The sequence below is a fragment of the Lampetra planeri genome, chromosome 39, assembly GCF_965212315.1.
Source record: "Lampetra planeri chromosome 39, kcLamPlan1.2.h2, whole genome shotgun sequence".
NCBI lineage: Eukaryota > Metazoa > Chordata > Hyperoartia > Petromyzontiformes > Petromyzontidae > Lampetra > Lampetra planeri.
The window spans coordinates 7,619,518-7,763,696 of NC_136145.1; the positions used below are offsets into that span (position 1 = coordinate 7,619,518).

At 52.1% G+C, this 144,179-nt stretch overlaps 2 protein-coding genes across 3 annotated transcripts; both read left to right on the forward strand.

The window, feature by feature from the left end:
- The first annotated feature begins 40,340 nt into the window (after positions 1 to 40,340).
- On the forward strand, positions 40,341 to 70,421 carry LOC144731575 (homer protein homolog 1-like). 2 transcript variants are annotated; one of them, XM_078612725.1, is made up of 9 exons: positions 40,341 to 40,492; positions 43,946 to 44,102; positions 48,022 to 48,153; positions 51,519 to 51,611; positions 52,447 to 52,574; positions 56,167 to 56,326; positions 65,258 to 65,368; positions 66,213 to 66,293; positions 69,494 to 70,421. In XM_078612725.1, the coding sequence occupies exons 1-9, from the start codon at positions 40,488 to 40,490 to the stop codon at positions 69,677 to 69,679; spliced, it is 1,053 nt and encodes a 350-aa protein (XP_078468851.1). In that variant the 5' UTR covers positions 40,341 to 40,487; the 3' UTR covers positions 69,680 to 70,421. The 2 variants fall into 2 exon arrangements, with proteins under 2 accessions (XP_078468851.1, XP_078468852.1); XM_078612726.1 differs by having other exon boundaries at positions 56,170 to 56,326.
- Positions 70,422 to 88,398: 17,977 nt separating this feature from the next.
- On the forward strand, positions 88,399 to 96,249 carry LOC144731576 (RNA-binding protein MEX3B-like). The gene is made up of 2 exons (XM_078612728.1): positions 88,399 to 89,671; positions 94,926 to 96,249. Exons 1-2 carry the CDS (start codon positions 89,254 to 89,256, stop codon positions 96,239 to 96,241), a joined length of 1,734 nt encoding a protein of 577 aa, XP_078468854.1. The 5' UTR covers positions 88,399 to 89,253; the 3' UTR covers positions 96,242 to 96,249.
- Positions 96,250 to 144,179: the final 47,930 nt, after the last annotated feature.

Below are 144,179 nucleotides of genomic sequence, written 5' to 3' on the forward strand. Positions count from 1 at the left end.
CGGAACGATTGAAATTCACGAAACGGAACAATAAATGGAAGTAAATGTATGTATCTTCTTGGTTCTTTCGGTAAAGTCACGTAGAAGGGAAATAATAAAATAATAAAAATAAAACATAATAAAGTCACGTAGAAGGGAAATAATAAAATAATAAAAATAAAACATAATAAAATAATCTAATAATATTATATCATTTTATTCTGTTTTATTTTTATTATTTTATTATTTCCCTTCTACGTGACTTTACCGAAAGAACCAAGAAGATGAATCCCTGCAGTCACGAAAGCTTTACATCGATATTTAAATGTATGTATATTTAAAAAAAATAGTTTAAATTAAAACAAATGACATTATATTCTAAATTGTTATTTTGCTCCATTACTTTCTTTGTAACGCTACAAAATGTTTCAGAATCGATTCTGAACGTTCCGCTAAACATTGATTGACATCACTTGCTGCGCACATCATTGTATATCTTCTTGGTTATTTCGGTAAAGTCACGTAGAAGGGAAGTAATAAAATAATAAAAATAAAACATAATAAAATAATCTAATAAGATTATATCATTTTATTATGTTTTATTTTTATTATTTTATTATTTCCCTTCTACGTGACTTTATTATGTTTTATTTTTATTTTTTTTATTATTTCCCTTCTACGTGACTTTACCGAAAGAACCAAGAAGATACATACATTTACTTCCATTTTTTATTATTTTATTATTTCCCTTCTACGTGACTTTACCGAAAGAACCAAGAAGATGAATCCCTGCAGTCACGAAAGCTTTAAATCGAAATCATTGTATATGTTCAACTTCGTCGTTACATCGTGTTAACATAATCCGTTTTTGGTATTTTTTTACGAGCGTCACGTCATTACGTCTTGAAGTGCAAGCAAATGTAGTCTAACGAGTGAACCCACAGATCGATACACACAACGAACAATTACTGTACGACAAGGCCGTAGTCATGGATTGGGGGGGACCAAATCTTATAGGGGGTCTGGGGGTCTCCCCCCCCCCCCCCCCAGAAAAAAAATTAAAAAAAAAATCTAAAGTTGCCTCCGAAACGTCGTGATTTTTGTTTTTATTTTATTTTATTTTCATTAATTTTGATGTTTTACCTACGTGACTTTACCGAAAAAACCTAAGAATTTGAAAACGAATTTTCTGCCTAAAATATTAAAAGTTTCTTTAACACATAGGATGGACTTTTTATTTTTTTAAATAATGTCTATTGTATTACATTGCTCTGTTTTTTCTTTTTTACCTTTTCTTGTTTCATTGTATGTAATGGCAGAGATTAGGGATTAATAAAGTACAACCATAACCACAATCATATAAACGGAAATCTATTTTATAGCAAGATATTGGGGGGGACATTTTGAGCCTATTTGTGTCCCCCCCAATATATAGGCTGGCCTGCTAACGATCTATCCTGGGTTTAACCATATATGTGTGTGTGCGTCTACGTCGATGTGTTTCTATGTGTGTGGGTCAATGTCTGTGTGTAAGTCCATGTGTGTGTCTGCCTTTTTCGCTCGAGCAACGCAGGGTACTTACCGCTAGTATATTATAATGACGGCCTTGCTGTACGAAAAAAAGCATACAATACAATCCCGTATGACGAAATAAACATTCAGAATCTGTCTCTTTCTTCGTACAATAAAAAAACAATAGGCATTGTTCGTGGCTAAGAGTAAATCTGGAGTATTTTGTTGAATCGACGACGCAAGCTCTTTGGTGCAGCGCAACGGTCAGCCACACCAGCCCACACCGTCACGTCCCACAACATTTGGGTCACATTTAAAATTATTTTATTCTATATTGAATTATGCTTGTGCAACAACCATTGGCAGTCAATATCTCATGAATAAACAGAGTTCTGTGCAAAAAAATTAGGGCTGGATATTAAGGCCATTCAACGGACAAGTCCAGACGATATAAATGTTAATCATTTACTGAGCAAAATTACGCATCCGGCCGAAGTATTACACAGCCCACAAAGCAACTCTTATCCACCTAATAAAGTTACTCGGCCGTGTTACGGCTGCCTATAAAAGCCAAGGACACCCGTAACATACTGGCCGTCGAGTTTACGACTGACCCAGACGACTGCTTTGTGGAAGGGCAGAGAGGTTGGCTTCTGGTCTTGTGAGACCCGAAGCCATTCGATGTCAAGCCCCGGCTGCGACCAGACGGGATCGTGGCACAGTCCACGTGGGCATCGTCTGCCAACTCGCAGCTCCTCCTCGAGACATGAGCCGCCCAGCGAGTCACGATGGCCGGTGCGTAACGCGCAGACACACGAACAATCCGCTCCGCCGTGAGTCGCTCTCTCTCTCTCGCTCTGTGCCCCAGGAGATTCTCTCCCTGCAGAGGTGAGAAGATGGCTGTGTCAAGGCTGTAATTACAATTTCTATTGGGGGGGGGAGGGGTGCCGTGCGTGACAAGCCATATTGGGGGGGGATGTGTCCCCCCCCGATATTCAAATATGCTCAAAATGTTCCTCCAAATATATTGCTTTAAAAAATTGCTATGCTATGCAAATAAAAACAACAATTTGCTAAACCTTGGCCACAATATCTGGACTTGTCTTTATATAAATCAATGCATAGATTTCTGTTTATTTTTGAATATTTTAGGCAGGAAATGTAGATATTTTTTCTGGGTTGGGACCCCCAGACACCCTGGAAGATTTGGTCCCCCCCAATGTTGACTCCATGGCTACGGCCTTGGGCTGTGCCATCCGTGGCTGTTGAGCGCGCAGGCCGCGCTGGGCTACGGAGCTAAAGGGGCAGGTGGGGGGGGGGTGTTAGATCGGGGTCCCAGGGTCAAGTCTCGCACCAGGGTTCGTGTCAACCACGCTACACCACAGGCTGTGAGCTTGGAGTTGTTTGCTGTTAATTGCCGCGACCTGACCAACGTATCACTTTGAAATGTGTGACTGTCACAGTGACCGTCCTTTGATGCGGGCGCGCGAAGAACGCACCATACCCACGTTTTTCTGCGTAAACCATTCATTGTATCAGCGGGCAAGGTAGATGCCGCGCCGCTCGACGGCACAGCTGGGTGGTGCCGTGCGTGACTCTCCGTGCCGTGCGAACGATCCCGTGGGCGAGCAGGAACAAGGGGCGGCCGGGGCTCCTGGCGGTGGCGCTTGCGGTGCGGGACGCGTCTCGGGGTCGCGTCGCCCTCTCGTCCGCACCGCCCTCGAACGCCGCGGCTCTGAGAGGCACGGGGAGGCCTCACCGTGCCGAGGTTGGTTCGCGACATCGCTAAACGCACAAATGTCAGGCGCCGGCAAAGACGTCGCGGGGACGATCACAATGACATCTCGCGCGCAGGACGCGTTGTTTCTTTTTGTTATCACGGTTGGATGGATCACTGTTTCATTGCTTTCATGGCTTTATTTGGGTGATTTCGAAAAGTGTATTGGTTTAGCCATGTTTGTTTGTTGTAGTACGGAGTTAGACTGATGGCCTTAATCTAAGTTGTCCTGTGGTTGTTGTTGGTTGTTTGACTTGCATCCCACTGGGATTTTTGCACACAGCGTTGGTGTACGGTGCTTTTTATCTGCAATGTTTTGCTGTCTTTTCTTGGATTTCTGTTTGCACTTAGTCACATATTCACTTTTAGATGTTTTTTGTTCATGTTTTTGTTTTTTGTTTGTTGCGGTTGCACCCGATTCAAGAGCCGAATGGCTCACAGGGCTATACCTAATAAATGAACTTGAAACTTGAGATTAGTTGGCCACGGAATGTTTCCAGAGGATTGCTTCATTGCCCGCCGATGGCTTCATTCGGTGAGTTCATGTTGGTTCACCACCTGTGAGGACGCCCTTGCCGACTCATAGAACTCCATCCGAAGAGGCTCGTGTACGCAGAGACTCGAAGACCTCCACGAGAATGTTGGGGGGCTTCAGAACGGTCCACGACTGCCAGCTCGGTGTTTCTGCAGTCGTGGGGGGCCACCGTGGGGGGCTCTGCCCTTGCCACGTGCGGATCCTCTTTGCGTGTTGTGGTTGTTGTTTTCAAGGCAGTGGTGGTGTAAGGGGCCGTCCATAAATGACGTCACGCGATTTTGGACAATTTTTGACCCCCCCCACCTCGTCACACGGCGTCATAAAATGTCAGACACCCCCCCTCAAATATGACGTCACAAAGCTCTGCCCCCACCCCCCCCCCAAAACCATATTTCCATTTTGAAAATAAAACATGCTTCAAATCGCTTTAAACTATTGTCATTGTAGTGCGTATTTAATGTGGCGCTGCACTCTGATGTTGTAGGAGTGTTGTTATAGCAATTAGTGTTGTTATAACAATTCTATATTTATTTAAAGTTGCGCATTTTTACGTGATGTCACACCCCCCCCCTCGTCACACATCGTCACAAATGTCTGACCCCCCCCCCTAGGTACGTGACGTCATTTATGGACGGCCCTTAAGCCGGCTCTGAATGGCACTGCCGCTCGCCTCAAATGTAAACGCGCGTTTGGGGAACGGCGTTTCGCGACCAATGTCATCCATAATTAAAAGTAGCTTCATTAGGCGACAGCCAGATAGATGTGTGGAGAAATCCTCCTACTCTTTGGTTTTTTCGGTAAAGTCACGTGGGTAAAAAATAAAATAAATGAAAACAACTAAATAAAATCACGACGTCGTACTCAGATTGTAAATATTGTGGATTTGCTCTCCAACACACCGGTGTGCTGTACCAGTAACGAATTGTCGTGTTCTGTTTACGTGACAATCCTTACTGATCGGTTGTGGTGTGACTGGGCTCTCTGCTTGGGATGTTTGGTCAGTGTTGAAGATTATTATTGTTACACGATTTTATTTAACTCACTCTGTCTGTTGTCGTTGTTGTCGTATCCTCAAATCTTGTAACTCAATTTTAACCCAATTCCCAATGTGGTATCGACTGCAAACTTGGTATACTTATGTCATACTGATGACAATACTATATTCTATCATTAAAAATAAAACAAATATTCTTTTAACCATCTTTTGTTATATGTTATGTTTCGGCTTGGGTCTAATTGTCCACGCTCAACTGACGTTGGCTGTAATTGGCCACGGCCCCTTACGTTATGGCAAGCTTCGGGGCCACTTCCTGGAGTCGTGGAGTTCTTCCATTACTCGTACGGTACATTTCATTAAAGCGTTATTTTAAAAAAAGTATTCTTAAATATTACTTATTTAAATCTAAACTCGCGATCTCGTCCCAAACTTGCCAGCGATCGCAATCCTTGTTCGTAGCAAACACGCTTCCATCCCCAAGGCTTAAAAACCCATCCCGGTCGTAAGCTGTTCATTGCTGTTCACCCCAACAGTGTGCAGTTCATGGGTAACACCCACCGTTAGTGCATTGACAGGTCACGTTGGGTGGGGTGAAATAGAGAGGAACTCCCACCTCCTCCAAGACTTCTGGCCAGCGTGGAAGAGTAGGCCAAAGATACCCTGTTTAACACGTAGCCTTTCGCGACCAATATTATTCACAATCAAGTTTTTTTGGGGTTTAGATCGCGTTATTTATAAACCGTTCTGGCGAATTGCCCGATGATGCTGGAAGCAATTACCAGCGAAACGTCGTACTACTCAAACATTGTAAATGTTGTGGTTTCACGCTTCAACACACCGGTGGGCTAAAGCAGTGAACTATTTGTCTTTTGTCAACGTGACACTTTGTCACTGATTGGCCGTGTCGGGTGGTGGAGGATTACGACACATTTATAAATAACGCGATCTAAACCCAAAAAAACGTTGATTATGAGCAAAGAAACCCTTATTGGGGTGACTTTCTGGAGCTCCATCTAGCCGGTGCCCTTCCGCCAGCAGTGCCGTACGTGCGAGCAATTGCAGGGCTGCACCCTCCTGTGCAGTATACAGCCTGTTCTCCTATAATGTGCTATCTGCGTTCCTGAAGAACACTGCGTTACGGAAAAATCGCGTTATAATAAATCACGTATCATATGGGGTAAAGCACAGTCCGCGATAACACGGACTGCGCAAAGACTAAGGCATGTGGGTAGCATCGAGAAGCATCCAGCAGCATCCCAATGCCGTGTGCGATGCTACGCTGAGGCGGACGCACGCCCGCTTATTCCGACTCGCACAGCGTAGTTCCATTTGCTCGATCGCGTTATATCCAATTCGCATCCGCGTTACTAAAAAATAAAGTGTTCCCGACAACGTTCATCGCGTTGTATCCAATCTGCGTTATGAAAACACGCGGCGTTCTAAGAGAACAGAACGTACACTGATATTTAATATTCTTAGGTTTTTTCGGTAAAGTCACGTAGGTAAAAAATTATAATTAATTAAAGTAAAATAAAAATAAAATAAAAAAATTACGACGTTTCGGAGGCAACACAAGCTTCCGTCTTCAGGTGGAACCGTCACAGCACGATTGCTGTATCAAGTGAGAGAGATTCCAAGAAAACAGTATTTCTCTCACTTGATACAGCTATCGTGCTGTGACGGTTCCACCTGAAGACGGAAGCTTCTGTTGCCTCCGAAACGTCGTGATTTTTATTTTTATTTTACTTTTATTAATTTTTATTTTTTACCTAAGTGACTTTACCGAAAAAACCTAAGAATATGAATCCTTGCAGTCACGAAAGCTTCAAATCTAGAAGTACACTGATATTGTCATTGTCGTCTCCTCCGTGGGGCAGCGCGCTGCGTGGAGACCCACGCTGCACCACAAGAGGAGCCCGCTGTTAGCGCTGCACGTGCGCCGTGCGGTGCCCTGGAGGCCCTCCCGTCTGCCCGCCGGCCGTCTGCACGCCGCGCGGGGCACGGCGACCCCGCCGCACGGGGACGACCGCTCGCTCGACCGGACCGGTGAGAGGCTCACCGGCCGCGGCACCGCGTGTCTGGCCCCGCGTCCGGCACTTTAAGCCGCCACAATTGACGAACACGGCGCACGGACACCGACGCACGATGCGCTCCGCGCTCCTTTCTCCAATGTCAACCTGAAAGGTTCCACTGCCGCGCTATTATTAGTTCAAACAATTATTAGATTTTTTCCCAATTACAAGTTCAATTATCGGTGGTACGATACGAGACGAAGGCATTCAAGTCTCACAGAAAGCAATGTAATATTGCTTTTTTAGAGACCGATCTGTGGAATATGACAATGCAGAACTACTTCTGAGATACATTCAGTTGCCTCTTAGTTACACTGATTTGTCATGGGATTTTTTTTTGGAGCAGCCATTAGTAACCGACTTATAGAAGATGGACTTCTTACACGGGATAATTTGGTTCAACCTGTCGGACCCGTCCAGCAGGGCGCAGGGCGTCGCGATAAAGGCCGAGTGAACGTCACGGTGTGGAGCTCCTCTCATCAGATGCCACCCGGCTATACATAGCGTGGTGGAGTGGCGGTGCAGTGTATAGGGCATTGTGCTATGAACCCCGTGTACCCGAGTTCAATCCTTGTTAACGAGAATGGGCGGTGCAATGCGCTCTGAACCTTGTGGACCTGAGTTCAACCCCTGGTAACGAGCATTGCGATATGAACCCCGTGATCCCACTAGGTAGAACCTATTAATTATCATTGGTGAGAGACAATGATAATATAATATAACCCGGGCAAGAGTAGCACGGTGAAGTACGGTCAAACAGCCCGCAGCACGAACACGGCGTGGGAAGGCCTTCGTCCAGCAGTGGATTGACCTCGAGTCGAAAATTCTGATTCTTATTGTCGTGTTGTGGATTCAGGAGATGTCGGAGACGGTTCTTGGAGGCAACACTCTTAATTAAACCACCTCGCTCGGCAGTACAGTCCCAGAACACTCAGGGTTACTGTCCTACTGTACCACTGTCTGGGGAGGTACTGCCTCCGGGCTAACGTGCCCTAACACAAAACGACACTCAGGCTCCTCCGGCTATGGGTGCCTAGGGGGAGGCGATTCTAACTCGCCCTAGCCAGGGTGCGACGTCGGGCCAGGGGTCCCCAGGGTCTCACCACTGAGCCGCACAGAGTCCCGGCCCTGCTAAGGAGAGCGGGGCTAGGGGTCTCAGGGTCATATCTAGCTGGTATTGGGCTTCGGTCTTCAACTGGTCCCGATCGGCTGGGGAGGTGCCCTTTTATGTCCCTTGCCCATCGAGGGGTGGGGTTGCGTGGGATCCCAGATCCCCCGCAGCCCCCCCCCTCCCCCGTTGGTAGCGCCGAGGGGCTTAGCTGTCTGGGATCCTGAGCCCCCAGAAGCCCCTCCCCTCTTAGGCTGGTACTGCAGCCCCTCCCCTGGTGGTACGAGGTACCCCCTGCAGATGGGCCCCGTCTACCACTGCCGGTAAGTGCGGCCGATCTACGGCACTACATTATTCAGTCCCTCCAGAAAAACGCGATTATGCGATCGCATGATTCCACGCAAAATCAGCCAAAGTCCGCATATTTATGCGGGGGGGCGCGTTTTTTCAAATACGCCGCACTTTCGCCGCATAAATTGCAGATTTCCGCGCGCAAAATATGCGGGCTTGCATGATTTCATAATCCCCGCATTTTCGTTGCAAAAAGTCACATATATCTTAGCAGAAAGTTGAAAAATGTTGCGTTTACTTCACACAAGCGCAGCCATTTCCCCTGTTGCCATGGGAACGTTATGAAGTGACGTCACTCATTACGCGACATCATTGAAAAGCTGCAAACCCCGCGATGCCACTGAAACCATGATGAAGCCCGCAAATCTTTCTCATTTGCCAACAAACATAAGCGCAAAAGACCGCGCAAAGCAGTTGTAAGATTGCACTTTTTTGTTAGTAGTATGTAAATTTACATTACTGTAAGACTGTACTGTTACTGTATTGCTTACGTTACTGTGCACTGAAAACACTTATTTTAACAGAAGATGTCTGTTTTGTATAGCTACCTCTGCAAAACAGGAAGCACACATTTTATTTTTTAATATTTTATTTATTCATTTTTACAGATGTTGTAGCATATTCATTTTGTAAAGCTACAGAACTTGTTCGACTCAATCTTTTGTAAGTTTGAGCCATCTGTTTGTTAAGGTCTGAAATAAAACAAGATGAGAACTTAAATATTCCCAGCACTTTCTGTGATGTAGTATGCTTGCTTATCATAGGAAGTAATAAGAAATGACTCTTTACATTAAAGTAGTAGCCTAGTGAATCACTTTTTTTTCTCTTTTTCATCAAACCGCAGTTTTTGCAAGTTCCCGCAGTTTTTGCAAGTTCCCGCAATTTTTGCAAGTTCCCGCAATTTAATCGCATAAAATTGCATAAATATCCCGCATATTCCATCGCATTTTTTTAAGAAAACGTGCCGCATAATCAACGATTTTTGCCCGCAACAATCACCAAAAAACTCCGCGTTTTTCTGGAGGGACTGATTATTACGACTTTAAAGACTACGAAGGCTCTGCCTTGGCTGTGGGTGTCGCACGCCGTGACAGACCACATGCAGCGAAGGGGACGCGGTCACAGCGGCGGCGGCGGCCACGGCGGTAGCGACGGCACGGCGTGGGACGGCGCGGTGGCCTGGAGCCCCGATGAGGAGGTCGGCGAGGAGGTGGAGCGGGAGCTGCTGGAGCTGCTGGTACCTCAGCTGGAGCCGTACAGCCGCCAGCGCCTGCGCTGCCTCGCGTGGGCTCTGCAGCGGCACGCGGAGGCCCGCGACGGCGTCCTCACCAGCGACGTGCTCACGTCAGCCTCGCCGCTGCCCCGTGGCACACACGGTCCACTACACAGAGCTCACTACACAGGGCTCACTACACATAGAGATCACTACAGAGGGCTCACTACACAGGGCTTACTACACACCAAGCTCACTACACAGGGTTCACTATACATAGAGACCACTCCACAGGGCTCACTACGCAGGGCTTACTACACACCAAGCTCACTACACACATGCACGCACCGCGCTTTTGCCAGTCCACTGTTTGATGAGCGCCTCTGGGGGTGATTGGGGCACAACGCTCAGGGCGGGTGGGCAAAGGCAGGGAGCATAGACGTTGGGAGCATAGAAGTACAGTACAATAATGGATATCGCTCACTGCCACCTTCTTTTCATAAACATAGCCCCGCAGCGGCCCACAACACGCACGGTGGCCACCCGTAGGCCCACAACACGCACGGTGGCCACCCATAGGCCCACAACACGCATGGTGGCCACCCATAGGCCCACAACACGCACGGTGGCCACCCGTAGGCCCACAACACGCACGGTGGCCACCCGTAGGCCCACAACACGCACGGTGGCCACCCGTAGGCCCACAACACGCACGGTGGCCACCCGTAGGCCCACAACACGCACGGTGGCCACCCGTAGGCCCACAACACGCACGGTGGTGACCCATAGACCCACAACACGCACGGTGGCCACCCATAGGCCCACAACACGCACGGTGGCCACCCATAGGCCCACAACACGCACGGTGGCCACCCATAGGCCCACAACACGCACGGTGGCCACCCATAGGCCCACAACACGCACGGTGGCCACCCATAGGCGCACAACACGCACGGTGACTTCGGGGAGAGAGACACCGCAGACTCCAAATATACAGCAGCAGGCATCAGGGTCGCGATCGAACCCACGACCTCCTGTGTACCGGGCGAGGTAGTTAACATCTCGCCAACCGCATCAGAAAATCCTCACAGAGATCACTGCACACACACGGTGCAGTGTCGGATTATCCTAGTAGCCAAGTAGCTACAAATGCTACGGACGCCGCACTTTCAAGGGCTCCGCGCTAAATGCTTTCAAGCTATCAATTCCGGTTCAGTGATTCTGCACTTGCTCAATTACTATAGTACTCCACCGCCTTCAACTTTTATGAACGACTTGGTGTTTAAGGTTAGCGAGTTGTATTATCTGGCTGTATAGCAAATGAAATAATACAATTACTTTACTGTGCAAGTTAAACATTTGTGCTTTAATATTTGTGTTTTTTATTTATTTAGGCCCCGATTTAAAGCTTTCGTGACTGCAGGGATTCATCTTCTTGGTTTTTTCGGTAAAGTCACGTAGAATGGAAATAATAAAATAAAAAAATAAAACATAATAAAAGAATATTATGTTTTCTTTTTATTATTTCTATTCTACGTGACTTTACCGAAAGAACCAAGAAGATATTTAGGCCCCCTTTGTAACATACGCTACAGGCCCCGCACTAGCTTAACCTGGCACTGGCACGGTGGTGTTCCATCTCCCGTCTCGTGTTCCCCCCCCCCCACCTCCTCCTACACCCCCCCCCCCCCCTCCAGGTCGTGTCTGCAAGAGTGCCAGCTCGCTCTGTCCGAGCGAGCGGTGCGCATGCTGGCCGAGAGATTCAGGTAACGAGCTCGGAGGACAGGGTGGCCCCCGCTTCGCCATCCACGATCCTTCCCCCCTCCCACGATGCACCGCGCCACGCCGGCTGCCAACATCGCAGGGGCAATCTACTTGTAAAGGTTGCTCACTGACTCCGAAATGACGCCTCCTCGTGCCGTCTCCGTCTTTTCAACGGGTGATTGAATCTAGGCCGTAGCCATGGAGTCAACATTGGGGGGGACCAAATCTTCCAGGGGGTCTGGGGGTCCCAACCCAGAAGAATATCTAAATTTGAAACTCATTTCCTGCCTGAAATATAAAAAGTCACTAACACGTGGGATGGACTTTTTATTTATTTTTTAACAATAATGTCTAATCGTGTTTTGCATTACATTGCTCTGTTTTTACTTTTTTACCATTTATTGTTTCATTGTATGTCATGGTAGAGATTGAGGATTAATAAAGAACAACCATAATCACAATCATGTAAACAGAAATCTATGCATTGATTTATATGAAGACAAGTCCAGATATTGTGGCCAAGGTTTAGCAAATTGTTGTTTTTATTTACATAGCATAGCAATACATTTTTATAGCAATATATTGAGGGGGGGACATTTTGAGCATATTTGAATATTGGAGGGGGGGGGGGAAAGTGCCCCCCCCCCAATTTATATTATAATTACGGCCTTGGATTGAATTATCCGATTGTGAAAGCAATTTGCTCCTTGCAAGAGCCAGCGAGCGAGCGAGGAGGAGGAGCGGCTGTTAAAAAATAAAATCACTTTTTAATTCACTGCAGCCAGATTTGAAAGACAACGGTGTTTGGCTCCATCATTAAGGGGTCGTTCATAAATGACGTCACGCACCTGGGGGGGGGGAGGTCAGACATTTGTGACGATGTGTGACGAGGGGGGTGGGTGAGAAATGTGACGTCACATCAAAATGCGCAACTTTAAATAATTATAGACAACACGTTCTACTTAATTAAATAGACGTTTTAATAAATGTTTTCTCCTACAACATCAGAGTGCAGCGCCACATTGAATACGTACTACGATGACAATAGTTTAAAGCGATTTGAAGCATGTTTTATTTTTGGGGGGGGGGGGCAGAGCTTTGTGACGTCATATTTGAGGGGGGGGGTCTGACTTTTTGTGACGCCGTGTGACGATGGAGAGGGGGGGGTCAAAAATCGTCCAAAATCGCGTGACGTGGCGTGATGCTACGTTCTGTGGAGTACCGCCTCTTTTTGGGCGATTTCAATCCGGCTGAGAATCGCCCCGAGTGGCCCCATAGACTTACATTCAAAGATGTTTTTTTTCGAACGGGGGCGCTGCAATGCATTCTCTATGGCTTCCGGGAGGGCTCGCCCTAACGTGCTTACGTCATCACACGTAAGCACGTTTCATCCAACAATATAATTTGTCGCCACCTAGTGGAATCTTTAATAAAATAAACTTGAGTGGATTGTATATTAATAGTGAGTATAGAAACAAACAAGATGTATTGTAAGAGTCACTTTATTTTTCATTAATATTAAAGAAGTGAAGTTGCCTTTACATGCTTAAGCTGTTAATTTATCCATTGCATGGGTGGACCTTATCCTTATCAATCATCCAGACATTTGCTCCCCCTGAGAGATTTTGCAGGAGCCGCCACTGTGTATAACACACACGCGTACATGTGTAGTACACAGGTACGCGTGTGTTACTGCTGGATGAGGAACCTCTCATCGCCTTGCGAGTTGTGGGGGTGGGGGGGGTGACCATACTTCACCACGCTGGGCGGTGCTAGTTTGGTGAAAGCGTGGAGCGTGTGAGTGATGTGCAACAATGGATTTCCCTGCACTCGCCTCTGCTGTGCACAACGTATCAACACACACGTTGTGTGTGTGGGAGCTAGGCCTCGGCAAGGTAAGGTAATTGACCCTTTTTACCGGGTAAAAGGGTAAAGGTGTCGACATGCCAAGGGGTAAGGTAAAGGGTACAGGGTAAAGGTAGCGTGAAGAATTACCCGGTAGGGTAAAGGTAGCGCGAAGTATTACCCGGTAAATATGGTACTTTGTTTACCACTAAAAGCTCCGTGGCGCAGTCCGTGGCCTCCATTTCATAAGTAATATTAAAACAAACTTTCTTAAAAACACGCTTTTATTAAATGTACTCGTAATGGCAGAACTCCATGACTCCATGAAATGGCACCGAAGCTTGCCATAACGTAAGGGGCCGTGGCCAATTACAGCCAACGTCAGTTGAGCGTGGACAATTAGACCCAAGCCGAAACATAACATGTAAAAAAGGATTTTAGAATATAATATAATGTTGTCATCAGTATGACATAAGTATACCAAGTTTGCAGTCGATACATTAGGAAGTGGGTAGAAATTTAGTTACAAGATATGAGGATACAATGACGACAACAATGACAACAACAAGCATGTAAAATTGGAATCATCGAGAGTATTCTATATGAATAAAGCGCTCTACTTTGTAGCATTTACCGTTATAAACCTTGTTCATGTGTAGTAGTACCCCAGTAATTACCCTGTAATCGGGTAATTTGTATGGGGTAAGGGTAAAAAGGTAGGGTTAAAGGTAGGCTCGTTGCTTTTTACCTTACCTGCTAAAGGGTAATAGGTAGGGTAGAGTGATTGTATTGTGGTAAGGTAAAAGGTAGGGTAAAGATAGGCTCGTTGTTTTTAACTTTTATCTTACGTTGCCGAGGCCTAGTGGGAGCAGGGCCCGTCCATATGTGTGACAAGTCACACTGCGGGCTCCCCCCGCCCCCCCACAACGCCTTCAAACTAAACCGGCAGCGTGCAGCGTGGAAACGCGGGGCCCCTTAAAGTGCGGGGCCCGGGGCGGTCGCTCCGAATCGCCGCCGCACGCCATAGGACCAGTGCCGGATGACGCTAGTGCAGGGCCTGTAGCATATGCTGTAAAGGGGCCCTAAATAAAAATATTAAACACACATTTTTGACTTGCATAGTCAATTAATTGTGTTTTTTCATTTGCTATACAACCAGATAATACGACAAATCCCTAACCTTAAACGCCCAGTCGTTCATAAAAGCTGAAGGCGGCATAGTACTATAGTAGTAGAGCAAGTGCAGAATCACTGAACCGGAATTGATCGCTTGCAAGCATTTAGCGCGGGACCCTTGAAAGTGCGGGGGCCAGTAGAAAATACACGTGTAGCTATTACTTGTGTAGCAAATACAGATGTAGCTACTACTTATGTAGCAAATACAGATGTAGCTACTACTTATGTAGCAAATACAGATGTAGCTACTACTTATGTAGCAAATACACGTGTAGCTACTGTTGCTGCGGGGATAACCCGGCACTGCTTATGTAGCAAATACAGATGTAGCTACTACTTATGTAGCAAATACAGATGTAGCTACTACTTATGTAGCAAATACACGTGTAGCTACTGTTGCTGCGGGGATAACCCGGCACTGCAGAGGACGTTCTCTCTGTGTCGGGCATTCGTGGTGGTGGTGGTGGTGCGAGATTTGACGGTGGGCCCACGTCGCCCTCCCCAGGTGTCGCGATCCTCACGCCCACGGGATATCATCGCGGCCACTCGGGGCCTTCCTGCAGCAGGCCCAGCTGAGGACCGGTAAACATGCACCCCCCCCCCCCCAGATACCCATTTGAGGCTGAGTAGACCTAGGGGAGGCCCAGCATTGGTTCAGATAATTGTCACTGGTGTTGGCCGTGAGTTGGGAATTGAACTCGGGTCACCGTGTTCGTAGCGCAGTGCGCTAACCGCACTGGGAGAGTGGGGCCTCCATGGTGGTGGAGGGTTTAACGACACATTTATATATTTACGCGATCTAACCCAACATATATACATTATGATGCCTTGACAGCCTGTTGGGGGCAAGTGCTGTTAGCGAGCATTTATGAAGGCTGGCACGGCACACGGGGGGGTGAGTGACCAGCACCACACCCGACCACCTTTGTATCCCGAGTGGCGATGTTTACACACCGCACCAGGTACTCATTTTAGGCTGAGTAAACCTAGTGGAGGCCCAGGACCGGTTCAGATAATCGTCATTGGTGTTGGCCATGAGCAGGAATCGGCCAGGCTCGTAGCGGAGTACACGCTAACCGCTACATTACCACTCAAAACACACTCACGCACGCACGCACACTTGCACGCACGCACACCCATCATGCATGACATCTTCTCCCACCACAGCTGGACAGCACTTCCATGCGGACGTCCCACTTGGCCAGGCATCACTCCCCGGCCAAATGGCTTCCTCTCCCAGCCACATGTCCCTCCCAGCCAGATGAACCCCTAGGGTGCACGCCACCCTGACCACCATATGTTGGATGCCACCAACACCATAATCGAGACTTTATTTTATTTACACGATCGCCAAGATTCCCGATATGAATGGCATCATCTCGTTTGTTTTCTTGAATATAAAGAAAATGTGTTTTTGAATAGTATTATTTCATTTGTATATAGCGTCATTAATGCTAATTGCATCCCGCAACGCTGTAAATTAATGATATATGAAGGCCAATCTCTATATATAGCGACAACCAAGAAAATGAACACCCTCATAAAATAAAAAATTAATCCACAAATAAAGAAATGGCACGAAAGAGAAATCGGCACAAACAACAAAAAGTGATCACAACAGAGAAATTCGCCTATTAAGTCACATCTCAGACCGCAACGCCGACTTCTGACACATTCCAAGTTGTTATTAATCTGCTCAACGGACGGATGATTGTTTTTTTCCTCACCCAGAGTCCGTAGTAAATTATGATACTTTAGAATTGAGTTTTTTTTTATTTTAATCAAAGGACGATGCCCGGTAGATGCCCAGTGGATGCACGGTGGTCGAGACTAACAATGGAGTAGCAGCCAAAGGCAGAAACCCCCAATAGTAATGCATCCACAACAGAGACGGATCAATGAAATGAGCTTGTGTGCAGGTGCCACGTGGTTTGTTCTATTGCAGAGGCCTTCATCTAGCAGTAGATTGATGCAGGCTGATGCTGATGATGATCATGTGTATTGGTTAATTATACAAGTCATAATAACTTAGTACATTTTGCACTTGCGGCATTCTTGTCGCACGAGGGTATCAGTAGGGGGCAACGTTGCCACGTGCTTCTATCCGTGAAAGTGATTTAGGGGTAATTTTCTAATTTGTCAAAATGGAGTGAACGTATCTCTACCAACCAACGCACTCACCTGGATGTTATCGTTGGCATCAGCGCGGGTTTAAAGAATATATTTAACACGTAGTACTCAAAAATGGTAAATGTTGTGGTTTCACGCTTCAACACACCGGTGGGCTAAAGCAGTGAACTATTTGTCTTTTGTCAACGTGACACTTTTTTACTGATTGGCCGTGTCGGGTGGTGGAGGGTTACGACACATTTATAAATAACGCGATCTAAACCCAAAAAAAAACGTTGATTTTAAATAATATATATTTGAACAACGCAAGAGCGTAACCTGGGGGAGAGGCCGTCACCCAGCGGTGGATAACGACAACGATGGTGCCCCCCCCCACCCAGGTCAAAGTTCAAGTTCATTTATTTGGTATAGCCCTGTGAGCCATTCGGCTCTTGAATCGGGTGCAACCGCAACAAACAAAAAACATCTTAAAGTGAATATGTGACTGAGTGCAAACAGAAATCCAAGAAAAGACAGCAAAACATTGCAGAAAAAAATCACCGTACACCAACGCCGTGTGCAAAAATCCCAGTGGGATGCAAGTCAAACAACCAACAACAACCACAAGACAACTTCGATTAAGGCCATCAGTCTAACTCTGTACTACAACAAGCAAACATGGCCAAACCAATAAACTTTTCGAAATCACCAAAATAAAGCCATGAAAGCAATGAAACAGCGATCATAGGAACTGACGGAATTTTCACAATAAACGGCATAAACAGCATGTACTACAAAAACCCTGCAGCCATAGCTGGCTGCATGAGTCACTCCACAACAGCAGGAGCATCAATCGGAGTATTATAATTTTTCAATGCAGGTCGTGACAGCGTGCGCGCCGCGCTGCGAGCGAGGGCCCAGCGGGCGCCGGGGTGTCGCGACGCTCGGGACGCCCCCGACAGGGCCCTGCTGGCCTCGCTGGGCGACGCGCTGCTCCGCCACTCGCCGCCGCACTTCCAGCCAGAGGAGCTGCGCGAGATCCTCGTGGAGCGGGCCAGAGGGCGCCGCATCATCGCCCGCGGAGAGGTGCGGGCGCCGCGCTTCGGACGCTTTCACCGCCACGGAAGGGGTTTTCGGAGGGAGGCGTGAAAGGGTCAAGGAGCAGACCGTGCCGGTTGCCATCGAGCCCGTCTCCAGAAGGTGTTTTTTTGGCCGAGCTACGTCTTGAAACTTTGTTTTGTTGCCCGCGATGTGATATCGCTCGGTGGACAGAGGCTGATGGAATTTAAGAAAATTTGCCCATTTCAACCGGCACGTTGAGAGACTGAACTGTAAAACCTCAAGTGCGCTAACCAAAACCACCACTGAAGCCCTTTGGCCTTTTACGAGGTCCTTTCAGATCTGGGGGCCCATGGCAAACTGCCCCAAGTACCCCCTCCCATCCTGCGGCCTTGGGTTCATCACGGACATAATGGGCATGGTCAAGCATGGCTAAGACCACGAATAAAAATCAGCATTCAATGAATTACGAGTAAAGTTGGCGTATTCCAGCACCGCGAACGTAGACTTTGCTCGCCAACTGACAAAGCGATGCCGTGCACATGTACACAAAGCGTGCCGCCTATTTATATCCAGTGAGCAGGTGCGACGCATTGTTGTCCCCCCGCCGCGCAGATGATCACTTCGTGCCGGGAGGCTCGACTGCCTGTGCACGGCCCCCTTCTGGGCCGCCTGATGGCGCGGTGCAGCCAGCAGGAACGCGGCGCCGGGATCCGGTAAAAGCAATCGCGGTGGGGGGTGGAGGGGGGGCGAACGAGCACTGCGCACTGTTGGCGGCCGACGCACGGCGGTGGCGTGCAGGAGATGACCCAACCCAGCCCGCCGCTGACGTTCTCACGAACAAACCGACAGTTCCCTGGAGGGAACGGGGGGGGGGCCTTAATGCCATTCGAGATGTTCGTCGACGAAGTTGCTTCAGTCGACGGTGGCTGTGTGCGGGACAGAAATGAGCCAAGCGGGAGGGAGGGTGGTCGCGATGACCGCGCGCACGTAGAGACCACGCGGCGCGACGCACTGTGGGCGAGAGAGGAATTTAACGAGAGTCTTGAGTGAGGACGCAGACTCAAGAGCGTTCAGTCGCGTTCCTGGAGACCGCGGTGCAATTGAGCAGGACCCACATTGGCAATTGGCCACATGTGTGCATGCAATATTTAGCGAGTTCGCCAATTTGCTGATATCTTCTTGGTTCTTTCGGTAAAGTCACGTAGAAGGGAAGTAATAAAATAATAAAAATAAAACATAATAAAATAATTCTCACCTGAGGACGGCTGCTTGCGTTGTGGCCGAAACGTAGTGAGAATTATTTTATTATGTTTTATATTTATTATTTTATTACTTCCCTTCTACGTGACTTTACCGAAAGAACAAAGAAGATGAATCCCTGCAGTCACGAAAGCTTTAAATCGAAATTTGCTGATAATATTTAATACCTTTGGGCAGGGGAAATTGCGCACCCCTCACACCAACATGTCACCACGGTGAGCGATTGACTCATTTCAATCGACTCGACCGAGACCAACAATGATGACTTGGTAACAACCAAGGGTGGGCCAACGGGGCGAGCAGCAGCGGGCAGCGCAGAACAAATTCCACCGTTGTACCGTACCTCTGTGCTCCCTGTCTTCAGCCCGCACTGACCTGCGTGGTGAAGTATGGTCAGATAACCGTCTCGCAACCCGCACGGCATACGGAGGCACTCATCCAGCAGTGGATTGACAAAGAGCTGCGCGCGTACACGTGTGCAAGAAGCCAGCGGTGGCAGAGCGATGGTAAAGTGGTCGGGGCACTGCGCCATAAACTCGGCCACACGGGTGAGATTGGCGGCCTCGGCTACATCTCTGGTGAGTGGTATCGGCCGTTCTAGCCGGGTCGCCGTTGGAAAAGAGCTGCTGAGCTCAAAGGGCCTGACCATTATTAATTTTATAGATATAGAAACCGTCTTGGGCCCTTCCTTCACCACACTGTCCAGTGTGCTCTCCGCCTTCTTATTCATCTTGTCGTACGGCTGCTGATGTAGATGCAGAGCGAGAACGAACAATTGTGCGTCAGGACCGGCGGAGTAGTGTAATCGCTGTGATGTCCAGTATGGTGAAGTATGGCTCAACAACCGCCCAGAACGAACAGTGGCGTGTTGGAAGGCCTCAGTTCAGCAGTGAATTGACAAGGGTCCCCCCCAGGCAGATTTACCGTCACTCTTGGATTGTTGTGGTTGATTTTTTGTTGTTCTGTGCTTTTACACTATGGCCAATGTAGTCCATTAACTCCTCCGTCACTTTACCAAGACTTCTAGATTTGAAGTTTTCGTCACTGCAAGGATCCATACTCTTTGGTTCTTTCAGTAAAGTCACGTAGGTGAAAAATAATAATAAAAATTATAAAACGAAAATAACTAAATGTAGTTTTTTTTAAACAAAAATAATAATACAAAGAATAAAATGAAACTAACTAAATTTAGTTATTTTCATTTTATGATTTTTTTTTCATCTACGTGACTTTACCAAGACTTTTCATAAGAGTAAAACAACAGCGCTGAAACATCACGATGTTATTGAGGATCCGCAATCGAACCGCCCTGGTGCTTTCTCAACGCAGCTGGCCCGACTTCCTGGAGTTTCTCTCCGAAGCTCTGCAGAGCGACGCCACCAAGGTCCCGGCTGAGACGGCACCGCCAGGCTCCGCTCTTCTGCCGGCGCCGACAAACACCACGACGCCAGCACCGGGCTCCAGCGCAACGCCGGCTCCAAGCTCCGACGCGCCCAGCTCCGCCACGACACCGGCGCCAGCGGCGACATCGTCCGACGAGCGGAGCGCGATGCCACCGCCCGAAGCTCGCTCCGGTGCGATGGCACGGCAAGCGGGGCCGCCTCGCCTCGACCGTCCACCGATGCCGACAGACGCAGCGTCCGATGAGCGAGGAGCCACCGTCCGCTCGAGCCCTCAAATCAGCGCGGGCGCGAGGGCGAGGGCGAGCATGAAAGCGTCCACCGAGGAGAGATGTGCGGTCGCGACGGCGCCGGGGCGTGTCGCCCGCACCGCGGACACACTCGCCCGGCGCGTGCAGCCGAGCGTCGGTGATGACGGCGGCAGCGACAGCAGGAACGTCGTCGCGGGCGCGTGGCCCGGCACGGAGCGGCAGATGGAGCAGCTGCAGGCACCGGCAAGGGTCCCAGAGGTCACGGCGCAGAGCGGGGCAGACGTGACCTTTGAACCCATGTCGCTAGGGTCGAAGGTCACCGTCTCTGATGTCGGATCGGCATCTGAGCAGCAAGCTGTGCCTCCAAGTAAGAGCGCAGCAGCAACACATTTTGAGCGTAAAGCTATTGTCGTGTGTAAAGTTAGGACACTCTGATGTGGTTGCGTTGCAAGTTGTTGAAAACTCGTGATGTAATTATTAATCAAGCACAGTAGAAAATCGACTGGCCCCTTAAAAATATGAAATGAGAGCTCGTGATGCCGCAACTATTGTATTCTAATAATAGATTGTATTTTGTTCATGAACCTTAATCATAATCTTATTTTTTTTTAATCTTCAGCAGCAACTACAAATGTAACTCCTGGTTGATATTTTACGATCCATATTTAACAAGGACAGACCCGTTAGATTTACATCTCCTTTCCAAGCGGGTTCTGACAAACTCTCACTTAGCTCAGGTCTAATTTAGCCGTGTGGTACTGGTAGTAACCTCCTAGCTACACCAGCCCACAGGGGATTATTCTGTCCGTCCGTCATGCATCCAAAAATGGGAGGGGTGGGGCTGGGTGGAGAGGGGAGGGTGAGGAGGGGCTGGGTGGGGTGGGGAGGGGAGGGTGGGGAGGGTGGGGAGTGGCTGGGTGGGGAGGGTGGGGAGGGGCTGGGTGGGGGGTGGGAGGGGTGAGGCTGGGTCGGGAGGGGCTGGTCACCCCATGGTGCCCTTATAAAACTCAACGTTTAACCTACTCACGCCGGCTTGTGCCCGCCCTCACAGTCGGGCATATTTGCGGAATACACCACGCGGCCGTTGACCCTGGCCATTGACCGAGCAACCCAACGTTCCTACCAGCTCCCTCCGCAGGAATGTGTTCTAAGGGAGTTAACGGGGTTATAGCACTAAGCCGGCACCACTCATTCAGCAGTGGGTCAACAAAGGAGTATAACGACACACATATTTACGCGCTCTAACCCCACAAAAACCTGTATTATGGATATTGGTTGCGAAAGCCTCCGTGTTGAACTGAAGGAGAGAAAAGAAAAAAAAAACGAACGAAAATAAAACATCGACTTTTCCTCTGCTCCGCCGCTACCACAGGTAGCAGTAGTAAAACCAGACTGCCACCATCTCGTCAAGGCGAGCTGCAGCCGCCCAAGGCCCCCACGAAGACGACGAGAGGTTTCTTCAGCGCACTCAGGGCGGCGCTGTCGGGCGCGTCCAAGGATCCGATGGACGCCCCGGGCGGGGGGTCCTCGCGGGGACTCGGCCCGGATGGCCCCAACGCAGCCGCCCCTCTCCCGAGCCGCCCCCTCGGCGCCAAAGATGAAACCCGTAAAAATGTTTTTTTGTCCTTTATGGTTTTTATTCTTTCATCCCTCTACCGGTGACTCACGTCGGCGCGAGGCCGACGAAGTCTCCGGTTCGCGCTCAGTTGGGATTGCGGTGCATATTTCATGATTGTTATTGATATCACGGCCTCACTTTGATGCACACTCTGCCCTCCCGACCCCCGTTTGCATTTGCACACTTTACAAATGCAGATACAGTTTTTTTCGATACCATATGCAAGGGTTTTCTATTTTTGCAATGGCTTGGATAGCCCATCATCGGAGAGTGGGTTAATCACGGTGGCTGCTGATGAGAAGTTTTTCCTTAAAAGAGTGATATCTTGGCGCGTTGCTGCTCAGAAACAGTCGCACAAAGGCATTTTTTTTTCCACTGCAGAAGCCATGTCGTGCCATTTTCACACAATAAATGAGCCGATACGCATCTATGTGGCACGGTGACGCTGTGTCCTCACAGCAACGAAGGCCCGCCGTCCCTGGCCCTGCTTGGCCCCGAGCCAGATTCAGACGCCTTGCAAGGCCAACGTCTCACGGTTTTGTTCTGGCTTGGCACGGTGAATGGTCAGTGGAGAAACCACCCATGCCGTGATGGTCCTATGCTGGCATGGCTCCTGTGGCAGTGGAAACAGAGGAAAATTAGTGTTACGTAACACATCTGACTTCTCAGTAAAATTGGACAGCAAAGGCTAAAAACGCACTCAAATAAAACTGTTTTTTCAATTGTATAATACATATCCAAGGTTTTTGTTTAAGATTCAGGAGTTTTATGCCTTCTCTAATTCTATTAAGATGACAGTTTGGCCCAAGAATGCATCACCGAGTTTATTATGCTCATGATGTTTCCATGGACCTCGCCACAACAGGTCGATCGGAATGCAGTATGCCACCAACTCTTCATAACTATGCGATTTCATACAGCCGCGTGTTATTTTGTAACAAACAAGGATTTGTCTGTTACTCAAGAGCTCCTTTTCAGTAACTATTCATGCCTATTTAAACACAGTTCATCAAGAAACTAAAAAAAGTAATTCTCACAAGGCCTCAGTATAAAGTGCACTCTCAAACTCCGTTAATCCATTCTGTCTCTCTTCTGACCTATTTACGCGCCATTAAACAGGGCCATGGCCCGAAACGTCGCCTATTATCCACCATCCCTGTTAAGGCCACAGTGGACATTAACGCTGAGCGGCTGCGCTTGCTTTGCAGTGGACTTCTCGCGCACGGAGAGCGTCGCGGTGACGGTGAACGGCAAGGCGCTCACGTACCGCGTGGACGAGCGGCACAGGAGGGTCGCGGCTTTCTCCGGGGATCCGCCGGCATCCGCCCCGGTGCTCGAGTGGGTGTACGTGTCGCACGGCGCGGACACGGCAACCGTGACGTTACAAAACGGTCACGTGCCGTCCGGCTGGGTGGCGCCGTGGATCTTGGTTGAGGTTTTATTTTGCCAAAGGGTCAATGCTCATTGGGACCTGGTTACACCATAGAAACCTGATTGAAAGCTTTCGTGACTGCAGGGATTCATCTTCTTGGTTCTTTCGGTAAAGTCACGTAGAATGGAAATAATAAATTAAAAAAACATAATAAAATAATTCTCACGACGTTTCGGCCAAAACGTCGTGAGAATAATTTTATTATGTTTATTTTTATTATTTTATTATTTCCATTCTACGTGACTTTACTGAAAGAACCAAGAAGATAGAAACTTGGTTACACCATAGAAACCTGGTTACTACAGATAATGTGAACGCCATCCAAAAACGACTGTGCAGGCTCAGGTTTCCGGATGGCAAGGCCGTGCATCAACTTGGTGCGACGGGAGGCAGCCGACCCACAATAGGAAGGGCATGAGCTTGGTGACGACTCGGCCAATCGTAACCCCCAGGGCGGGTGCAATAATAATAATAAGTGTCGCTTTGTAGTGACACGGGCCTATCGCAAAATCGCCAAGATATTTTTCTGGATCTAAAAAAAGCCTGAGCCGAGACCGTGCTTGCATGGGTGACCACCACGCACGGGCCGGTTGTTATCGGCTGACGCGGGGCGACGCGGCGAGATGTTAACAACCTCACCTGGTATGCAGGGGGTAGTGGGTTCGATCCTGACCCCGACGCCTGTATATTTTGAGCTTGCATGTTCTCCCCGTGGTCGCGTGGATTTTTCTCCGGGTCCTCCGGTTTTTCCTTCCACATTTAGAATCAGCATCACGGTGTTTAGAGCTTTTGGCTGCTATACACTTCCACGTGATAAGCCACTTCGTTGAGCGATTATTTGCGGCCAGGTCGCTTCTGAAATGAGCGACAGAGCTCAGTGGGCCTTACCTGGGAAAATAATTTTTTTTTGTTTTTACTTACGTGGTGGGCAGGAGAGAGCAGTTCAACAAGACCTTGCGTCCTGCTGCCACACTTTCATGCTTAACGCCTTCACCGACCCGTAGTGAGCAGGCGTGGTGAAGTGCACTCCATCAACCCCACAGTCCACTCGGCACAGGGCACGTGCTCATCCAGCAGCGGACTGATAAAAAAAAGGGCCGTACGCGTACGCACGTGCGATTATGGATAAAATGACCGCGAGTCGTAGGACTGTGGAATTTATGGCGCTGGATTAGGGCTAATGGAGGTGAAAGTGGCACCCACGGGCCCAGCGCTCGTTTGATCACTGGGGCCGCTGTGGCTTCTGACTCACGTTTAATGCAAGCGCAGACGAGCATCTAATGGGAGTCACAACATGGACCGATGCCCGCGGTATTCTCTCGAGATTCGAGATTAAAAGAGAGGGGAAGCGGTGGTGAACCCAACGGCCTTCGGTGCGGTTCCCGGACACGGTTGACATCAGTGGCAAGTGATATCTGTACTGGTATTGGGTCGACCCCCCTTCCACCAACGCATGTCGATCGGTGTGGTGAAGTATGGTCAAACAACCCCCTATTGACTGGCCGAGCAAGCACGGAATGACTTCGCCCAGCAGTGTATTGGCAACAGGCTGCAATCTTGCACGCGTACAGGCGCGTTGGTCACTCCACTGCTGGATGACGGCCTCGCCACGCCGCGCAGTCTGCGAGGGTGTTTGGACCATACTTCACCGGTCAGTGCTGGTTCGAGGAGGGGAGGGGGGTGATTGGCAGGAGTACAGAACAACGATCGATTATGCTACACTGTTTAATGAAGGTTATTTTTTCGTTGTTAAAATCAGCACGCATTTTAAAAGGCTGAGGTGGCGTGCGGCCGCTAGAATGAAAGCCTCCACACACACACACTCCACCACCGTCATCGTCACAATTAACAAACGCCGCTTTGTAGTAACTGAATATAAAATATAACGAGCTCGAGTTTCCACACGGCGGGTCACGACCCCGGCGGGGGGGGGGGGTCACAAAGGGGCCCAGAGGGCGGCAAGGAAGGAGCCTCGAATTACACCGCGAAGGAGAACGTCTAATTAGAAACAGTGCCGGTGGGCTCGCGGCGCGCACTCGCACTTGACAATGGCTTTGAGTGGATGTCGCGATTCCAGAGCGCGAGAGGGAAACCCCGCAATGAGATGAACATTCAGAACATATATGCAGGGACGGGTCTCTTGGAGTTTCTCTTGCTTGATACAGCAATCGTGCTGTGACGGTTCCACCTGAAGACGGAAGCTTGTGTTGCCTCCGAAACGTCGTGATTTTAATTTTACTTATTTTAATTTTTTACCTACGTGACTTTACCGAAAAAACCTAATATGAATCCTTGCAGTCACGGAAGCTTCAAATCTAGAATGAACATTCGGAGCCAAGGCACCTTCCCTTCGCTCGCGACCCGCGGACTAAAAAAATCGCCTGTTCGTTCTCGCGACATCCCGCCACCGCCCGCGCCGAAGATCAAATCGCACCAAAGAGCAAATCGTGCCGAATGCGTGCACTGTCGCCGGCATGGCAGGGAGCGAAGCCACTTCGAGGCTGCCCGGCGCTGGGATGGGCGACCGCCGTGCACCACGCAGCGTCGCCGGAGGCTATCGCGCCGCGTTGTTGTTGTTGTTGTTGCAGGGCGCGGTTCAGCAGAATCTGTTGTTGTAATGTACCTCGAGACTCCCGAATACAGGTTTTTTTTTGGGTTAGATCGCGTAAATATTAAAGTGTCGTTAAACCCGCCACCACCCAACAGCTAATTAGTCAGGTTTGTCGCGTAAATACAGGGTGTTTAAAAAAATGGACCCGATTTGAAATCGCTATATCTCTGCAACCACGAACCGCCCATTAATGAAACTCTTACCACTTGAAAGGGCGGGGTATAGAGTTTCAAATGATTACCGCTGGATGCCTCTCCCAGCAGACAAACAGCCCCTAGCCTCAGTCATTCGCAAGACGGCGACCCCGCAACACAAGGGGCGTTTTACATTCTGCAGTTCAGCAAGACTGAATCCGTAATTGCGGTGCAGCGTGCGTTTCAACGGCGTTTTGGCATTGATCCGCCAATGTTAAAGAGCATTCGTCTTTGGTACCGACAATTTAAGGAAACAGGCTGCTGTTTATGTAAGGGGACGAGCACAGGGCGACCACGCACCTCGGAGGAAAACGTGAGAAGAATTCAAGAGAGTTTTCTGCGTAGCCTTGTGATGCGATGTTACAGAACATGGAGGACGACAGCTTCTTACCGCGTTTGATTTTTAAATCCTTTATATTAAGTTCGCTTGCTTGCTTACGACCGTGCAAATCTTTCGGTCGTTTTTTAACCCACTTCCCGTGATCCAATCGAGCTGACATTTTCCATACAGACTCGTTGTGCGTGACAATTAATGTTCGTGAAAATTTTTTTCCAAAATTTTACACTTTTTAGGACAAAAATATTATATTTAATTACCAATTGCTTAATGGTGCAATGCAATCATCTGACCCATAGGTGGCAGCCATCTCAAGCCAGAGGACGACAGGACTCTAGCCGCCACGCATATAAAGGATTTATAGTGAAAAACTTTGTTTTTACGGGTTATACTTATTAGTGATGAAGCAACGTTTCATCTAGGCGGTAAAGTTAACTGTCACAATGTGCGCATATGGGGATTAGAGAATCCACACGAAACTGTAGAGCATGAGAGTAATTCCCCGAAAGTGAACGTGTTTTGTGCTGTTTCTCAAAGAACGGTTTATGGCCCTTTATTTTTCGAGGGAAACACAATTACGGGACAAACGTATCTCGAAATGCTGCAGAAATGGCTCTTTCCACAACTTGATGAAGATTCCGATGACTTCATTTTTCAGCAAGACGGAGCACCGCCACATTGGCACCTGCAGGTTCGACGTTTTATAAATGACGCACTGCCTCAACGTTGGATAGGTCACACGGGACCCCAAGACTTGGCGCTACACTCTTGGCCCCCAAGATCCCCAGACATCACACCCTGCGACTTTGTCTTGTGGGGATACGTCAAAGGCCGTGGTGTTTTTGTGCCACCATTAGCGACAGTTTTGGATGACCTCAAAAACAGAATCACGGCAGCGGTGACTTCAGTGGAAGAAGGCACTTTGAGAGGCGTTTGGGACGAATTCAACTATCGTCTCGATGTTGTCCGTACAGCAGGTGGAGGGCACATAGAGCATTTATAAAATGATTAGTAAAACTTGATATCTCATTAAACCGTTTGTAACTTTTTGTGTAATTATAACGTTGCCATCGTGAAATATACTGAATTGAAATTGGGTCCATCTTTTAAAACACCCTATATCAACGACACATTTATATTTACATGATCTAACCCAAAAAAACGTCTATTTATGGATGATATTGGTCGCGAAAGCCTACTACGTGTTAAACTGTCTATGCCCCCCGCTTTCAGCCACCCGCACCGATCAGCGTCGTGAAAGTTTGCACGCGAATATCATTATATTTGAATCCATCAGCCCGTTGGCTTTCCAGATGGATATTATCAAAGCAGCATTCAAGCAAGCAAACTCTGGAGTGGTTTCAACCTTCTGCGTCTCTCAACGGCAGTCAGGCGTGTGAATGAAATGTTGGTGGATTTGGCAGACGTCACTGGAACCCCGTTCCGCACAAACAGCAACACAGTACGCAAACTCCCCCGCGCTGCGTCGTGGGGCAGGCCCTCATCCAGCAGTGGATCGACGAAAGGGCCGCCCGTGTACGTCCCCCTCGTAACGCTCGCGGTTGCCGGTTCCCGACGCCAAACAGACGCCCACTGCTCCGGCCCAGCGCCGCAGTCAGGCTTTTATGGCTTTATTTTGGTCATTTTCGAAAAGTTTTTCGGTTTGGCCATGTTTGTTTGTTGTAGTACAGAGTTAGACTGATAGCCTTAATCTAAGTTGTCTTGTGGTTGTTGTTGTTATTTGACTTGCATCCCACTGGGATTTTTGCACACAGCGTTGGTGTACGGTGCTTTTTCTGCAATATTTTGCTGTCTTTTCTTGGATTTTCTGCTTGCACATATTCACTTTAAGATGTTTTCTTGTTCATGTTTTTTGTTTGTTTGTCGCGGTTGCACCCGATTCAAGAGCCGAATGGCTCACAGGGCTACGCCTAATCAATGAAACTTGAAACTCTCGCGGCGACGTGCGCGGCGGGGAGGCCCTCATCCTGCGGTGACTGCACGTGACGCACGTGCGGCCTCTGCCCACAGATACGGCCACAGCGGCCGTGACTGCCAGGGAGGCCTGGTGCTCACGGGAGACGCCGAGCTCGTGTACCCCGTGGGGCTGCTCGTCGTCGTCCTCAACCCCGAGCGGCGCACGCAGAGCATCTACAGCGAGCACACGGCGCACATTACCAGGTGACTCGCACAGCGGCACGCTGGCACGGGTGGGGCGGCGCGGGGGGCAGTCTGGAGGAGAGGTCAATGTGAGGGTGGCTCCAGTCTAGAGGAGGGGTCAAGGTGGGGGTGGCTCCAGTCTAGAGGAGGGGTCAAGGTGGGGGTGGATCCAGTCTAGAGGAGGGGTCAAGGTGGGGGTGGCTCTAGTCTAGAGGAGGGGTCAAGGTGGGGGTGGCTCCAGTCTAGAGGAGGGGTCAAGGTGGGGGTGGCTCTAGTCTAGAGGAGGGGTCAAAGTGGGGGTGGCTCCAGTCTAGAGGAGGGGTCAAGGTGGGGGTGGCTCCAGTCTAGAGGAGGGGTCAAGGTGGGGGTGGCTCCAGTCTAGAGGAGGGGTCAAGGTGGGCGTGGATCCAGTCTAGAGGAGGGGTCAAGGTGGGAGTGGCTCCAGTCTAGAGGAGGGGTCAAGGTGAGGGTGGCTCCAGTCTAGAGGAGGGGTCAAGGTGAGGGTGGCTCCAGTCTAGAGGAGGGGTCAAGGTGGTGGTGGCTCCAGTCTAGAGGAGGGGTCAAGGTGGGGGTGGCTCCAGTCTAGAGGAGAGGTCAAGGTGGGAGTGGCTCCAGTCTAGAGGAGGGGTCAAGGTGGGGGTAGCTCCAGTCTAGAGGAGGGGTCAAGGTGGGAGTGGCTCCAGTCTAGAGGAGGGGTCAAGGTGAGGGTGGCTCCAGTCTAGAGGAGGGGTCAAGGTGGGAGTGGCTCCAGTCTAGAGGAGGGGTCAAGGTGGGAGTGGCTCCAGTCTAGAGGAGGGGTCAAGGTGGGGGTAGCTCCAGTCTAGAGGAGGGGTCAAGGTGGGGATGGCTCCAGTCTAGAGGAGGGGTCAAGGTGGGAGTGGCTCCAGTCTAGAGGAGGGGTCAAGGTGGGGGTGGCTCCAGTCTAGAGGAGGGTCAGGGTGGGGGGGGTAGTGGCAGCAGCTGCCCCGTGCAACAAGCACATCACCACAACTCTCAAACAGGGGCAATGCATCACCCCATGCTACAGGACACTTTCTGAAATGTGGTTTTATACGAGAACTACATCTGAGATCCCTTCAATTGCATCGCATCCACAAAGTCGCGGAGCTTCTCACATGCCCTGCGACAGAGGTGTTCGCTACACGACAATCAGCCTAATATGATCGGGGCTGTTTTTGTGCGGTCATTGATTACCACGCTAAGACCCTGAGCCCACGACACCTGGGATCCCGGTTGAATCACAGCTGCCTGGAATCCGCCAGTGATGTCCGAGTCTATCACTGCTATGACGTCACCTCACGGCTTGGGGAAGTCTTCACTCGGTAGTGGACAGAATATGGCTGATGATGACGATGACGGAGTAACCTTTAACGCGGTATTCAGGAGGTCGTGGGTTTGATCCCGACCCTGACGCCTGCTGTATATTAGTGGTTTGCATGTTCTCCCCGTGGTCGCGTGAATCATCATCACGGCGTTTAGAGTGTTTGGCTGCCGTACATTTCCACGTGATAAGCCGCTTAGTTGGGCCATCATTTCTGAAAAAGAGCGATATAGCTCAGTGGGCCTTAAACGAAAGAATGCCAACGCCTTCCCGTCCCAGCATGGCGCTCCACCCAGACAATCGCACGATGGCGACGGCGCAGGGAGACAAGTCCAGCGCCGTCGACGACGAGGAGCGTGAAGACAAGCCGGATGCGGGGCGCCCGCGTAGCGCGCACGTGCGCCTGTGGCGGAGCGACTCGCTGCAGACGCTACTGGTTCTGGGCGCCGGCCTGCTCGGGCCCGGGCCCGTCATCAGCCTGGACTTCAGCGGCGCGGCAACGGCGGCGCCGCCGCTGCTGCTGGCGGCGGGGGGCGGCCCGGCGCACGTGCTGCTCGTGTGGGAGCTCGGGGCGGAGCACCGGCGCCTGCTGAGCGCCACGCTCGGGCAGCACGAGAGTCAGCTCCGCCTCGCCTGCGTCAGGTGAGCCCACAGATGGATTCGTACCCCCCGGTGGCTCCGAAGAGGCTCAAGGCTGAGCTCTCTCGACAGGGTTCTGTGTTGGGATGTTGGAAAATTTCCTTTTTTTGTTTTTTTTTTGCTTGTGGGAAGAGACCGGAGTATCTGTAAATAAGTATAACCCGTAAAAACAAAGTTTTTCACTATAAATCCTTTATATGCGTGGCAGCGAACTTAATATAAAGGATTTAAAAATATATTCGCCTGTGGAGGACGCGGGGATCGATCCCGCGACCTTTGGCATGGGAAGCGAGGGCGCTACCAACTGCGCTACTCCGCCACGGCCTGTGGAAGGGTTACGCTCTGGGCTTTTACACTCTGACGTTCAGCCAAAGCCATGAATGCGTTCTATTTGAATATATGTAAAATCATTTTTTTTTGCCTAAAAAGTGTAAAATTTTGGGAATTTTTTTTCACGAACAATAATTGTCACGCACAACGAGTCTGTGTGGAAAATGTCAGCTCGATTGGATCACGGGAAGTGGGTTAAAAAACGACCGAAAGATTTGCACGGTCCTAAGCAAGCAAGCACGCGAACTTAATATAAAGGATTTAAAAAACACCCAGGCATACGATGGAATGGCGTGCCAAGGTCTCCACAGATGAGCGGCATTCACTGAAAACTCACGCCGAGGGCAAAGCGCGCAGCTGGCACTGTGAACCCGCTTGCTGCACTGCCGTCGACTTGTCACCTCACATTCCGGCTGGTTTGCAGTTTCAGAAATGTACGCCAAACGAACCCACCGCTGCCACCAGAGTGCTGGATCACAACAGTCAGGGCTCGGTTTCCCAGTCAACGGTCGCTGCTGGGTCACTGGTAGTCTGGAGTAGGCCCGCCACAAGAAGCCACAGCCACAGCCGCGGGTATACTGGATGTGGTGTAACAAGTGCAGAAATATTTCCCGGATCGCTGACCCAGAGATTAAAGCCCCGACGGCCGCGCGCTACCACGCCCCCGACTCACCTCCCTCACCCTCTCGTCCGCCCGTCCCGGCCGCCGCCGCCGTCGGCACCGCCAGGTTCTCACGCCGCGAGCCGAACTCCGTGGTGTCGGGAGGCCGGCAGCACCTGGCGTGGTGGCGCCTCCAGCCGGAGGAGGGCACCGTCCACCTGGAGACACGCGCAAACTACGGCGCCCACTTCCTGCCGCGCGCCGTCACCTGCATGGCCTTCTCCAGCCGGGGCGAGCTGCTCACCGGCAAGCGGAGACCCGCACGGCTACACACAACAACTATACACAGCTATACACAGCTATACACAACAACTATACACAAATATACACAGCTATACACAACTATACACAACTATACATAACTATACACAAACACAGATATGCACAACAACTATACACAGCTATACACAACCACTGCTATACACAACTATACACAAACACTGCTATACACAACTATACACAGCCCCAGCTATACACAACCACAGCTATACACAAATATACACAACCACAGCTATACACAACTATACACAACCACAGTTATACACAACGATACACAACCACAGATATACACAACCACAGATATACACAACTATACATAAACACTGCTATACATAACTATACACCACCACAGCTATACACAACCAGAGATATACACAACTATACACAACCACAGCCATACACAACTATACACAACCACAGCTATACACAACTATACACAACCACAGCTATACACAACTATACACAACCACAGCTATACACAACTATACACAACTACAGCTACACACAACCACAGCTATACACAACTATACACAACCACAGATATACACAACTATACACAACCACAGCTACACACAACCACAGCTATACACAACCACAGCTACACACCACCACGCCCTGCACACCTATACACCTTCACACCCTGGTCACCTTCACCCCGGCACGCGGCCTCCTGCGTGCGGTCCACACAGCGTGCATTGTCGTCAGTGAGCTCCATGGACGTTGTGCCGAGGTGGCGGGTGAGCCGGTGCGTGGAGCAGCGTCGTGGCGAATGCCGCAAAAACGCTGCCCGGCGAGCGGTCGAAGCGTCCGGTGGTGTTTAGTTTCAGATGGGTGAGCACGGTCGCACCGTGGAATGATCACATTATCTGCACTCGACGCTGCTGAGGACAGTCCGGAGCGCTTGCTGCTGAGTGGAGACAATGGTTAAGAAGGAAGCGGTCACAAAGGAAGCCCCAACAGGACCGTCTTCATCGTTAAATAACGATAATGAGATTAACGGGGGCAATGGATTCAGCGTTCGCGTCGCCCCCTTCGTCCGTACCCGGGCCCTCCCGCGGGGAGGCAAACGATCCAATCGGCGGTGACACAAGTCTGCGAGCTCCAACTCGAATTCGACACACGGTCTCAAAAACGCACGTGCTCAATAAATCGTGAATAAATAACGTACGCGATTTTCCCGTGCGTAAGCGTGTGTGTGTGTGTTTCTACGGGGAAAGGCAGTGCAGTGGTTAGCGCATGGCATTAGGAACCCGGTGACCTGTGTTCGACTGCTGGAGTTTGTGTTGAGTTTGTTGTCCTTCCCCCGCATCTCCGTTTCGCACGGTAGTCTATGTATGATGCGAAAGAAGTTCAACATGCATACATCTAACATCGGTGACGAATATTTAAAACTGGCCCTGGGCCTGCCCGAGATGGACTCAGCCCTCTACAGGTACCTGGTCCAGTGTGTAAATATCAGAACTCCGGAGACAAAGGTGGCCGGGAATGGTGCTGGCCCCCCCTCGTGTGCCATGCCGGCCTTCATCGGTGCTACTCACTAGCAGCACCTCGTCACGGCTGGTTGTGTTTATGCCGCGCTTGTATTTTGCCGGGCGCCGCAGGAGACTCGAACGGCACGGTGTTCGTGTGGGCCGAGGGCGGCGGTGCCGTGAGTCAGCTGATCCAGCACGCGCACGACGCGCCGCTGCTCGCGCTGCTGCCCCTGCGCGGAGCGCTGCTCACGGCGGCCCGCGACCACTCCGTGTCCGCGTGGAGCTGGGGCCGCACCTTCCAGCACGCCGGCACCCTGCAGGTGCGCAGGGTGTGTCTGAGTGTACCTGTACAGCCGGCACCCTGCAGGTGCGCAGGGTGTGTCTGAGTGTACACGTACAGCCGGCACTCTGCAGGTGTGCAGGGTGTGTCTGAGTGTAGCGTACAGCCGGCACCCTGCAGATGTGCAGGGTGTGTCTGAGTGTACCTGTACAGCCGGCACCCTGCAGGTGCGCAGGGTGTGTCTGAGTGTACCTGTACAGCCGGCACCCTGCAGGTGCGCAGGGTGTGTCTGAGTGTACCTGTACAGCCGGCACCCTGCAGGTGTGCAGGGTGTGTCTGAGTGTACACGTACAGCCGGCACCCTGCAGGTGCGCAGGGTGTGTCTGAGTGTACACATACAGCCGGCACCCTGCAGGTGCGCAGGGTGTGTCTGAGTGTACCTGTACAGCCGGCACCCTGCAGGTGTGCAGGGTGTGTCTGAGTGTAGCGTACAGCCGGCACTCTGCAGGTGCGCAGGGTGTGTCTGAGTGTATTGTACAGCCGGCACTCTGCAGGTGTGCAGGGTGTGTCTGAGTGTAGCGTACAGCCGGCACCCTGCAGGTGCGCAGGGTGTGTCTGAGTGTACACGCACAGCCGGCACTCTGCAAGTATGCAGGGTGTGTCTGAGTGTACCTGTACAGCCGGCACACTGCAGGTGCGCAGGGTGTGTCTGAGTGTACACGTACAGCCGGCACTCTGCAAGTATGCAGGGTGTGTCTGAGTGTACCTGTACAGCCGGCACACTGCAGGTGCGCAGGGTGTGTCTGAGTGTACACGTACAGCCGGCACTCTGCAAGTGTGCACGGTGTGTCTGTAGATGCACCCCTGGCAACCTACTTGGACTAGGTAACGCTTTACAACATAATGCGTTTGTCTTCAGAACTATGGAAGCCTACAATGAGAATGTATTTTCTATTTGCAAGTTGTCCTCTTTGCTCTGATCTGCATCTTCCAAGTTTTGGGAAAGCATTGAATCAATTTTGCCGGTATTCTTACGATAAGCCCTTAACAGCAACACGACTCTGTACTACAGTTTGGTTCACGTTGGATCATCGTTACGAGAATTGGTTCCCGCCCCCCCCTCCCCCATTGTTACAGAGAGAGACGACGCAGAAAGCACGTATGAACGGAATCGAAATGACCGTCGCCGCTCTCGGTCTGACCTTCGTCTCCTCCCTCGACGGCAGATTCCGGAGTGCGAGGGCGGTGCGGTGGCGCTGGCGATGAGCGGCGGTGGCGGCCGCGGCGTGCTCTATCTCGCCACGCTCGGCTGCTCCGTGCTCTGGGCTCCTCTCGGCGGCAGCGACGACGCCGCCGCCGGCGCTTCCCTCGCGGGGGTCGCGCTGGGCCACCCGGCCGTCACGCACGGGCACCGGCGGCCCCAGCGAGCGGCCCGCACAAAGACGACCTCCGTGGCACAGCGGCCGAAGGGGGCGAGTCGGGAGCCGGAGGAGAGGGAGGAAGAGGAGGCCTGGGCCGCCCTGGGCATCCACCGCGGTCTCGCGGGAGAGGGGCTCTTCGTGACGGCGGGGCGCGACGGGCTCCTGCAGCTGTGCGACAGCAAGGAGAGGAGCTGCCTGCTTCGTCACGCGATGCCCGGCGCCGCCTTCGCGTGCGTGGACGTGGGCCCTGCCGGGTGGCTCATCGACCAGGGGCGAGTAACCGCACGCGTTCGCGGAGAGCCACTCGGCATCTCCGCGTATAAATGCAAGCTTCATTTCTTAGCCCGGCCTCTCGGTTTTTCGGGACCAGCGTTACGCAGCAGCGGGCCGCACGCGCACGGCATCGCCGCCGATATCTGTGCGAGTGGCGGTTAACGCGCCGGGTGCCGAATCGGCCTCTCTCCTCAGAATCCTGCCCGAGGACCTCGGCGGCGGCGGCGCTGACGACGATCGCTCGGCGCGGCATGACACCCCCGAGCACCTCGTCGCCGCCGCCACCGACGACGCCACCGTCGCCCTGCTGTGCGTGGGCGGCGGTCGCGGCGGGGGGCGGCCGCCGTGGGCGCGGGTGCTGTGCCGCGTTCCCCGCGTGGCCCCGGCGAGCGCCACCGCGCTGCGTCTCTCGCCGACGGGGCGCCACGTGGCGCTGGCGTGCGCCGACGACGCCGTCTACGTGCTGCTCGTCGGACGACCGCCGGCCGCGCCTCGAGTTCGTCGACACGGTCAGAGGCCGGGGTCCCCCCCATGGCCCTCCGCCCCGTCCGGACGCGCTCGCGGTACCGCTGACGTTTGTCGTCGCGCCCTCCCCACGTTCGTTCGTCTGTACGCGCCGGGGTTTCAGTCCACAGCGCGACTGTGGTCACCGATCTCAAACTATGCACCGTGCGGTAACACCGCTGCGCGCTTCGATAGATCGTCTGGCAGCGTTTCAGCCACGAGGCTGCTCCACGCAGCGGCTCACGTGCCAACCTCGACACGAACATCGATCAACTCGTCGTACAGCAGAAGTCGATTTTTCCGTTGGGTTTTGTAACGTCATAGCGTCGCTTGTACGGATGTTGTGACGTCGCACGACGCCACGACGTCTGTCCGTGTGACCGCTATTTTTTTTATCTTCTAACCTTCGGCGCTCTCACCTCTCGCTTGCCCTCCTTGCCGTAGTCGCACATGCATCGTGTGTAATTGGCCAACGTCAGTGGCTGCTACATCCACCCGCCCCTACTGGACATCCCATCGGATTTATCCACGACAAGCAAAGATTTTGATTACGTTGACAAAACCATCGATTTTCAAGTCGAATTGCGACCCCGAAACGTGGACAAAACATCTTGCATCGCGAGGGAGGCGAATGAGAACTTTCCTCGGCATTCGTGCAACGTCTTGGGATGTGTCCGCATGTGGACGCTCTGTCGGTCTAAACTGACATTGTTGGATATAAATGCATTCTAGAGCCAGACCCAACATCCCCATTGCCGCTCCGTGGAGTTGAGCAATCCGGCGTAACGGTGGCTAGGAGATGTCAACTCCCTCGCCTGCTATACAGGAGGTCGTGGGTTCCATCCTGACCCGGACGCCTGCTGTATATTTGGAGTTTGCGTGTTCTCCCTGTGATCGCGTGGATTCTTCTCCGAGTCCTCTGGTTTTTCCTTCCACATTTAGAATCAACATCACTTTTTCGATTTAAAGCTTTTGTGACTGCAGGGATTCATCTTCTTGGTTCTTTCGGTAAAGTCACGTAGAAGGGAAATAATACAAATAAAACAATAAAATAATAATAAAAATATGATGCTTATTTATTTATTGTTTTATTACCAGGTCGGAGAGACACTGTCTCCCCGACAGACCTGGTCTTCACCTGAGGACGGCTGCTTGCGTTGTGGCCGAAACGTCGTGAGAATTATTTTATTATGTTTTATTTTATTTATTTTATTATTTCCCTTCTACGTGACTTTACCGAAAGAACCAAGAAGACAACATCACTTTGTTTTAGAGTGTTTGTCTGCTATAAATTTCAACGTGATAAGCCACTTCGTTGAGCTATCATTTGTCTGAAAAAGAACTAAACAGTATAGCTCAGTGGGCCTTACCTGGTAAAATAGAAAAATGTTTCAAATAGTTTCATTATTACCCGTCACAAGCGCTCGCTCTCACCTTCCAGACAAACGCCCGGCACCTCCGGCGTCACCGAGAGCGTCCGAGGACGACGGCGACGCCTTGGTGGGCCTCTCCGTGGCGGCCGTGTGCCGCACGGGCTGCCCGGGCCCCATCACGGGCCTGGACTGGTCGCGCGAGCCGGCACGGGGAGGGCAGCACCTGCTGCGGGCCAGCACGGGCCAAGGCGGCGACGCGACCGTGTGGGACACCGCTTCCGGGGAGCGGCTCGCGTACGCGGCCGCCTGGGGGAATGCGGCCTGGGACTCGGACACCTGCACGGGGGGGTTCGCCAAGATGGGTGAGTGGCTGGGGGGGGGGGGGCAAGGGGGGGGGTCGCGGGAGTAATTCGCGCGTGGAGTCTGCGGTGACCGCGGGTACGGCAGGGTTCGGATGCTCAAATAAAACGCGAGGGACCGCGTTGGTGCAACTGAAGAACCGCGAATAGGAAATGTTTAGCCGCGGCGATCGTGAATTAACGCTGGCTCATAACGGAAGAGTCAGTGGCAAAGCTTTTTAAATATATGGCGACTATCTGAGGTATTGGGGCAGGGTTGCCCGGATGGTTTCACACAAACCACAAACCCTCATCCTGTAAACTCACCCCAACCTCCACGCTCGCCCCTCACCGCTAACCCTCCCTCCCGCCTCCCGCCCCTGGCCCGCCCCCACCGCGCTGCAGGCGCCCTGCAGGCCGGCGCCCCCGCCGCGTGCGACGTGTCCCCCGACGGCGCGCTGCTGCTGTGGACGGCGACGCTGCCCGCTCCCCGCTCGCTGCTCTTCCGCCACCCGTGCGTGCGCCCCGGCGCGGGGGTGGCGCGCCGTGCCGGTCGCGGGCGCCCACGCCGCCCGCTTCGAGCGCTCGGGTCGCGCCCTCGTCACCGTCGCGGCCAACGTGGCCCAGTGGCGGCTGGCGCCGTCGCCGGCGGCGGCGGTGGCGACGGCGGAAGTTAACGGCGCGGGCCACGACGAGGAGTGGACGTGGGGTCGATTGCGGCACTCCCGCGCGGCCGGGCTTTCCTGCGGAATGCAAGGGGCGCGGAGTTAAACGTCGTCACGTTAGAGAAAGCCGAGGAACGACGGCAATCGTGGCTCGGACAGGCTACCCCTCAGACAGGGCGGCGTGAATTAGCTGGACAGGATCCCGTGCACGTGAGAGTGAAAATGATCGAGAGTGATTTGTTGTCGATGTAGCGCCATGTTCGCCGGGGCGTCTCGCAGCGCTTTACATCGCGCCTCTCGGCTCAAAGCAGTTAAGAAAGGGCACCCCCCCCCCCCCAGCGCACCCCCCCCCCCCAGGGCACCCCCCCCCCCAGAGCACCCCCCCCCCCAGCACACCCCCCACACCCCCCCCCACCCCCCAGTGGCAGCTGTCCCTGTGGGCATGACGCGACTTGGATACCTGACCCGCAAATGGGCAAGTAAGGGGGGCAATAATCGCCGCTGTGTGAAGTCCCAATTTCGAAATTGGAAAGAAATTGGACCCTGCCGCCAGCACACAACGGCCACCTCCTGTGACCTTTAACGTTCGCTGTGACGCGGACGGTGCGTAGGAATATCATTGTTACTGCGGTCGATACGCACCGCGGTATTAATCAGGGTGGAGCGTTTGATGCGAACCGTGAACCTCTGCAACGACACGAGCGAGGAACGCGCTGCCGTGTTGGGTAGACCCCAGCGAGTTTAACGAGCTGGAAGAGAGAAACAGTGGTACTGGTTAAAGAGAACCATGACCTCATTGTCGCTTCTGAGCTGGCCGGAGGGACATATGATGATGAAGATGCTCGTTCGGAACGTTTTAATTAGCCACGCTGTGTAGCCCGCTCGCATCTCTCTCCTCTTCGGAGCGGTCCGCGTGTTTTGCCACCGACGCGGTGTTTGTAGTGGAATCATCAATCCATCACGTGCGGATTTTCTCCGACGTGAAGCCAAACCACTCCTTCAACGAAACTGGCCAAATGTCCCAAAGTAGCAGCGCCCGCCTGAAAGAGAGTCTTGAGACTCTGAGATGTTCAGTCGTACAAGGGCATTATTGTTATCACTTGTTATTACGCGGTAAGGAGAAAGCTTCATTATCTAGAAATGAATATTGCGTCCTCGCTAAATGAATGATGTGTGCATCTCCTTAACGGTTGTTGTGTTTGCGGGTTTCCCATTTAGATTTCGTGATGGTTTGGTTTCATCGTAAAGGTCGTGTCTGTGTATGTAAATAAGCACGCGTAAACAAATACACAAACACACACTGTACTGCGTCCGTTATTTCCCCAGGCCTTGCTTGTGTAACAGACTCGTATTCTTGCCTTCACCTCCTTCGTAAACAAACACAAAGTGCATTCGCACGCACGCCGCACGCAAGCGTCCTGTGGTGATCATTGTCACCGATTCTAAGACCCCAGACGGATAAGTGCGCGCAGGTTATAAAACGAATAAATCATACACTACACACGAATTAGAAGTCATCCTTTGTGCGACTATTATTACCCTCGTGACACGCAATTACGCACACGCGTGTGCGCGCGATCGCGAGTCACGAAATAGCTCGCCAATTAAAAAAAAACACACACACCAGGCGCAAGAACGTGTGACCAAGTCACTTTGCTGCCAACGCTGGAGCCGCTCGCTCGCTTCGCAGCCGCTCGCCCTGCAAACTGCGGAACCGCCAACTCCTCCTCGTCGCGACGCCGCGCCGCGGATTCCTCCCGAGGATTCGCGACGCTCGCGGGAAAGTGCCTCGTGATGTAGATTGGGGCTCGGGGCGGCCGTCGCCTGCCGGAGGAGAGGAGGGGGAGAGGAGAGAGAAAGAATCCCGTCGATAGAGATGCGTGTCGTGCGGCTTTTTTTTTTTCTAACGCCACATACACCACCCCTCCTGTCAGCAGCCCTCCCATCCCCGTGCCAGCGTGGCCCCCGTCTACCTCTGATGTTTCCCTAAATACGACCGAGCCGATATAGCCACCGCCGCCGCCGTCACCGCCAGCCAGCGCCCTGGCGGCTTCTCCGTGGACTTCCCTCGCAGGAGGCTTCGTCGTGCGATCGGAGGGCAGACGGAAGAGGAGCAGCGACCGAGAGAGATTCTGAGAGTCGCGGATCCAGAGCGTCGAGCGCCGATCATGGGGTAAGTTCACGGTCGCGAGTCTGCGTGTGTGGCTGTGCGTGCGTGAGAGGTGTGTGTGTGTGAGGTGTGTGTGTGTGCATTCACACAATGCACTGGCTATGTCTCTTATTACGAGGAAAGGTTTATATAATACGGGAGATTAAAGAAATAAAAAAAATGCATTGTGGATGTATGTGGGTCAGCTATTTTTGTCTACGAGACGTGTTCAAAAATCCTTGACACTTCTTCCCCTTAGGGCGCTGTGTTTCGCTTAATAATAATGCAGTGCTTGGCAAAGCGTCACATTCATTGGCTTCAATTATTGAGCGCGATGATCCCGGTTATATTTGCAGATTAAAACTGTCTGTTTACACGTCACGTTATAATTATTCAGCGCGAGTAACCGTCAGTGATACTTAAATATATTTTATTAGTCTTGTTCGATTAAAGTGTACGTTTTAGTGAGGGATGCACAGCGCTGCTGGGTCCGTATCATCATTAACACCAACGGCTTCTAAGAACACTCGGCTACGTTGTCCTTGAGAGCAAAAATTCCGACGGACTGAACGTCATTTTTCGCATCTATATCTGGAGAAAACGCAACACAGTTCCGATCGTAAACGCTGCTACCCATGATGCTCCAGAAGAACGCACGACGGGGTCACGTGGAGGAGGTTTGAGGCTCACGTTTCTATCTGAATTGAACCGTGCCGGTCAACCGCAGCCACCACGATGCGCCATTGGTGAGCTCCACAGCTGCGACGCTTTTGTACCACAGGCTTGGTGCACGCAGGCGCCACGGTGGCTAGGAGATGTTAACGACCTCGCCTGGTATACAGGTCGTGGGTTCGAACCCGAACCTGATTCCTGTATATTTGGAGTTTGCATGTCTCTCTCTCCTTGTGTTTGCGTGGGTTTCTCTCCGGGCCCTCCGGTTTTTCCCTCCACATTTAGAATCAACATCACGGCGTTTAGTGTATTTGGCCGCTATAAATCTCGATGTGATAAGCCACTTCGTTGAGCTATCATTTGTGGCCAGGTCGCCTCTGAAAAAGAGCTGCGTAGCTCGGTGGGTTTACGTGGTAAAACATCTTTTTTTGTTAGTTTGATTAAGTACCACAGGTGCAACAGGTGCAGCAGCTTTAGCAGCAGCAGCAGTGTTCACTGGGGCCGCACGGAGCCGCATGAACGCCCTTCATGTTCGCGGGGGGCCGCCGCGGGCAGGCCAAACGATTGTGAGCCGTGTGTGCGTGCGTGCGTGCGTGAGCGCGTGCGTGCGTGAGCGCGTGAGCGCGTGCGTGCGTGCGCGGACGCACGTGCCCCTCGAAAAGGAATTCGCACCGCCGCGCGCGTGGAAAATGCTTTTCACACAAGGTCCCACGGGGTCCCTCGTAGTGGGCGGCTGCTGTCTCCCTTCTCTCGGTCATGTGACACAACAGCAGCGAGCCGGTGGTGGTGGTGGTGGTGGTGGCGGTGGTGGCGGTGTTGTCGCCCCTGTCTCGGTCATGTGACACAACAGCAGCGGTGGTGGTGGTGGTGGCGGTGGCGGTGTTGTCGCCCCTGTCACGGTCACATGACAGCAGCCCGTAGCTGCTGCTGCTGCTGCTGTCAGAGCCACCTTTCTCTCTCTCTGTGCTGTGCAGCGCGGTGACTCGCGGTCTTCTCCACAATCTTATTCACAAGACGCGGCAATGTCTGTTGCTGTTTCTGGTTGGACTGCGAGCCCCCTAACTCTGGTGCGAGCTTCCCGCCTCTTGTTTCAGACCCCTGGTGTGGGAGGCGAGATACTGGCTCGTCCCACGCGATGCGCACATCTCGCTTTTTGGTCTCGTAATCGCCTCCCCTCCTCCGCCAGGCATCGCCGACGTCTCCGCTGCCGTCCCTCTCGCGTGCACGCGAATCGGCTGTGCCTGCTGTCATCCGTGTCCGCCCCCGTCACAACTCCGCCGCCCCGCACGGCGCGTGCCCCTCTCGCCGCTATTTATTGCGCGCCGGCGTGCGCCGCACCGATCGGGGGAACGTGGCCAAGCAAGGGTCGGAGGGGAACGGGACGTGGGAGATAGAGAGAGAGAGGTGGGGGGGGACGGTGGAGGGCGGGGGGGGCTACTTTATTTTAGGGAACCGCGAGGTCATAAATCCGCGTCGAGCCGGGGGTTTTGTTTTACAGGAGTGAGCGGCAGCGCTGCTCTTTGTGGAAGGGGGAAAGCGCCTTCAAACGATCGCTGCGGTGCCGGCTCCGGTGGTGCCCGGGGCCGGCGGCGCTCAGTGCGTCAACTCAGCTTTAGTTTGGGCACCTGACCAGCAGTGGAGGGGAGAGGGGCTGCGTGGTGTTGGGGGAGATTTTGGGGGTGGTTGCGTTGGGTGGGGGGGGGGGTAGCGTTGGGGAGGGGGTGGTGGTAGCGTTGGGGGGGTCATGTCCCCGTGGTGAGGCCCTGCGTCGGGAAAGCCACGCTTCCGATAACGAACCTCGGCCGGTGCCCCCGTACCCCTGCGGCTTAGAGGCTTTGCCACTCTCTGTGGCACCGCACGGTGCTCTGTGCCGGTCGGGGTCTTTATTTCCCCCAGCCACAAGTAGACTCATGCTCTTTGGTTCTTTCGTTAAAGTCACGTAGGTAGAAAATAATAGACCGCGACGTTTCGATCGCAACGCAAGCAACCGTCATCAGGCGAGATCAACGCAGCAGGGGAAATGCCGCTCCGTCGCCCGTCTCAGCCACCGACCACCAACCCTTCGAGCGACGTGACCTCCCCATGCCCACGTACTTTTCTCAACAGTCAGCGTGAGATGTCTCCACCTCGCACGCCGCTGCCCTTTCCATCTCGAAGCAGCACTTCTTGGGCTGTCCAGCGCGGACGACGATGGCCGCGCAAAACAGCGAGCAGCAGCAGCAGCGTTTCCTTGCGCGCCTGTGGGACGAGAGGCCCGGCCCTTGAGCGGAATCATCGGCCGCACTGTGGGAAGGAGTTGCCGCTCGTCTGCTGGATGGGATTCGTGCTGTGCCGTTGCTTTAAGCAGCACTTGCTGTACATGCACAGCCTGTTTGTCGATCTGCTGCTGGATGTGTGCCACCGACCCCCACCCCCACCTCACGCATTTATGGCCCAAAGGGTATGTTTGCCCATACTTCACCACGTTGGTCAATGCGGGCTGGCGATGGCGAAGGCGGAGGAGCGCAGAACAATTTTTTGTATTTTTCTGCACTGAACTCTGCTGCCCACAACGCCTATTGCACCTGCCTCTCATGCATGGCGGCACTGGTCGCCCACCCAAGCGCTCTCCAGGCTCAAGCCTGCTTAGCTTCGGACGAGTTTGGGCGCACGCCGGGAGAGTTGGTCACAGGCGGCGCTCGCCGTATCAACGAAAGAGTGAATTGCTCAAATTGTGTCTCCTGTGTTCCAACAGCTTGGAACCGTCGCACCCGATTGCGGCCGCGCGCGCTAAAGATGACCGGCCGACCGTGTGTGCGTCCGCAGGGAACAGCCGGTGTACACCACCAGGGCCCACGTGTTCCAGATAGACCCGGCCACCAAGAAGGCCTGGATGCCCGTGAGCAAGCAGGCCATCGTGGTGGCCTACTACCACCACGCGGCCAGGAACAGCTTCAGGATCGTCGCCGTGGAAGGGCCCAGGGTAAGGACCTCCCCAGGGTTGCCAACCCGTCCAGGATTGCCCTCCTGTTGGGGTTGCCCATCCTGGGAAGCCTGTAAGTCTGCCGGCAATAATCAAACCTGTGCATCACATTAAAGACCCATCTTAAAAACAAAAACTAGAGCAGGCCCGGAAATCCATGAGTCTCAAACAACACAGAAATGGGCAAAGAGCACGCAGCCTTTGTGCATTATATAAAGACACATCAGCATTTCATAAAGAAGTTCATTGTGCTCCTTTTGTCTTAGGTCACCATCAAAATATGTTTTTGCTAACCCGTTCAACTTAACAGCAGCAGCATTAGTGATGCACTTCTTCAAGAAGTGCTGATGGCGTTTTTGCACGTGCATAGAGGCTGTGTGCTGTGCACTCGTACTTTTTTCCATGTTGTTTGAAGCTGAAAGTCTTTTATGGACATTTAAGAGTCCTGGATTTTGTCAGTTGCATTGTAGTTACGATAGCGCCACTCGAGGCAAAGCGCGCACAACGCAGTTGATCCCCTCCCCTGCTACCTTGAGACACTCTTCTCCCTTGCCTCGATACGTCCTGCGGTCGTTGTGCACCGCAGAGGTGACGACCCTTCCCACACCCCGCTAACGACCACCTTGGCTCCCCGCATCCCTGGGAACTTGGCTCTGAGGGCCCACGTCTCGCGGAGTGCCAAAGTACACACACACATACACGCTTGCTTGCGTGTGTGTGTGTGTACGCTTGCGTGCGCTTGCGTGCGTGTGTGTGTACTTTGGCTGTAAACCGCACGTTGATAGAGGTGGCCGGCCGGCTCGCACTGCCGGCCGCCAGGGCGCCTCCCGCGCGAGCCGATTTTTCCACTCGGCTCCGCCAAAGACGGAGCCATCCGCCAGGCTTAAAATGGCTCTTGTGCAAAACACACGCATGCGCGTGCGACACACACACACACGCGCACACACACGCTCACACACACGCGTGCGACGCACAGACACGTACACACACACGCACACGAGCGTGCATGCACACACGTACGACACATACACACGTACACACACGCGCACACGCACGCACACACACACACACGCGTGCGACGCACACGTGCACACACACACGCACGACACACAGACACGTACACACACACACGCGCACGCACATACACACACACGCGCACGCACGCACACGCGCACGCACACGGACACCCACACACACACACGCATGCATACCCACGCACACCGGGCGAATGCTGCGGGGACTCTCCACCAGCAGTGGCGACCGAGCCCGCCCTGAACGCACCTCGCCGCTATCACGGCTCACGCCGCTTCTGCAAGTGAACGGGTCAGTGGCGGCTCCTGCAAAATCTCTCAGGGGGGGCAAATGTCTGGATGATTGATAAGGATAAGGTCCACCCATGCAATGGATAAATTAACAGCTTAAGCATGTAAAGGCAACTTCACTTCTTTAATATTAATGAAAAATAAAGTGACTCTTACAATACATCTTGTTTGTTTCTATACTCACTATTAATACAATCCACTCAGTTTCTTTTATTAAAGATTCCACTAGGTGGCGACAAATAATTTTGTTGACTGAAACGTGCTTACGTATGATGACGTAAGCACGTTAGTGCGAGCCCTCCCGGAAGCCATAGAGAATGCATTGCAGCGCCCGCCCTTCGAAAAAAAACATCTTTGAATGTAAGTCTATGGGGCCACACGGGGCGATTCTCAGCCGTAGTGAAATCGCCCAAAAAGAGGCGGTACTCCACAGAACGTGACATGACGCTGATTGGACTATATCCAGAGGCACAGTGACGGCTAGCATAGCTCTGTGGTTGAATGAGATTGTTAATGTGATTGAAAAAGTCCCTTTCACACATTGGTGGTGCGTCGCCCAATCGCCCTAATGAAGAAACCGCCCCTGGAACGGGTCATTTGTTGTTTTCGTTGTTGTTGTTGTCCTTGAGAGCTCATTGGGACCCCTCCAGTGTAAATAAATATTCTGATTCTTAAAATAGAGAAGCGGACAGTGTCTCCTTCACGAAGCTGTTTGTCCACATATATCGATAACGTCATAGCTGATGTGGGCCTTGCTGGGTTCTCGACTGCATATTGAATGGGGCTGGTCGAGCGACTCCGTTCGAACCGTGCCAAACGCGCCTCCGATGAGCACGGTTGGTTACGTACGGTGCGAAAGAAGTTCAGCATGCGCACGTGTACCGTGGTAGGTTTAGCCCCTGCTCTTAAGAAGAAGGACCATTGCCTGAACTGCTAATCTGCTTTACATTTACATGTATTTGTAGCAGGTGAACAGTTAGCCTGATTATTATTGTGGACTAAAGCCAACTGTATGTAGTAGAGTGCCAGCTACACCTGCTGCAGTCCATGTGCATTTAATACAAATGGCGAAGTGCCATGTACGCTCTCATTACAGAGCAACTTGTTCATAACGAGAGGCTTTTCCCGACTCTACGCAGCCCAGAGACCACCTGTATGTGTCCACCTCCAGCAGCCTCTTGCTGTTTAATTCGGTGCCACGTCAAGGCCCCCTTTGCGGCCCATCATCCTCGACGGCTTTAGCGGAGGTAACTGCAGCACCTTTTACGTCTCAGAAACCGTCCAAACCGCCGCTGTGAATTACGTCAATCGTTGTCGAGCACGGCCAAGGGCCTTGTAGATTTGGACTTCAGCGCCTGCTCGGAGGGACGGCGACGGATTTTGGGCGAACACCGAACACAACCCGAAGTGAGCGCCGGAGACACCGGCCCAATTACAGAATCTCCGGGATTTAATCTCCACCTCAAAACCCACGGTCCGCGTTTGAGTCAAATCCACACGCCTCACAGCAGATCCGCCCACACGAGCTTCGCGAGTGGAAATGAAAAAAAAAGGACCCGGCACGCGATCGCGGTAATCACCGACGAGACCATCGCCCCGTCACACAAGCAGCGAACTCCGAAAAATGGAACGGAAGCAATCGCGATTTTCGTTTGATGGCTCACGGGGGCGCGGTAAGGGGGGCAAGCGGCAGGGTGAGAGAGAGGGGGGGTGGTGGTGGCGTCGTTGCGAGGAGTAACAAAGTTAGCGTCGCGTCGCGCGGCTCCGGTCGCCGGAAGATGAACTCGCGGCACGAGCGATGACCCCGTCCCCGGCCGCGTTGATTGAGTCGGCATGATTTAACAACAGCCCGTGGAGTCTTTAGTTAATTCTCGGCGTGCGGAAGTCAATTAGTCACGCTCGGTCATTCTCACCGCGTGTCAGCCACTCTCAGTTGTTCACCGTTGGCCCGGGGGGCGTTCAATTTGTCCACCCAAATATTACAAGGTCAGCCAATCGGTGAACTCAAGTCAATATTTTTCTCTTCGTATAGGGCCAATTACCATGCTGCTCGGTGTTGCAGCAGCAGTGCACGGCTGTCTCTAATCCCTCTTAACGACGCAACGGAATTACCTCTGGTCCGCGTGTTCCCTCGCACTCTCAAGTTCATCTTTGTGCGTTCCGTCGTCCGGCTTCGGGCTCCGGTCGGCAGCGGTCCGAGTCCTCGCCGCGCTCGGTGATTATCCGTCCGCTCACCGTCGGCATCCAATATAAACACAAACGACACAAAACCACTGAGTTGACGACGACGATGACGATCGTCGTCGCTAACTCTCGTTAACGAACCGAACGCGCGTCGGCACCTACCCGCGGTTCGCGCGCTGCGCTACGGACAAGGCGACCCGAGTTCGATTCCCGCTCACGGTCAACACCGGCGACGATTATCTGAACCGCTACCTGGGACTCCCCAAGGTCGACTCGGCCTCAATTGATTACCAAGTGGCCACCCACCCCCTCGTGTGCCATTGCGGCCTTCATAGGTGCTCGCTAACAGCACTTGTCCCAACAGCGTTGTAAGATTATACGGGGGATCCTTGTCTTTGTTTGTTCCACTGCAGGTGGTGGTGAACAGCGCCGTGGCGCCCGGCATGAGCTTCACCAAGACGTCGCACAAGTTTGGCCAGTGGGTGGACGGGCGAGCCAACACCGTCTATGGCCTGGGCTTCGGCTCCGAGCAGCTCCTGGAGCAGGTGGCGGTGACTCGCGGCTTGAGAGACACGCACGCACACACGGGGATCATCGTCGTCATTATCATCGTCGTCATTATCATCGTCATTATCATTGTTGTCAATATCATCGTCAATATCATCGTCGTCATTATCATCGTCGTCATTATCATCGCCGTCATTATCGTCGTTATTATCGTCATTATCATCGTCGTCAATATCATCGTCGTTATTATCATCGTCATCATCCTCGTCATTATCATTGTCATTATCATCGTCATCATCATCGTCGTCGTCATTATCATTGTCGTCAATATCATCGTCGTCATTATCATCGTCGTCATTATCATCGTCGTCATCATCGTCATCATTGTCATCATCGTCATCATCATCGTCATCATTATCATCATCGTCGTCGTCATCATCCTCTTATGATCTATCCAGCGGTCGAACTGTAATGTCGAGAGTGCTTCTGCTACGAGCCCGATCCGTCCTGCAGCCCTGGCGGTTCCCCTCTGCGGAGACATCGCACAGTGGAGGGACACGCCAGCGTTGTGAAAGTGCCGGCACACACACGTTTTGCGTCTTGCGAAGGGCGTCGTGAAGTTGTACGTGTGCATGTTGAACTTCTTTCGCACCGTACGTAGCCAACCGTGATAACCGGAGGCGCGTTTGTCACGGCTGAATGGAGTCGCTCTACCAGCCCCAGTCGAGAACCCCAGCAAGGCCCACATCAGATATGACGTCATCGATACGCGGACAAACAGCTTCGTGAAGGAGACACTCTCCGTTCTCTCTTTTCAGAATCAGAATATTTATTTACACTCGGAGGAATCCGATGAGCTACAAAGCTCTTTTTCACGTATGCCCAGTAGTTCTATGCACGGCGGCTGCCCATGCAAACGCTTATCCAGGTAAAAAAAAAACCCTGCTTAGCTTCCGAGATCTGACCAGCTCGGGTGCATTCCGGATGACTTGGGGTCATCGGCGGCAGCGTTGGGCAGGGTCGTGTAATCTCTACACGTATTCTTCTTGGTTCTTTCGGTAAAGTCACGTAGAAGGGAAATAATAAAATAATTAAAATAAAACATAAAATAATATAATACATTGTTGTATTTTTTATTATTTTATATTTCCCTTCTACGTGACTTTACCGAAAGAACCAAGAAGATGAATCCCTGCAGTCACGAAAGCTTCAAATCGAAATCTCTACACGTCTGTCATGCACCGCGGGGGGCACTGCCATTGAAACATTCATCGACCGGTGACGTGAAAGCACCTTCAGAAATCCCATCGACACAGGCGGCCTGAGTCACCGCTTGCTGTGTCACGTGGACCACAATACCGCGCTGACCTCATCATGGAGCGTTCACCATCATCACGCGAACTCGGCTCATCCTCGCAGCGGCTTTTGGCGAGCCATCGAACGAAGACGGTCGCCGCCGTCTTGAACGCCCTTCCCACCACCAATATTAGGAAGCCAATGGACCGATGCATTTTGAAATCATTTAGACTGAAAACTTTTCCCTTTAGAACTGCTGCTTTTTGTGTTTAGTTTGTTGTCCTTCCCCCGCGCCTCCGATTAGCACGGTTCGGCTACGTACGGTGCGAAAGAAGTCCAAGGTACATACGTACATTGGAACCGCGTCCGATAGCAGGGCCACATTTCTGAGCGACTGTGACATGGCACGCGCAACCAAATGAACGGAGGGACGAACCAGCGCCATCGATTCTCGCTATACCCCGAGGGCGCAGCCTTTCCCTGCGCGTGCACAACAGCAGCGGTGCGGCTGAGTCGATGCAGGTAATGCGGGAACCATGCGCTCAATTAGCCATTCAATTACTCGTATTGACCACACCTGGGGTGGCGGTAGTGGTAGTGGTGGTGGTGGCGCCACGGTGGCTAGGAGATGTTAACTACCTCGCCTGGTATAAAGCAGGTCGTGGGTTCGAACCCGAACCTGACGCCTGCTGCTGTATATTTGGAGCCGGCACGTTTCTGTCCCTCGTTCCTCGGCTTTTTCCCTCCACATTTAAAAACACACGTTTGGAGTATTTGGCTGCTCAAAATTTCAACGTGATGAGCCGCTTCGTCGAGATATCAGTTGTGGCCAGGTAGCTTCTGAAATAGAGCTAACGCAGCTCAGTGGGCTTTACCTGGTAAAATAATCCGTTTCAAACAGTTTAATTAGTAACGGCCACGAATTAAATGTGTTTCTGCACTTAACGTGGCTAAAATCCAGCTCGGAGAATCAAGTTCAAGTTCATTTATTAGGTATAGCCCTGTGAGCCATTCGGCTCTTGAATCGGGTGCAACCGCAACAAACAAAAAACAAAAACATGAACAAGAAAACATCTTAAAGTGAATATGCGCAAACAGAAAATCCAAGAAAAGACAGCAAAATATTGCAGAAAAAGCACCGTACACCAACGCTGTGTGCAAAAATCCCAGTGGGATGCAAAATCCCAGTGGGATGCAAAATCCCAGTGGGATGCAAAATCCCAGTGGGATGCAAAATCCCAGTGGGATGCAAAATCCCAGTGGGATGCAAGAATGAGATGGACGTCTCTCAGTGGCGTGGGTTGGTGGGAAAGCGCCGTCCCTCGACTTTGTGGACCAGAGGTCACTGTAAGGAGTCTCAGAGGTGGCTCTGTGGTGTCCACTTCCGTGGACAGTTCTCACACACAGAGGGTTTGCGCCGCTCTGCGAGGGATCCGAACGGATTCTTCGTCTCGCGATGTGCGCTGAGACCACAAATGGGATAGAATCGTGGGAAAAGTCAAATGTAATTTTTTTTATAAGTGAGCTGATTTGGAGTCAAATTCCCCTCCCTCCCCCCCACCCCCGCCCAAGCTTTGCGGTCCTATATATATTAAGGTATTTACATTTTTTAAAACTTTAATTAATTGAATTCACCCAAAAATTATATTTCCTATTTCGCGTTGAGCCACACTTGTGAAGTTGGGTCATTAACACGCACACACAAAGACAAAGATCCTCCATATAGCTTAACAGTCTTTTGGGGAAAGTGCCGTTAGCGAGCACCTATGTAGGCCAGCACGGCACATGAGAGGGTCGGTGGCCAACACCACGCCCGGCCGCCTTTGTCTCCCCAGTGGCGATGTTAACACACCGCACCAGGTACTAATTTGGGGTTGAGTTCACCTAGGAGAGGCTCAGGACCGCTTCAGATAATCGTCGCTGGTACTGGCCGGGAGCAGGAATCAAACTCGGGTCGCCGGGTTCATAGTGCAGCGTCCTAACCGCTACACTACCACTCCCTACACGCACGCACGCGCCTTTAACTCGCCCCTTCACACGCGCCGCTCCCCGCCGCACCGTTGCGATCTCAAACAGCTGCTGCTGCTGCCACTTTCCGCGTTCCCAGTTTGCGGACAAATTCGAGGAAGTGAAGGCAGCGTTGCTGAGGACAAAATACAAACCCCACAGCAGCCCCGACATCGCCATCGCGGCCGCCCAGGTGAGAAGCATACAAACACAGGACAATTATTCTTCTTGGTTCGTTCGGTAAAGTCACGTAGAAGGGAAATAATAAAATAATAAAAATAAAACATAATAAAATAATTCTCACGACGTTTCGGCCACAACGCAAGCAGCCGTCTTCAGGTGAAAACCAGGTCTGTCGAGGTGACAGCGTCTGAATGAAACAGCACCATGCTTGGAGCATATATATAAGCTGGGTTGGAAGGGGGGAAAAGGGCGCCTTGACAAAATTATTTATTATTTTATTACTTCCCTTCTACGTGACTTTACCGAAAGAACCAAGAAGATGAATCCCTGCAGTCACGAAAGCTTTAAATCGAAACAGAACAATTCTGTTCATCAAATAATTCGGATTTTCCTCTTTTTAAAGCTTTCCAACGAAGGTTGAACGTGTGTATGCACGAGCTCAGTCAGTCCGTCCGTTTGCCTGCACGTTAGTGTGTAACAGTGGCCACGGTAACTCTCGTAACGATGATTTCAATATGGACCGAACTTCAGTGGCCGGTTGTGCTGTTGTCGAGGACTTGCCCTGTATATAAATGACCAAATTGACCAAAGGTGTTGCCTAAAAACGGAGAGATACAAACTGGCGCCAAGAGCACCTGGCTCGGCCACCATAGCCGCCTCCTCCGAGTGCCGTGATCTCGTCGCCACACGGGAGACGCTCCGCTTCCTGCGCGCCAACCGCGAGCGCTGCCCGCCGCTATCGCCAATTCATTATTTCCAAGGACGAAAAACGCGCATCCGCACGGCCAGGTTTTTATTCTCGTCCGCACCGTTTTCGCTCGGCCGCTCTCTCTTTCTGCCCTCAGGGCCTGCGACGAGGCCAGTCCAGGCGATCGGCGCGACCTCCCGTGCCCGACGAGACGTTTGGAGCCCTCCCGGGCCAGGTGGCGCTGCCCGAGAGCGAGTCGACGGGCAGGAGACCGCCCCCGCACAGGTACCCAGATCCGGCGTGTCCGGGGGCGTGCGCGGTGACCTCGCGACCTCGCGACCTCGCGCCCGTCGGCTCTGTTTCCATTGCGTCGGGTGTGTGCCGAGCCGGTCCATGCCGCCGACTTCGCGCCGTTAGCCCCGCGCCTGGCCCTGCTTGGCCCCCCGAGTCAGATGCCTTGTGCGTGAGGCCGGCGAATCAGAGTTTGGCTCCGGCTGGGCACAGCAAGGAGCCAGCGGTAAAGCCACGCGCGCAGTGGGGACTCCATGCTGGCTCGGGTCGGGCGTGCCACAGTGGAAAAGAGGTACAAGCGGTCCATCGCGGTAGGGATCCGGTGTCCGAATCCCCCTGCAGTCAGCGACGGACGGACGCGTGGCGTCGCGAAAAATGAAAGATCTTACGGAGCTGCCGCGGGGTGTCCCGCATGTGACGGAGCGATGCGGACGAGGGGAGGGTCACAAAGCTGGCTGGTTGCTGGATCCTGCGAGGGCGGACCCCGCAGGTCGGGTCTCGACTCGGCAACAGCCGCCGCATCTGGAAGACGGCTGAAAGCGGCGGCGAGGCGAGGTGACATGAACGGCACAAAGTAGTTCGTGTCGCAATATGGAGGACGTCAACAAGTTACAGCGGTCGGGAGGGCGGGCGGCCCCAGGGTGGAAGTGAGTAACGGGCGCTTTCAGCGGCGCTCCGCAGAGGTCGCAACGGGGTACCCGATACCCTGCCCAATACCCGGCTACCCGTACCCAGCTAGGTACGGGTACGGGTACCCATTTGCGACCCTGGTGCGGCCGGGTACGGGTACGGGTAGGCCGTGAGTCACTGGTGAGTAACCGTCTGTCACTCATTTCCCAACGTCTTGTCTCTTCTCACAATTCAAGTTCCTAGAATCAACCCACCCGCGCCTGCAACATGGCTTCATCCCAGAGGTCGCAATCGGGTACCCGATACCCGTACCCGGGTACGGGTAGGGTACGGGTACGGCCGGGTACGGGTACCCGTTTGCGACCCTGGTGCGGCCGGGTACGGGTAAGGAATCAAACCCCGTTTGCGACCTCTGGCGCTCTGCCACGTTCAACGGAGGCGGCCGCGTTCCATCCGTCTCCGCCGATGCCACAACGGGCGGCGGACTCTGGCGGCGTCAGACGCCCGCCCCTCGCTCCGCCTGCGGCGGCCTCCGGCTACGCAGCGGCCCCAGGGCCACCTCGGTGTCGCTGGCCCCGGGTTCGCCCGACGTACGAGAGGGCCTCCCCCGAGTAACACGACTCCCTTTTGTTCCGCGCGTTGAATGCCGAGGCTTGCGTCCAAGCAAGGAGAAGAAAGGGGAGGGGAGCTCAAGCACAACCCCCTGACCTTTGGCAAATCAAACGCGACCTTCAGAAGCAACGTGAGCCCACGCAGAGCGACGGGCGGGGTTGACCCCCCCCCCCACCCCGTCGCCCCACGGAATAAGACCTTCGTCAAAATAATCGTCGTCGTAATCATCGTAGTTATTTACTCATCCGGCAAAGTCTCACCGAGTCTGAGCGCCCCCCACCCTCCCCCGTCTCGTGAGATGGAGGAGGAGGAGGGTGAGGGGCTGTGGTGGTGCACGAGGCGCCACCAAGACAAGAATCGACGATCGCCGACGCCGCACCTCCGATTAGCACGGTTGGTTACGTACGGTGCGAAAGAAGTTCAACATGCATACTTCCTTACAACATTAAAATATATAAATATAAACACGAACAATGGGCTAACGTTTTAGGCACTAGCCCTGTATCAGTAACGATTCTGAATTTGGCCTCTTTTCAATGTCAACTTTTTTCAATTTCAAATATTTATTTCTGCGTTTGGTAAAATATTTGTTGTTGTAAACATTAAGACAAAAAATTTGCTCAATCGTGAACAACAGTGGTCGAGACTGAGGATGGAGTAGCAGCCAGAGAGCGGCACCTCCAGCACAGAGACGCAGCGATGAAATCGGCTCCTTTGGAATCGACATCGCAATCATCGCCCCCGACTGCGCACAACTGGGCAGGACCCTCCTGTGAAACAGTCGTGAGACTCCGGGGGTGAACAAGCGTCGTCCTCGTCATCATGATACAATACGAGAGATGGCGACGCTTTCGAAAAACCTTCATCCGGCAGTGGATAGGTCAGCGGTCGGCAACCAAAGTAACAAGAGGAGACATTTTTTTCGAATTCGCTACAAAACTCAAAACGTTTCGAGAGCCGCAACGCGAATAGACACACGCGGTATGTCACGAAGCAATCAGAGAGATTCGCATGCGGTGCCGGAGCCGCGGGTTGCCCACCCCCTGGGATAGATCATGACCGACGATGACGACGACGACGATCATCATGAAACTCAACCGCTTCACGCGTTCTTGCGCCTCGCCGATGCGAAAGGGGGGACGGCCGCTTGAGCTACCGCGACAGGTGACCCCACGTCGGCATGGCTACCACGCGGAGATCGCGTCGCGTCTGCGCTTCACGTGTCGGCAAAGACGATCGCGTCGCGACGGGCGAGTGCGTGGACGGAAGGCTGGGTGGGCGTGTGGGTAATCGAGTGCCTGAGCGAGCGGGCCGGTCGGCGAGTGAATGCGTGAGTGAGCGGGTGGGTGGGTGAGTCGGTACGTGGATGAGGGAACGAGTAGACAGATGAGTGAGTGAGTGTGTAGTGTGTGAAGAGGTAGGAGGTTGAGCGAGTGCTCAGGCAGTCAAACGAGCGAGTGGCTATGTGTTTGAGTAACTTCGTGAGTGAGTGAGTGAATGCATGGGTGCATGGGTGATTGAGTGTGCAGGCGAGTGAGTGGTTGCATGAGTGGGTGCATGGGTGATCAATTGACTGATTGAGGGCTTGCGTAGGCGAGTAAGTTAGTGGAACGCCAGCAAGTGGCCGAGTGAGAGCGAGAGCGGGCACGCACACGAGTAACTGTTCGTCCGGCACGAAATTCCCACCGCTGAAATCGCACCAGCGGCATCAGGAATCTCCTCACATCCCCCCCCCACCGCCAGCCATCGCCGCATGCGTGACCTCTCCCGAGCGTCACCTCTCCCGAGCGTGACCTTTGCCGAGCGTCACCTCTCCCGAGCGTGACCTCTGCCGAGCTTGACCTCTACCGAGCTTGACCTCTGCCGAGCGTCACCTCTACCGAGCGTGACCTCTGCCGAGCGTCACCTCTACCGAGCTTGACCTCTGCCGAGCGTGACCTCTGCCGAGCGTCACCTCTACCGAGCGTGACCTCTACCAAGCGTGACCTCTCCCGAGCGTCACCTCTGCCGAGCGTCACCTCTGCCGAGCGTCACCTCTACCGAGCTTGACCTCTGCCGAGCTTGACCTCTCCCGAGCGTCACCTCTGCCGAGCGTCACCTCTGCCGGGCGTCACCTCTGCCGGGCGTGACCTCTCCCGAGCGTGACCTCTGCCGAGCGTCACCTCTCCCGAGCGTGACCTCTCCCGAGCGTCACCTCTGCCGAGCGTGACCTCTCCCGAGCGTGACCTCTGCCGAGCGTGACCTCTCCCGAGCGTGACCTCTCCCGAGCTTGACCTTTGCCGAGCGTGACCTCTCCCGAGCGTGACCTCTCCCGGGCGTGACCCCTCCCGTGCGTCTCTCCCAGCAGCTTGGTGAACGGCCAGGAATTGGAGGCGGAGCTGGCCGCCCTGCGGGGAGTGAACGCCGAGCTCAAGGCCTCGCTGGAGACCGCCGACGGTGTCACGGAGGCGAGCGTGAGGGAGACGGCCGCCTGCCGGCAGGAGTGCGAGGCCCTGCTGGCCAAGGTGAGCTGGCGCCTCCCAGCCGGTTTTGCGCACCCGCCACGACCCACAGAGCATGAGCGGATGTTGTTGCTTCATCTCCGCGGTGGACGTGATCTCGGGCTGCCACTCTGTCGTTGGTCTCGGCCACTGGTCATCATCATCATCATCCCTTTCAGTGCGGTGTCCTCCCCACGCACACTTGTTTTTTTACGACTACTACTGTACTACTGTTATTTTTATTAGCAGTCATTGCGGTCAATTCCGTAAGACGAAGGGGAAATCCATCGTGAGAATTGAGAGTGCCACAGAAAAATAGCGCGGGCCCGGAAGAAAAAAACAAGCTTTAAACAACGCGCAACAACGCACAACAACACACAACAACGCGCAACAACGCACAACAACGCACAACAACGCGCAACAACGCGCAACAAAGCGCAACAACGCGCAACAACGCGCAACAACGCGCAACAACGCACAACAACGGACAACGCACAACAACACACAACAACGCGCAACAACGCGCAACAACGCACAACAATGCACAACAACGCACAACAACGCACAACAACGCGCAACAACATGCAACAACGCACAACAACGCGCAACAACGCACAACAACCTGCAACAACGCACAACAACGCGCAACAACGCGCAACAACGCACAACAACACGCAACAACGCGCAACAACGCGCAACAACGCGCAACAACGCGCAACAACGCGCAACAACGCGCAACAACGCGCAACAACGCACAACAACGCACAACAACACGCAACAACAACACGCAACAACGCGCAACAACGCGCAACAACGCGCAACAACGCAAGAGGACGTCTCTAACCGGCGCACATTCTCCAATCGTCCGGTTCCTCGTCCCGGCTCTCAGACCAAATCCGTGCGTGCCGCTCTCCGTGCTTCTTGGCGCGCCTCTCAGCTTCCACTCCGATTTCTTTGTTACGTTTAACACTTAGGAATTCTTTGTCACGGTTGCCGCGTGCTTCTGATCCACACGCCAGAGCGGGTCACGTACGGCGTCTCAGAGACACCGCGGCAAAAACACGGTTTGTAATTTACGCGCGGTGACGAGCTTCTCAAAAAATACTCGGCACGTTCGTCAACAGCACAGCGTGTGGCCTGCAAAGGGAAAATTATATAACGGGCGACGTTTCAGGCAACGGCTCTTCTTCAGGGCACGAAGGACCACGAAGATGGGCCATCGGCTGAGACGTGATCGGTACGGTGTTTAACCGAAAAAAAAATGAGTTGACAATTTTAAAATGTTAATCTTTCTATTTTTTCAACTCCGTGCAACTGCTGATCTTTTTTTTTTTCAAAGGAGGCTTGCTTTTAATGCGCGGGGGCAATGTTAGAGCATGTTTGAATGTTTGAGGGTTTTTGAAGGTGAGTTTGGTCTAGCCACGGAATGGACTGGGTATCTAACAATTTATTGATTCAAGTTAAAATCAATTCCTACACGGATGGCACACGCACACACACACACGGAATTAACTGTAAGAATCAATTACTTTGCAATTCGTGCAAATTATATTTAAAGGTCACCTTTGGGTCAATGGAAAAGACAAGGTAGAATACAGAAGAAGACAGCACACAGGAGACAAACAGCACAAACGAGACCAAGACCACCGTCAGGTCTTCTTGAATCGACTTTGTGACCCCAAATCGTGACCCCAAATCGTGACAATTCTTCGAATGTCAATCGGGGCTCCATCCTTGGGTGCATATCGCCAGTGCACGGTGGCTCCCGTTGAGTGAACCCATTCACCGGGTCTTTACGGTGGACTTCGCGGCAGATGCCCGTGACCAAATCGGTGGGAATGCAACCGATCTCGGCAGATCTCGAAAGCTAAGCAGGGTGTTTTGAGCCTGGACATCGCTTTGATGGGCGACGATCATCGTAACAAATTATGTGGTGCTGCTGCTGCTGCGTTGGCAGTGGTGCACAAGCACAGACAACAACAACAACAAATACTCGACACATTCGTCAATAACACTGCGTGTGCGGCCTTACAATAAATAGGAGACGTTTTGGTAAATGGGCCTTCTTCATAGCAACGTAAATAGAGAGGCCAGAGTGGTGGAGTTGACAATAAGAGCTGCACTTTACACCATGGGGTCTCGTAACAATTACATTTGAATTGTTTTCTAATGACCAGCTATTAAATGGGCGTGTGAATATTTACCTAATAGTACAATTCCTTAACTGGTCAAACAGCTCACTGTAGCCTGCTGCTGAGCTGTGTGCCGGGCAGAGGACAGCGCAGTGAAATCAACCGTTGTACCGTACGCCCCAATCCACCAAACCCACGCTGGTGGCATTGCAACACGCACGTCGCGGGAAGGCCCTCATCCAGCAGCGGACTGACACGGCGGGTTGCCCGAGTCGCAGCCGACGGACACGCCGCTAGGGCCACGCCCCCCACGGCGGCGACTAATTCGTGCCAACCCCTGACCCCCCCTGACCCCCCCCCCTCCTCCCCTCGCTCGCCGCCCCACGTGACCGCCCGCTCGCCCACACGCTGGCCGGACTGCCGCTTTTGAACTTCAAAGGCGGGCGACATCCATCGAACGCGGGGAGCTTTGGACCGAAAGGGCTTTTGAGAAGGCCGCGGGCAGAGCGCGCCGGCGTTTGGCGGGACCGGCGCGGCCAGCGCGTCATCGGGGAGCGGTTTAATCACCGCGTAATCCTCGCGTTTGAAATCCCACGTCCCGGCGACCGCCGACTCAAAAGGTCACTCGCGGGGAGAGCGTCCGCGCACGAAGAGGCGCTAACGAGCGAGCCGCGCACGCCACCTACCTGGCGTCAGGACCCGCAGAATCTCCAGTGCCACCCGTGCGACAGTTCTAAAGAGTTCCTTCGTGCAAACGACCCCCTCCGCTCACATTCGGCCATGAACACTGAGAATCTTCACACGGCCCACGCGGGAAATCCACGTGGCAAGCAGCACAACGAACACGTGCCAGAGCTCAACGAAGTGTACGTGAGAAGGGCTCGCAATGGGAAAGTGTTGAGTTCAAATCCGGGTTGGTGGTTGTCTCAGTCCATCACACCCCCGGGGGTGGATAAAGTACGTACCACTTTGTGGGGAAGCCAACAGACGGTTGGGTTATCCTACGGAAAGACTCGTGGAAAAACCACCACTGCCTCATTGCTGCAAATAGGAGACGTCTCAATGTTCATTTGAGCAATACAACATTTAGAATAATTAACTACTTTCATTCACCACCACCACCACGGGAATCACAAGCATGAGAGCAATGACAAAGGGTCCTTACAGGGGCTTCCACGCGTTATTCCCGCATTATTAAAGGCCGCAACTTTGCAGGGTAGACCGTGTACAACCCTGCAGTGGCACGATCCATTGTGCTCCGAGCACACAAACCGTCGCGCCTCGCAAGGGAGGCCCTCATCCAGCAGTGGATAGAAAATGGCTGCAGTTGCTGATTTTTTTTTTATTGTAACCATGGTTGCTGAGAAGAGGCACAAAGGTCCACAATCCTCAGCGGCCAGCAACAAACAGCACTTATCAAAGCTGTAATCGTTAAAAAAAAAAGTGTAATGCATCTCTTGGAATGAGCGAGGTTATTAGAATAGCTTTGGAAAATGAGACCATGGGAGGGAATTCCAGAGTGGCGCAGTGCGAAGGAAGAAGCGGAAACATTGTGGTTGAGTGGGTGAGTGAGTGAGTGTGATGAGTGGGTGGGTGAGTGAGTGGGTGAGTGTGGTGAGTGAGTGGATGAGTGAGTGTTGTGAGTGAGTGGATGAGTGAGTGATGGATGAGTGAGTGAGCGTTGTGAGTGGATGAGTGAGTGAGTGAGTGTTGTGAGTGAGTAGATGAGTGAGTGTGGTGAGTGAATGAGTGAGTAGATGAGTGAATGTGGTGAGTGTGGTGAGTGAGTGAGTGAGTGGATGAGTGCGTGAGTGAGTGGATGAGTGAGTGAGTGAGTAGATGAGTGAGTGTGGTGAGTGAATGAGTGAGTAGTTGAGTGAATGTGGTGAGTGTGGTGAGTGAGTGAGTGGTGAGTGGATGAGTGAGTGGATGAGTGAGTGTGGTGAGTGAGTGAGTGGATGAGTGAGTGTGGTGAGTGTGGTGAGTGAGTGAGTGTGGTGAGTGAGTAAGTGAGTGGATGAGTGAGTGAGTGTTGTGAGTGAGTGTGGTGAGTGGATGAGTGAGTGTGGTGAGTGTGGTGAGTGAGTGAGTGTGGTGAGTAAGTGAGTGGATGAGTGAGTGAGTGTTGTGAGTGTGGTGAGTGAGTGAGTGAGTGGTGATTGAGTGGATGAGTGTGGTGAGTGAGTGGATAAATGAGTGGTGAGTGAGTGGATGAGTGTGGTGAGTGAGTGAATGAGTGGATTAGTGAGTGTGGTGAGTGGGTGGGTGAGTGAGTGTTGTTGTTGTGAGTGAGTGAATGAGTGTGGTGAGTGAGTGGATGAGTGAGTGTGGTGAGTGAGTGTGTGTTGTTCTTGTGACCTGCGGTGTCGTGATTGAAAACAGTACGGACGATACAAAACAGTCAACTAAAAACTATTACAACTATTTTATTTACCAGATAAAGCTCACCGACTTATATAGCTCTTTCTCAGAAGCAACTTGGCCACAAGTGATAGCTAAACGCAGCGCCTTGTCGCATGTGGGAATTTACAGCAGCCAAATGCTCTAAGCGCGTGACGTTGATTCTAAATGTGGAGGGAAAAACCGGAGGACCCGAAGAAAAATCCACGCGACCACGGAGAGAGAGAAACACCGCAGACTCCAAATACAGGCGGTCTCCAGTTTGCGGCGGTCGGGTTTACGACGATCCACATTCATGACGTTTATACAACACCACGGCGGATCGATTTACGGCGAAGAAACTTAATTTACGGCGAAAAAACTTAATTCATGGCGCACCCGCCGACATTACCCCGAACGCATTAGAACAGAGACGGTCTGATTTCCGATGCCACTCGGCGTGGAGCTTTTGTTCTTCTCAAGTGTTGTTGTGGATGTTTCCCTGTGAAACCCCGTTGGGTATGTCCGATAAAAGGACAGGGACATTGGCAAGGGGTGTTTCTATTGTTGCCACTGTCCGTGGGAAAGCGGGGTCCCATTTGTGACCGTCCGATTCACGACGGAGTTTCTAGGAACGCATCGCGTCGTTAAAGCGAGGACCGCCTGTGTACTGTACAGGGGTCGCGACCTCACCCGCGACCTCCTGCACACCGGGCGAGGGAGATAACACCTCGCCGCCGCGACATGGCGAGACGTAGACCAAGGTGATGATGACCCCGAGCCATTCAGCGTGCATTCCGCGTTCCTGTGACGGAGCTCAGGACATCCACGTGACAGATCCCCTTGCTGTGCGCATATTTAGCGGTTGCCACGGCAATGACGAGGCAAAAGATACCTTCTCCTCCGCAATATGACACAAGAAGGCGCCTGAATCGCTGCGATGGAGAAGGGCGGTTGCACGACACGTCCTCGCTTTGGGGCGGCCTTATTGACAAGGCCTGAGTTGTCGTTATTCCAGGGACGCAAGAGCCGACTTCGCGTTCTCTGCAAAAAGGGATGCTCGCCACAATTCACGCTCAGCTTTGCGAGCGAGCGAGCGAGTGGCCGCGTGCCACTGTCCGTAAGCGATGGCCGCGACCTATCGGTGGGATTAGCGTCGGGGGTCAGGTCGAGCGGCCGCGACCTATGGATTGGGTTGTCCTTTACGGGCGGGATTAGGCTTCAGATTAGTGGTAATGACTTTTTTCCACTTCCCGCAGGGCGCAATAAAGACACGCACGCGCGCACAGTTTACCGCCAAGCGCACAAAGGTCGCGGACGCGACAGTTGCGCTATTCGGTGAGGCGCGCGCCGTAGACGAGCGACTATTGCACGACCGCCTTTCTTTCGTCAAATTCCTTCTCCGCGGCGGTTTTCCGCAAGAGGGCCCCCATTGTGGCTGCCGCACTCCGCCGAGATAGCGCGCGTGCGCACAACCATCGCCTTTTACACATCCCCGCGAAATAAATCAACCGAGGGGGGCAAAGCCGGGGATAGATAAATAGCGGGGGGCCCGCGACGGGTCCGGCACTTCGCCGCCACTCCCAAACCTCCTCGCTCGTGTCCTCGTTCACGGCCGCCCGCCGTTTCGAGTGGCCCCTGGGGGAGGGGTCAGGTTCACTGCTCCCCCCGCCCCCCCCCCATGTTCGGGGTGGGGGGGCAGGGGGGGCAGGGGGGACACCTGGGCACGTGGTCCCCAATTCCTGTGCACAATTTGTGCAACGGGCGTATTGGCAAAGCGCCGTGAGATGCCGTCGTGTGAAGGGCGATGCTGTCATTGTCATCATTGTCGTCGTCGTCGTCATCGTCGTCGTCGTCATCATCGTCGTCATCATCGTCGTCGTTGTCATCATCGTCGTCGTCGTCGTCGTCGTCGTCATCATCGTCGTCGTCGTTGCCATCATCGTCGTCGTCATCGTTGTCGTCATCATCGTCGTCGTCGTCATTGTCGTCGTCGTGCTTGTCGTGAGCGTGGCAGCCTGCGGGACGATTCCTGTCCCCTCCAGGCCACACGGTGGAGCCCAGCGCAGCCCTCGTCCCCCCTGCACAGCCCCGAGGCAGTGCTGGGGAGTTTATTCCACATTCTCGCGGCAAGAAGAGCAAAGCTATCGATATGGCAAATCCACTATCTACTTGCTCGCAGTGTATTACTAATTTTAATCGAACCCCTCCTTCTGAGAATGATGATGGGCAGATTTGATCTCCCGCCCGAGATTTGAACTCGTGACCTTGTGATTGCGAGTGGCGGAGCGCTCTCTAACGGCAGCGGTGCACGGCTCGCGGTTTGCGAAGTGAAGGGGCGTCGTGTTCGCGTGATGTTAACTCCCTCGCCTGGTATGCAGGAGGTCGTTGGGTTCGATCCGACCCTGATGCCCGCTGTACATTTGGAGTTTGCGTGTCTCTCTCCGTGGTCGCTTGGATTTTTACCCAGGTCCCTCCGGTTTCTCTCTAGAATGAACATCACACGTTTGAGAGAATTTGGCTGCCGTACATTTCCACGTGATGACAAGCCACTGCATCGAGCTGTCATTTGTGGCCAAGTGACTTCTGAAAAAGAGCTCAGTGGGCCTTACCTGGTAACTTAGAACAATGCAGTCAGAGAGAAGAAGCTCGACCCTTGGCAGGGGTCACTAACATGCTGGAGACGGGTCGGGAGGCGTCGTATGGTATAACAAACAGAGACAAAGATCCCCCTTATAGCATTAACAGACTGTTGGGGCAAGCGATGTTAGTGAGTAGCACCTACGAAGGCTGGAACGGCACACGAGGGGAGGTGGCCAACCACGCCCGGTCGCCTTCGTCTCCCGAGTGGCAATGTTTACACATCACACCAGATACTCATTTGAGGCTAAGTCGACCTAAGGGAGGCCCAGGAATGGTTTAGATAATTGTCACTGGTGAGCGGGAATTGAATCCGGGTCGCCGGGTTCTTAGCGCAGCGCACTAACCCACCCACTCACTCACCCATCGCACTGCAGGTCACAACAACACACTCGTGTGCTCACCCACTCACTCACCCACTCACCCACCCACTCACCCACCCACCCACCCACTCACTCACCCACCCACTCACTCACTCACCCACCCACTCACTGACTCACCCACCCACTCACCCACCCACTCACTCACTCACCCACCCACTCACTCACTCACCCACCCACCCACTCACTGACTCACCCACCCACTCACTCATCCACTCACTGACTCACCCACCCACTCACTCAATCACCCACCCACTCACTCAATCGCCCACCCACCCACCCACCCACTCGCTCACCCACTCACTTTATATATTTTCCCAAAGTTGTAACCGCAACCTTGCTCAAGTCAAGATCCGTGTTACATTCTTAGATATATTATAGTGCTGTTTGTTGCTGGCCACGTGGGGTATTGTGTTTTTTCGGCCTGCATTCAGATACCGCGATAACAAACAAAAAATCCCGTGTACCCCCCGCTACGGCTACTACTCGCCACGTTCCTATGCCAGTCTACCAGCAGCCTGGTAAATATTTCACACACCCCGCACACCAGATCCAGTATGCCTCCCGCCACGGCTGCGGCGACTATAGTCGCCGCGCGCCACCTACTCCAGATCTAGCGGCAGAGCCGGCAAAGACGTTCGGCAGGAAACGAGGCCCCGAGGGAACCTGAACGACGGTGGGTGAGTGAGTGAGTGGGTGAGTGAGTGAGTGAGTGGGTGAGTGAGTGGGTGGGTGGGTGAGTGAGTGAGTGAGTGGGTGGGTGAGTGAGTGAGTGAGTGGGTGGGTGGGTGGGTGAGTGAGTGGGTGGGTGAGTGAGTGAGTGGGTGGGTGGGTGAGTGAGTGAGTGAGTGGGTGGGTGGGTGAGTGAGTGAGTGAGTGGGTGGGTGAGTGAGTGGGTGGGTGGGTGAGTGAGTGAGTGAGTGGGTGAGTGAGTGAGTGGGTGGGTGGGTGAGTGAGTGAGTGAGTGAGTGGGTGGGTGAGTGAGTGGGTGGGTGGGTGAGTGAGTGAGTGGGTGGGTGAGTGGGTGAGTGAGTGAGTGGGTGGGTGGGTGGGTGAGTGAGTGGGTGAGTGGGTGGGTGAGTGAGTGAGTGGGTGGGTGGGTGAGTGGGTGAGTGAGTGGGTGGGTGGGTGGGTGGGTGGGTGAGTGAGTGAGTGGGTGGGTGGGTGAGTGGGTGGGTGGGTGGGTGAGTGGGTGGGTGGGTGGGTGGGTGGGTGGGTGGGTGGGTGGGTGGGTGAGTGGGTGGGTGGGTGGGTGAGTGAGTGAGTGAGTGGGTGGGTGGGTGAGTGAGTGAGTGGGTGAGTGGGTGGGTGAGTGGGTGAGTGAGTGGGTGGGTGAGTGGGTGAGTGAGTGAGTGGGCGAGTGGGTGAGTGGGTGGGTGAGTGGGTTAGTGGGTGAGTGAGCGGTGGCGTTTGCGCCTGCGCAGGTGAACGAGCTGGAGCGGCGGCGCGCGGAGGCCGACCGCCTGCTGGCGAGCAACGCGCAGCTGAGCCGGCACGCGCAGGAGCTGGAGTTCCAGATCAGCGAGAAGGAGCAGGTAGGCGGCTTCGGCCACTCGACGCCTTCGGCCACTGGCGCCACGCTCAGGAGCACAGGCGGCCGTCTCGCGAAGGCGCTGCTGCGCTTTCCCAGACGGGTAGTCGGCCCGGCATGGGCGACGACGTGGCACAGCGGTAGCGCGTCCCCCGCTTACCTGGTAAATGTTTTTTTTTATAGTTTGTTGGGGAGGTTCGCGGTTCGAATCCGGCAGGCGGCACCGGTTAATGCTGCGGGTGCACCGACTGTAAAATACGCGTCGCCTGCGGACGTTAAAAAAAAAAACGTGACGTTATTTGAAGGGTAGGCCATTGCGTGCGAGCACATCACGAGCCAAATTTGCGAAATGGGAAAAATTACACCCGTAAATTAAAACTCGTCGCGATCGACTGCCTCCTACTGCGAAAACCGAGCGGGAGCAGGATCCTGATGAAGAAAAGGCCTTAAGTCTCTGCGAGACCTTACCGGGTAAACAAGTCGCAATAACAATAATAATTCACACGAAAGCCGTCGGCTCATTTGCTATCCGCGTCATTCTCGTAGCGCAAGGCTGTGTCACGAAGGCGCTTCGCTTGACAGACGGCCACGGCTTGCGGTAGCTTCACAGTTTAGGGGGTGATGTTGCTGCGTGGCTTTACCCAATGTAAGTCAATCTGCGAGTCCTTTTACCAAGGACTATTGGGGGAGGGGGTGGCGGGTGAAGAGATATGCGGGTTGGTGTAGTGGCCCACCCGACGCGTGGAACGCCGCACCGCCCCCCACGCTCGGGGGACCCGGCCACCCCACCCAACCCGCACCACCACCACCACAATGCAGCGTGCGTGCGACGCGTGGCCCTCTTGCAGGAGCGAGCGCTGCTCACGCAGAGACACGAGGAGGTGAAGGAGATGAAGGAGGAGGCTGAGAGGAATCTGCAGAAGATCAAGGTGAGAAGGTCCTCCTCCCTCCTCCTCCTCCTCCTCCCCCCCTCCTCCTCCCCCTCCCTTCTCCTCGTCCTCCACCTCCCCTGCCTGGACGAGGCTGCCTCACCTGTAGCGGACGACTAGGAGGGAACCCCCCCCCCCCCCCTCGGGTACGGCAGCTTCCCCCACGCGGGGCAGGCTGGGGGGCAACCTCGGAGTGTCTGCGGGCGGCAGCTTCGCTCGGCGATGGGCGATCCGTCTGCAATAGTTGGAGGGGATTTGACCAAATCGCACAGAAAATGTGAACAATTAAGGGGTGGCCGTCGCAGCTGGAGCCGAACGCACGATGCACGTGAGCAGACGCTGTGGCGAACAGCAGAAGCGACGTCGCAGGAAACGGACAATTCTCCTCCTTCACATAACTGTCCTTCCACACGACAACAACGACAACAACAACAAATTAAAGTGTTTCTCACACATCCCATCGGCCACGCGACCTTCTTCTTGGAGTGCATCATTTCATCGGCTTTGGTTCGATGCGAGCGAAACTCTGAGACACTGAAATGTCGAAGCCGGCACAGACTGCTGCTTGTGCTGAACCAATGCTGCTGATATGACTCACTCCCAGAAGGCCGCGTGGTCAATGGGGTGTGTGAAACACACTTTACATTTGTAGGGGTGGAATGACATATAGTCAAAGAGGCTTACTGGTGGCAAGATGTTAACTACCTCGCCTGGTATACAGGAGGTCGTGGGTTCGATGCCTACCCTGTATATTTGCATGTTCTCCCCATAATTGCGTGGATTTATCTCCGGCGTCCTCTGGCTTTTCCCTCCACATTTAGAAAGTAGCCCACGACGCAGTTCACAAGAGAGCGCAACCCGCTATGCGCCCGTGTTCATAACTGCAAGGGCATCGTGGTGGCCTGGAGACTCGAGTCAGAGCGCTGAAGATGGCAACGGCTGAGTTCTTGGGTTTTTGAATGTGAGCAGTGACCCCTGATAAAGCCGGGTTCTCAAGTGGTTGTGTGTTGATGGTCTCAGCCCAGTCACCAATGACTGCACGTGAAAAACAACAAAAACTTTCCCGATCATATTCGCTTTTGGTTTTGTAACACACTGTGGCCGCGTTCCAGCTCTGAGAATTAAAAATGATCGAATTGTCCATTATTCTTAGCGGCAAACCGGCCGTGAAAGCGCTGGGCCCTGTCATTATTCAACTCAGGTCACAGCGTGCTGGCTGAGCTGCCGTAGATTCTCCCTCCGAGAGTTCGACATCCCAGGGCCAACATCTCCCTGAGGCCAGGCACGTGGGTCGACCATTAGCGCATGGATAGAGGCCACGACAAGGGAACTCGAAGCAGTTCTGTGATGTCACCTTCCGTGAGTTTTTGTCTATCGCAGAGGCGATGCACAAGTAGACACTTTGTCCCAGGAGCGACGCCGATGGTACAATCGGTGGAGCAAGGGGAAGAAGGCTAAAATAACTCAATAAAAAGTACCCCTACATGCAAAAAAAAGATCACGCAGCATGCAAAAAATGCATCGATCGAAATTGATTATTATGCCAATGAAGCTCGCAACAAATGATTCATCAATCCATGTTTGAGAATGTAAACAAAGTACCTGCCAGTGCACCATTAAGCTGACAGAACGCACAAGACGGAGCACAAAAAAGACGCAACATGTAAAACAAACAATAACAATACTCTTAGGTTTTTCGGTAAAGTCACGTATGTAAAAAATAATAGATTTTTTTCAAATATATTACTTATTATTTATTTTTTACCTACGTGATTTTACCGAAAAACCTAAGAGTATGAATCCTCGCAGTCGCAAAAGCTTCAAATCTAGAAACAAAAACAAAGCAGCACGCAAGAGACATCAAAACAACGAGGATCCACCCTCGACTCGTGAAAATCAATCGTGAATCGCTGGTGGGGATTATTACATCTCCAATCCCTACGTCTCGAATCCTTACGACCACGTGGGGTTTTCGATTTAAAGCTTTCGTGACTGCAGGGATTCATCTTCTTGGTTCTTTCGGTAAAGTCACGTAGAAGGGAAATAATAAAATAATAATCAAACATAATAAAATAATTCTCACGACGTTTCGGCCACAACGCAAGCAGCCGTCCTCAGGTGAAGACCAGGTCTGTCGGGGAGACATAGTCTGAATGAAACACCAACAGACCTGGTCTTCACCTGAGGTCGGCTGAGGACGGCTGCTTGCGTTGTGGCCGAAACGTCGTGAGAATTATTTTATTATGTTTTATTTTTATTATTTTATTACTTCCCTTAAACGTGACTTTACCGAAAGAACCAAGAAGATGACCACGTGGGTCTTTGCGGTTGCGCTAAGCAGTCTGTTCTCTAACGCGGTGTTCTTCAGGGACGCAACTATCGCGTTATAGAACAACCGGCTGCGTTTATCTTTGCGATAAGTTTCCAGGTGGCACCACACGTGGTTCGGCGTCACGCCCGACGTTTTGCTCCACGTACCGGGAGCATCTTCGGGAGTTGAATTCAATGCTGCTATCTCAATTCAGTGGTTCAAACTGTACTTCCTGAAAAAGGCCCCCAGCAAGTGCAGCGAATCGTCGGGCATCGCGACTGGTTTGATCGTCAGCTCGGTTCGTGTTTGTGGGTTAACTTGGAATTTTCTCCAGGCGCTCAATTCAATTCCCTCGCGACATTCGATCGAAGGGACGTGCGAACGAACCCGCGCCACCGCCACCGCCTATGAGGGTTCGGCGTGGCGATCAGATACGCAGGCGGTGCAACTGCACCGGGGCGCCGGCCCCAGACGGCGGCTTACGAGGGAAACGGGAGCCGGGCCTTATTTACTTCTCGAGCTCGGGACGATTGGTCGATGAGGTCGATGAATCGACAAAAAATTGGTGACGAGCGGGAGCAGGGGAGAGATCGATTTTCACAACCGCCGCAGAATGCCCGAGTTAGTCAAACGCAGTAATCGGCAGCCGTAATCCATGACTTGAATTCTAATCAGATAGCAGGGCCACAGCTATCGAGTGTGCAGGCGGTGCAGCTGCACCGGAGCCCACGGGCCAGAAGGAGGTCCCACACGCTGGGCTACAAAGAGAGGGAGCGGGGAATTGCACAGGGGGGCCCTGTTTAATTCCGTGTAACCAGGACCGCCCGTGCCACCTGTGCCACCCGCGCCACCAACCGCTTTCTGCCACCGGCGTGCTCGCTTTGCTCAGGAGACGGAGCAGAAGAACGCGGAGCTGCAGAAGCGAGCGAGCGCGCTGAAGGAGGAGCTCTCGGAGAGGCAGAGGAAGAAGGAGGCGGCCGGACGGGAGATTGACGGCTGGCTCCGCACGCTGGACGGGAACATCGCCGAGCTGGTCGAATTCCGTGACTGCCTCGCCAAAATTGGCCAGCTGTGATTCCTTATTTTGTCTCATTTCTTATTGTTTTGTGGTTGCACGCGTCCGAGATGGGGGAGCGGAGGGGGGGGTGGGGTGATCGCCAGGGAGGAGACGGAGCGATGAAATTGGCTCGCGTGCGTGCGCTGGGTGGATTGCGTCACCGCGGCAGCTTGGAGATGCCTTCAGTCGAGCGGTGGATTGACCACGGTTGAAGACGGTGTTGATAATGAATGATTGTAATTTACAGCTGTTTGTCAATCGACTGCCGGGTGAAGGCCTCGTTCTGGTCATGGGGGTTGTTTGACCATACTTCACCACGCTGGTCAGTGGGGTTTGGTGAAGAGGGGGGAGGGTTTCGCTCGCCGCCATTGATGTATTGATGCTAGCCGTGCCCAGGAATCGAACTCAGGTCGCCGAGGTTAATGGCGCAGTGCAATAACCACTGCGCCACAAATTCTTACATATATTATCAAACGAAAAAAAAACCTCACACACGCACAAGCAAGCCTCACACGCACGCAAAAACCTCAACACACGCACGCAAAAACCTCAACACGCACGCAAAAAACTGACACGCACACAAACCACACACGCACAAACCTCAGAAACACACGCACACGAACCTCACACACACGTTTGAAAGATGTAAGCTGCGGCACAAGTACAATTTTGATATTCGTGGCGGTCGTGATAGTTTACAAAAATTACGTTACAAATTGAAGCAATTATCGAAAGGGAAATAAACTGTCTGCCAACCTTCTCGAAGTCTGTTGGGGCGTGCGGCGAGGCTCGGGGTGGGGGGGGGGACGTCGTGGGCACGGACGAAGCGGCCCAAACAGCCCAAAAGGGATTCAACAAACGCGCCTCGTCAGTACACGTGGGCCAGTTCGTGCGTGCGGCGCTCCCAGGCTCGCCGTACGTCCGTGCAGTCGCCTCCCGCCTCGGCTCAATCCACGACACGCGGATCCAACGCCTCCACCAAAATCAGCCGCTGGAATGAAGAACAAACGAAGAACAATTCGCAATGTGACCGCGGCTACCAGAGCCAGACCAAAGGGTCACGCGACATCACACTGCCCGCTTCAAGCGCCAATACACAGACCACGGATCGCGTGATCCCACGCGGCCCCCTGCACCACCAACTAAGGTGCAATTATCACCGACATTCGCCAAGCCTCCAGGGAGAACTCCTGAACGGCTTAATCGCCACAATATCCACACCGATAACGTTGCTGAAAGTTCATCTTGCCATACGAAAGAGGAAGAACAGCAAGAAGAAGCCGCTGGGAGTCTACGAGCCAACCGCTCGCTAGGAAAAGGCAACCGATCTGCACGTGCCGAGGTGGCACGACTTTGTCGTTACAACCCAGAAACACACCGGAGAGCCGTGTTGCACAACAGCAACACACCCGCTCGGCGTCTACACCCGAACTGCGCTGTCAATGTAGCCACGGGAAGCTTGCACCGATCCTCAAGGCCGTAGCCATGGAGTCAACATTGGGGGGGGGGGGGGGGGGCCTAATCTTCCAGGGTGTCTGGGGGTGTCCCCCACCAGAAAAAAAATCTAAATTTGAAAACTCATTTCCTGCCTAAAATATTTAACAAATTCACTAACACATAGGATGCACTTTTTATTTATTTTAACAATAATGTCTAATAGTGTATTGTATTACATTGCTCTGTTTTTTTCTTTTTTTACCTTTTATTGTTTCATTGTATGTAATGGCAGAGATTAGGGATTTATAAAGTATAACCATAACCACATGAACAGACATCTATTTTATAGCAATATATTTTTGGGGGGGGGGGGGGGGACATTTTCAGCATATCCCCAGAAAATGGGAAATTGTTTGACGAACTTTAACTTCTGAATGCAGAACTGCTCACCACACGAGTTCCTAATTCCCCCTGCACTTGACTTCCAAACTGCTGAAATTATTTACGAGCCGTGTGGTATACCTCTCAATTAGCAATGCACAACTATTTAAAAATGTTAAGACTTAGTCGGGCAACCAGCGCAATAGCTCACGAGCTCTTGAGCCACATATTTTGATCACCCACCCACTATCCCATTATCCAAACACTTCACCATCCAACCACTTCACCATCCAACCATTCATCCACCCCCACTTTCCAGCCATCCCACCACATAGCTGTCAACCCCTTGTCAGTGCCCTGCCTTATTACAGACAAATTCAGACCTTATTGGTCACCCCGTGCCCTAATAAATCTCAACGTTCATCCTATAAAGTCCCAACACAAGGGAGAAACACAAACAAATAGACAAAAACATGTTTTTCATAATAAAAAAAATATTTTGCCCACATTGAAACGGCTATACGTCGTATGGATTTGAAAACTAAATTTCCCTGTACAAGAATACGGGGTAAACCGTGTTGGTTGACACGGTATAGCAGTGTAGTGTATAGTAGTGTAGTGTATAGTGTAGTGTACAAGAATACGGGGTAAACCGTGTTGGTTGACACGGTATAGCAGTGTAGTGTATAGTAGTGTAGTGTATAGTGTAGTGTACAAGAATACAGGGTAAACCGTGTGGGTTGACACGGTATAGCAGTGTAGTGTATAGTAGTGTAGTGTATAGTGTAGTGTACAAGAATACGGGGTAAACCGTATGGGTTGACACGGTATAGCAATGTAGTGTATAGTAGTGTAGTGTATAGTGTAGTGTACAAGAATACGTGGTAAACCGTATGGGTTGACACGGTATAGCAGTGTAGTGTATAGTAGTGTAGTGTATAGTGTAGTGTACAAGAATACGTGTAGAACCATATGAGTTGACACGGTATGCCACCCATCCAACCATCGCACGATCTCACCACCCCCACCAATTCCATCATCCCAAACCAGTCTTCCTCCCATGATCATGATTCTGATTCCCAGAGGCATTCGCTGAACGTTCGATGCCTCGGCGTCCACAAGAGGGAGACGTAACGACGGGAAGACCCCGCCGTACCCACCCTATGAGCTCACCCAACCGCGAACAAACAGCGTTGCCGTACATATGCCATTGTTTCCTATCCAATACACGCGTGGAACATATCAATTACACACACACACACGAGCAGTGCAACGGTTGAATGGGATTTCTCACCCGCACGAAACATTTTTAGGAGCAAGCTAGCACTTGTGTAAAACACTGCCACGGTTATTCTATTCGCGATAATTGCTCGACCGAGTGAGCAGACGTTGCGTGGGAAGGTCGCTCTTTAAAATGTCACGTCACGGCGGGTACAATCGTGCAGAATATTTGACATTCCATTTTCAGAGAGAGAGGGAATCGTGGCATTTTGTTATCTGCCATTGGCAAACCGCACGTGCATCACGTGGCTCATCACGTGCCGATTGGGCCCTGCAAGCGAAGAAGTCTCCGGTTGCAGCCACACCCATCGAGTGCAACAGGCACCGTCGTCTCAATTAACCGTGACAACCACCACCACCACCAACAACAACAGCAAGAAGACAAAGATCACCCCGTGTAGACTTTAACACACTGTTGTAGCACCTATGAAGGCCGGCACGGCACGCCCGGCCGCCTTTGTCTCCCCCAGTGGCGTTGTTGACACATCGCACCAGGTATTAGTTTTTGAGGCTGAGTAGACCTAGGGTGGAGGCCCAGGTCCCGTTCAGATAATCGTCACTGGTGTTGGCCGTGAGCGAGAATCGAACTCGGGTCGCGGCGGTTCGTAAGGCAGCACTACGCTAACCGCTGCACCACCGCTCCCCCAACCGACACCACCACCATCGTCACCATGTTACATTACTACGACTACCAGTCTCAGCATTGCCTCTACCACCACCACCAGTATCACTACAGCCACCACCACCAACATCACCACAGCCACCACCACCAACATCACCACAGCCACCACCAGTATCACCACAGCCACCAACACCACCAACATCACCACAGCCACCACCGTCACCAGCATCACCACCACAGGCACCACCACAAATGTCACCACAGCCACCACCACGAGCAGTTTCACCAAAGTCACCACCACCAATGTCACCACAGCCACCACCACGAGCAGTTTCACCAAAGTCACCACCACCAGTGTCACCACAGCCACGACCATGGCTAGTACCACCACCACCACAGCCACTATCACCAAGACCACCGTCGCCTCTACCACCACCACCACCGCCCACCGCGGGCACCTGGCGCCTGTTAGTTGACGTCGTGTGGCGCTCACAGCTGGAGAGGAGAGGTGGTGGCGTTCGGGGAAGTGGTTAATTGCGGGTGACACCGCTCGAAGTGCCCTCCCCCCACCCCGCGGTGACCTACGATACCAATTACCGTAATGTAGGGCGCAGCGGACACAGGAGCATCCTACGTCTCCCTCGCAGGGTGCCTGAGCATTTGCCAGCCGCTAACGAGCGCAAGAGGATGATGCTGTACGGGAGCGGGAGATTCAAACCCAACAATGAACCTCTACCCCCCCACCACCACCACCACCCTACTCAGCTCGATTCACAATCAGCCGCTTTCCACTATCTCCCCTCGATACGATCCATCCCAGAGGATCCCACCCCCCCCCTCGGCTTTGATCCATCACGAAGTTCATGGGCCCACAACCCCCGAAACCGCATCCGCACGCAAACCATTGCAGCAGATGCGGGCACTTGATTGTGCACAAGTGGGAAATTATTTTTAACAAAAAACATGGAACATTTAACGACTCAATCCCCGATACACAAAATGTTAGTGTTGTTATTCCCCATCACCACGCCCGGCCGCCTTTGTCTCCCCAGTGGCGATGTTTGCACGCCGCACCAGGCACTCATTTGAGGCTGAGTCGACCTAGGGGAGGCCCAGGACCGGTTCAGATAATCGTCAACTGGTGTTGGCCGTGAGCGAGAATCGAACTCGGGTCGCTGATCGTTATAGTTGCTGTTCTACGTGAAATAAAAGCCGTATGAAGGAGACCAGAGATTGTACAAAAAGTGTCACCATTGTGTGAATTTAGTACAGTAGCAGTGTTTACTATCGAAAATATTGTTGCCCACGCGCGTTTACCCCAGAAAAAAACCTCACATCTCACGACGGTCCAGGCAAGTAGCCACTCACAGATTGTCGAAGTATTGCGACATTTAACACAGGGGGCGCGTGACGGTCAATAAGGGTTGGGTTTTATTTTAATTATATTCGGTTTTGTATGACATATTTGTTTATATGAATAAAGCAACAGATGCCAGAATGTGCCCTTTGGTGTTTGGTTACTGGCGCTAAATGCAAATGTTTTCCTTCCCACGCACCTCCGATTGTTGGCACGTTTGGCTTTAAAAAAGTTCAACATCAGCTTAGCACGCAGGCTTTCGCGACCAATATGATCCACAATAGAGGTTGTTTTGGGTTAGATCGCGTTAATATAAATGTGTCGTTAAACCCACCAACACCCTACAGCCAATGAGTAAGGGTTGTCGCGTAAACAAAACATGGCAATTCCTTACTAGTACAGCACGCCGGTGTGTTGGAGAGTAAGCCCACAACATTTGCAATTAGAGTACGACGTTTCGCCAGTAATTACAACTGGCATCATCAGGCGACATACATACAACATACAAGGTGTAATCCAGACAACAACAAGAACAACTGTGTGCCCGCTTCGTGTCGATGGCCATTGGGGATTGCTACCGATGTTGAATTCAGTTGTGGCAATTTACAATGTTCATGTTATACGATCAATAAATATCCTCCCGTTCTGCTGTATCTCTACATTAAATGTTGTTTTAGTCTATCGGCCCAATCGCCTGCTAGACATTCATATTATGCGGCGCGGTATTTCCCTAAGTAAAACAAACGCTGTCGATTTTACCCAGATATTACCGGTCGCAGCAACCCTCTCTAAACAACGGGTCTCTCGTCACAGCCAACAAACAACAACAACAACAGCAGCAGCGTATTGCATGAAAAACAAACTCACGGTGCGCTGCGGTGCATCGTTTCAAATAATGAGATGATTAAATACGCCTATTGTTGTGTAACCCCGCATATAAAAATAAACGATTACGCGTATCTTCGTCTTTTTTTAATTCATTGCTCAGCGGTGATGTCATTCCCAGGGGATTGTGAAATGGTCTCTGGCTAATGCCACCTTGACAAGACGCCACGAGATGCACGCACACACACACAATAGCTCCGCGCCAAGTGGTTTATGGAGCGTCTGCTATGCACGTCATCGCTCGAACACACACGCAACACGCATCTTATATCACTGCAATCATCATCGAGTGGCTGGCGCGAGGGGCTGATTGTCATTGTTCTTACATCGCAGCGTTGTGGGAGGGCAGCGACGGCGTTTGCGGTGCATGGTGGCGAGGAAGGATGGGGGGAGGGGGCATTCATCTCGCAGTGGAATGCCCATGACCAGTGATGATGGCGATGATGATGACAGATCTCGTGGCCACGCATTCACATTGTAACACTGTCACCACCACCGACCACCCATCAAAAAAGAACACCGGGAGATGCAGACTTGACAACACACACACACACACAACACGACAAATAACGCTGGACATTTTAAATATGAAACTGTTACAAACCGCGTCTGGGTTAGCCAGCGCAATCATTGGGACTGCTTTTAATTATCGCTGCATTGCATTGGCGGTGAGGGTGGGTAGTGAGTGGGTACGTGCGGGTACATGTGGGTACGTGCATGCGTACGCAGATCGCAGTGTTGGGCTCAAGTCCGGCTCAAGCTCAGAGCCAGAATAATGGGTGGCGATGCCTCCTCGGTCTCTTTGTCTCTGCACCCATGCCCAAGTGCAAAGACAAAGATCCCCGTGTAGCTCCACGCAGGCTCTCCAGCCATGTGCTGAGCACCGATGAATGTCGGTGCTCAGCACTAATCTCTGCCATTACATACAATGAAACAAGAAATGGTAAAAAAAAAAGAAAAAACATAGCAATGTAATACAATACACTATTAGATATTATTGTAAAAAAAAAAATGAAAAGTCCATCCTGTGTGTTAGTAATTTTTTTTCGATTTTTTTTTTTCTGGGGGGGGGACCCCCAGACCCCTAGAAGATTTGCCCCCCCCCCCCCCAATGTTGACTCCATGGCTACGGCCTTGAACCGGGCGTATCATTTACACGTTAACACTTGACGCACACACCGCTTGGCGTACGCTAGACCAGAGGGGGTCAAGGAACCTAGACCACAACAGGAAGAGACATTTTTTTTAATCGAATTTTGGTAATTCAACAAATCTCAATATATCAAAGAGCCGCGATGATAGTGGTGAACACGAGACCGGCGGGGTCCTGAGTAAATCATAGGGCTGGACGATTAATCGATTTCAAATCGAAATCGCAAGTTGAAACAATGCGATTGGCAAATCGCAAAGGCTGTGATTTTTTGCGATTTGAAAAGTCCTGTTACTTTCTTATTGGAATTGTTTTATTATTATTATAACTTTATTTATTTAACTTAACAATTGTTTTATGTGTGATTGTTCTATTTCATACTCTTTGGTTCTTTTGGTAAAGTCACGTAAAGTCTTGATGTGGTTGTCCCACCTGGTGACGATTGCTTGTGTTAAGATCGAAACGTCATGATCTTTTGGTTTAGATATGTGGATGACACTTTGGTTGTCTGGCCACATGGTAAAGATACACTTAACGATTTTCTAAATCATCTCAATGCACAAAACCCAGCCATTCAGTTCACCATGGAAATGGAGGTGAATAACACACTCCCGTTCCTGGATATTTTACTTGGGCATGGCCTAAATGGTAAAATAACACACAGCGTTTACAGAAAGCAAACGCACACTGATGCCTATCTGAATGCGAAATCGCATCATCACCCAGCTCAGAAATCCTCTCTAATCAAGACGCTCATACATCGGGCTAAAACAGTGTCAGATGATGAAAGTCTAGTGAGAGAGATTAAACATGTTAAAGAAGCACTAAGACAGAATGGCTACAATAATGCTCAAATTAACAGAGCACTAAATGCCAAATCACGATCGCAAAGCAACACTGCTGAAAGCGATCAGATTATTAAAACAATAAAAATACCATTTATCTCAGGAGTAACTGACAAATTAGCCCGTGTTTTGCAAAAGCAAAACATTACAGTAAGATTTGGTACAGTACACAAAATTCAACAACTAGTAACGTGCACTAAAGACGAATTGCCTAAATTATCAACAGAAGGTGTATATCGGATTAATTGTGTATGTGGCAGATGCTATATTGGACAGACAGGGCGTAACGTTAGTGTAAGACTAAAAGAACACCAGAGAAATATTAAACTATCGCAAACACAACTGTCGGCAGTGGCAGAACATGCTTGTCAACAGGGACACTCAATTGATTTTGACAACGTTGAAGTGTTGTGTAAAACTAGTTACTACTGGCAAAGACTAATTAGAGAATCCATTGAGATTGAGAGAAACAGAAATAACTTTAATCGCTCAGACAGCTACAGGCTTAGTGCGGCCTGGAAGCGTATTATTAAATAAGATGCATTACAATTCCTTATAAGGGAAACAAGCACTAACTGATTATTAATGTAGCATAATCACAATAGAACACATTCCAAATGATTACTAATCTACAACTCGCATCGTAACAATAGCCTTATTACTAATCAAGTATATAATTACAATAACCCCCCCCCTCAAATCTTTGCACCTGATGAGTTAATGAGTTAATGATGACGTCACCCTGCTGCTGCTCTATATAAGAACGGGAGACACAGCAGAGCCTCACCATTCTGGCGAATTGCCCGATGAGGAGGGCCACGGCTGCGGCTGGTTTGTATCTACTGTGTCTCTGCTGGTGTCGTGTCTAGTCTCGGCTCCCTGGCTGCCTGGCCAGTGGCAGCCTCGCAGGCCCGCGGGGCCATGGCGACCAAGCGATCCGGGGTGGTGAGCCAAGAGGCGGAGGATGGTGCGATGAGACGGCCTGGAGGAGGGAGACCCGCAGAGGAGAGGGACGAGGCGCGAGCGTCGACCTCGAGGCGAGCGGAGGAGGACGCCTGGTGGCAGCGGGCGAGGAAGGGAGAGGAGCCGACGAGGAGTGGGATGGTGTCGGCCAGCCCAGGAGAGGAGGCGGAGGAAGCACCGAGCTCGGCGGGCCTGCAGGCGCAAGGTGCCCAAAGCGACGCGGTCCAGGCAAGTCCTGGACCTGTGGGGGCAGGGCGACCCCAGGAGCGCGCAGGGCGGTGGCGCGGAGGTTCGGCAGGGAACTTCACCCCGCTACACGCTAAGAGGCATAACTGCGTGCGGGTGTCCTTTAAGGAGGACGTGCCAGAGGAGGTCACGATCGACAGACCGAGGTTCGTGCGGTCAGTGATGGTCGAAACTCTGAAGGTGGATCCGGCAGATCTGTTTTGCTTGATAGCCTTGCCAGGTGGCAGGGCTTTTGACGTGAGCTTTAAGACAAGCAACTTACTGCAGCGTTTTATGACTTCGTTCGAGGAGAAGGCGGGGGAACGGCCACTGTCACTGCTGAAGCTCCAACTGCTCTCTGAGCTCGATACTAAAGTGGTCACCATATTTTTGTACAACGAAGCTCTGCCAGACCACGACGTCGAGGTGTGGCTGAGGCAGCACTGCCTGGTGCTATCGGACAGTAAGCGGGTCCAAGACTCGTTAGGGATCTGGACGGGCGCCAGGCAATGGCGAGTGAGGTTGGGAACGGCAGAAGGGGCTCTGCAACACATCCCGAGCGCCCTGAACATTGGTGGCAATAGGGGCTACGTGGTGTATGCGGGGCAGCCGAAGCTCTGCAGGCGATGTGGGGGGAGTGGCCATCTGGCTGCAGCGTGCGAGGCACGGATATGTTACCGATGCAAGGCACGGGACCACGTTGTGGCAGAATGCTGCGCCCCGGCATTGTGCAACCTATGTGGGAATAAGGACCACCTGTACAGGGACTGCCCGCTGTCATACGCAAATAAGGTCCGCGCACATAGGAGCAGGGTGTCGGATGGAGAAGGGGAGGTGGCCGAGGACGGGCTGAAGCCAACGCAGCCCGGCGGGAAGATGGAGGACGGGGGTGGAGAGGTGGGCAGGCAGGGTACGCCACTGCAGGACGAGAGGGAGGAGGGGGAGATGACATCGGAGGAAGACGCGGATCCCACGGGGCGGCAGGTGGAGCACCCTGGGGACAAGGACGAGGAGCCCGTGGGAAAACCCCCCGACCCAACGGTGGTTGACTGGGCGGAGGCGGTGGAGGCGGGGGAAGACGGAGAGGAGCAGCAGAGGGAGAGCACCAGGAGGGAGAAATTCAAGAGGGTGGTGAAAAGGAAGCAGAAAGCGCCGCGTGGCCCAGCGAGGTCGACCCGCAAACGGGACCTGGAGGCAACAGACTCCTCGATAGACGCGAGGTCGTCGGAAGATGGTGCTGTGGCGGCTAAGACCAACCAGGGAAGAGGGCTGCCCAAGGAGCCTAGGAGAGGGGAACAATTGCAGGGATTGGCTGACACAAACCTGTATGAACTATTGGACGACGGGTCTGGGTAGGGAGAGACAATTCTGGGTATGGACCTTACCGTAGCATCAGTAAACGTGAGGGGAATGTGGGGCAGGGCTAGGAGGGGGGCCATTCTACATTATCTACGGTCCCTGAAAAAGGACGTTTACTTTTTACAGGAGTGCCACTTGCCATACTCCCTTGGTCGAGAGGATCTGGCTAGGGACTGGGAGGGACACTGCTTCTGGTCCGGAAGCAATGTTAATAGGTGCTCAGGAGTGGTTATCCTCCTAGGTAGAAAGAACATAGAGGTGCAGGAGGCCCGAGAAGTGGTCCCGGGACGACTCCACTATGTCGATGTTGCATATGGTGGGGCGGCGGTCCGGCTGATCAATGTGTACGCCCCCACAGGCTCTCCGGAACGTGTGGAGTTGCTAGAGAACGTGGCAGCCTTGCTGCTAACACGAAGACACATCGTCATGGGGGGTGATTTTAATTGCCCTCTAACCCTGGCGGACACGCGGCCAGTCGCCGGATGTCGAAAGTTGGACCCCTCCTCTAGGAGGCTGGGGGCTTTGGTTGGAGATTTTGATTTGATTGACGCTTACCGGTCGTTACACCCAAAGCGACCAGGGTTCACGTGGTCGAGTTGTTTGGGAACCGCACACTCGAGGATTGATTTCCTCTTTGTCTCTGCCAAGGTTAAAGTGGAGAGAGTGGAAAACGAACCTTTCTCTTTTTCTGACCATAAGATGATAGCGGGGGGGCTCAGAATCCCAGATGGGCTGAGGTTGGGAAGGGGAATCTGGCGCATGAACTCGGGACTGCTGGAGGACAAAAAGGTGGTGGAGGAATTTGTCAGGCAGTACGAGGAATGGAGGAGCCTGCGGTGCTGCTTTGGCACGATAGCTGAATGGTGGGGAATGGTGAAGGGGCGAATTAAGTCCTTTTTCCAGTCCCAGAGTAGAAGGAGGAGCGTAGGGGTTGAGTTGCGGGGATTGAATGAGAGATTGGAGGGAGCATATAAACTGATGGAACTGGGATTCCCCGTCATGGGAGAAATAAAGCAACTAAAAGATAGGATCTCTGCGGTGTGGGAGAAGCAGGCCGCGCAACTTGCATTCAGGGCTCGGGTGAAGGCGGTCGAGGAGGGTGAGCGTTGCACACGTTTTTTCTTTAAGAAGTGCAGGAAAGCGGACAACACAATCCGAGAATTGGTTTGTCCCAGGTTAGGTAGACTCAAGAACACAGAGGGGATAACGGAGGCCGCCAGGGGTTACTACAAGGAATTGTACAGGAGCAGGCCGTCAGATGAGGGGGCGCGGAGCACACTGCTAGGGGGGGTAGATAGGGTTATTGAGGCTCCAGAGGAGATAAACAAGCATATCCAGAGGGCAGAATTGGATGAGGTGGTGGGGGGATTACGTCGGCACAGTGCACCAGGTTTAGATGGGATACCGGCCGAATTCTATGTTACGTTTTGGAGTACCCTCAGGGACGACATGTGGCAGATGTATAAGGAAATTACGGAGGAAGGCCCTGTGCCAGATTCAATGACTAGAGGGGTCATAACCCTTATATACAAGGGGAAGGGGGAGCGCAGCGACCTCGGGAGCTGGCGCCCGATCACCCTGCTGAACACCGATTATAAAATCCTGGCCAAAGTTATCGCGGCGCGCCTGGGGAAGGTGGTAGGGGAGGTGGTGGGGTCGGACCAGAAGTGTGCGGTTCCGGGCAGGCGGATATCCGATACCCTCGTTCTGTTGAGGGAGGTGGTGGAAACCACTGTGGAGAGGGGTAATTCATTGGGTCTACTCAGTTTGGATCAGGAGAAGGCATTTGATAGCATCTCGCACGATTATTTGTTCGCGGTTTTGAGGCAAATGGGGGTGGGGAAACAGCTTATAGACTGGATAGGGAAGCTATATCATAAACTCACAGGTAGCCTGCTAATAAATGGAGTCCTCTCGGAAGGGTTTCCAATTGGGTCCGGTGTGCGGCAGGGGTGCCCGATGTCGCCGGTGTTATTCATAATGTGCGTGGAGCCTTTTTCCCAGGCTGTCAGGGGAAGTCGGCTGATTAGAGGGGTGAGCATGCCAGGGTGTGCGGAACCAGCAAAAATTGCAACGTATATGGACGATGTTGTCATTTTCTGTGGGAATGTTGCTTCAGTATGGGAGGCCCTAAGACTTGCGGATAGATTATTTTTGGCCTCAGGATTAAAGGTGAATGTAAGCAAAAGTGAGCTGCTGATATTCGGTGACCCCAGGTTATTTGAGGGCCGCCCGCCAGGTATAACGGTCCAGGGTGAGGGTATCAAAATCTTAGGAGTCACGTTCTATAGGGAGGACTCGGCGACTAAGAATTGGCGGGGAAAAGAGTGCATGGTGAGAGGCAGGCTGGCTGGTTGGGCAGACAGGCGCCTCTCAATGGAAGGTAGAGTGTTAGTTTTGAGGGTGGAAATCCTCCCGGTACTCATCTACCTGGCTTACGTGTTCCCGCCAGGGGCGCAAATGGCAAAAAGGTTGGAGCGCCTGTTTTTCAAGTTCATCTGGGGGGGAGGGATGGACCGAGTGAAGAGAGAAACAATGTACAAACGTGCTGAGAACGGTGGGAGGGGGGCCCCGAATGTCGTGTGCATCCTTAACACGATTTTTGTTTGTAATACGCTGCGACTATATTTCTCCAATGGGCTCCAGGTGAAAGCCTCATATTATGTTCGGTATAGACTGGCGTGGCTCCTGAGACGGCTAAGCATGGCGTCGTTGCCGCGCAGCACCCCCCTGGCTTGGCCTCAGGGGTGGTTGTGCACCACGGTAAATGAATACATCGCGAAGTATGAGCCGGACCGGACGCGGGGGTCGTGGGTTCCCAGGGAAGTCCTGGCGGAAATGTCGAAAAAGGAGGTCTGCACAGAGGTGCCGGGTGCTCGGGGTACCCGGGCACGACAAATTTGGGAAAACGTAGCATCGGCAGCCCTGACCAAAAGGCAGCGGGACTTATCCTGGCTGGCCGCATGGGACAGGCTGGAGTGCAGACTATTTATGTGCTCCCGCAGATTGGCCCGCTCACCTGATTGCCCGAGAGGCTGCGGCCTGGGAGAGAGCGCTGCTCATGCCCTCGTACAGTGCCCATTTGCCCAGGAGGTGTGGGAGTTAAGCCGACCCCTGCTGTCCCATTTTTGCCCCGTAAAGGCTACAGCGCCTAATATGATTTGGGGGATGTTCAGGCAGAGAGCGGGTGGGGTCTGGGCTCAGGCATGGGCCGTCATAGGTGCCGTAAAAGAGGCCCTGTGGATGGCGCGCCAGAAACTGATTAAGGGCGCCTATATGTCGCCTCCCGAGGTGTGCCGACTGGCCAGGGGGCTGTTGGAGAGGGTGGTGGAGGTGGAGCGGGCGACAGCGGGCGGAGCAGCCACGGGCGCGAAGTGGCGGTGGCCGCTGCCCAAGTGCGGGATGGGCTAATTCGAAACGACCCCCCCCCCCCCTTTCGAGAATGAGTGGATGAACGCACCCCCCCCCCCCTTTTTTTTGCGACGGTGAATTTTTTGTTTTTTTGAGTGAAGGGTGTAAAAGAGGGGAACTTGAACGCGGCGTAGCTCGGTGCGTCGGCAGTGAAGGGGATCCCCTGTTCCCGTTACGTTTGTGTGGTTTTTCCGGTCCTTTTGGCTGTACAAAGCAGAGGCCTGCTCCTGCTTGAAAGGAAATAAAAACCTTAAATCGCAATTACCAGCGAAACGTCGTACTCAAATTGTAAATGTTGTGGTTTCACGCTTCAACACACCGGTGGGCTAAAGCAGTGAACTATTTGTCTTTTGTCAACGTGACACTTTTTTTACTGATTGGCCGTGTCGGGTGGTGGAGGGTTACGACACATTTATAAATAACGCGATCTAAACCCAAAAATCGTTGATTATGAACGTCATGATCTATTATTTTTCTACCTACGTGACTTTACCAAAAGAACAAAAGAGTATAGATTCCTGCAGTTACGAAAGCTTAAAATCAAGACTGTTCTATTTCAATTAAAACATATTAATAAACACATGTTGGAAGCTATTCATATCTATCAAGTTCTCATCCTTGCATTATAATATATAGAGCAGTTCATATTTCGATGGCATCATGTGGTAATGCTCCATCACATGTTTTAAATCTAGTACACAGTGAATATTGAACTGAAGCTTGACTTAAAAAAATTGGCAAATCAAATCGCAATGTCAGAAAAATCGCAATTAGATATTTTCCCCAAACCGTTCAGTCCTCTTCTGCTTGGTTCTTTCGGTAAAGTCACGTAGAAGGGAAGTAATAAAATAATAAAAATAAAACATAATAAAATAATTCTCACGACGTTTCGGCCACAACGCAAGCAGCCGTCCTCAGGTGAAGAATGAAACACCACCAAGCTTGGAGCGTATATTTAAGCTGGGTTGGAGGGGGGGAGGTGGGAAGAAGAGCGCCTTGACATAATAATTTGCATATCAAGAGGAATTTAGCATATTTATGGAAAATGCGTAGGAGGAGGGCGGGGGGTTTCAAAGTCATAGTATGCCCGTGCATGATGCAGGATTAGCAGCATCAAAGGGAGGGGATGGGGGTAGCATTAACAAAGGGAAGGAATGTTTATAGTATGTAGCTGCAGTTACTAAACAACCAGCCCTAGTAAATAACGCCAGGAAGCAGCAGCGATGTGGCGATGCCCCCCCCCAATGAGCGAGACGAGGGCGTCCGGGGTGGACGCGAAGCTCCTCTCGCTGAGCGACGACGCCAGCTGATGCCACGGGGTTGAAGGTCGAGCAGCCCTGGTGGCACCGCGCCTTCCCACCGCCTGGATGTGTTGGCCAACGCTCGCCCAAACTACGCAGGGCCGCATTGAACAGCGAGTAGCTCCTTGAGGCCCTCCGGCGCACCGAACCGCACCCCCGACTCTTCAATTCCCGGCGAACATCAGTGGGCGCGCGATATCCGAGCCAGTCCTGGTGGGCCCTCACGGGGCCTTACCTGGTAAAATAATAAAAATTACTATACTAATAGGGGTTTCCCCTTTTTTCTGGCAACAAAACTGACACCTTTTGCAAGGAATCAACATTAACCACAATACTTGCAGTCAAATGCAAACAAAAGAAATTGTGTCCTGAGCAATTTGCTCTTCAGCAACCCACATTGACCAGCGTGGTGAAGTGTGCTCAACTCGCAACAGAAACGGTGTGGCGTAGGGAAGGCCTTCATCCAGCAGTCGATTGATATTATTATAGCACCGTTGGTATCCAACGACCTTAAGATAATTACAGGCACAGGCCACACATGGTGATGCTTTTTATTGACTTAGAGCATTCGTGACTGCAGGCATTCATATTCTTTTGGTCTTTCGGTAAAGTCACGTAGATAGGTTAAAAGAAAATAACCTATCTACGTGACTTTACCGAAAGACCCAAAGAATGTGATGCTTTTTGAGATGTGTTTTTTTCTGTTTTCCCAAATATTAAGACATCCCCTGTGTTTTCATTACATTGCCATTCACAGCACTTAGTCAACCCACTGCTGGATGAGATGAGCGGTGTAGGTCACGGGAGTCGTTTGACCACACTTGAACCACGCTGGTCAGTGCGGGTTAGTGAAGAGCAACTTGCTCGGGAACAAAACAAACAATTTTTTTTGTATTTTACCAGATAAGACCTACTGAGCTGTACAACTCTGTCAGAAGCGACCTGGATATCACAAATGATAGCCTCGTCGAAGTGGATTGTCACGTGGACATTTATAGTATCCAAATACTCTAAACGCCGTGATGTTGATTCTAAATGTGGAGGAAAAACAGGAGGACCGTGAGAAAAATCCATGCGACCACGGGGAGAGAGAGACACACAAAATCCAAATATACAGCAGCAGGCGTCAGGGTCGGGATCGAACCCACGCCGTCCTGTGTACCCGGCGAAATAGTCAACATCTCCTAGCCACCGTGATGATAGATAGAGAGAGAGAGACACCGCAGACTCCAAATATACAGCAGCAGGCGTCAGGGTCGGGATCGAGCCCACGACATCCTGCGTACCAGGCGAGGTAGTTAACATCTCATAGCCACCGTGATGATGATAGAGAGACACCGCAGACTCCAAATATACAGCAGCAGGCGTCAGGGTCGGGATCGAACCCACGACCTCCTGTATACCAGGCGAGGTAGTTAACATCTCCTAGCCACCGTGATGATAGATAGAGAGACACCACAGACTCCAAATATACAGCAGCAGGCGTCAGGGTCAGGATCGAATCCACGACCTCCTGTACACCAGACGAGGTAGTTAACATCTCGCTACCGCGACGCCCCAAAAGGCAGGCGGGGGAATTGTAACGATTCCCTGTACTCTAGCAAATCGATTCAATAATCGATTATTTTGCAGACCGTACTATAATTGAAATCGCCTACCGTATTCTCCAGATCATAAGACGCTCAGAATTGGTTTGCGTGACCATAGTTGCAGGACTTTATTGGCATCAACCGGACGGACATATATTTGGGGTGCATCTTACTCCTCCTATAGGACACAAATCGCAACAATAACAATTAAAACTAACTCAACACATCCGTCGACAACACTGTAGTCTCAAAAATAAAAAAATAAAAAAAATCATTGGTGAGGTTTGGGGCAATGAAAGCTCGTGCCAGAGGGCTTATAAGAGTTGGAGACAGCATGTTACACCAAATAAATGAAACTGAAACGTTACACGGCTCCTGATGAGAATTAATTCAGAAAAAAAAGTTTCCTGATCACCAGCTTAGTAAATTATTCTTAAAATGTATTTATAGTATTATGTTTATGCTGAGTGTCTGCTGCTTCTGCTGTGTCCTGTACAGCCCTTTGAGATCTTTGATTTTTAAAAAGCGCATTCTACATGGAATTATTATTATTAATCATTCACTTCGTAACCCATTCCTGGGTTGGATCCTCGTTTCAAAAGAATAAGACGCTCCTAGCTTTCGTTTTAAACTACGAGTGGTGGAATAGGAGACTGATGAACAACAATACGCAGAGAACGCGGTCAAAATAACATTTCCAATACAATTTGCATAATCTCTAATCGATTCTCGCCGGTTGAATCTGTTCGTGGATCGTGACACAGACCCCACCCCTATTTATACAGACCACGCCCCCCCACTAACACAAGACACACCCCCTAACACAGACCACGCCCCCCACTAACACAAGCCACACCCCCTACCACAGACCACGCCCCCACTACCACAAGACACACCCCCTAACACCGACCACGCCCCCACTAACACAAGCCACACCCCCTACCACAGACCACGCCCCCACTACCACAAGACACACCCCCTAACACCGACCACGCCCCCACTAACACAAGACACACCCCCGAACACAGACCACGCCCCCACTAACACAAGACACACCCCCTAACACAGACCACGCCCCCCACTAACACAAGACACACCCCCTAACACAGACCACGCCCCCCACTAACACAAGACACACCCCCTAACACAGACCACGCCCCCCCACTAACACAAGACACCCCCTAACACAGACCACGCCCCCCACTAACACAAGACACACCCCCTAACACAGACCACGCCCCCCACTAACACAAGACACACCCCCTAACACCGACCACGCCCCCCACTAACACAAGACACACCCCCTAACACAGACCACGCCCCCCCACTAACACAAGACACCCCCTAACACAGACCACGCCCCCCACTAACACAAGACACACCCCCTAACACAGACCACGCCCCCACTAACACAAGACACACCCCCTAACACAGACCCCCCCCTCCCCACTAACACAAGACACACCCCCTAACACAGACCCCCCCCCCCCCCACTAACACAAGACACACCCCCTAACACAGACCACGCCCCCTACTAACACAAGACACACACCTTAACACAGACCACGCCCCCTACTAACACAAGACACACCCCTAACACAGACCACGCCCCCCACTAACACAAGACACACCCCTAACACAGACCACGCCCCCCCTAACACAGACCACGCCCCCCTAACACAGACCACGCCCCCCTAACACAGACCACACTCCCTCCACACCCCCTACAATAACAAGAGGACGGCTACTTGCGTTGTGGCCGAAACGTCGTGAGAATTATTTTTATGTTTTTATTTTTTTTATTTTATTATTTCCCTTCTACGTGACTTTACCGAAAGAACCAAGAAGAAGCCACACCCCCTTAACACAGACACCCCCCCGACCCCCTCCTCCGCCACCCCAGGGCCCCACCCCGGTTTGGGGGCGTCGTGCCGAGCCGACGTCACCGCGCGAGTGACCCGCGGATGGAACGCGGACAAATGTAGCGAATTGCGCTTCCGACTGCCGCGCGGGCGGCTGCGAGTGGCGTTGTGGCTGCGACTGCCTCCTCCTCCCGCCCGTGAGGACCGGAGACGATGTCGCTGTGAAGGAAGCCCCACTGGGGCAACCCCGACTGCCTGCCCGCCCGCCTGCCCGGCTACTGCTCAAGCCCCCTGCGCTACCCGGGCGCGCTTCGGTACGGAGCGGCCGACGTTGTGGCGAGGCCGCCCGCGAACCTCACGTCCCGGGCTACTGGAAGGCCGCTCCTCTGGATCGTCTTTGTAGCAGCAGCAGCAGCATCAGCAGCAGTGGGAGCATTATCGGTGGTAGTATAATAGTGGCAGCATCAGCAGCAGCAGCATCATCATCAGCATCATCATCAGCAGCATCAGCATCAGCAGCGGCATCATCGTGGTCCGCTCATAACGGCTTTGTCATCGTTAACAACAATAACAGCAGCAGCAGTAGCGTGACATCTCAACGTCAACATCGTCACAACTTATAATAATCATCGCATCGTTTGTCATACCATCATCCGAGCTGAATAGGGTCATCGCAACATCATCACCACCACGATGAGATCATAACACGGTCACGCAAATTGCACATCTCATCAACGGAACATCGGCGTGTCGTCAATAAAGCATCATCACAGCGCCTTCTGCAAGATCGTGACTCCCTCGCTTGCTTCCCACGTGAGGACAAGATCGTCTCCGCAACAGCAATCTCTCAAGATCACCATCATCATCACCAGCAGCAGCAGCAGCAGCGTCTTCGACATCGGTACCATCACAGCAGCAAGGACGATGCCGAGCTCCGCCCTCGTGGTCGCGGACATGGAGCGGGTGGTGCCAGGGGCCGGGGCCCCGTCCGAGCAGCACCGGGCCGCCCTGCAGATGGCCCTCGAGAAGATCAGCCTCATGGCCCTGGGAGACACGGAGCGAGCCGTCCTCTACGGAGACGGCGGCGTCGGTGTCACAGACGACGGCTCGTGTGAGAGTGACCACTCCGGGGACAACATGGGCAGCAGCAGCAATGGCAACAACAACGGTGGTGGTGGTGGTGGTAGTGGTGGTGGTGGAGCAAGTAACGGCAACAACGGTTGTGGTGCTGGTGGTGGTGTCAACAACAACAGCAACAGCAGCAGCAGGAGAGGAGGGAACACCACGGAGTGTGTGTGCGTGCCCAGCTCGGAGCACGTTGCGGAAATCGTGGGCAGACAGGGTGAGTGCTGCTGCTGCTGCTGCTGCCCGTCTCGTTTCCTTTGTTAGCCACGCACCGCCTACACAACTACAAAACTCTCTGTCTCTCCGTCTCTCGCATCAGCAGAACAAAGAAACCTCAGCCAGACTGTTGGGTCCCTTGTGCTGTCTAGCGGGAACAACAACAACAACAGCAGCACGTGTGCTGTTAGCGAGCGCCTATTAAACACGATTAGCAGTGGTGACACAAAGAGAGACTTGGTGGCACTGTCCTAGACAAAAGACTGCCCCCACCACCACCACCACCCCCACCGCCTGCCCATGGAGGCGCTAATTATTGGGGCTGTTGGGCAGCGAAACGCTGCCCTGGCCAACACGTGACGGTGTTAGCGAGCACCTATTTAGGGCGGCATGGCACACAAAGACGCACAGACAAAGACACGTGCGGGTTAGGCGCCATGCCGGCTTTTGGGGGCGTTTTGCAGTTGGCGAACATCTGTTTAGACGAGGCTGGCACAGCGCACGAGGGGTGACACCCACGCGCGCGCCTTTGTCTTCCCGGTGTTGATGTTTACGCTTTCTTTTGTTGTTGTTATTTTCGTTTGTCACCGAGACGATCTATGGGTCTGTGGGGGAGTGTCTGTGAGTATCACACTCGCCATTGATGTTAGCCGTGGCCGCGAATCGAACGCATGTCGCGATCGTGTCGCGGCGCAGTGCGCTAACCACTGCGCCACCGCTCCCCCCCGCGACACAAAGACACTCCAATCCACCCCCACTCCCTTCCTCCATCCTCCTGGCCCACCACCACCACCAAATCCAGCAGCTTGGACAAGGGGCCCCACCGAGTGCTGTTAGCGAGCACCTATTAAGGCTGGCAGGGGTACATCTTGGGGCAGGGAGGTGTTGGGTGGCCAGGATCTGCGTTGCTCTCTCTCCACTGCTAATTGTCCACGCAGCCGTTACTCGTTTGAGGTCGAGTCGACCTAGGAGAGGTCCAGTAGAGGGTCCAGCTAGCACGTGTTTATTGTATCCCGAGCACGTCTCGACAAGGGCAGTTAGCGAGCACCTATTAAAGGCTGGCGCTCGGTGCTGGTGTAACCAGAACCACCAGAGCACGTCCTCGGCTGCCTTTGTCTCCCCAGTGCTTACGTTTACACACCACACACTCATTTGCTCATTGTTAGGCCGAGCCTACCTAGGGGAGGCCCAGTACAGGTTCAGAAAATACCACTTGTGGTCTGCACGTTGTTGGGTGTCCGCGGTAGGGGAGTCGAACTGTGGATTTGGGGGATTTGTCACGCGACCACTGCGCCTCGAATCACCACAACCACCACCAGCACCAATCATCAGCAGCACCACCACAACCACCACAACCACCAGCACCACCAGAACCACCAGAACCACCACCAGCACCACCAGCAGCACCAGCAGCACCACCACAACCACCACCAGCAGCACAGACGGGCACAAAGGAGCCTCTCCCATTGTAAGAGAGACGCGCTGTTGGCGAGCGCCTATTAAGGCCGGCGGCGTGAGACAATAGGTCTGCTGGCCGAGTGGGTAACCACGCCCGTCCGTCTGGCACCCCCTTTGTCTCTCCCCCCACCCCCCACTGCTGCGCCACGCCAGGTGCTCTTTTCGGGCCGAGTGGACCTAAGGGAGGGGGGGGGATGGAATTCATGGCAAGTCTCGGGCTTTAGGATCGCCACTTTGTCTGCGAGCGGGGTGGGAATCGAACCTGGCCGAGGTTCCGATTCGCAGGGTGATTGGTGCGAGCCCTGCAACACAATTCACGACTCCACTCCCTGAACCGCCTTGACTGACGTGTGTGCGCTGGCAAAAAAACCTTTTGTTCTTTGTTAAGTTCCACAGCCGAGTTTCCGCGTGCGCGGAGGAGGAGGGAGTGAGGAGGAGGGAGGAGGAGGAGGAAGGCGGAGCGCGCGGGTTCCTTTGTGTGCAGTGTGCGTGGTGGGTGCATCTCTCTGCGCATTGTGAAACACGCGGCATCGCAGCGGCAGCAGCAGAAGCCTCCTCCGGTCCCTCCTCCGCCCTTGCCCAGGCTGAGCTTGTCGGGAAGGAGTTTGCCTTCTCTCCCCAGCCTTGGACGTTCACCCGAGAAACACAAAGCCGTTCACGATTTTTGTTGTTAAATTTTACAACAAAGTAGGAGAGGGATGAACGTAGAAACAACACCGCCGCACTGGAATTTTTAGGAATCCATTTAGAATCGGGGAGATATGAATTCTTGACAGAATTGCCATCATCGTCATCGGCAGTCATGATCAATCCACTGCTGGATGAAGACCTCCTCCACTAGGCGTTACCACCTCTTACGGTCTGGTCATGTGATGTAATAGTCCACATAGCACCTACGTTCTCCACAGCAGCCGATTATATCGCTGCATGGCATCTCCTTTGGGCGACTTCTCCTCGGACGCATTCCATCCCTTGGCTGCCACTCCGTTATTATCCTTGACCATCGGCATCGTCCCTCCGAGAGCCGTCTGTTCTGGCCCAGCCCCACCAACTTTCCTCGTCACCGTTTGAATCGGAGTACGTGTTGGCCCTGCATACTTTCTCTCACCCACGTGTTCCCCTTTATACTCTCAAGGCAATTCCAAGCACGCATCCCGCCGCGCTCCTTTGCGTACCTTGCACGGTCTGCCCCGTGCTCTTTGGACAATAATACAACGGAAAATTTAACTCATTGTAGGGAATAAAACGTAACCTTCATCTCATACATCGTGTCCTAAATGCATTTTGAAGGGTGTGTAAATATTTGTATTTGGCCTTGAGTGAAATGAATTTGGTTTGAAAAGATAGAGAATATTCCGGGTGTCCACCTGATTCAATTTCGGAGCGGCGGCGCAGTGAGTGGTTATCACGTAAACCTGTGAACTCAAGTGGTCCCGAGTTCGCTACCCGACCGTGGCTAACACCAGTGACGGATGATGTCTGAATCAGTCCTGGGCAGAGGTCGCAATCGGGTACCCGATACCTGTACCCTACCCGATACCTGGCTACCCGTACCTGGCCGGGTACGGGTACCCGTTTGCGACCCTGGTGCGGCCGGGTACGGGTAAGGAATCAAAACCTGTTTGTGACCTCTGGTCCTCTTTACAACACTGACCATAGCGGTGAAGTAAGGGCGAACGATTCCCGTGGCCGACGCTGCGGGCGTGGGTCGGCCGTCATCCAGCGGTGGATGGGCGAAGGGTTGTAAACTGTTCAAAATGTTGCTTACCTTTCTCGCTCCAAACAACGTCGTTCGTTCCGAGCAAGAGCGCAAACAGGGATACGAGATAACGGCAGGGCGTCTCCAGACGTGGCTGTTGTTTCCCTGCACTCTGCCCCCCCAAGGGTGTGCGCGTGTCACTTCCCTATACAGCTTGACGCGACCACCACCCTGCTGCTGCTGCTGCACCTGGCGCAGTGACGTAGCCGTCGAATGCGCAGGCGGTGCAACTGCTGCAAGGCCCACGCCAGAGAGGGCCTAAGGGCCGAGCTACGGAGATGCGGAGTCAAATTCGTGACCATCGGGGCACACGCGCCATTGCTGCACGGCGCCATTATATTGTAGGTTGTGCTCGTAAAAGAGCTGTTTAGCTCGATGGGCCTTGCCAGCTGAAGTAAAGTCTGAGTGTATTTTATAGCAGTGAATCTAATCTGAAACTTAACACACTAGCTGCATTGGGTCACTGCATCCAACGCTTTCAGATGCGCTTCTGCGGCCGTGTGGAACCGCTCTTCCTTCCGATGTTAGGAAGCCACTGGAGCTATGCCCCTTTAAATCATCTCAATTTGAAACTCATTTCTTTAGAACTGCTTCTTGTGTTTCGTTTGTTGTCGTCCCCCCCCCCGCACCTCCGATCACCACGGTCGGCTATATACTGTGCGAAAGAAGTTCAACATGCATACTAACAGCTGAGTCTGGGTCACTGCAACAATAACATCGCCAGTCAGATTCTAAGGATTCGCTTCGTTCGAGATCCGTGAAAGTGGTGATGGTGGTGACACACCAGAGGTCATGAATGGGGTAAGCAATGGGGCAGTGGTTAGTGCACCCTGCCACCCAAGTTAGATTCCCAGCCACGGCTACCATCAGTGGCAAGTCATATCTGAACCGCTGCTATCGTCCCATCGACTTAGAGATCTTTATCCAGCAGTGGACTGAGAATGGGCTGTAAATCATCATTATTACTCCTGCTATCGTTAAGGTGTCTCATGTTACGTGACCTTAATGGCCTCGTCTTGCTAATGTCAAAATCCGAATCGGAAATTGTATTTATCACTTGAGAAATCTGATGATCTATGAAGCGCTTTATCATCGATGTCCAGTGGTGGTAGGTCACCACAATTCGCCATCGCTTCCTTGCCTCTTTCATTCCTTGCACCAGGGCCCATGTCACTGACCTGGTGGCCTGACTCCGAACAAGAGAGAGCGGGGAGTAGGTGGCCCAGGTCATGGCAGTACAGTGATGGATTCTTGAGTCTATCTGTGCGGAGCTTTGAGCATTACCCCCTCGTACTCTCATGGGCTTTCTCTGGGTGCACTGGTTTTCACCCACATGAAGCAACACACTCATCAACAGAATTGGCCAAACATCCCATAGCAGGACTCTCATGAGAAAACGTCTTGAGACTCATTGCGCATTTACTTCATAAATAAAGGACAGTCTAATTGTTATGAATAATTGATAGCAAGCTTTGACTATGTGCTTTAGCATTATTACCAGCCATGATCGATCCATTTTTGGATGAGGGCATTGCCAAGCCATTGCCATTAAAAAATTCTGGGTCCATTTTGGAAGTCACATTTGGACTTGGCTTCCTTTAGGACATCCAGATGCAAACTTTCATAGGCCTATTTTAAACAATAAAAAGGTAAACACAAATTTACCCCAGATTTGGAGGACCTGAAATCTCCAATTTAGTTCGTTGGATATTAAATATCTCGTGTAATTTTGATTCATCAGTCTTGAAAAGCAATCTCCAGATTCACACTTCCATAGGCCCCCTATTTTGGGGGTCCACAGTTCACAATTTTGGTTTTGGATTTCAAAATCAAATGTCTTCAACACCCTTCAAACTTCCAATACAAACTGTCAGAGGCCTAGATTTTAGATTTTCCACGTATGATCGCCGAATCGACAACATTTCTCGGGCTCTTCTAGAACACCCTCCGAATTGACATCACTCGAGTCGCTCGCTCTCAAGTCACACGCTAACGGCTGCACGCATTCGAATAACTTGACCACCCCTCCATTCGGCAGGCTGCAAGATCAAGGCCCTGCGAGCCAAGACGAACACGTACATCAAGACGCCGGTGCGGGGCGAGGAGCCCGTGTTCGTCATCACAGGCCGCCCCGAGGACGTGTGCATGGCCAAGCAGGAGATCCTCTCGGCCGCCGAACACTTCTCCGTGCTCCGGGCCTTCCGCAACAAGCCGCCCGGCCCGGCGCTCGGCCCGGGGCCCAACCCGCAATCCCTGGCCACGGCGGCTGGGGGGGGCGCTGCCGCGGGGGGGGCGGTCGGCGCTGCGCAGCTCCAACCTCCGCCGGCCGTGCCGGGCCAGACGACGATCCAGGTGCGCGTGCCGTACCGCGTCGTGGGCCTCGTGGTGGGGCCCAAGGGCGCCACGATCCGCCGCATCCAGCAGGCGACGCACACCTACATCGTGACGCCGAGCCGCGAGCGCGAGCCCGTCTTCGAGGTGACGGGCCTGCCGCACAACGTGGAGCGCGCCCGCGAGGAGATCGAGTCGCACATCGCCGCGCGCACCGGCAGCCTCCTCGAGTTCTGTGGCGGCGCCGGCGGCGTCGACGGAGAGAGCGACTTCCACGTCAACGGCATGGACGTCGGCTTCGAGTACGGCGCCGGCGCCGGCGGCGGCGGCGGGTACCAGCCCGGCAGCCTGTGGCTCAGGCTCCCGCGCAAGCCTCTGTTCGCGGCGCCGTCGCGCAACGACAGCTCGAGCTCGCTGGGCAGCGTGTCGAGCGACTCGCGCGTGGGCGGCGCCGCGGGCTTCGGCCTGGTCGACGCGGCCGAGGGGGCGGCGGCCGCGGCGGCGGCGGCGCTGGGGTCGCGGGCGGACGAGCCGGGGCTCTGGGCGCAGCTGGAGCGAGCGAACCCCATCGCGGCGGCGCTGGGCGGCCTCCCGCACCACCCCGGACGCGAGCGGGCCGCCTCGGCCAGCGGCTGCGGCTCCTCCTCCTCCTCCGCGGCGCCGTCGGCGTCGTCGGCGTCGGGCGGCGCCGAGCACCACCCGTCGGCGCGGCGCGTGCGTAGCGACCCGCTGCAGGCCATGGTGGCGCACGGCCTGCCGGGCTTCCTGAGCGCCGAGTGGAGCCTGGGCCTGCTGCGCCGCGGAGGCCCCGGGGCGCCGGCGTCGCCGGGGGAGCAGCAGCAGCAGCAGGGGCAGCTGCGCGAGTGCGCCGTGTGCCGGGAGAGCGCCGTGACGGCCGCCCTGGTGCCCTGCGGCCACAAGCTGTTCTGCATGGAGTGCGCCAGCGGCATCTGTCACGAGAACGATCCCAAATGCCCCGTCTGCCTCACGTCCGTCACTCAGGCCATTCGCATATTCTCGTAGGGAGCGGAGGGGGGGGGGGGTCTGGGGGGGGTTGGGGAGGGGATCGGGGGGGGGGGGTTGGGGGGGGGTGGGGTTGGGGGGCCCTTTTCAGGTTAGCGGGCACGGGGCAGCCCGGGCATCTAGCGCGGTGCTTGCGGACTGGGGGGCTCCGTGGGCGGGGGGGGGGAGGGGGCTGCTGCCCGGCTCGTGCCGCTGAAAGGGGGGCGCCTCGCTCTCACGTGACCCCCGCCCCAGCCCCTCCTCACGTGCACTGTAATGCCATCAACTGCTCCAAAGATCAGGTATGTAATAACCACATAGCCCCTTCTGGTGTATATTCTTGCAGATAAATATATTTTTGTTTGACTTGAATAAAGTTATATTTCTTATACCAAAATGTTTACGATTTAGTGGATAAGTTTAAATTATGGGTTCGAGCCTATTGTTTGTCTTAAAAGCAGCATTTCTTTTGTCTACAGATTGTTTGGGGGGTGGGGGGGAGGGTTAACGTTTTAAAAGTTGCATAATATCAGCACGACAAAAAACAAGTTTAATGTAATTAAGGCATAGTATTGTATACATTTGATGCATATAAGGGACATATTGTATTGACCTATTACTAGCATATACCTACGTAGCATGGATCTTAATGTACCAACAAATCTGTACGTGATAAAATTCATACATATATATTATTATTAATGGAACAAAGAATAACCAATTTAAATGTTTGCTTTTGTATGAACTACTGTATTTGTAAAGCAATTCTGCAGAAGATTCCACTTACTATACTTTTGTTATTCGCTACTTTGGTACCGTTTACCGAGTTTTTATGTACGCGTAGGCACAGGTTATTACTATACTTTATTAAGCAAAGCTTTAAAAAGTCTATTTTTTATTTTATAATAACAGTAACACGGCCTTTTTTTGGTTATGTGGCCAAAATACTAATGTTATATTTGCAGAAGTGACAATTCTGACGATTGAGTCGAAATCAAGAGTTTTATTTTTCTGGCGTTATTGAAGCTGAAATACTCAAAACTGGTTTCAAAAGGGTTTGTTACTAATTTAATTGCACTTGCCTACGTCCCGTGACCCCGAGCATGATGAGTTTTTTGAGTAACGCAGTACGGATCGGCGGCGGTCGGCGCTGACGAGGGATTTTGAGAAACCCCGAAGCGCGCTGTTCTTCAATAAAGAAAAACCTCGGGTGTCCAGAACCCTTCGCCGTCTCTTCTCCAACCGCGCGGATCCCAACCTCGTCCGTCGGTCGGTGTCGTCGGATATTGTCCGCCGCTTGGTGAAGCCCCCCCCCCCCACCACCCTGCCCGCCCCCCTCCCCGCCCCCGTCCCCCCCAACACACACACACACACGGGGCAAGTTGCCTGAATTTAAGCCGGTGTTGTTATTTTTTGGGGATTACCGGTGATGGCAAAATGGTAGAAAATTGGTGGCCTCTTTGGCACGGGAATAGAAATGCTTTGGCGGCAAACGATCTTCGTGCCTTTTCAGCTGAGCAATGAAGGGGGGGGGGGGGGGGCTTCTGCACTGCGGCGGTCGGCACAGCGGGCCGGTGGTCCAGAGATTGACGGTTCGATCCCATCGCCCGGCGCGGCAGTTCCAAACTACGGGGCGCGAGTTTCTTGGCGGTGTAAATGGCGACGTCGCTCCCGGTTCGTCGATCGGGCAGGTGTGCGCGTGGTGGGGTAAAAGCGTGGGCATGCCCACCCATGGAAGAGGAGGCCAAATATTAAATACTCTCTCGCACTCCCCTGAAGTGGAGGGGGGGGGAGGCCCTTTCGCGTGAGCGAGCAATCGTGGAGAAACGAGGGCAAATGTTCCACGCGATGACTTGGGCCTGCCGCCGTGCGGCTTGTATCCACGTGTGCCAATGGGTGCGTTCGTGACTTAAATTCCACTGGAATCGATGATGGATTCTGAAAGTGATAGCCGGTCTGCACTGATTATTGTTGAACAACCCTCGTTTAGACTCAGGATCTCGGTTGTGCCAGTTCTGCCCTTTATGAGCCTCCCAGCGGTCACCTAAAAAAAACCGACCTACTTTTGGAGAAAGGATTACTGGGAAAATAGTCGAGCGAACGCAGGATGTGTGTATTTATGTTGAACTTCGTTTCGCGCCAGACGTAGCCAACCGATGGGGTGGCTTTTGGAAAATGGAACTTGATAATGAAAAGCAACGATCGTAATATCACGGTGTCACGCACGTGCAAGAGCGCACATTAGTCGCTCCTCGCTCTCGACGAGAGAGAACAACTCTGGGGAGCGAGGAGGAACGTGCGGAGAAGCCAACCACACGGTGAGCCGGCGCTACCAGCAATTGCCCAAGCTCTGCAGTCCTCTGTATTAAGGTGCTATCGGGCAATTATTGAGTGTTTACACGTGGGAGGAAACCTCCAATTCAAGGTATATATTTTTAAAACTGCTTTTTGTGTTTCGTTCTTCCTCTGCACCTCCGATTAACACGGTTGGCTACGTATGGTGCGAAATAAATTCAATATACGTACATAGAAAAAGCAAGGTGCCTGAAGAGAAACTACCTGAACAGGGAAAATGCATCTGACGGGGGGGGGGGGGGGGGAACTCAAAGTGGTGCCGATTGCCTGCCCTGACATACGGATTAGAAACACGAACGCCCACACAGAGAGAATGGAAACAATAGCTGAAGAGTGCACGGGGAAGCATGGAGAGGTGCATGCTGGGGGATGGCACTGCGAGGCAGAAAGAGAAACCCGTGGACCGGAGACCGAGTGGAAATTGGAGACGGCGCATTGAACGATGAGGAAATGGAAGTGCGCGCTCGGGACAGGGACACGCTGTTAGAAGGGCACCCCGGTATCCGCACGGACGTGACCGGCGACGTAACGGCAGCCGCACTCGAGGGGAGCCGCCCGAGGAGACGGAGCGATGAGACCCCACGTGAGCGAGGTGGAGCATCGGCACGCGGGGGAGGCACTCATCTAGCAGTGGATAGATCAGGGGACTGATGGTGACAATTGCCAAGCGGTTAAAACAATATATATTTGAATTACAGTAGAACCTCGGAGATCGAACGCAATAGACAGAACTCGAACAAATCGGTGTTCGAACGATATTTCCGGACATTTTTTGCCCCGGAAACCGAACGAAATTCGGAGGTCGAACGGGGCAATCGCGACTTGAAAGAACCTGTACGGCTGAGACGCGTATGGCCCAGCGTGCATGACGCTTGCCCAGACACAGGTTTTACCACCTCCTCCTCCTCACCACCTTCCACTCAAGCCATCAACTCTCCTTACCACAGGTAAAGTGAAGTTCAATGTTCATTTACTTCATTTATTCCATATATTTATTCATTTATTCCATATATTTATTGTGTTTCTTGTTTTTTTGTATGATTTTATGCATGTAATTACTGTAAACTTCGTGTAAAAATGCTTTATAATGGGAGATTTGTTGTGTCTGGAACCAATTAATGTCATTTACATTAATTCTTATGGGGAAAATTAATTCGGTGTTCGAACAAATCGGTGTTCGAATGGCCTTCTGGAAAGAATTAAGTTCGATCTCCGGGGTACCACTGTAAAACAAATCGTCAGTGGGTTTTAGTGATCCGTTTAAACGCTACACGTGTTTTACTGTACGTGGGCTTCTGTTACAAAGGTTTGTTAGTTAATGGAAGACCGTTCGTACGCCGACGTCACCTTGAAATTTAACTCCCGTTCAGCCACCACCGTCATAAAAGGGTCAAAGGTGACGTCCTGGTGGTCAAACCATTCGCACTGCTCGGTAGACAGGCGGGCAGAGGAGGTAAATAATACATTTGTAGAATTGTTTCAACTGCCACGCCGGGAAATGGAATCGAACCGGCGACATATGGATCACAGGTCCAATGAACCTAACCGATGCACCGCTGTGCGCATTCTCTCCGCTCCGAATGGGTCCCGGACGTCGGTTCGTGGAATCTGCGGTTACCCGGCTGTGTTAACGGCGACGGTGCACGTGGAGGGCATCACCGACCCGCGCGTCCGATGCCCACACCGCTGGCCAGCGCGGTTCCAGAGTTGACCGATGAAGCGTTCCAAAACGCGCCGGGAATCCCTTCACGAAACCCCCCCCCCCACCCCCCCGGGGAGTGAGAGGTGGCGGCGCGCTCCAAAAGTCGGTCTACGACGCGGCCGCTGGCATTGTCGACGCACGCACACCGACGAGTTCGCTGATAAATCTTCGTTCTCCACTCCCCCCCCCCCCGCAATGGGGCAGCGAACGGGCGGCATCGGTCGTGGGCAACGTCTGCTCGTTCCGCCGGGCAGCAGCAGCAGCAGCAAAACAAAGTTGTTACGCGGCGTTTAGGTTACGCGTCGTGGCCGAGCGCAAGGTGGCCAACTTGGCGCACGCGCGAGGAGAGACTGGCGCCGCCCGGGTTTCTCATTCACGAGGCAACGTCCATGGGGAGCTGCCCTTGCCGTGCCTTCGCTGTCAATTTGCCGTAGCGAGTGGCTGTTGGTCCTCCGCTGTTTTCATTATCGCTGCCGCTCCAGTCTCGCCGGTTCTGTAAATCTCTCCCCCGCCGCGTGGTTGCCGTGAGATTTTGTTGTGCTTCTTCTCATCGTCGTCATCGTCGTTGTGCCCAACGGGGTTCGGCAAGGTCAGGAGGGTTAGCGAAGGAATAAATAACACGCGAGTGTCGCTCGCGCACGCATGCGCCAACGCACGACGGTGTGGGGTTGGGAACCGTTTGTGCCACTTTGCGGCACCGCCATTCTCGCGCCACGAGCGCCGTCGCTCGCGAAGCAACACGAGAGACGGCGCTGCCCGAGTTGGAACGCTCGCAGGCCGCGGTGGAGCCATCGGGTGTGCAGGCGGTGCAACTGCGCACTGGAGCCCACAGGCAGCTTGGAGAGCTCGGGCGGGGGGAGGGATTGGACAGCGAGCCCCGGTTCGTTTCATTTAAAAAAAAAATTTGAATCACGGTTGCTGAACACCGGCCCAAAGGCCCAAAATGCCAAGCGGCGAGCAACAAACAGCATTCATGGGTGGCTCAGATGCGGTTCTTGGTCATCCGTCTCTTACACTGAGCAAGGTTTACGATACGAACTCTGGTAAAGAGACGATGGGAGGGAATTTCCAGGGTCGAGCAATGCAAGGAGAGAGCAGCGGAAGTGATTTGGCTTGCAGGGCGGTGGTTGAACACGGCAATAATAACGACGGCAGTAGCGATAGAAGGGTGACGAGGAGACGACTGACCACCGGTGATCAAGAAACTGAATCGGCGATCATCAGTCAACCTGACCGATGCTTTACGTCGAATTCTATGCCACGCAGAGAGGTGGGGAACTGGGAGATTCGTCGCCAGATATGACAGGAGCAGGATTCCAACTTGGGCCTAATGCGCGCCTTCTACAGCAGCGGCGGCGGCGGTGTTCGTTCAGAAATGATCGACGGCTTTGGCACGGCATCGACAGCCAGGCTTATTCCACGTCTCCTTTGCCAGCTTAGTAATGCAGTCATTTCACGTGACGGCTCAGATGAGATTGGGCACCGGGGCCCATCTCGACGGGTGTCTGCACGGGCACTTAACGCTGCCGAGATGGACGCAGTTGGAGGGTCTCTGTGTGACGGGGGGAGGGGGGGGTAACGAAGGATGGATCGAGAATCGCGCGTGTATCTCCCTCCACACGCCCCCCCCCCCCCTCCTCAACGCAGGGCCCCCCTCGTCGTACACCCCGTGACATGACCCCCGAGCCGGCACGGCTGACTCCCGTGCCCGCGTCGCAGCTCGCGAGAATGGCCGCGTCGAGGAACGCCAAACGCGGGGTTACGTGAAACACAGGTGTCGCGTGGTGGTGTGAGCGGTCGCTCTCTCCTCCAGCCACCCACCCCAGCAGCCCACGCCCGACTGGCATAACCAGGGTTACCGAGGTTCATTTGGCCGAGAGGGAAAAACTAAATAATAAAAACAGAACCGTGCCATCGACAGCCCCGTGGGAACAGCAGTCGCTGAACAACACAAAAAAAAACAGAACCGTGCCATCGACTGCCCCGTGGGAACAGCAGTTGCTGAACAACAACAACAACAGCAGCAGCGGCAGCAGCAGCAGCCGCCGCCGATAGCGGTGGCCGCAAGCGAAACCCACGCGGCGCGATTGTTGGTGCTCGTCATTCATGGCAAGGGGCCCCTCGTCTCGAACCTGGCGGGGCACTGGTCACTCCCCTCGGCCACAGCCCAGGTCTCCACACAGACGAGGGCCCCCTCGCTCTGGATGACGAGTGGAGTATCAGCGACGCGCCCAGGGCGGTCCGCTGGCCACCGTCCGCACGCTTCTCCTCCGGCGATCTTCCCAGACCATGCCCCGTGTCCGTCTCGACGTTTTAGAGCCAGTGGCGTGGTGGGGGCAGTGTCCAGGCGCTGCAGGTGCAATGTGGAGCCCGGGCCGGAGACTTGCCCAGCCGCCGGGCTAAACCAACCAAGAGTTGGGATATTGGACGGGGGGTCTAGTTTTATTCCATGCACCAGGACCAATGCGTGACTACACTTCACCACTGTTTACGGGTCTCTATGTGAGTCTATGGGTCTCTATGTGAGTCTGTGGGTCTCTATGTGAGTCTATGATTCTCGATGTGAGTCTATGGGTCTCTATGTGAGTCTATGGGTCTCTATGTGAGTCTGTGGGTCTATATGTGTGTATGGGTCTCTATGTGAGTCTATTGGTCTCTATGTGAGTCTGTGGGTCTCTGTGAGTCTGTGGGTCTCTATGTGAGTCTGTGAGTCTCTATGTGAGTCTATGGGTCTCTATGTGAGTTTATGGGTCTCTTAGTGAGTCTGTGGGTCTATATGTGTGTATGGGTCTCTATGTGAGTCTGTGGGTCTCTATGTGAGTCTATGGGTCTCCAGTGCCCTTGTCAGCCACCACGTTCTGCCCCTGGCCCCTGGCCCATCCCTGGTTGGTGGCACTCGGCTCTAAACTAAGCGGTAGTTGCCCACCGTTGGTGTTCAGCTCATAACGTTTCTTCAGCGTCTCCACCAACGGAACGATCACGGTCATATTAGATGTCAACATTGGGGTGGAGTGGTGGCGCAGCGGTTAGCGCACTGCACTATGAACACGGCGACCTGAATTCAGCTGAACCAGTCCTGGGTGCCCCCGACCCCTTCACCCATCCCGCAGTGACCAGCGTGGTGACGCGTGGTTAAACAGCCCCCCCAAAGACCCGTGTGGCATGGGGAGTCCCTCACCCAGCAGTGGGTTGACAGGGATGTGCCTCATATATAACGAAATGAATGCATACATATATTTACCCCGAAGAATTAATGAGTTAAAAAGCGAACGACTAAGCTCACCGGATATTTCTTGTTTCCGTAAAACTTCGGTAGCTCAGCTCAGCTTTGGCTCTGCGTGGCTCAAGTGGAGGCGGCTTAGAGCCACCGCACTTGACTGGAGCCGGCTCTGAACGTGAGACGCAGCAGAGCCGCTCATTCATCATTGGAAGCAACCGAGAGGGGCCTCAAGCCGGAGTCGAGCCTGAGTGTGGCGAGATGTTAACTACCTCGTCTGGTGCACAGGAGGTCGTGGGTTCGAGCCCGACCCTGCAGCCTGCTGCTGGATATTTGGAGTCTGTGGTGTCTCTCTCATCGACATCACGGTGGCTATGAGATGTTAACTACCTCGCCTGGTACGCAGGAGGTCGTGGGTTCGAGCCCGACCCTGCAGCCTGCTGCTGGATATTTGGAGTCTGCGGTGTCTCTCTCATCGACATCACGGTGGCTATGAGATGTTAACTACCTCGCCTGGTACGCAGGAGGTCGTGGGTTCGAGCCCGACCCTGACGCCTGCTGCTGTATATTTGGAGTCTGCGGTGTCTCTCTCCCCGTGGTCGCGTGGATTTTCTCCGGGTCCTTCGCTTTTTCCCTCCACATTTAGAATCAACATCACGGCGTTTAGAGTATTTGGCTGCTATAAATGTCCACGTGATAAGCCACTTCGTTGAGCTATCATTTGTGATAGCCAGGTCGCTTCTGAAAACGAGCCGTACAGCTCTAGTGGGCATTACCTGTTCAAGTAAATTAATAAATGAACAATAGTTTAGTTTAGATGGCGTGGCGGTAGGGCGCCATCCAGCAGCTGTCCTGTCAACAACGACAATGTGCAAACGATGACGACGCCGAGGAACGGTCGAGGATGATGACCTTGGAGCTGGGGGGCACCCAGGTGGCTCCAGGCAGGTGGCTCCACCCACACAGGTGACTCCACCCACACAGGTGACTCCACACACACACAGGTGACTCCACCCACATAGGTGACTCCACACACACAGGTGACTCCACACACACAGGTGACTCCACACACACACAGGTGACTCCACCCACACAGGTGGCTTCACACAGGTGACTCCACACAGGTGACTCCACCCACACAGGTGACTCCACCCACACAGGTGACTCCACCCACACAGGTGGCTCCACCCACACAGGTGGCTCCACCCACACAGGTGGCTCCACCCACACAGGTGACTCCACCCACACAGGTGGCTCCACCCACACAGGTGACTCCACCCACACAGGTGACTCCACCCACACAGGTGACTCCACCCACACAGGTGGCTCCACCCACACAGGTGGCTCCACCCACACAGGTGGCTCCACCCACACAGGTGGCTCCACCCACACAGGTGACTCCACCCACACAGGTGACTCCACACACACAGGTGACTCCACCCACACAGGTGGCTCCACCCACACAGGTGACTCCACACACACAGGTGACTCCACCCACACACACAGGTGACTCCACCCACACACACAGGTGACTCCACCCACAGGTGGCTCCACCCACACAGGTGGCTCCACCCACACAGGTGGCTCCACCCACACAGGTGACTCCACCCACACAGGTGACTCCACCCACACAGGTGACTCCACACACACAGGTGACTCCACCCACACAGGTGACTCCTCCACACACACAGGTGACTCCACCCACACAGGTGACTCCACCCACACAGGTGACTCCTCCACACACACAGGTGACTCCACCCACACAGGTGACTCCACCCACACAGGCGACTCCACCCACACAGGTGACTCCACACACACAGGTGACTCCACCCACACAGGTGACTCCACCCACACAGGTGACTCCACACACACAGGTGACTCCACCCACACAGGTGACTCCTCCACACACACAGGTGACTCCACCCACACAGGTGACTCCACACACACAGGTGACTCCACCCACACAGGTGACTCCACCCACACAGGTGACTCCTCCACACACACAGGTGACTCCACCCACACAGGTGACTCCACACACACAGGTGACTCCACCCACACAGGTGACTGACTCCACACACACAGGTGACTCCACCCACACAGGTGGCTCCACCCACACAGGTGACTGACTCCACACACACAGGTGACTCCACTCCACGGCAGCTGCGGCGCTCCCTGCCCGGGAGGGCTGGCGGCAGGGGGTGGGTTGGTGGGTTGGTGACTCACGGTGCGTCACGGAGTCAAGAAGGAAAACAGCTGACTGCTCACCGCCGTCTCGTCGCCCCACGTCTCGAGAGAATTACGAAACCACCCTCATTTAGTCGCAACGATGCGGGGTTGTTGTGGAGGGGGGGGGGAGATAAACGATTCGCATTTCAACTCGCCCGAGACTTCGAGCACGTAGACCGGAATGTGCGCCCCTGTCTCTCGCCGGGTCTAGCAACACAAATAGGGTTGGATGGACGACCGCGCGTTGTTCGAAGCTGCTTGCCGATGCTGCTGCTCCTGCAGGGCTACTTGGCTAAGGGGCGTCCATAAATGACGTCACGCACCTGGGGGGGGGGGGTCAGACATTTGTGACGATGTGTGACGAGGAAGGGGGTGGGGGTGAGAAATGTGACGTCACATCGAAATGCGCAACTTGAAATAAATATAGACGCGTTCTGCTTAATTAAATAGACTTTTTAATAAATGTTTTCTCCTACAACATCAGAGTGCAGCGCCACATTAAATATGCACTACAATGACAAAAGTTTAAAGTGATTTGAAGCATGTTTTAGTTGGGTGGGGGGGGGCAGAGCTTTGTGACGTGACATTTGAGTGGGGGTCTGACTTTTATGACGCCGTGTGACGAGGGGGGGAGGGGGTCGAAAATCGTCCAAAATCGCGTGACGTCATTTATGGACGGCCCCTAAGGGCAGCACAGAGAGAGAGAGAGAGGGGGGGAAGGGCAGTAACACCCATCGCTGTGGAATTTTGAAATCGAGTTTTCCGGGTGCAAGTAGCCCGCGGAAGGTCACAGCAGTTTGTGTCGAAACGTCTGCATGGTTGGTGTGACCAAAAACACAAACAGTGGAGAAAAGTCTAAAGCCACCGACCCATGTGGAGCTTTATCGGTCACAATTTGATCAATTACGCTGTGCACGTGTGAATAATAATAATAATAACACCGATTATAATGATATCTGTTTGCGAGCGTGGTCAACCGTGTTGGGAAGTTGGGGGAGGGATAATGACAAGATTCATGGCATGGAAACTACCTCTCGGCCTAACCCAAAAGACAAACACGGATCAAGTGAATCATGATTCAGCTGCCTCGACGTTTGCACAATGGCTCTGGAGAAGGCTGCCAGGTGCAGCCTTGGGCAAAGACGACGTCGCACAAACAGCCGCGTGAAAAACAGCGCGGCACGGTCACCCCCCCCTCTCTCTCTCTCTGCATGCTACGCGCCGGCCCAGATTTCACGTAAGGGGCCGTGCATAAATGACGTCACGCACCTTGGGGGTCAGACATTTGTGACGATGTGTGACGAGAGGTTGGGGGTGGGGGTTGAGAAATGTGACGTCACATCAAAATGCGCAACTTTAAGTAAATATAGGAATCTAGATGTGAAGCTTTCGTGACTGCAAGGATTCATACTCTTAGTTTTTTTCGGTAAAGTCACGTAGGTAAAAAATAAAATTAAAATTAATAAAAAATAAAATTTAAATCACGACGTTTCGCAGGCAACACAAGCTTCCGTCTTAAGGTGGAACCGTCACAGCACGATTGCTGTATCAAGTAAAGAGGGACTTTCATTAATTTTAATTTTATTTTTTACCTACGTGACTTTATAAATATAGGATTGTTATAACAACACTAATTGTTATAACAACACTCCTACAACATCAAAGTGCAGCGCCACATTAAATACGCACCACGATGACAATAGTTTAAAGCGATTTGAAGCATGTTTTTTTTGGGGGGGGGGGCAGAGCTTTGTGACGTCATATTTGAAGAGAGGGGGGGGTCTGACTTTTTGTGACGCCGTGTGACGAGGGGGGGAGGGGGGGTGGTCAAAAATCGTGCAAAATCGCGTGACGTCATTTATGGACGGCCCCTAACTCATCCCCATGGACTCGGGGGGGGGGCGGGTGAAGTCATCCACGGGGGATGAGTCTCGCCGCGTCCTTCGGCGAGAAGGCGGATCGCGGTGTCCTCTCAAATTGCGGTCAAAGTCACCTGAATTCTAAAACGGAAACAACAACCGCGCTTAGCGCTGTGAACCCGGTGACCCGTGCGAGACTAGTTAGATTCCCCGGTCACGGCGTCCGTGTGCGTGTGTGTGTTTTCCACTGCGTATCGGTATTAGCGATTGTGCTGCTGAGTGACTTTCCGATTTGTTCACGGGGGGGGGGGGCATGTCATCGCCGTTGCCGTGGCGACCACAAAGTTGTTTCCCCTTGTGCATTAGCGCCCATCACTCGAGCGTTTAGCCGTAGAGCAGTGGGGCAATGGTTCGCTCACTACGCCAGGCCTCGGGCCAATTGTAATTACTTTAGCGTCAGCGTCGCCAGCTGAAATGACACTGCGAGTTACGCAATTACCCACTGAAACTCATCCCAGGTCTGCACCACGCTATTAACCACCTGGATACTACATGCGTTCGATTCCCGGCCACGGCTAATATCAATGGCGAGTGAAAATCCGAATCGGTTCCCTTTACTATTTATAACACCGATAATAATTATGGTGAAGTATGATCAAACAACAACCCCAAGACCAACACTGCGGAGAGAGGACTTCATCCAGCAGTTGTTTAACAAAGGGGTTGTAAATTCTATGTTTGTTTTTTTATAAATCCATTGTGACCTTCCTTTGCCATGGAGTGATGTTGGCACAACTCCGCAAGTCGGTCCCACTGTGACATCAACTCCCCACACCGCACCGCTGTTGTTTTATTTTGTATCAAACACCACCGTGTTCTATTCATACGAGAGAACACGCACAATCACGTCTTGAGGCTATCGTGTTGCAAAACAAACATGCCAAGCATTGGCACATAATTCGAGTGGGTTCGATGTAGGCGCACACTAGAACTGGAGGCAACACGTTTATTAACTAACACAACAGGTAACTATTAACGTTAACAGGTTAACGACATAGGGTGGTAACCACCGCTCGAAACTTAGCTAACACACGGGGGATACTATATTACCAGGCCTGGTCCACTAGCGGAGACGGGAGGCGGAGGATCGTATATGGTGGCTTCGTTCCCAGAGTTGACCCAGCAGAACAGCCACTCTCCCTCCAGGGACTTCGCTTCGAACCGCTCCGAAGTTCCCGGCTCCGCCCTTGGCCACGCCCCCTTCTAGAACCTTCTGGAGGGACCCTGGGTCCACATCACGTGACCCTCACACCCCCATCTGGGGGTCCCCTTGCCCACTCGTCCGGTCACGTGCCCTCTCGGGTTCACCCAGGATGTCACGTTCTGACCCGGCATCGGTGACACCCGGACCCTGCCCTCTCGTGAGACATCCCGTGCCATGCTCACTCTGGGGCCATAGAGCGGCACCACGCATACAGTACAACTCTTCACTCGGTACTGTCGCTACACAGTGGTGACGCTATTTATGTCACCACATCATTTTAACATTGGCTAATTTTGGCTATTAAAATAATCCTAACATTTAACTTCAGATTTGCTGCACACTTTATGCAGCAAATCTGGCTGTGACGGCCCCACCTGATGACGGAGACTTGTGTTGCCTCCGAAACGTCGTGATTTTAATTTTATTTGTATTAATTAAATTTTTTACCTACGTGACTTTACCGAAAGAACTAAGAGTATGAATCATTGCAGTCACGAAAGCTTCAAATCTAGAATTCCAGGCCTTTGTCAACCCACTGCTGGACGAAGACCTCCCTATGGCCTCTTTCGATGGTCAAGGTCAGGTCGTGGGTCTACGACCGGTTCAGGCCGGGAATTGAACTCAGGCCACTGGGTCAGCTATGCAGAGCTTCATTGTTGCTGCCCCGATCACCGACTTGCCCTCACAGCAGGGGCCCCGAGTGCACAAAATGCTGTTAAGGTTCTTGTCATTAAGTGCCGCTTAGCTACGCCGACTGCGGCGTGACCGTTAACGTCACAAAGAGGCCGCCACCAATCACGACTCGAAGCGGTTGCTAGGGGTGACGTCACCATTCTCCAGCCAATCAGAAGAGCCCCACCCGCCCAGCGTGCAACATGGCCGGCGGTGACGCCATTGCTCCGCGCTCTTCAGCCGCACGTGGCTGAGGTAAAGTAAGATCGTGTAATTGATATTGTCCATGATAGAGGGTTTTTTGGGGGTTAGATCGCGAAAATACAAATGTGTCGTTAAACCCGCCAACACCCAACACAGCCACTTAGTAAGGTTTGTCACGTAATTGGCTGTGTCGGGTGGTGGCAGGTTTAACGACACATTTATATTTTTTACGCGATCGACCTCCAAAGAAACCCCTCTATTATGGATACTATTGGTTGCGAAAGCTTACGTGTTAAACTTATTGATTTTGATTCTATTTGTTGTTATTTATGATGCGTTTTGTCATGAATAATGTTACGCTGTGAAGTATTATCAGTTGCAAATGACTTACGAGTGGTCCTGACCACCCCCTAACATCTCTCCTAATTTTAGGACACCCATTGTCTTAACTCACTTTTCTTAGCTGGAGTTATAACAAAGTTGTATCGCTACGGAGCTCATGTAATTTCTCACGTCTCTTAAGCTATAGTGTACTCAGGTGCCTCAGCAGTACAAGCACCAGCTCCATCCATCCGTCCGATTGAAGAAATATAGATAGAAATATTGAATTACACTTTAGATTAAAATCAGAAATGGATCAACACGGGGAGACGCAGCGGGATAGAAAGGAGACGGACAGAGAGACAGAGACACAGAGACACTGACAGAGAGACAGAGACACACACAGACATCGAAGCAGAAAGAGAGACAAAGACACCGAGAGACACCGCCACATAGATTAATGGCGTGACAAGGACAGGCACAGTGAGAGCCGAGGCAGAAACGCAGGAAGAAGAGACACAGAGACACTGACAGAGACGGAGAGTGATCTCTCAACAATGCAATGATCTAAATTGTGTTCTTGGTTCTTTCGGTAAAGTCACGTAGAAGGGAAATAATAAAATAAGAAAAACATAAAAAAATAACATTTATTATTATTTTTTCCCTTCTACGTGACTTTACCGAAAGAATCAAGAATATAAATCCCTGCAGTCACGAAAGCTTTAAATCGAAAGATATCAATTGTATTCACGAATACTGTCCACCATGCATGCGTATGACCAAGTCACCTATGAATGGGCCCAATCTCGTCGGATCTCGGAAGCCAAGCAGACTTGGGCCTGGATAGCCTGGCATCCTGTGCACATGAGGGGTTGTGGGCTGCTACACGGCTGCGTTGTCAGACAAATCTATGCTCCCCGCCTTCACCAACACGCAGTGGTCAGTTGTGGTGAAGTATGGTCAAACAACCCGCCGCCTGTGACACGGTGTGGGGGGAGGCCTTAATCCAGCAAGTGGATTTGTTATTCATTATCGCCTTTCCACTACAAATCAGAATTTTAGCCATGAACAAGGAAGAAAAATCGTGCGCACGCTTGGATTGTCACGATTTTATTTTTTCCAAAACGGCGTCTGTCCTCAGAAGTACTTAATGGAGCGCCACGATGGCTATGAGATGTTAACTACCTCGCCTGGTACACAGGAGGTCGTGGGTTCGATCCCGACCCTCACGCCTGCTGCTGTATATTTTGAGTTTTCGTCTCTCTCATCATCATCACGATGGCTATGAGATGTTAACTACCTCGCTTGGTACACAGGATGTCGTGGGTTCGATCCAGACCCTAACGCCTGCTACTGTATATTTGGAGTCTGCGTCTCTCTCATCATCACGGTGGCTATGAGATGTTAACTACCTCGCCTGGTGTACAGGAGGTCGTGGGTTCGATCCAGACCCTGACGCCTGCTGCTGTATATTTGGAGTCTGCGGTGTCTCTCTCTCTCATGATCATCACGGTGGCTATGAGATGTTAACTACCTCGCCTGGTACACAGGATGTCGTGGGTTCGATCCAGACCCTGACGCCTGCTGCTGTATATTTGGAGTCTGCGGTGTCTCTCTCCCTGTGGTCGCGTCGGTTTTCCCACGGGTTTCCCCTCCACATTCACAAACACGCATTTCGACTGTTTGCGGCTGCTCTACATTGCCACGTGGCAATAGGCCGCTTCGTCGAGCTATCATTTGTGATCGCCACGTCGCTTCTGACAACTAGATCTACGTAGCAGCTCGGTCGGTCTTGGCTGGTAAAGTAGAAACAGGAGAAGTCGTGGAAGTTAATTGGCGGCGGGCGGCCTGGCGCCAGGCATGGAGGTTGGGGAGAGAAGTGCGTCCATTGGTCGCGATGAGACATCGGTGTGGTTCTGCGGGGATGGTGTGTGTGTGTAGGGTGTGTGTAGGGTGTGTGTGTGTAGGGAGGGTGTGTGTGTGCGGGGTGTGTGTGTGTAGGGAGGGTGTGTGTGTGTGTAGGGAGGGTGTGTGTGTAGGGTGTGTAGGGTGTGTGTGTGTGTAGGGAGGGTGTGTGTGTGTGTAGGGAGGGTGTGTGTGCGGGGTGTGTGTGTATGTAGGGTGTGTGTGTGCGGGGTGTGTGTGTGCCGGGTGTGTGTGTGTAGGGATGGTGTGTGTGTGTAGGGAGGGTGTGTAGGGTGCGTGTGTGTAGGGTGTGTGTGTGTGTAGGGTGTGTGTGTAGGGAGGGTGTGTGTATGTGTGTGTGCGGGGTGTGTGTGTGTGTGCAGGGAGGGTGTGTCTGTGTGTGTGTGCGGGGTGTGTGTGTGTGTGCAGGGAGGGTGTGTCTGTGTGTGTGTGAGGGGGTGGTGTGTGTGTGAGGGTGTGTGTGTGAGGATGGGGTGTATGTGTGTGTGTAGGGAGGGTGTGTGTGTAGGGTGTGTGTGTGTGTGCGGGGTGTGTGTGTGCGGGGTGTGTGTGTGTGGGGAGGGTGTGTCTGTGTGTGTGTGCGTGCCGTGGCTCGTAGGGCCGGGGCACTGACGAGGGGGTAACATTGACTCATGTTTGACCTTGTGGTCAGGAAATATTCATTTCATGCATGTCGAGGACCCAGGTGACTAAACTCAACTACATTTTGTATGTAACCAGGTAAGGCCCACTGAACTGTGTAGATATTTTTTTAGAAGCGACCTGACCGCAAATGAATGCTCAACGTGGAAATTCATGACGTGGAAATGTAGAGCATATAAATGCTCTCAACGCCGTGACGTTAATTCTAAAAGTGGAGTGGAAAAATTGGAGGACCCGGAGAAAAATCCACGCGACCACACGGAGAGAGAGACACCGCAGACTCCAAATATACAGACGTCAGGTCGGGATCGATCCCACGACCTCCTGTATACCAGGCGAGGGCGTTAACATCTCATAGCCACCGTGATGATGATGAGAGAGAAACACGCAAACTCCAAATATACAGCAGCAGCAGGCGTCAGGGTCGGGATCGAACCCACGACCTCCTGTATACCAGGCGAGGGAGTTAACATCTCCTAGCCACCGTGATGATGATGGGAGAGACACCACAGACTCCAAATATACAGCAGCAGGCGTCAGGGTCCGGATCGAACCCACGATCTCCTGTGTACCAGGCGAGGGAGTTAACATCTCATAGCTACCGCGGCGCACGCGAATTGTGGCATCACCAAGACGCGGGGGGCTCTGGCAAGCCTCGTTCATCCAGCAGTGGAGAGATACAAGCCGACAACTTCCATTGCAATTATTATTTTATTACGTGCATCGTGACAACAACGGATACCTAAAGCCCGACACGCACACACACACAAAACCGCCGATATTTTCTTGGTTCTTTCGGTAAAGTCACGTAGAAGGGAAGTAATAAAATAATTAAAATAAAACATAATAAATAATTCTCACTACGTTTCGGCCACAACGCAAGCAGCCGTCCTCAGGTGAAGAACATGTCTGTCGATAAGACAGAGTCTGAATGACACGTCCTAGGCTTGGAGCGTCCATTTAAGCTGGGAGGGAGGAGGAAGAGCGCCTTGACAAAAGATTTTGCAAATGAAGAGGAATTTAGCATATTTATGGGGAATGCAGGTATGTGATTAGTACTACTTGTGAAATGCGTAGGAGGTGGGCGGGGGGTTTTCAAAGTCATATTATGCCCATGCATTATGCAGGATTAGCAGCATCAAAGGGAGGGGGTAGGGGTAGCATTAATAAAGGGAATGAATGTTAATAGTATGTAGCTGCAGTAACTAAAAAAACACTTAAAAAGCTAAAGTATAAACTACATAGTATCATCAGTATGCTAAATATACTCTCAATAAGCTGAGCTACTAACCGCAATACATTACAAATCTAGGTCGCAAAAAATATAATATGCTTCCAGCTAAACTTTTTAAACTTTCTCCTTACATCACACGGGTCTATCCCGTACTATATGCTGCCATAGACAAACCCAACATTAAATTGTATACTGTATTACTATACACTACCCTATGTCTTAGAAGAATACATAGTGTAATATTACACTATGTATTATTCTACCCACCCAACTGTATACCACACTGCTGTATATTCACTATACAATTACGATACTGTATATTACCTTATACATTGTATTAAACATTACAATTTAATACTATTTATTATTATACAATATGCTATACACTATACCATTGACCGTCGCGTGAAAGGTACTAAGAGGAAGCAACGAAATATGTCAATGGGAGAGTGGAGGTAGGAAGCTTGCAGCGGAGCAAAGAATCCATTCCCTGCGGAGAATAAAAGATATATAGTCAATGTCAGTGAGTGGAACTCGGTCTGAAAGTCACCGTAAACGTGGACACAATCAGTTAAGATCCGAAATGGTTTATTACGTCCTTCCAATGATTGCTAAGCTGGAATCCATCTTCTCGGTTGAAATTGTCTCTGTGTTTGTATATGTGGATCGCCTCATGAACGAATCTCTCATGGTAGCCAGATGGCTTGCAGAGAACCTCTGTCTTGGAGAAGTCAATATCATGTTAACCCACTGAATTGTAACAGTGATCTGCCACGGCTGAGGTGTTTGTCCTACCGTGTTTCAAGTCTGCTTTATGTTCACGGATGCGGTCCGAGACATGTCGTTTGGTTTCTCCAATGTAACTGCTACCACAGAGGCAACTTAGTTTGTAGACGCCAGGGTACTGTATGTCTGGAACCACATCTTTTACAGACGGGACCAGATCACGGATTTTATGTACTCTGTTGAATCGGACCTGGATCTTGTGTTTAATCAGGATTTTGGAGATCTTTTTTGTGACCCCAGCAATGTAGGATAAGGTGATGGTCTTGAGAGGCTCCTCAACAGGATCCTTCTTGATGGTTGGAGTGATGGCTTTGCGGATTGTGTAGTCGGAGTAACCATTAGCCTTAAGAGCTTGGCGTACGTGTTTGAGTTCACTGGCAATGTGTTCCCGTCTATGTGCCGCTTCTCGGTGGCAGCCCCAACAGTCTGGAACGCCGTCACCCCTCTGCACATTCGCAGCATCACCTCAATCGCCTCCTTCAAGAGACACTTAAAAACTCACCTCTACAACCACGTGCTTTCGAGCGACTCTGAGCTTGGCTCCGCGCCTCTGAGTTGCGGCCGTTACATCCGCAAATTTGCGCGAATTATATTATTATTCTGCACGAGGGGCAAGCACGAGGCGGCGGGAGGGGGGGGCTTGGGCAGGCGACGTGGAGGTGAAGCTGCAGCAGCAGCAGGTGAATCTCTCTCGAGCGGTGGGAGGAGGAGGAGACGGCGTCTGCGAACGCGCAAGAGTTTTGCGCGTAGCCGGGGCACGCAAACTTTGTAGCAGATGGCGCTCAACCCCCCCCCCCCTTTTGCTTTTCGAAGCTGTTAACAGGCTGTAGAATAATGAAATTAAAAACGATACAAAATAAAGTTACGATTCATCGCCGTTCGTGAGCAAGCGCGCACGTGCGCAGCCACTCGAACGGATGTTTTTGTTTTTTAAAGCCTCGGCACAGATCCATTGTCCTTCTGTTTGTCTTGGTGTGCGTCTCGCTCGGTGTGTCTGTCTCTGCATGTGTGTCGGCCTTTGTTGTTTCCGTGTCTGTGTTTTATCATTCATTCTTACCCGATGATGGCTGCTTGTGTTGCGACCGAAACGTCGTATTCTATTATTTGATTTAATTTTCCGCGTGACTTTACCGAAAGAACCAAAGAGTGAGTCGTTTACGAGGCCAGGCGTTCTGGAGTTGTTGTGTTTGTTCAGATATCGGCAGTCGTGTTGCGCGTGTCGTGTTCGAGGAATCTGATAATTCGTTTTTTACCCTTTTATCTGGCAACAAAACTGACACCTTTTTTTTACAAGGAGTCATGTTTGCATAGACCACAATACCTGCATTTATAATGCAAACAAAAAACATAACTCTGATAATGTATGCACTGTCCTTGAAGTTGATTGGTCCACACCCGAGACAGCTTTCCTTAGAGCCTAGTCTCACATGATGTTGGACCAGATGACGCCAAAAGGCGCACAACTCAAACTCTGTTTTTTGTTTGCATTATGACTGCAGGTATTCGAGGAATCCGTTGGCTTGGGGTTGCGTAACTGCGCGGCGGTTGTTGTTGTTGATCTCGACTGGGATTCGAGCGAGTCCTCGGTTGACATTTCTGGGCGGAAGCCCGAGGGGAGCTAGCGCGAGTCGCCGTGGGTTCCATCGGCCGTGGGATCCCGTCGCGTTTCACGCGCTATTTGGGTCGCTCGTGAAGTTGGCGAAAGCCCCGGGGGGTTGTGGGGGCCACACCAGTGCCGGATGAAGCGAGTGCGGGGTCCTGTAGCATATGATGTTATAAAGGGGCCATAAATAAAAAAACACGTAAATATTAAACACACACATTTTTAACTTGCACAGTAAAGTAGTTGAATGTTTTTATTCGCTATACAGCCAGATAATACGAAAAATCGCTAACCTTAAACACCCAGTCGTTCGTAAAAGTTGAAGGCGGTATAGTACTATACTAATAGAACAAGTGCAGAATCACTGAACCGGAATTGATAGCTTGAAAGCATTTAGCGCTGGGCCCTTGAAAGTGCGGGGCCCGTAGCTACTACACATGTAGCTACTACACGTGTAGCTACTTTTGCTACTAGGCTCATCCGGCACTGGGCCACGTGTCCCTCCGAAGCACCACGTGAGACGATGCACTCCCGAGAGCACCGTACGTTCGTAGCGCACTCGGAATCACCATTGGAACCTCCTTTGCCATTAGCAAAATATGATAATTGTTTTTTTACCCTTTTATCTGGCAACAAAACTGACACCTTTTTTACGAGGAGTCATGTTTGCATTGACTACAATACCTGCGGTCGGAATGCAAACAAAAAACACAACTCTGATAATGTATGCACTGTCCTTGAAATTGATTGGTCCACACCCGAGCCAGCTTTTCTTAGAGCCTAGTCTCACATGGTGTTGGACCAGATGACGCCAAAAGGCGCACTACTCGGAATCACCGATACATCACCACCACCACCACCTCCACCCAGCCGTCTAAAAGTGTAAGAACCCGTTGTTGGATCAACGCTTTGGTCAGCTGGGAAAGACATTAACGGGATATGTGCCCAGCCGGCAATGTCCCAAAAACAAGACGCGCATTGAAGGGCCATCAGAGGAACCACGTGGACTCTGGGCCTCACAGACACCGGACCGCGCTCAGCCGTGGCACGGAGCCGCACATCGAAAGGTGCGACCGCTTCCTCTATAGTTGGAGAGCTTTCGGAGTCGTCGCTTAATCGTTATTGCGGTGAAGTGCGACCCATCGCACGCCTTTGCATCAGGTACAAAATGATTCTATTTTGGCGCCCCGACACCTCGCTGAACGGCTTCTCCAAACTCAACGTACATCGCCGCTCGGACTCGTTTATTGATTCTCAATTGCCATCGGAGAGAATAGGTCACGGACCTGAAGGCAGCAGCGTGGCTTGCGTGCAAATGCCTGGTCGTGCACGAGAACGCATTGGAGGAGTCACGCTCTGTTCTGTTTCGCTTAACACGTTTTAGTGGGGGAAAGGATAAGATGGAAAGATGACCTTGGATTTTGACCTTCGGTTTATTTTTCTTTTTGGGGGGGGGGGGGGGGCTAGGTAAGAGCTCAACGGAGACGAGGCGTCTCATCTTTGCTGGGACACCCACAAGCGCGGAACAGCGAAACGACATCCTGCCAATGAACGTGAACAACCACATTGTGTTCGTGATGCACGCACAGCCGTAGACGAATCCTCTTTTTATTAAAAAATATCGCACGCAAGGAGGAGAAGGAGGATGAGGAGGCGATTATGAGCGCAGTTGGCTACGGACCATGCGGAGCGAGACGAAGCTCAGCGCACATAGCGACGTGTTCTCGCGCACGACTCTAAACCGAGGGGGGCACTTAAAGCGCAATTACAGCAAACACAATCCACGCTTCACCGACTGCTCCTGCTTGCTTGCAAGCAGCTGCCCCGGCTGTTTATTTAAGGGGAATGCTGTCCGAGAATTCTCACGGCACGCCCAGGCCCCGCTGCCTACTGCTGCTGCTGCTGGCACAATAAATGACGAGGCCCCCCCACCTTTCCCCTCCCTTCTTCCTGAATGCCTTTTGGGAAGTGTGCTCACTCACGGCTGCGACGGTGCTACAACAATGCCTGAAGGATGCAGCCGAGACTACAGTATTTAGAAAAAAACACAAAGACAGATCTATGCGTAATCAACTCCACCTCAGTTTTGTTGACAAACCTGAAATTCTAGACGCCGGCGAACTTATCTCCTCCCACTAGCACCTGCGCATTGCCATGCCTCTGGACCTAACTGTATACTGGACGTATGTGACAAAGAGCTTTATAGCTCATAGGATTCCTCCGGTATCAATACATTTTCTGGTTATTCTGATACAGGCGTCCCCCGCATGACGCGCGACACGGAGCCGATTTTCTCGAAGAAAAATAAAGCATCTTGTTATTTTAGCACTGTATTTACAAAATGAAATGCTTAATGATAATACTAACATGACCAAAAAAAAGTACTTAAGGAGCTTAATAACAATAATTAAGATTCAAAAGATTGCTACTTACGAAGATGACTTAATAAGGAGTGTAAAGAGGAGTCACTTTGGAGGCTTCTCGAACGCTTCCGTGAGCCGCAGCGGAGCCAGCCAGCGGGAAGCGCCGTGCGATGCACACCGAGAGCCTGTAGCGACAGCCCCTCGACCCACGGTGGTGGCTGTGCACAGCGCCTCACTCGGGGCGATGTCGTCGGGACGCGATGACGCAATTAGAAAAAAAAAATGAACCCGTAAAAACAAAGTTTTTCACTATAAATCATTTATATGCGTGGCATCGGTTTTATTTTATTATTCATTTTTGTTTTTCTTGAGTAAGAGTTTCATTTTTTTATCACATTGGTATTTTAAATTAAATATAAGGAAAGTCGTATATAAGGACATTGGTCTTTGAAACGGGCGGCTAGAGTCCTCTCGTCCTCTGGCTTGAGATGGCTGCCACCTATGGGTCAGATGATTGCCTGGCAGCATTAAGCAATTGGTAATTAAATATAAAAAAAAATTCCTAAAAGGTGTAAAATTTTGGAAATTTTTTTTTCACGAAAATTCATTGTCACGCACAACGAGTCTGTGTGCAAAATGTCAGCTCGATTGGATCACGGGAAGTGGGTTAAAAAACGACCGAAAGATTTGCACGGTCGTAAGCAAGCAAGCAAGCACGCAAGCACGCAAGCAAGCAAGCAAGCGAACTTAATATAAAGGATTTAAAAAAGTGCGTCTGTGTGTGAGTGTGTGTCTGTGGGAGCGGTAGTGTAGCAGTTAGCGCGCTGCGCTATGAACCTGGCGACCCGGGTTCGATTCCCGCTCACGGCCAACACCAGTGGCGATTATCTGAACCGGTCCTGGGCCTCCCCTAGGTCGACTCAGCTTAAAATGAGTACGTGGTGTGTAAACATCGCTACTGGGGAGACAAAGGCGGTCGGGCGTGGTGTTGGCCACCCACCCCCTCGTGTACCGTTCCGGCCTTCATATGTGCTCGCTAACAGCACTTGCCCCTACAGTCTGTTCAGGTATCGTTGGCAAAAAAAAAAAATATTGAGAACAAAAATTAATCTTCTCCCACCCAGCTGAAATACGCTGCCATTGGAGCGCTGTCTTCACCTGAGGACGGCTGCTTGTGTTGTGGCCGAAACGTCGTGAGAATTGTATTATGTTTTATTATTATTATTTTATTATTTCCCTTCTACGTGACTTCAAGGACAGTGCATACATTATCAGAGTTATGTTTTTGTTTGCATTATGACTGCAGGTACTGTATTGTGGTCTATGCAAACATGACTCCTTGTAAAAAAGGTGTCAGTTTTGTTGTCAGATAGAGGGGTAAAAAAACCAATTATCATATTTTTTACTGGCAAATGAGGTTCCAGTGGTGTAAATGCTTACCCCGAACTCTCATATTCTGATGGTGCATTGTATTTGAGTTGTGCGCCTTTTGGCGTCATCTGGTCCAACCCATGTGAGACTAGGCTCTAAGGAAAGCTGTCTCGGGTGTGGACCAATCAACTTCAAGGACAGTGCATACATTATCAGAGTTATGTTTTTTGTTTGCATTATGACTGCCGGTATTGTGGTCTATGCAAACATGACTCCTTGTAAAAAAAGGTGTCAGTTTTGTTGCCAGATAGAAGGGTAAAAAAAAACAATTATCATTGTAATTGTATTCAGGGGCGAGTGGTGACGCAGTGGTTAACGCATTGCACTATAACACACCAGGCGACTCGGGTTTGACCCCCTGCCACTGCGAACATCGGTGGGGAGAGTGGTATCTGCACCCAACACACACTAACCAGTATGGTGAAGTATGGTCAAACAGCTCCCATGACCAACGTAGCATGGGGAGGCTTTCATCAGGCAGTCGATTGAGAGGCGTCTGTAAATATTAAATGTCCACATGATCATGTTCAATATTATCTTGATATTTTTTTTCCAGAAGAACTTCACTGAATCTCAAGAGTACATTTTCAGGGGGGGGGGGGGGCATACAATGGGATGTTTGGCCGGTTCCATGAATGATCGTCTTGAAGGACTGATTAGATAGGAGTACCCACCACGGCAAACGATGGGATCATCTTATCTCAACATTAAAGATGCACTCCCACGGAGTGGGAAACAAAAAGTGATCATTAGTTTTATTTTTATTATTTTATTATTTCCCTTCTACGTGACTTTACCGAAAGAACCAAGAATCTTCTTGGAAATAGAACCAAGAATATGAATCCCTGCAGTCACGAAAGCTTTAAATCGAAATTTGCAATTCTGTTTTATTTATTCGGGGTGGGGAGGGAGGGGGGGGCGATGAGTCGGCTAAACGTCGGGACCACGCGGGAGTCACGAGGGCTTCGCACCCTGAGCGAGTTGGACCGCATTCACGGCCGCGCGTGGCACTCCACGCGTCTCGGCCGATATGCCGAGCGCACCAACAGCGATGAGCATTTATACTGGTAGGAACCTTCTGCTTACACCAGCCCACAGGGGATTATTGTGTCCGTCGTGCAGGGAGGGGCTGGGTGGGAAGGGAGGGGCTGGGTGGGAAGGGTGGGGAGGGGCTGGGTGGGGAGGGGCTGGGTAGTGAGGGTGGGGCTGGGTGGGGGGTAGGAGGGGTGGGGCTGGGTGGGGAGGGGCTGGTCACCCCGTGGTGCCCTTATAAAACTCAACGTTTAACCTACTATACTCTTAGGTTTTTTCGGTAAAGTCACGTAGGTAAAAAATAAAAATTAATAAAAGTAATAATAGAAATACAATTATTTTATTTTAGATTTGAAGCTTTCGTGACTGCAAGGATTCATACTCTTAGGTTTTTAAAATTATTTTATTTTATTTCTATTATTACTTTTATTAATTTAAATTTTTTACCTACGTGACTTTACCGAAAAAACCTAAGAGTATGAATCCTTGCAGTCACGAAAGCTTCAAATCTAACCTACTCACGCCGGCATTTATCCCAGCCGAATACTCTGAACGCGGCGTGACGCTGGTTCTAAATTGTGGGAGGGAAAACCCGGGAGGACCCCTCGAAAAATCTACGCGACCGCGGGAAGAGAGACACACCGCAGACTCCAAATATACAGCGGTAGGCGTCACGCCCAAGAGACGCGGCCGTGGGCGTCACTCCACTGCTGGATGAGGGTCTCCCCCCCCCCCACACACAACAGCGGTCGTGGTGCGTGGGGAGGGTTCTTACAATGACCACACTCCACGGAGCCGGTTGTGTGCGGCTTGATGACGGCGGGGAGCGCAGTCCGGTACAAACGTGGACTTTTTAAATCCTTTATATTAAGTTCGCTTGCTTGCTTAGGACCGTGCAAATCTTTCGGTCGTGTTTTAACCCACTTCCCGTGATCCAATCGAGCTGACATTTTGCACACAGACTCGTTGTGCGTGACAATTAATGTTTGTGAAAAATTTTACCAAATATTTACACTTTTTAGGGAGTTTTTTAAAATATTTAATTACCAATTGCTTAATGGTGGCAGGCAATCATCTGACCCATAGGTGGCAGCCATCTCAAGCCAGAGGACGAGAGGACTCTAGCCGCCACGCATATAAAGGATTTATAGTGAAAAACTTTTTTTTACGGGTTAATTTTTTTAGTCTTTTTTTTGGTCTTGCGGCCGACTTTACCGCATTTGTTACGCGTTGTGGTCGCCGCGCCCTCCACACTCAACCCTGCTGAGCTTCGGAGATCGGAGGAGGTTGTGGTTGTGCACGTTGTCGACGATGAGGGCAATAGGCCCACAACGTGGTGGATCCAGAGGGAGGGGAGATGTTGGTGGTCTCCGCCCTCCCCTCGAGACCCTGAGAATTTGTATTTGTTGATATTTGCCAGGGCATATACAATGAAAGTTCTATTTGAAAAAAATAGTTTTGACGTTTCGGGACTGCCCCGCAATCCCCTCCTCGCCTCTTGGCAAACGTCTCGATCCGCCTCTGGGCCCACTTATGTGTGTGAATCATCACGACATTGCGTGTTTCGGGCAACACTGGTCGGATCGGGCAGAGGGAAGGAGGCCACGGCGAACCGTGTTGCTCTCAACGGCGTTGGCCGTGAAGTTTACATCCTGGCCGCTCGAGAGGTGAGTGTGAAGAGTGTCGGCTTCCGACGCTCACTTCATGTGCGTGACACACGGTTAAACATCTCACAGATTCGTCATCACAGCCACAGCGCGCAGCAAAGTCTTAATGGTTGCGTATTTACGGAAAATGTTAAATCACCGCTGTGCCCCGGCATTAGCCCCCCCCCCCCCCGCTTAGTGTTGGCAGCCGAGAGCCGCCTCAACCGAGGGGATTAAAAAAAAACCCCGAAGCAATCATCCTGATTACCCCCCCCCCCCCCCAGCGCGTGCCCCCACCCCCAGCCCCGCAAATTAGCAACAGAATGAGTGGAGCGGCATTCCGCGTTAATCCTCTCGGACTCGCACCGTTCGAGGTACCGGCACCATCTGTCGCCGGTGCCATGCGCGGGGTTTACGGAGGGCGGGGGGGCAGGTTCGCTCCTTTGCCCCCCCCCCCTTCCCAGCAAACATTTGTCCGCAATTTGACTTATTTACCTCCCGACCTGTTGGGCAAACGTTCGTGGGAGGAGAGGCACGCGGCGTCTCGCCGTGGCTGTCACCAGAGGAGGGGACCCGGGGGATTCCTCAGCCGTCGACGATTTGACAACAACCGGCGAAAGAGGGGGGGTGGTGATGGTGGTGGGGGGCGTCGTTCTCGACAAACGACGTCGCGGCGTCGTCAACACGCGGACCGAGCTCCAGTCGATGACGCGTCGCCGCCACGTGACGCGTCGCCGCTTCAGGCGAGAACGTTTCGAGCCGCGAAGACGCGGTGACGTCACCTGACGGCTGTCCGTCACCGGATTACGATCGGCGCTTTTGGCTCGATGGCTGGCTCGCTCCACCTTCGCGTTTTAATTTTATTTTGTGTCGGCCCAATGGGAATATGGGGGGGGGGGGGGGGCTAAACAAAACACGGCTGACTTTTGAGTAGAAACAATATTATGCTTATTCTTGTGTGTAACTCCTAAGCCGAGCAATTCCTCCAGCTCTCTCCTCTCTCTTTCTCTTGCGTAAGAACTTCACTGTCAACGGGTGGGATCTCACCTGGGTATAATGCTCTGCCTGCATCTGCCTGCCCATACTGGTCGTGGGAGTTATCTGACCATACTTCACCACACTGGTCAGCAGAGGTGTGGACTCGAGTCATGTGACTTGGACTCGAGTCAGACTCGAGTCATGAATTTGATGACTTGCGACTCGACTTGGACTTGCATAACAATGACTTTGTCCCACCTCTGAGATGTGGACTCGAGTCATGTGACTTGGACTCGAGTCAGACTCGAGTCATGAATTTGATGACTTGCGACTCGAATTGGACTTGCATAACAATGACTTTGTCCCACCTCTACTGGTCAGTGTCGGGTTGGTCAACATTAGGGGTCAGGCCCAGGACCGGTTCAAATATCGCTCGCCACGGATGCAAGTCGTGGACGGAAACATGACTCAGGTGATTGTGTTCATAGCACGGCCCACTCACCACTTCACCACCAAATATACTGTAATTCTGTAATTGTAATTCATATGCGACGGAGGGAGGCCTATCTCTCCATAATAGAGGTGTTTTTTTTTGCATTGAATGCCAAAACCAAATCAAATAACACGAGCATTGAAACTGCCCAGGTAATTAAAACGATCAACATACCGTATATTGCGGGAGTAACTACTGATAAACTAGCCAGATGTTTGGCAATAACAAAAGGTCCGAGTCAGATTTGGCACGGTGCATAAAATACAGAAATTCATATCTGGTACAAAAGATGTCCATTTAGTAGGCACGCAAAAATCTGTCAAAACTTGACCCCCCCCCCTCCCTGTACGCACGCGGACTTTCTACCCCCCCCCCCACACCTAGGTACGTTCGCTTGACGCACCCCCCCCCCCCCCCCCGAATCGTATAGAACGGCCGATATTTAATCCACGAAGAAACGATCAAGGATGAATCATATTCACGTGGTTAAGCAAACAGAATGTCCACACCGCCGGAGTATCTAACTCATTTAAAGGCCAATGTAGACAAATTATTATCGAGGCTTCACCCCCCCCCCCCCCCTGTTTCCTATGCGTACATTGTCAGTAGACCTTCCATACGCAAACGGCACGCATTTGGGTTACCCCCCCCTCCCCCCTCCATGCGTACGTACTAAATGGATGGCCCCTTACCGCAGCTACCAACAGAAGGTGTGTACAGGATTAACTGAACGTGTGGCAAATGTTATTTTGGGCATGCAGGACGAATGATCATCATGAGACTAAAGGACATCAGATAAATATTACATTATCCCAAATACAACTGTCAGCAGTAGCAGAGCACGCGTGCCAACAAGGACACTCAATTGATTTTGATAATGTTGAAGTTCTGTGCAAAACTAGCTACTACTGGCCAAGACTAATTAGAGAATCTATCGAAATTGAAAGAAATATTTTTTTTTACCGTTCGGATAGCTACCGCCTTAGTGCTGCGTGGTCACCAAATCTACGCCTCGAAATAAGGAACGAAACAGGTGGACTTCTCCACAAATCTGGCTGTCGCCTGATGAAGCTAGTTGTAATTACTGGCGAAACGTCGAACTCAGATTGTAAATGTTGTGGCTTGGCTCTCCAACACACTGGTGTGCTGTACTAGTATACTACACTATACACTACAATATACACTACACTACACCGTACACTACTATACACTACACTACTATACTGTACACTACACTACACTACTACAGTATACACTAGTGCTGCACTAGTGACGAATTGGCCACGTTCTGTTTACGTGCCAACCCTCACTAGTTGGCTGTGTCGGGTGGTGGCGGGTTTTAACGACACATTTATATATTTACGCGATCAAACCCCCAAAAAACCTCTCTTATGGATGATATTGGTCGTGAAAGCCTACGTGTTACACCGATGCCTATCTATAAAGTTGTTTTTTTTGTAATGCCACAGTGTTATTGACGGGCGTGTTGAGATCATTAGTTTAACGCACGGCGTGTGCACTTGTATATTTATATTCGGTTAGTTCGGGGTTTGTGCCACGTTGGATGTTTCAGTGAGAGGTGGCAGTGACCCTGACGTAGGCGACCTGACGGGAAACGTTTTTCCCTTATTATTGATTCGTGCTCATCACGGCATTTCGATGTCTTTGCGCGACGCCGCCTTCTCCGCTCTCGTTTCTCTCTGCGTGGGTGTTTACTTCTTTAAACATTTCACTTTGCTTATGTTCATTTATGTTGTTGTTGTTGTTGTTGTTTTCACCGAGGCCGCCCTGGCAAATGAGACTCGTTCTTGCCCTCTTGAGTTTCTCAACCGCGTAAACGAAAACACGCGCTCGATTTTTAGACAACGTCTCCCAACAATGCCAACGGTAATTCCACGACTCCAGAAAGTGGCCCCGAAGCTTGCCACAACGTAAGGAGCCGTGGTGATTTCCAGCCAACGTGTGTTGAGCGCGGACAATTAGACCCAAGCCGAAACATAACATATAAAAAATAATGTTAAAAAATGTTTTATTTTATTTTTATATGATAGAATATCGTGTTGTCATCAGTATGACATAAGTATACAAAGTTTGCAGTCGATAGCACATTGGGAAGTGGGTTAAAATTGAGTTACAAGATTTGAGGATACGACAACAACAACAGACCGGCCGGGTACGGGTACCCGTTTGCGACCCTGGTGCGGCCGGGTACGGGTAGGCCGTGAGTCACTGGTGAGTAACTGTTTGTCACTCATTTCCCAACGTCTTGTCTCTTCTCACAATTTAAGTTCCTAGAATCAACCCACCCGCGCCTGCAACATGGCTTCATCCCAGAGGTCGCAATCAGGTACCCGATACCCGTACCCTACCCGTACCCGGCCGGGTACGGGTAGGGTACGGGTACGGCCGGGTACGGGTACCCGTTTGCGACCCTGGTGCGGCCGGGTACGGATACGGGTAAGGAATCAAAACCCGTTTGCGACCTCTGCTGTGCAGCGCCTAATTGATTGGGTCCACCGCTCAGACCTCGTACACGCAGCGGATATCGCGCACTTCGCTCGGGTCTCCTCGGCTTCACGGCTGGGGATCTCCCCCTCCCCTTTCCCAACCCGTGGAGGCCATCAGCAGCATCACCTCTTGAACTGCTGAGGACACGCAGGCGATTGTTGAGGAGTGTATTAAGGCCAAATGTGACGGTCCGTTGACAGACTGACATGGCAAACGCGGACGCGCGCGCGCGCTGTCTGGAAATGAAGAAGTGATGCCGGCGGCGTGCCCGTGTGTGTGTGTACACGGTGTGTGTGTGTACACGGTGTGTGTGTGTGTACACGGTGTGTGTGTGTACACGGTGTGTGTGTGTACACTAGTGTGTGTGTGTGTACACTAGTGTGTGTGTGTGTACACGGTGTGTGTGTGTACACGGTGTGTGTGTGTACACGGTGTGTGTGTGTACACTAGTGTGTGTGTGTGTACACTAGTGTGTGTGTGTGTACACGGTGTGTGTGTGTACACGGTGTGTGTGTGTACACGGTGTGTGTGTGTACACTAGTGTGTGTGTGTGTACACTAGTGTGTGTGTGTGTACACGGTGTGTGTGTGTACACGGTGTGTGTGTGTACACTGTGTGTGTGTGTACACTAGTGTGTGTGTGTGTACACTAGTGTGTGTGTGTACACGCTGTGTGTGTGTGTACACGGTGTGTGTGTGTGTGTACAGGGTGTGTGTGTGTGTACACTGTGTGTGTGTGTGTGTGTACACTAGTGTGTGTGTGTGTACACGCTGTGTGTGTGTGTACACGGTGTGTGTGTGTACACGGTGTGTGTGTACACTAGTGTGTGTGTGTGTACACTAGTGTGTGTGTGTGTACACTGTGTGTGTGTGTGTACACTGGTGTGTGTGTGTGTGTACACTAGTGTGTGTGTACACGCTGTGTGTGTGTGTACACGCTGTGTGTGTGTGTACACGCTGTGTGTGTGTGTGTACAGGGTGTGTGTGTGTGTACACTGTGTGTGTGTGTGTACACTAGTGTGTGTGTACACGCTGTGTGTGTGTGTACACGGTGTGTGTGTGTACACGGTGTGTGTGTACACTAGTGTGTGTGTGAGTGTGTACACTAGTGTGTGTGTGTGTACACAGCGCGTGTGTGTGTACACTAGTGTGTGAGTGTACACGGTGTGTGTGTGTGTACACTAGTGTGTGTGTGAGTGTGTACACTAGTGTGTGTGTGTGTACACTAGTGTGTGAGTGTACACGGTGTGTGTGTGTGTACACAGCGCGTGTGTGTGAGTGTGTACACGGTGTGTGTGTGTACACAGCGCGTGTGTGTGTGTGTGTGCACACCAACAGCAGTGACGATTATCTGAACCGGTCCTGGACCTCCCCGAGGTCGACTCAGCCTCAAAGTGAGTACCTGGGTGCGATGTGTGAACATCGCCACTAGGGAGACAAAGGCGGCCGGGCCTCGTGCTGTCGACCCACCCCCTCGTGTGCGGTGCGGGTCTTCATAGGTGCTCGCTAACAGCACTTGTCCTAAAAGTCTGTTAAGGCTACACGGGGGATCTTTGTGGTTGTCTTTGTGTGATTGGGAGCGGTGGCGGTTTGGTTCGTGCGCTGCACCGCGAGCTCGTCTCCCACCCATCGGTGAACATCAGAACCGATTCCGACCCTTCTCTCGGTCACATTGAATCTTACACGAGTTGACGAGGAGAGACAAAGGAGGCCGGGCGTTGTTGCTAACCACGTTGCCATCCCGTGCGCCGTGACAGCCTCAATAGGTGCTCGCTAACAGCCCGTGCCCTCCACAGCCTAAGTAGCGGCATGGAAGATCTTTGTCTTTGTGTAAAACGGCTACGCGATGACGTGACGGCACTCACGCAGACGAGGGGGTGGGGGGGAGACTGCGTTTGCGTCTAAAAAAACGTTTTCCCGGAACGCCCTGCGCACATCACGAGCTTATTTTAGCATCAATTCAAGCGCCGAGAATCCTCAGCGCAGATCGCAAACACCGGAGCGAGTAAGCCCTGCAGCATCTCGTAGCAATAGTCGTGCGTTGAATATTCACCAAAAGCTAAACAGGCACGGAGCCCACGTGTTCACTTAACGCGAAACCGGCATTGGTATAATTTGCGCAATTAAATACTCATCGATATATATCCACTGCTGGATGAACACCTCCGCCCAGCCATCGCCATCACACGTGAGCTGGAGATCTGCGATAAAGAGCTTTGCTAGCTCATCGGATTCCTCCTCGAGTATAACCACGCAGATTCTGGTGGCTTCATTTCACGCTCCATCTCCGTGGAAAAAAAAAATCCCCTCTTTGGCCTATTCGCTCCCTTGAGGTCGCCACTCCCACTGTTAGACCTCACCACCACCGGTCATCAGTGTGGCCGGCACAAGCCAACTTCTCTTCACGATCGATACGATAGTAGTAGGTTTTTACCCTTTTAAACTAAAGGTGTCAGTTTTTGTACCAGTTTAAAAGGGTAAAAACCTACTACTATATTTTGCCACTGGTAAAAGAGATCTCATAGTGTAAATGCTTACCCCGAGCTCTCAATACTCTGATATTACACTGTGTTTGAGTTGTACGCCTTCTGGTGTCATCTGGTCCAACACCAATGGGGACTAGGCTCTAAAGAAAGCCGTCTCGGGTGTGGACCAATCAACTTCAAGGACAGTGCATATTATTATCATCAGAGTTGCTTCTTTTTGTTTGCTTTTTTGACTACTTGTGTTGTGGTTATTGCAAACATGATGCCTTGAATAAAGGTGTCAGTTTTGTACCAGTTTAAAAGGGTAAAAACCTACTACTATATTTTGCCACTGGTTAAAGAGATCTCATAGTGGTCGATACGATGTCACTGGCGTGCGTGTTTCCTGCAATCCACGCGCCTATCTTCCTCTGTAATTACAAACGTGCACGTGTCTGTCGTTCAAATAAAATACGACACTCACCCGTTTGCTCCAGTTTCCTTCCACATGCCACGCGCTCGTTCATTGGCCGAGAGCACCTTCATGTGTAGAGGATCGCAGAGCTTTGGGCAATTGTTGGCGCCGGTTCACGAGGTGGTCGCCTTCCTGCTCGTCTGTGGTTTCCTCACGCCTCTGTGAGCGAGCGAGTACTGTGGCATCTGTCCATCTACTCAGGACAACACGCATTGACATGCATGTGTGTACGGATTTGTATAACACATTCCTGCGGAGGGAGCTGGTAGGAAAGTTGGGTTGCTCGGTCAATGGCCAGGGTCAACGGCGGCGTGGTGTATTCCGCAAATATGGCCGATGGTGAGGGCGGGCACAAGCCGGCGTGAGTAGGTTAAACGTTGAGTTTTATAAAGGCACCACGGGGTGACCAGCCCCTCCCTACCCAGCCCCACCCCTCCCACCCCCCACCCAGCCCCACCCTCCCCACCCCACCCTCCCCACCCAGCCCCTCCCCACCCTCCCCACCCAGCCCCACCCTCCCCACCCAGCCCCTCCCCACCCAGCCCCTCCCTCCCCACCCAGCCTCTCCCTGCACGACGGACGGACGGACACAATAATCCCCTGTGGGCTGGTGGAACCAGTGGGTTCCTACCAGTATCATTGGTTCACGTAACCCCTGGAGCCACGAAAGGCTGCCGCATGCACCGCAATGGTCAATCAAATTGGAGATCGTCACACCACGAGGCTCTAGAACAGGAGAGGCCACCCTGTAACAGACCAAGAGTCAAACAGTTCTCGTGAGTTCTGCAGAGAGCCAAGAGCGGTGGTGCAGCGGTTAGCGCTACGCTGCGCTACGAACCCGGGACCCGGGTTCAATTCCCGCTCACGGCCAACACCCAGTGACGATTATCTGAACCGGTCCTGGGCCTCCCCTAGGTCGACTCAGCCTGAAATGAGTAGCTGGTGCGGTGTGTAAACATCGCCACTGGGGAGACAAAGGCGGCCTGGCATGGTGCTGGCCACCCACCCCCTCGTGTACCGTTTCGGCCTTCATAGGTGCTCGCTAACGGCACTTGCCCCTACAGTCTGTCAAGGCTATACGGGGGATTTTTGTCTTTGTATACTTTGAGAGTTTTCGGCACAGCACGGGATACATTCACTATTTGTTATTTGCTGATACTGAGAAAGTGCGTGCTACGTTATGCCTCTTCGGCAGAGCCGCATGTGGTTGATTTAAAGAACCGCATGCCGCTGCAGTCTAGAAGGTGGCCAGGTGACTCAGAGGTCACAGGGTCGAGATGGAGGCAGTTGCCCCAAAGGCCCAGACAGCCACCTGTGATGAACCTGGGCTCTCAAGTGTAGCGAGTTGATGACTCCAGTCCAGTCACTGACGACTGACACAGAGAGAGAGAGAGACCCATAGACATACACAGGGACGCGCATACACTTACACAGAGGCCCCATCGGGTCAAACGGAGACTCACACATTCGCATAGACCGAGCCAATGATTCAATCTGGTGTCTCAAGTGTAGTGATTTGATGGATTCTGCCCGGTCGCCAATGCCAGCACCACGTCCGGCCGCCTTTGTCTCCCTCGTGGCGATGTTTACACGCCGCGCCAGATAATGATCATCACTCATCACATTAAATTGCGCTCTGCACAAAATACGACTAAACTCTAGGTTAGGCCTGAGAATGAAAAAAATTAACCCGTAAAAAACAAAGTTTTTCACTATAAATTCTTTATATGCGTGGCATCGGTTTTATTTTATTATTAATTTCTGTTTTTCTTGAGTAAGAGTTTCATTTTTATCACATTGGTATTTTAAATTAAATATGAAAAAACAATTTCCCTAAAAAGTGGAAAATTTTGGAAAAATTTTTTCACGAAAATAAATTGTCACGCACAACGAGTCTGTGTGCAAAATGTCAGCTCGATTGGATCACGGGAAGTGGGTTAAAAAACGACCGAAAATTTGCACGGTTGTAAGCGCGCAAGCAAGCAAGCAAGTGAACTTAATATAAAGGATTTAAAAAAGGAATGTTTGACTGTGAATGTCACACATGGAAAGTGCCACTCCCTGCCTGGTCGAGCCAGGGGTCACTTGAAGGTGTCTCAGAGGCAAGCTCAGCGGTGTCCGCTTCCGCGCGCCGTTTTCTTGACACGAAGCGATGCCGCCACTGATCTGCGAAAGATTCGGGTGGATGATTGGTCTCGGGACATCACGCCGACAGCACGGTGGGGATAACATCGTGGGAAATTGACAAAATGATGGATAGCCCCTTTGCACTCGCCATCCTTCAAAAGAGCCTCACCCACCACTCATCGCATCTCCAAAAGCGACGCAAATTAAATCGCCAAATAATTCCACAATGCGCTGCACGTACGTGCTGCCCCTTTAGCGATGCTCTTCGCCGAAGACAACGTGATTTTTAGAATTAAAACGAAAATATTACATTGCTGAGCGAGATGTAAAAGACAAAGATCCCCCGTGTAGCCTTAACAGACTGTTGGGGCAAGTGCTGTTAGCGAGCACCTACGAAGGGCCGGTACGGCACACGAGGGGGTGGGTGGCCAGCGCCACGCCCGGCTTCGCCTTTCTCTCCATAGTGTCAGCTGAGTCGACCTAGGGGAGGTCCAAGACTGGTGGTGTTGGCCGTAAGGGGCAATCGAACTCGGGCCGCCGGGTTCGTAGCGCAGCGTGCTCACCGCTACCCCACCGTTCCACACAAGATGTGACCATCTCTCATCCGGTACGCTACACAATTTAGTTGAGTCCGACTTTAGTGTTCCAAGATACACAAGACGCAACCACCATCGTCCTCTCTCCTTCTCTAGTGAACCAACGGTCACAGGGTAATTGTTGATGTTGTTGTTTTAACGTAAAGCAAAAAACACTATTTCCTTGAGCACAATTAGGTAAGAAATGACGGCTGCTCAGCGCTGCAGTATCATCGATTGCAATATTACACCCCTGGCTCTGGCGAGCGAGAGAGAGAGAGAAGGGAGCGTGCCGTTCGCAACATCTACCTCGCCCTCCTCCTCTTCCTGGCTCATTAATAATTCACGGAGAGCGTCTTAGAGGCTGTGGGCGGCTGCGGCAATTCGCTGGGGAGCGACTCGGTTCTAATGGCTCAGCGCACTCAACTCCCCGACACCAGAACGAGAGAGAGAGAGCGAGAGAGTGAGCGAGAGAGTGAGCGAGAGAGTGAGCGAGAAAGTGAGCGAGAGAGTGAGCGAGCGAGAGAGTGAGCGAGAGAGTGAGCGAGAGAGTGAGCGAGAGAGTGAGCGAGAGAGTGAGCGAGAGAGTGAGCGAAAGAGTGAGCGAGAGAGTGAGCGAGAGAGTGAGCGAGAGAGTGAGCGAGAGAGTGAGGGAGAGAGTGAGCGAGAGAGTGAGCGAGAGAGTGAGGGAGAGAGTGAGCGAAAGAGTGAGCGAGAAAGTGAGCGAGAGAGTGAGCGAGAGAGTGAGCGAGAGAGTGAGCGTGAGAGTGAGCGAGAGAGTGAGCGAGAGAGTGAGGGAGAGAGTGAGCGAGAGGTGGGGGTTTTACATAAAGCAAAGTAAAAAAAATTACGAAATGATGAACGAAGCAAAGTGCCGAATACACCGAGCATCTTCATGTTTCCACTGATCGTAAAAAAAAGAGAGAGAAAAACATTCCCACTGCCCGGTCATTCAGATGCGGCTTTTTTCTTTTTTAAGCGCCGGTGATTCAGATGTCAAGGTTTTTTTTTTGTATTTTACGGTTCCAGATGTCACACGATGTGTCTCTCGTTTCGTACGCGCACAGCGCTGTCCGCCGGGGATGTGCGCGTGAAGGACGTGAACGCGGTCTTTGCGGATGCCAGGAATTGAGCGTCGGATCCGATGAAAAAAAGAAAACCCAAACAGGTCACGATTACTTTTTTTTCTGTTACAAATCTCTTCGCCTTTAACGCGCATGTCGGAAGCGGTTGCGGTTAGCACTACGAACCCGGCCACCCGAGTTCGATTCCACGCTCACGGCCACCAACACCGCTTACGATGATCTGAACCGGTCCTGCGGGTCCTCCCCGCTTAGGTCGACTCAGCCTCAAATGAGCACCTGTGGTGCGGTGTGAAAAACCTCGCCACTAGGGAGACAAAGGCGGCCCGGCGTGGTGCTGGCCACCCATTCCAACCTTCACAGGCGCTACTTGCTGACAGAACTGGCCCCAACAGTCTCTGTGGGGGCTACACGGGTGGGCCGGGTCATTGAGTTGAAGCTCGATTAGCGGTCACGCAAACGCGCTCGCCTTTATTTGTTGAGAAAAACAACAGCGACAACAACGACGACGACGACGTTCTAATGAACATAATATCCTGATGATCAAATTGTCCAGATGAGAAACAGCCGCTGTAAATGAGACAGAGAGAGAGAGAGAGGAGGGGGGTGGGTGGGTGGGTGGGGGGTTAAACGCGGGATCCATTTAACCCACAGAAGCAGCAGCAGCAGCAGCAACAGCAGCGCCAGCGGTCGCGGCAGCTAAATATTTAATGGACGTGACGATGAGAGTTAATGCATCCATTAGAAATATGAAGAGCACTGTAGCGGGATAGACAATGCACAGAGACACGACGCTCGCTTGCTTTGTGCATACAATGTGTGTGTGTGTGTGTACAAGGTTAGATCACCCCACCCCAACCCACCCCAACAACAAACCCCCCCCCCCCGACCCATCGAGATGTAATTTTATTGTTCGGCTTGGCTCAGACTTCAGAGACGGCATCGTCGATCCGCGGAACGCGCCACTCGCACGCGCGGAGGCGCGGCCGGCGTGGACACTCACGGCTCGGCACGGCTTCAAGTGTGCAGGAACAAGTGTGCAGAACAAGTGTGCAGGAACAAGTGTGCAGGAACAAGCGTGCAGGAACAAGTGTGCAGGAATAAGCGTGCAGGAACAAGTGTGCAGGAACAAGTGTGCAGGAACAAGTGTGCAGGAACAAGTGTGCAGGAACAAGCGTGCAGGAACAAGCGTGCAGGAACAAGTGTGCAGGAACAAGTGTGCAGGAACAAGTGTGCAGGAACAAGTGTGCAGGAACAAGTGTGCAGGAACAAGCGTGCAGGAACAAGTGTGAAGGAACAAGCGTGCAGGAACAAGTGTGCAGGAACAAGCGTGCAGGAACAAGTGTGCAGGAACAAGCGTGCAGGAACAAGCGTGCAGGAACAAGTGTGCAGGAACAAGTGTGCAGGAACAAGTGTGCAGGAACAAGCGTGCAGGAACAAGTGTGCAGGAACAAGTGTGCAGGAACAAGCGTGCAGGAACAAGTGTGAAGGAACAAGCGTGCAGGAACAAGAGTGCAGGAACAAGTGTGCAGGAACAAGTGTGAAGGAACAAGCGTGCAGGAACAAGTGTGCAGGAACAAGTGTGCAGGAACAAGAGTGCAGGAACAAGTGTGCAGGAGCAAGTGTGAAGGAACAAGTGTGAAGGAACAAGTGTGCAGGAACAAGCGTGCAGGAACAAGTGTGAAGGAACAAGCGTGCAGGAACAAGAGTGCAGGAACAAGCGTGCAGGAACAAGTGTGCAGGAACAAGTGTGAAGGAACAAGCGTGCAGGAACAAGAGTGCAGGAACAAGTGTGAAGGAACAAGTGTGCAGGAACAAGAGTGCAGGAACAAGTGTGAAGGAACAAGCGTGCAGGAACAAGTGTGAAGGAACAAGTGTGCAGGAACAAGTGTGCAGGAACAAGAGTGCAGGAACAAGTGTGAAGGAACAAGCGTGCAGGAACAAGTGTGCAGGAACAAGTGTGCAGGAACAAGTGTGCAGGAACAAGTGTGCAGGAACAAGCGTGCAGGAACAAGTGTGAAGGAACAAGTGTGCAGGAACAAGTGTGAAGGAACAAGCGTGCAGGAACAAGTGTGAAGGAACAAGTGTGCAGGAACAAGTGTGAAGGAACAAGTGTGCAGGAACAAGTGTGCAGGAACAAGTGTGAAGGAACAAGTGTGCAGGAACAAGTGTGCAGGAACAAGTGTGAAGGAGCAAGTGTGCAGGAACAAGTGTGAAGGAACAAGTGTGCAGGAACAAGTGTGCAGGAGCAAGTGTGCAGGAACAAGTGTGAAGGAACAAGTGTGCAGGAACAAGTGTGCAGGAACAAGTGTGCAGGAACAAGTGTGAAGGAACAAGTGTGCAGGAACAAGTGTGAAGGAACAAGTGTGCAGGAACAAGTGTGCAGGAGCAAGTGTGCAGGAACAAGTGTGAAGGAACAAGTGTGCAGGAGCAAGTGTGCAGGAACAAGTGTGCAGGAACAAGTGTGAAGGAACAAGTGTGAAGGAACAAGTGTGCAGGAACAAGTGTGAAGGAACAAGTGTGCAGGAACAAGTGTGCAGGAGCAAGTGTGCAGGAACAAGTGTGAAGGAACAAGTGTGCAGGAACAAGTGTGCAGGAACAAGTGTGAAGGAACAAGTGTGCAGGAACAAGTGTGCAGGAACAAGTGTGAAGGAACAAGTGTGCAGGAACAAGTGTGCAGGAACAAGTGTGCAGGAACAAGTGTGAAGGAACAAGTGTGCAGGAACAAGTGTGCAGGAACAAGTGTGAAGGAACAAGTGTGCAGGAACAAGTGTGCAGGAACAAGCGTGCAGGAACAAGTGTGCAGGAACAAGTGTGAAGGAACAAGTGTGAAGGAACAAGTGTGCAGGAACAAGCGTGCAGGAACAAGTGTGCAGGAACAAGTGTGAAGGAACAAGCGTGCAGGAACAAGTGTGCAGGAACAAGTGTGCAGGAACAAGCGTGCAGGAACAAGTGTGAAGGAACAAGTGTGCAGGAACAAGTGTGCAGGAACAAGCGTGCAGGAACAAGTGTGCAGGAACAAGCGTGCAGGAACAAGTGTGCAGGAACAAGTGTGCAGGAACAAGTGTGAAGGAACAAGCGTGCAGGAACAAGTGTGCAGGAACAAGCGTGCAGGAACAAGTGTGCAGGAACAAGTGTGCAGGAACAAGTGTGCAGGAACAAGCGTGCAGGAACAAGTGTGCAGGAACAAGCGTGCAGGAACAAGTGTGCAGGAACAAGTGTGCAGGAACAAGTGTGAAGGAACAAGCGTGCAGGAACAAGTGTGCAGGAACAAGCGTGCAGGAACAAGCGTGCAGGAACAAGTGTGCAGGAACAAGTGTGCAGGAACAAGTGTGAAGGAACAAGTGTGAAGGAACAAGTGTGCAGGAACAAGTGTGCAGGAACAAGCGTGCAGGAACAAGTGTGCAGGAACAAGTGTGAAGGAACAAGCGTTCAGGAACAAGTGTGCAGGAACAAGCGTGCAGGAACAAGTGTGCAGGAACAAGTGTGAAGGAACAAGCGTGCAGGAACAAGCGTGCAGGAACAAGCGTGCAGGAACAAGTGTGCAGGAACAAGCGTGCAGGAACAAGCGTTCAGGAACAAGTGTGAAGGAACAAGCGTGCAGGAACAAGTGTGCAGGAACAAGCGTGCAGGAACAAGCGTGCAGGAACAAGCGTGCAGGAACAAGCGTGCAGGAACAAGTGTGAAGGAACAAGTGTGCAGGAACAAGTGTGCAGGAACAAGCGTGCAGGAACAAGCGTGCAGGAACAAGCGTGCAGGAACAAGCGTTCAGGAACAAGTGTGAAGGAACAAGCGTGCAGGAACAAGTGTGCAGGAACAAGCGTGCAGGAACAAGCGTGCAGGAACAAGCGTGCAGGAACAAGCGTGCAGGAACAAGTGTGAAGGAACAAGCGTGCAGGAACAAGTGTGCAGGAACAAGTGTGAAGGAACAAGCGTGCAGGAACAAGTGTGCAGGAACAAGCGTGCAGGAACAAGTGTGAAGGAACAAGCGTGCAGGAACAAGAGTGCAGGAACAAGTGTGAAGGAACAAGCGTGCAGGAACAAGCGTGCAGGAACAAGTGTGCAGGAACAAGTGTGAAGGAACAAGTGTGAAGGAACAAGTGTGCAGGAACAAGTGTGCAGGAACAAGTGTGAAGGAACAAGTGTGAAGGAACAAGCGTGCAGGAACAAGCGTGCAGGAACAAGTGTGCAGGAACAAGTGTGAAGGAACAAGTGTGAAGGAACAAGCGTGCAGGAACAAGCGTGCAGGAACAAGTGTGAAGGAACAAGTGTGCAGGAACAAGTGTGCAGGAACAAGCGTGCAGGAACAAGCGTGCAGAACAAGTGTGCAGGAACAAGTGTGAAGGAACAAGTGTGAAGGAACAAGTGTGAAGGAACAAGTGTGCAGGAACAAGTGTGAAGGAACAAGTGTGAAGGAACAAGCGTGCAGGAACAAGTGTGAAGGAACAAGTGTGAAGGAACAAGCGTGCAGGAACAAGTGTGCAGGAACAAGTGTGAAGGAACAAGCGTGCAGGAACAAGTGTGAAGGAACAAGTGTGAAGGAACAAGTGTGAAGGAACAAGTGTGAAGGAACAAGTGTGAAGGAACAAGCGTGCAGGAACAAGTGTGCAGGAACAAGTGTGAAGGAACAAGTGTGAAGGAACAAGTGTGCAGGAACAAGTGTGCAGGAACAAGTGTGAAGGAACAAGCGTGCAGAACAAGTGTGCAGGAACAAGTGTGAAGGAACAAGCGTGCAGGAACAAGTGTGCAGGAACAAGTGTGCAGGAACAAGTGTGAAGGAACAAGCGTGCAGGAACAAGCGTGCAGGAACAAGTGTGCAGGAACAAGTGTGCAGGAACAAGTGTGCAGGAACAAGCGTGCAGGAACAAGCGTGCAGGAACAAGTGTAAAGGAACAAGTGTGCAGGAACAAGCGTGCAGGAACAAGCGTGCAGGAACAAGTGTGAAGGAACAAGTGTGAAGGAACAAGTGTGCAGGAACAAGTGTGCAGGAACAAGTGTGCAGGAACAAGTGTGAAGGAACAAGCGTGCAGGAACAAGCGTGCAGGAACAAGTGTGCAGGAACAAGTGTGAAGGAACAAGTGTGCAGGAACAAGCGTGCAGGAACAAGTGTGCAGGAACAAGTGTGAAGGAACAAGTGTGCAGGAACAAGTGTGAAGGAACAAGCGTGCAGGAACAAGTGTGCAGGAACAAGTGTGAAGGAACAAGTGTGCAGGAACAAGCGTGCAGGAACAAGTGTGCAGGAACAAGTGTGAAGGAACAAGTGTGCAGGAACAAGTGTGCAGGAACAAGCGTGCAGGAACAAGTGTGCAGGAACAAGTGTGAAGGAACAAGTGTGCAGGAACAAGTGTGAAGGAACAAGCGTGCAGGAACAAGCGTGCAGGAACAAGTGTGCAGGAACAAGTGTGAAGGAACAAGTGTGCAGGAACAAGTGTGCAGGAACAAGTGTGAAGGAACAAGCGTGCAGGAACAAGTGTAAAGGAACAAGTGTGCAGGAACAAGTGTGCAGGAACAAGTGTGCAGGAACAAGTGTGCAGGAACAAGTGTGCAGGAACAAGTGTGCAGGAACAAGTGTGCAGGAACAAGTGTGCAGGAACAAGTGTGCAGGAACAAGTGTGAAGGAACAAGTGTGCAGGAACAAGTGTGAAGGAACAAGTGTGCAGGAACAAGTGTGCAGGAACAAGTGTGCAGAACAAGTGTGCAGAACAAGTGTGCAGAACAAGTGTGCAGAACAAGTGTGCAGGAACAAGTGTGAAGGAACAAGTGTGCAGGAACAAGTGTGAAGGAACAAGTGTGAAGGAACAAGTGTGCAGGAACAAGCGTGCAGGAACAAGCGTGCAGGAACAAGTGTGAAGGAACAAGCGTGCAGGAACAAGCGTGCAGGAACAAGTGTGAAGGAACAAGTGTGAAGGAACAAGTGTGCAGGAACAAGTGTGCAGGAACAAGCGTGCAGGAACAAGTGTGAAGGAACAAGTGTGAAGGAACAAGTGTGCAGGAACAAGCGTGCAGGAACAAGTGTGAAGGAACAAGTGTGAAGGAACAAGTGTGCAGGAACAAGTGTGAAGGAACAAGTGTGCAGGAACAAGCGTGCAGGAACAAGCGTGCAGGAACAAGTGTGAAGGAACAAGTGTGCAGGAACAAGCGTGCAGGAACAAGTGTGAAGGAACAAGTGTGAAGGAACAAGTGTGCAGGAACAAGCGTGCAGGAACAAGCGTGCAGGAACAAGTGTGAAGGAACAAGCGTGCAGGAACAAGCGTGCAGGAACAAGCGTGCAGGAACAAGTGTGCAGGAACAAGTGTGAAGGAACAAGTGTGAAGGAACAAGTGTGCAGGAACAAGCGTGCAGGAACAAGTGTGAAGGAACAAGCGTGCAGGAACAAGTGTGCAGGAACAAGAGTGCAGGAACAAGTGTGAAGGAACAAGTGTGCAGGAACAAGAGTGCAGGAACAAGTGTGCAGGAACAAGAGTGAAGGAACAAGTGTGCAGGAGCAAGTGTGCAGGAACAAGAGTGCAGGAACAAGTGTGAAGGAACAAGAGTGAAGGAACAAGTGTGCAGGAGCAAGTGTGCAGGAACAAGAGTGCAGGAACAAGTGTGCAGGAACAAGAGTGCAGGAACAAGTGTGAAGGAACAAGTGTGCAGGAACAAGTGTGCAGGAGCAAGTGTGCAGGAACAAGTGTGAAGGAACAAGTGTGAAGGAACAAGTGTGCAGGAACAAGAGTGCAGGAACAAGTGTGCAGGAACAAGTGTGCAGGAACAAGTGTGCAGGAACAAGTCTGCAGGAACAAGTGTGCAGGAACAAGTGTGCAGGAACAAGAGTGCAGGAACAAGTGTGCAGGAACAAGTGTGCAGGAACAAGTGTGCAGGAACAAGTGTGCAGGAACAAGTGTGAAGGAACAAGTGTGCAGGAACAAGTGTGCAGGAACAAGTGTGAAGGAACAAGTGTGCAGGAACAAGTGTGCAGGAACAAGTGTGAAGGAACAAGTGTGCAGGAACAAGTGTGCAGGAACAAGTGTGAAGGAACAAGTGTGCAGGAACAAGTGTGCAGGAACAAGTGTGCAGGAACAAGTGTGCAGGAACAAGTGTGCAGAACAAGTGTGCAGGAACAAGTGTGCAGAACAAGTGTGCAGAACAAGTGTGCAGGAACAAGCATGCAGGAACAAGCGTGCAGGAACAAGTGTGCAGGAACAAGTGTGCAGAACAAGTGTGCAGAACAAGTGTGCAGAACAAGTGTGAAGGAACAAGTGTGAAGGAACAAGTGTGCAGGAACAAGCGTGCAGAACAAGTGTGCAGGAACAAGTGTGCAGAACAAGTGTGCAGAACAAGTGTGCAGGAACAAGTGTGCAGGAACAAGTGTGCAGAACAAGTGTGCAGGAACAAGTGTGAAGGAACAAGTGTGCAGGAACAAGTGTGCAGGAACAAGTGTGCAGAACAAGTGTGCAGGAACAAGTGTGCAGGAACAAGTGTGCAGGAACAAGTGTGCAGGAACAAGTGTGCAGGAACAAGTGTGCAGAACAAGTGTGCAGGAACAAGTGTGCAGGAACAAGTGTGAAGGAACAAGTGTGCAGGAACAAGTGTGCAGGAACAAGTGTGCAGGAACAAGTGTGAAGGAACAAGTGTGAAGGAACAAGTGTGCAGGAACAAGTGTGCAGGAACAAGCGTGCAGGAACAAGTGTGAAGGAACAAGCGTGCAGGAACAAGTGTGAAGGAACAAGTGTGCAGGAACAAGTGTGAAGGAACAAGTGTGCAGGAACAAGCGTGCAGGAACAAGTGTGAAGGAACAAGCGTGCAGGAACAAGTGTGAAGGAACAAGTGTGCAGGAACAAGAGTGCAGGAACAAGTGTGCAGGAACAAGCGTGCAGGAACAAGTGTGAAGGAACAAGTGTGCAGGAACAAGTGTGAAGGAACAAGTGTGCAGGAACAAGCGTGCAGGAACAAGTGTGCAGGAACAAGCGTGAAGGAACAAGTGTGCAGGAACAAATGTGCAGGAACAAGTGTGAAGGAACAAGTGTGCAGGAACAAGTGTGAAGGAACAAGTGTGCAGGAACAAGCGTGCAGGAACAAGTGTGCAGGAACAAGTGTGAAGGAACAAGTGTGCAGGAACAAGTGTGCAGGAACAAGTGTGAAGGAACAAGTGTGCAGGAACAAGCGTGCAGGAACAAGTGTGAAGGAACAAGTGTGCAGGAACAAGTGTGCAGGAACAAGTGTGCAGGAACAAGTGTGCAGAACAAGTGTGAAGGAACAAGTGTGAAGGAACAAGTGTGCAGAACAAGTGTGCAGAACAAGTGTGAAGGAACAAGTGTGCAGGAACAAGTGTGCAGGAACAAGTGTGCAGAACAACTTTACAGGAACAAGCGTGCAGGAACAAGCGTGCAGGAACAAGTGTGAAGGAACAAGTGTGCAGGAACAAGTGTGCAGGAACAAGTGTGCAGAACAAGTGTGAAGGAACAAGTGTGAAGGAACAAGTGTGCAGAACAAGTGTGCAGAACAAGTGTGAAGGAACAAGTGTGCAGGAACAAGTGTGCAGGAACAAGTGTGCAGAACAAGTGTGAAGGAACAAGTGTGAAGGAACAAGTGTGCAGAACAAGTGTGCAGAACAAGTGTGAAGGAACAAGTGTGCAGGAACAAGTGTGCAGGAACAAGTGTGCAGAACAACTTTACAGGAACAAGCGTGCAGGAACAAGTGTGAAGGAACAAGTGTGCAGAACAAGGGTGAAGGAACAAGTGTGCAGAACAAGAGTGCAGGAACAAGTGTGCAGGAACAAGTGTGCAGGAACAAGTGTGCAGGAACAAGTGTGCAGAACAAGTGTGCAGAACAAGAGTGCAGGAACAAGTGGGCAGGAACAAGTGTGAAGGAACAAGTGTGCAGAACAAGTGTGAAGGAACAAGTGTGCAGGAACAAGTGTGCAGGAACAAGTGTGCAGGAACAAGTGTGCAGAACAAGTGTGCAGAACAAGAGTGCAGGAACAAGTGGGCAGGAACAAGTGTGAAGGAACAAGTGTGCAGAACAAGTGTGAAGGAACAAGTGTGCAGGAACAAGTGTGCAGGAACAAGTGTGCAGGAACAAGTGTGCAGGAACAAGTGGGCAGGAACAAGTGTGCAGGAACAAGTGTGCAGGAGCAAGTGTGCAGGAACAAGTGTGCAGAACAAGAGTGCAGGAACAAGTGGGCAGGAACAAGTGTGAAGGAACAAGTGTGCAGGAACAAGTGTGCAGGAACAAGTGTGCAGGAACAAGTGTGCAGGAACAAGTGTACAGGAACAAGTGTGCAGGAACAAGTGTGCAGGAACAAGTGTGCAGGAACAAGCGTGCAGGAACAAGCGTGCAGGAACAAGTGTGCAGGAACAAGCGTGCAGGAACAAGTGTGAAGGAACAAGTGTGCAGGAACAAGCGTGCAGGAACAAGTGTGCAGGAACAAGTGTGCAGGAACAAGCGTGCAGGAACAAGCGTGCAGGAACAAGTGTGCAGGAACAAGCGTGCAGGAACAAGTGTGCAGGAACAAGTGTGAAGGAACAAGTGTGTAGAATATAAGAATCGCTTTCACATTTTCTGGCAATAAAACAGGAGGTGTTAACGATGTTAAAACACCAAACAGAAACCTTTTGCAGGGAATCGCGTCGGCATTAACCACACGGCACCTGTGGTGAGCATGCAAACAAAACCCATGCCTTTGTTTTTCAAATTTTCTTGCTGTGGCTTTCACACCTGATGATGATTGCTTGTGTTGCAATCGAAACGTCGTGATAATTTTATATTTTTATTATTTTATTATTTCCCTTCTACGTGACTTTACCAAAAGAACCAAGAATAAGAACACGCTCTGGTAGTTGTATGATCTTCTGGCGGTACCGCCACCAGGAGCGGTGCCACCCGGCCAGAGGTCGCAAACGGGTTTTGATTCCTTACCCGTACCCGGCCGCACCAGGGTCGCAAACGGCTACCCGTACCCGGCCGTACCCGTACCCTACCCGTACGGGTAGCCAGGTATCGGGTAGGGTACGGGTATCGGGTACCCGGTTGCGACCTCTGCACCCGACACACGCACGCCAGCCCAGCAATCCTCACTCACTCCACACTCACTCCTCACTCTCTAACTCACTCCTCACTCTCTAACTCACTCCTCACTCTCTCGCTGTGACACTGACGGCTGCTCTGTGGAGCTTCCAGTGTTCAGGGGCCTGCTCAAGGCGCGGCTCCGGCTGGAGCACGCCATGCACCACACACGTGTCGGTGATGTGCAGCGCGTCTTCTTCGAACGCTGGGGGGCCGGACAAGCCCCTCTCTGCACCAGCGTGGACGGCACCCTCCTCGTGGTGTTCACCTTCTGAAGCGCTCGCTCGTCGCCGTGGCGTGCGCGATGACCACCACCGCCACCACCACGTGGCTTTTATTTCGTGTTGTGCGCGGCACATTTAGCGCCACAGCACGTAGATGTACAGCGTTTGTTTTTTGTTGCTGGTGACTTTGTGTGTGTGCATTTCGTACCGGAATCGCCTCCAGTGCTGTTGCTGCTGGCGGCAATAAAAGTTGTTTAAAAGTCAAAAAGTCTCACTCCCTCTCGCACTCTCTGTCACTCTCTTGCTTACTCTCTCTCACTCTCTCTCACACACTCTCTGGCTCACTCTCTGTCACTCTCACGCCGCCGGCGGCGAGGTCTTCAGCGCGAGGCCACGCGAGCAGCGTGCTCGGAATGAGTCAAAACTAACAGCGACGGATCATTGTTTTATTTTGTTCAAGAAATTAAAGTTGCGTGTTCAAAGTCTTCACCGGCGCTCGCTGTTG

Coding starts and splice junctions, on each gene's coding strand:
- LOC144731576 (XM_078612728.1), top strand. CDS start 89,254: ATGCCGAGCTCCGCCCTCGTGGTCGCGGACATGGAGCGGGTGGTGCCA. Junction 89,672..94,925: donor GGAAATCGTGGGCAGACAGG/GTGAGTGCTGCT, acceptor TCCATTCGGCAG/GCTGCAAGATCAAGGCCCTG.
- LOC144731575 (XM_078612725.1), top strand. Junction 51,612..52,446: donor TCGCCATCGCGGCCGCCCAG/GTGAGAAGCATA, acceptor TTCTGCCCTCAG/GGCCTGCGACGAGGCCAGTC. Junction 56,327..65,257: donor GCGAGGCCCTGCTGGCCAAG/GTGAGCTGGCGC, acceptor GCGCCTGCGCAG/GTGAACGAGCTGGAGCGGCG.